General features: G+C 38.2%; 1 protein-coding gene and 1 pseudogene across 1 annotated transcript; one reads left to right on the plus strand and one right to left on the minus strand.

Annotated features, from left to right (window-relative positions):
- Positions 1–58,240: 58,240 nt before the first annotated feature.
- On the minus strand, positions 58,241–106,530 carry Gnat3 (G protein subunit alpha transducin 3). The gene is made up of 8 exons (XM_032906311.1): positions 106,235–106,530; positions 89,409–89,451; positions 84,156–84,297; positions 79,442–79,599; positions 75,348–75,476; positions 63,000–63,129; positions 62,653–62,806; positions 58,241–58,938 (listed from the first exon to the last, which is right to left on the minus strand). Exons 1-8 carry the CDS (start codon positions 106,350–106,352, stop codon positions 58,748–58,750), a joined length of 1,065 nt encoding a protein of 354 aa, XP_032762202.1. The 5' UTR covers positions 106,353–106,530; the 3' UTR covers positions 58,241–58,747.
- On the plus strand, positions 64,936–65,929 carry LOC116903655 (annotated as a pseudogene).
- Positions 106,531–144,179: the final 37,649 nt, after the last annotated feature.

The following is a 144,179-nucleotide window of genomic DNA, read 5'->3' on the forward strand; positions in this document are numbered from 1 at the left end:
TTTTTATCATATAGGTCTCTCACTAGCTTGGTTAGAGTTATCCCAAGATGTTTTATATTATTTGTGGCAATTGTGAAAAGTGTTGTTTCCCTGATTTCTTTCTCTTTGTCACTTGCATAAAGGAGGAGTTCTAATATTTGTTATTTATTTTTGTATCCAGGTATTTTGCTGGTAGTGTATGTATTACCTGGTAGAATTTTTAGGGTCATATGTACATACTACCATATCATCTGCAAATAACAAAACTTTGACTTCTTTCTTTCTAACTTGTACTCTTTTGATCTCCTTCTGTTGTTTTATTGCTCTAAGACTTCCAGTACTATTTTGAATAGATATGGAGAAAGTGGCAATCTTGCCCTTGACTTTAGTAGAATTGCTTTGAGTTTCCCTCATTTAACTTGATGTTGGTTACAGGTTTGCAGCAAGTTGCCTTTCTTATGGATAGCTATGTCCATTGTACATCTAATCTCTCCAGGACTTTTAATCGTGACAGGATTTGGGTTTTATCAGATATTTTCTGCATCTAATGAAATAATCCTGTGATTTTTTTCTTTCAGTTTATTAATTTGATAGTTTACACTAAATGATTTTCATATATCGAACCGTCTCTGTATCTCTAGAATGAAGCCTCGTTGTACATGGTGGATGGTCTTTTTGATATGTTCTCGGATTTGGTTTGCAAATATTTTACTGAACATATATACATCTATGTTCATAAGGGAATTTGGTCTGTAGTTGTCTTTTGTTGTCAAGCCTTTCTGTGATTTGTGTGTCAGGGTAACTATGGCCTCATAAAATCAATTGGGCAATGTTACTTCTGTTACTAATTTGAGAAGTATTGGCATTAACTTTTCTTTGAAAGTCTGCTAAAATTTTGCTCTAAAACCACCTGGCCCTAATACTTTTTTTGTTTAAAGTCTTTTAATGACTGCTTCTATTTCACTAGTGGATACAGGGCTATTTAAATTGTTTATTTCATCTTCATTTAACTTTGGTAATTGCTACCTATAGAGAAAATTATACCTTTCTTTTAGAGTTTCCAATTTGGTGGAGTACATGGCTTGAAAGTATTTCTTTATATTTTTTGAATTTTCTGGGTCTGTTGTTATGTCCCCTTTTCCATTTCAGATTTTATTAATTTGTTCATTGTCTGTCTACATTTTAGTTGGACAAAGGTTTGTTGTTTTTGTTGATTTTTCTCAAAGAACCAACTCTTGGTTTCATTGACTTTTTGTATTATTCTCTTCATTTCTGTTTTGTTGATTTTAGCCCTTAGTTTGATAAACCCTTGTTTTATACTGGGCATGGGGTCAGAGAAGAAAGGGCAATAGTAGCAGGTTTTCTCCTACAAAGCTGGCATGATACTGAGCTAATCTGGTCTCGGAAGTAGGAGAGGTTGCCTACTGGTTGCCCTGGGATGAGCAGCCTTTTTGTTAGCAGGAGGTGCCCACTGGGTTTGGGGTCTAGGACAAAGCAACAAGCAGAGGCAGAGTTAGGAAGGCTGGAAAGGGAAGAGCTGTGGTACCCATCGGTGAGAGAGTAGGAAACAAGGTCAGGGAAGGCTGCTGAGAGTCTACTGCTGCAGAGTTGAGGATGAGACTAGAATAGTCTGCAGGAACAGAGAGAGAGGGGGACTGGGGTGGGGGAGGGAGGGAGGAAGGGAGAGAGGGACGGGGGGGAGAGAGATTGAGAGAGAGAGAGAGAGAGAGAGAGAGAGAGAGAGAGAGAGAGAGAGAACAGTCTACCTGACTTTCTGGCAGTTATGGCCTGTATAGGCTTTGGGGGGCTCAGATAAAGTGGTTGAGTAGAGGGAGGGATGTTAAGAAAGAATGGAATGTAGGGTCCACAGGGAGTGTAGGTAGGAGGAAGGGAAGGCTGCACAAGGTGGTCTTTTGTGAAACTGAGTATGAGACTCTAGATTGGATTTGTTGGGGAGGAGGGAATGGTGAGTGTCTTCAGTCAGCTTTCTGTGTTCTGCTTAACTGCTGTGTTTCCCATGAAGGCCAACTGGTGCTGGAGGCTGGAGTAATGGATTGAGTTGAGGGAAGGAAATTTGGGGCAACGGACCTTTGAAATCCCTTCAGGATGAGGTCAAATCAGAAAGAGACTGTAGTATATTTTCTGCTACAGAGCTGAGAGGGAATTGGGTTTTAGAGCAGTAGGAGAGGTGTGGGTCCCCTAAATGTTTTTGAATGGTCATTTAATCCTTAGTGTACAACAAATATTAAGTTTTTGTTGGGAGCAGGTACATAATAAACTCAGAGCACGTAATTTTTAAAATTAGGTGCAGGCACCAGAAGAAGTGGATAAGGCTGATAATCCGACACTGTGGAAAATCTTAACATAAACCAGGTCTTGGCCAAATAGTAACATGAGAGTTTAGATGAATTCTGTCATCTAAATGAGGCTTAGCTTCCTAGTAGCTAAAATAAGGATATTTGTTGCATTTACAGACCATTACAAATTAAAAATCAAACCTCTTCACAGAGCGTGGAGTACTTTCTAATAATAAAATTACTTGACATTATCCTTAAAACTATTTAAACGATTATTCATTTTAAGTTCCTTCCCATTAATAAAATAATGCTATATTGAAAATATTTAAATTACATTTCATATATCAGTGAACACATAAGAAATCCTAGAAAACCATTTAATTTTTATCACTAGGAATCTTGCTCATGTTAGAAGTTAAGAAAAATTAAAATATCAAAATCCCCATACCATTACAATGAGAGTAATTCTGAATCACCAGTGAGTTCTTTGTACGCAGCACATACATACACATACTGTGTACATAGTTCCTTTTCATTTTTTCATTGTTATTTTTATGGTTTTAATTTTATTTTCATCCGATTTGTAAGAAGTCTAGTGTAAGCCACAGTATTTCCGCTGCAGATGGCGGAAACTGGCCACCCTCCCTCTTTTGCTTGAGAGATTTGATGCAAGTGACCAGTTTTCAGAAAACAGAAGGGTAAAAATGGTGAAGCAAATTCATAAGTTCTTGCTTGAAATCAGGTGGAGCTGATTTAGATGTTCAAAAGGAGATGCTTACTGGACGGGAAATTCTTTTCTGGTCTTGCCCACTGCTAGATTGATTTTAATGGTGAGTTTTTAAAGAGCCCCATAATCTAACTGCCAGAAAGATGATGCACTGACGGCAATTTAAGAGACGAGTGGATTATCTTTCCTATGGTTTCAATTGTAGCACACCCTGGTGGAGAGAACACGGTAGAGTTATAGGAACCTGGGGCTGTGGTTCCTAATAGTGCGGTCCCAGGAAGCACAAAACTCAGGTCAGACCCAGAAACAGTTCATTCAGGTCCCCTCCTCCACAACTCACACCTGCTAACAAGGCTGCATTCTTTTGTCCTCGACTTTCTAGAACAGCGCCACCACGTGTTCAAACATATGAGCTGTGAGGGATCTTTCCGGACTGGATGAAGGCAAACAACCCATTCAGTCGGGAAATTGTTAATCAAAACAGTTTTCTTCCCCATTTAATGCACATATTACTTTGCTGCAATGCATTTTCATGTCTGTTCAACTAAAAATAGACTGCAGGCTGGAATCTGCAGTTATTTTTTTCCCCTCAGTATAAGCTGCATCTGTAGTCTGAAGTGCGTCACTTTAGTTCTGCCATCTGGTGGTTGAAAATATTGATGCTCTTGCCGTCTGTGAATCTATGTTAATTCGACATATACATGTACTAATTTACATCGCCAACCAAGATATAATGTGCCATATACGAAATTGGCATACATTTCAGAACTGAGGATTACACATAGAAAATGAATTATGTATCCTCTTTCTGCATTTTTCATGCAAAAAAATCTATGCTGACTCATTTACTCTTTACACATGGAATATGCTTTGTTATGTTTAATCCTATAAATGGTATCTTTTGATTTAGACAGAGTTCTTTATTTCCATTTTGGCATACTCTAAAAATATTTTCTCTATATTCAATTCAGTTTATTTTGTTGGAATGTCATTTAATTGAGAAGTCAGTTTTCATATAAATTATTAATTTTGGCTAATTTAGTATCAAGAATAGACCATTAACAAAAAAAAATACCATATATAAAGTAAAGGACCAAATCTAGTGTCATGGGCTGGTGGTCCCAGTGACTTGGGTGGGTGAGGCAGAAGGATTTGCAGGTACAGAATCTGGCTTGGCTACCCTTAGTTGAAGACTAGTCTAGATAACACAGTGAGACTGCTTCAAAATTAAAAAAAAAATAAGAGGACTGGGATGTAGGTCAAAAATAGGAGGCTTTCCTGGCACATACTAGTACACACAGGGTGTCGATTCAATCCAAATACTGAGGGGAGAAGATGAATAACTATGATTTTAATTTTATGGCTAGAAATGTATTGTACGCACATGCGTGCGCACGCTCACACACACACACACACAGATAGAGACACAGACACAGGGAGACACAGAGAGACAGAGAGACACAGAGACAGAGATAGAAAGGAGAAAGTGGGGGGCAGAAGCACATTTATTTAACAATTTCATCTTTTATTCTTCCATTTTGCAATCCATAGTTTATTGTTTACCTTGCATATTAGGAAAAGTATACCAGTATAGCAGGTACGTGTGTAGCAGGAACATGAAACCAAAGCTTATAGGCAAACATAAATAGAACTTGTCCCTTCTCCTCAACTCAGCTTCTAGGACCTGGCCATGTTGTTATTGAAGCATTTTTGCTGCCACTGGTTCCCAGGAAACCCCAGTGGCTCCCAAGAGGGCTTTCACAACTGCAAGGGGTGCCTTCTCAGAGTGGGCTCATTCGCCTGACTTGTTGCACTGCAGAAACTCTTTGCTGCTTATGAAGGAGGAAAGGCTCAGCCTGAATAAAACTATTTTTCAATCCTGGCTGAAGCTTTTGTTTTTGTTATTGTTTCTTTTGGAGCATATTCGTTATTTTCTCTATTACAGTGATTTAACCAATTCAATAAAACTTCAGGGTGGTTTTACAGGATGAACTGACATCATTCAGTGATTAGTATATCTAAAAATTCATCTATACATGCTCTCTTTATCCGGGAACCTTTGGCTGTTCATTTACTCTCTTCTATCAGTAAAGGTTCTAAAGTTTAGTTGTTGAAGATATACATTTTATCCGTTTTCATCGGAGTTAATTTCATATTCTTTCATTGATTCTGGGGTTCCACGTATAGGGGAAACAACAGTGACTAGAGGAAGATAGCATCGTTTGAGAAAATAATCTTCCTCAAAGTCTCCACTTGTGAGGGAGCCGGAAGAATGGGGAGCAGAAAGGTACTTTAAGGACGGTCAACTTCAGGTCTTCTCCAAATAGCTTCTGACTTTGACAGCCGCCTCACTGAAGTTGAAATAGCCTCCTTCTAGACTGTGATGCTATCTCACCTTCAGAAGAGAGACCCAAGGTCCCTCTTACAGCTAAAGCACTAAGAGTCTGACATTAGTTATCAAAAACATCCTCGTAAAAATATAAAGAGGAACGGCATTCTGTGTCTCCCTTGGCCTTTCTAAAGCATTTTCTTAAACTCTGTTTGTACAATTTCCCTGAAAAAAAAATGACAAGGACTTATTAAAATACAACTAAATGTTCACTAGAGTTATAAATACACAGGTTTGTTTTCTTTTAATGTATTCTAGGCTTTCCCTGAGTTTGAATTTGTTCCATTTTTTTTTTTTTTTGTACTGCAAGCAGCCATCACTGTGGTAACCTTACAAATAAAAAAGTACTGCCAGCATATGCACCGAATGTAAAATGTTTCTGTGCATAGCCTTGATACATTGGTGGTGGCAAAGGAAAGCTTCCATTCTCAGCTAAGAAACCAGGGTGAGCATTTTTCCTCTCTAAAATTATTCCGCACCAAATATATTTTGTTCGCAACCATAAAGATGATGTTGAAGACGGTGACAGGTTGTGATCACAATTTCCTCGGTGCCAAGAAGGGATTTTTAAAAATATCATTCTTGCAAGATTGCCAATCTTCATTTTATGTTCTTTCCTGAGTATATTTTTGAGAAGTAGGTCCATGAAATTCATCAGAATAAAAGAAAACAATTATATCTCCGACATTTTCTTTGTAGCAAGCAAGGTCTTGCCCGAACATGAAATGAAAAGAGCACAGAAAATTATGACTATAATCCTTCATCGAATACTCAGAGAATATCTGTGGATTCTTTACCATGCTAAACCAGTGGTTGTTCAAAGTGTCGTATATACTAATGTGAGCTCAGTGAACATGACGGGGATATTAGATTACTGGAAATGTAGTGAGAAGCGGAAAATTTCCGCACGAACACTGCCTTTAAAGTGGTCATCTATTCAGAGACTACAAAACAGATAATTTATTGTAAAACAGAACAGCATGGCAGTTGTATAAGAAGTGAGGTGCATGACAAAGAATAGCGAATTCTTGAATTCTTTTTTGTTAATTAAGAATGAAGAAAGCTGCTCAGAATGAGGAAGAAAAAGGAGCTGAGACTTAGATGCTGAGAATAACAGACTTATTACTCACCCATAGATAGATGAGAGCTGCTGGTGATGTAAGACTATATCTGATATAAACCAATATTTAGATAATAGATTCCAACAGTGTGATTAATATGACATATGTCTAGTGACTCATTTATGTTCTTTAAAGTTTAAAATTAGGTTTTTAAAAAAATGGCTGATTTTGATTTTTCATAGGTTTATGTATTATTTATTTGAGTTTTTGTTTTGGTTTGGTTTTGCCTGAATGTTTGTCTGTGGTCCACTTGCGTGCCTTAGGGCAGAAGAGAATATTAAATTCCCTGGACCTGGATGTAAGGATGATAGTGAGACATGTGGGTGCTGGGAATAAAATCCAGGTCCTCTGGAAGATCAACCACGGCGCTTAATGGTTGAACCATCTCTCTAGTCTCTTGTTATATCCTTATAATCTGTCCATGGAGAAACAGCTATGACAAGAAAGAAGTTATTGGAGAATTCAGTCTCTAAATATTTTACTTACCTGAATTGAACCCAATATTTTAAAATATTATCAAATTATTGATAGATGGCATGGTATAAGAAGAATATGTCTGAATGCTAGGAATAAATATAAATATTTATAAATCTTATACACTTTCCTCAAGATACATTGCTGTTATAAAATTAACTGAGGTTTTCATTGTCTTCATCAGAACAAATGTCTTAGTGTCTGAAAAATGGTGTGGTATCTTGGGTTTAAATTTTATTTAGTTAAGTGTCATACAGTAACTGAAGACCTTATATATTAACCTAGTGACTATTAAAGAGTGACATAGATCTAACATCTACACAGGACAAAAGGCCTATTTAATGAGTAGAAAAATATTTATAAAGGTAAAGTACCAAAACCAATGTAAATACTCAATAATAGTAGAATTCAAAACTTAATTAGGGTCAATGCCTTAGTTCAAATTACTATGGCATCTAAAATGCTACTTGTAAACAATAATTTGTAACTTCAGAGTTAAATATGGACTATAATAAGTGAATGAGATGGTTTTGAAAGCTGCAATAATGTTTATTTTGCAAACAATAGCAAAGAGGGACCTCAGGGCAAGCTTTGCATTGAGTAGGGACATAGCAGGCAGCTCAGCTGGCCTGTTCAGCTACTCCCTAAGGTTACCTCCTTAGCAGATCCCTTATGCATCTTCAGCATTTGCACTTTTTATCTTCACATTCAATCTGTGAGTATGGCGATTATCAACCGGTGATGAGAATGAGAAAACCGGGGAAAAGTTTGGGGATGGTAGCTATAACCGATATGTAATGTAATCTAACAAGGGGATATGTACATGAAAATAGAAAGGCCAATAGGAAACAACTAGTCTAGTAAACCAACTGTAAAGTTGAGATCCTACTTATTGTCAACTACGAGGCCAGTATTCACACTACCCCATGACACTGCCCCCAATTATTCTGAGTTTTTTTATATTTGTTTGAAAATATGTTAGTAATTTATGTTTCAAAATTTCTAATGAAGATGTCATAAAATGAAATGCAGAATCATTCACTAGTTTAAAAAGCAACCGCTGTGAAGTCTGTATTGCTTTTGGTCATTTTAATACAGTACAATGTTGTGATAATCTCTGTTGTCCATTGCTATGCCAACTAAATCAATCCATAAAGAGCCTCTTTGAGAATAAGCATGTGTGCTTCAATGTACGCAAAGAAAAGATTATATGAAACTATCTATACACACATAAAACCCTCCAGCTGAAAATGAGTTTAAGAACATCAGCTAGTAATTGTCAAAGGAGAATGGGTTATTTGAGAAATAAAAAAATCACAGGAAACTTATCCTTTGTACAGAATAAGCATTTACCAAATAGTTCTTAAATTGTGTAACAGCTTTCTCATCTGTTCTCATTTTTAAAACCACCTACTTTTCACTCTCAACATGTTCAAGTTGACCTCTGATCACAGGTATTTAGTAACTGTATTTTATCTACTCTCGGTACAAAATGACCCATCAGATGGAGCAATAGCTCACAGAAAGTATGGAGAGTGTGGAGTGGTGACAGAAAGCACTTAAGGAATTTATCAGGGGACTTAATAGTTTGACTAATCTTAAGGAAAAATTTGAGAATCTTAAGGAATGCTGTATACCCTCTGGTAAAGCTTCCATAAATATTCTTTCACTAAACTGAAAAATATTAAATAACTAATTTATTTTGGTTCATTGGCTAGTTTCTATAAAATCAAAATATTTTCTCACTTCAAGATGGAAGAACCATGATTCAATCACAATCTGAACAAAGCAGAACCAAACTCAAAATGTATAAATAATTCAATATCCACTGTCTGGGATTCACTCACCATCTTCTGGGCTCCCCCAAGGGCCTTGAGTCACTTCTCCACTCTGGTCTACAGAACATAGTTTATCTTCTAGGCTAGGGTTGGCCCCACTGCTACTGGCGGTAGTGTTGGTCACCCAGTCATACTAGCTTTTCCAAAGTCCTGTGATCTTCTCCTGAACTGGGCTGCACTTTCACCAATAGCCTCTCACAAGCTCTCTCTTCATGGTGTCAAACCTCAATTTCTCTGAATTTATTCCCTTCAATCCTGGCCTTCAAATACCATTGAATCTGGATTTTTATCAATGGCTTCTCCTGGCTCTCACAGTGCCAAGACTCAGTTACTCTCCATGACCCGTTCATGTCCTTAAAAACAGTACCACCTGGGTGACTCTTACACTAACAAGTTCAGCTGCCAGTGTGAGGTCAACCTTGGCCTCCTCTGGCACACAGCTTCTGTGTTCTGACTCTGAGAAAACACTTCCAAGAAGATTCACTTAAACAATTCTGGTCTCTTCTTAATTATAGGTAATTTCTCAGCTCCGATCTATAGATTGCCATTTTGTCCTAGTGACAGTGTCCTTTGTCTTACAGGAGCTTTTTAATTTTATGAGGTCCCATTGGTAAACTGTTGAACTTATAACATGAGCCACTGTTGTTCTGTTCAGGAAATCTCCCCCCCCCCCGTGTCAATTTGTTCGAGGCTCTTTCCAACTTTGTCTTCTATTAGATTCAGTATATCTGGTTTTATGTGGTGGTCCCTGATCCACTTGGTCTTGAGCTTGTACAAGGAGATAAGCATGAGTAAACTTGCATTCTTTTACATAACAACTGCTAGTTGAATCAGCACCATTTGTTGAAAATGCTGTCGTTTTCACTGAATGGCTTTGGCTTCCTTGTCGAAGATCAAGTGACCATAGGTGTGTGGGTTCATTTCTTGGTCTTCAATTCTATTTCACTGATCTACCTGCCTATCTTTGTAACAACACAATGCAGTTTTTATCACTATTGCTCTGTAGTACAGTTTGAGGTCAGGGATGGTGATTCCTCTAGAAGTTCTTTTATTGTTAAGATTTGTTTATGATTTCCTGGGGTTTTTGTTATTCCAGATGAAGTTGAGAATTGCGCTTTCTATCTCTGTGAAGAATTGAGTTGGAATTTTGATGGGGATTGCATTGAATCTGTAAATTTCTTTTGGCAAGTTGGTCATTTTTACTATCAATCCTGCTAATCCATGAGCATGGGAGATCTTTCCATCTTTTGAGGTCTTTGATTTCGTTCTTCAGAGACTTAAAGTTCTTGTCATACATATCTTTCACTTGCTTAGTTAGAGTCACACCAGGATATTTTATATTATTTGTGACTATTATGAAGGGTGTCTTTTCCTTAATTTTTTTCATCAGCCCGTTTATCCTTTGAGTAGAGGAAGGCTACTGATTTGTTTGAGTTAATTTTATATCCAGCCACTTTTCTGAATTTGTTTATCAGGCTTAGGGGTTCTCTGGTGGAATTTTTGGGGTCACTTAATATACTATAATATTATCCACAAATAGTGATATCTTGATGTGGGATGATATCACAGGTGAGGCAGGTCTAAGATACGAGATAGAAAGGAGGCCTGTCATTGGACGAGAAGGAAGAATGGCCAGGAGAAAAGTTTGAAGGAGGAGGAGACTGGAATGGAAAGGAGGAAGAGACAGGAGGGAAAGAGAGAGGAGATGAGGGACAACAATCAAGGCTGACGTTAAGATTCTGCTCTGTGTATTTACAGGTTGTTATTAATGTTCTTAAGGGATGGATGTGTGTTGGACTTTATATGTTTAGGTGGGCAATTATATCTTATCAATTGGGGCAAAGGTTATTGTGTTGTATGTTCTTTCATGTAGTGATTTAAGTGTAAGAAAGTGTGAGGTGGCTGGTTTGGGCCACCACAGAGTTGGGATGTGTGTTTCTGGAATTGAAACCTGCCTGAGGAACTGGAGAGGTAGGGAGATTGCTGCCAGGCTCAGAGAGAGGCCTTTGGCAGTGTGATATGGGATGTAGCAAAGCGGGTGAGACACTTTGCTGACTGAGACTTAAGATATCTAGCAGACTTGGTGGGGATAAAAGACAACCCTACTTTTTTATTTTTTATGTTTTTACAACGACAGATGGCGAACTAACGTGATGGGCAAGAATTCACCAGTAATCCTAAGAGTTGAAAGAAAGCTTTTATTTTCTAAGTAAGAGAAGCCAGCACCTCCTTAAGTCATGTGATAGCTCAAGGGTAGGAATTTAAAAAAAAGAAACAGGAAAGTAGCCTGGGCTGGCAGGCTATAGGTCCCCTGCTGTGTGATCTTAATGGCAGATCAGTGAGTTAAAGATTAAAGGCTGCTTTTTAAAGAAAGTTGTTTAGAAAGTCTTTCAGGATACTCATATTCCTGTTAATGTGGGCTCCATGGGAATTTTGGGTTGAAATCCTAGTTAGACAAGCTACTTCTTAATGGTGATTAAGTTTGTTTTTAGAAAGAAGAGAGTAAAGAGATTACCTGAATCATGTGGGGATTTTCACCCACAGTTCAGAACTTAGATAGGGAAAAATTAGTCACTAACTTCAAGTTGAGAGTTGTGATAAATGTCTGTAACACCAGGCAGAGTGAATGCAGACATATATTATAGAAGTTATTAAGGTTAAATAAAAATCTGTGGCTCTGGGTAGAGAGCTTAGCAGATGGATATATTTTGGGCAAAAGTACTGATTTTAAATTGCTTATTGATACTGGAATTGATAGAAAGTATTTACAAGTTATTAAGGTTAAAGAAAAAAATTTGTGGCTCTGGGTAGAGAACTTAACAGATGGATATATTTTAGGCTAAAGTCCTGGTTCAATAAGTTGCTTATTGGTATTAGAATTGATAGAAGGTGTTTAAGTTTGTTTTAAGGAGAGTACAGAGATTACCCGAATCACATAGGGATTTTCATCCATGGTTCGGAACTTAGGGAAAAATTAGTCACTAACTCCAAGTAGAGAGTTGTGATAAATGTCTGTAACACCAGGCAGAGTGAATACAGACATATAGTGTAGAAGTTATTAAGGTTAAATAAAAATCTGTGACTCCGGGTAGAAAGCTTAACGGATGTATATATTTTGGGTGAAAGTCCTGGTTTGATACGTTGCTTATTGGTATTAGAATTGATAGAAGGTGTTTAGTTTGTTCAATGAATTATTCCACTAAAGGCCATATGTCCCATCGATGCTGGTTAGCGAGGGTTTGTGGTTACTTTTGATATTTACCACAACAGGAAGCTTGGATTCTCTTAACGTGGGCTCCATGGGAATTTTGGGTTCATTTCCTGGTATCATAAAGTACAAAAGTCTACCAGGCTCATTGTTTAGCTTACTTTCTTTTTTAAAAATTGTTTAATCTTCCCAATGGTTGTGATTTTGAGTTTAATGGTTATATTATTACTCTGGGAGAGGGTGCAAGATACAAGCTTTTCTGGTTACAGACTAAGGAACACAGTATTTTGGGAGAACGATTTTGTCTTTGTGTTTTTAAAAAGTGTGATTAGGCTCTGGAAACCTCACAGAGTCACACTGATCAGATTTCATAGAGAGAGACTGCCAGAAAGATTAGATTCAGGAGAATCAAACAAAAAGATATCTCGATTCTAAACTTTTGTCTTGAGAGTTGTATTTTGTAGAGTGTGCCTACTTGGATTCCTGGTCTCAAGGGCTTTCAGCTGGATCCAGTCAGAACACATCTCACTACAGCATTTGCTTCATTCTTCCTACCCCTACCCCCAAGGATAACTCAACGCCCATGTACAGCTTGAAGAAGTTATGGAGGAGTCGTTGCCCCAATTCCCTGGACTTTTGGGGGGCTGAAAGTGGTTATTCTGAAGTTGTTTTTATGAGGAATTTAAAATTAGTTGTAATTTAACAGGGAGGAATCAGCTAGATTGAGTTGTGCAGTCATAATCTCATTTGGTAACTAAGCTAAAATTGTATCTTTGGTTTAGTGTAGAATTTAATTGTTGAAAGGGTTTAAAAGTACAAGGTTTAGAGCCAGTCCTTCTAATGATGTCATTACAAACTTCTGGGTTGGTTACACATGTGAGTTAAGGGCCAAATAGCAAATTCATGGCTCTGACTTTGTGAGAGTATTTTCAGGAAAATATTAAGATATAAAGACAACAGTCGGGTTGGGGATTTAGCTCAGTGGTAGAGCACTTGCCTAGGAAGCGCAAGGCCCTGGGTTCGGGTTCCCAGCTCCGAAAAAAAAAAAAAGAACCAAAAAAAAAAAAAAAAGACAACAGTCTAGATTGTCTTATACAGCTAGATGGTTTTCAAAAATGTCAGAAATCCACAAAATTTGAGATTTTAAGTTGTTTATCTTTTGTTGAGACAGTTCCCCTTTTGTGGATTTAATGAAGAATTTGAACATTTCTACCTCCAGGTGAGGCAATACTTTGTGGTTAGGCAGCCACTGGACAAAACTGACTGTTTCATCAGCAACTATTATGAAGAATAGTTGACTGATAAGCTCTGCCAAGACAGGGTGATCAGCCCTTCAAAATCTGCATTTCAACAGTCTGTCAGTTGATTTTGGGCCAGAAGGCTGAAGACTTGCGCTCACATGTTGCTAAAAGAGGACTGTGCTAGTGGAGATTTGTCTCTATAACCTTTCAGTTCTGGAAGCCATGTTAGGCTTCCTATGTGTATAGATATTTGGTCATTCTCAGATTTCTGATGGGGTTGAAGACTGATTATAGTCTCATAGGCTATCAGACTGTTTAACTCTGAAAATACATATTTTATTGGATAGTTATCAGACAGTATACAAGCTAGCCAATATATAATATAGATTTTAAGCCTTTCTTAAGCTGGAATGGATAACTAAATGTTCTGTTTAACTGAAATAGTGATGGACTGGGTATTAGATATATGTTATTCTTTTAGTTACAAAATGATAATAGTTGTGCTCAGCTTATATTTGAGAGAAAAAAAATTTTTAATTAGATGAAAAGGGTGAAATATGGGATGATGTCACAGGTGAGGCAGGTACAAGATAGAAGGAGGCCTGTCATTAGACAAGAAGGAAAGATGGCCAGGAGAAAAGTTTGAAGGAAGAGGAGGAGACTGGAATGGAAAGGAGGAAGAGACAGGAGGGACAGAGAGAGGAGCCAAGGGACAGCAATCAAGGCTGACCTTAAGATTCTGCTCTGTGTATTTACAGGTTGCTATTAATGTTTTTAAGGGATGGATGTGTCTTGGGCTTTACCTGTTAAGGTGGGCAATTTTATCTTATCAATTGGGCCAAAGGTTATTGTGTTGTGTGTTCTTTCATGTAGTGATTTAAGTGTAAGAAAGTGTGTGGCTGCTAGCCTGGGCCGCTACAGAGTTGGGATGTGTGTTTCTGGCATTGAAACCTGCCTTGGGAACTAGATAGGTAGAGAGATTGCTGCCAGGCTCAGAGAGAGGCCTTTGGCAGTGTGATATGTGATGGAGCAGAGCAGGTGAGACACTTTGCTGACTGAGACTTAAGATATTTAGCAGATATCTTGGGGCACCATGGTGCCAGACCTAGTGGAGATAAAAGACAACCCTACTTTTAAAATTTTTTATATTTTACAACAAGATCTTGGCTTTTTCCTTCTCAATTTGTATCATTTTGACCTTTTTGGTCTAATTTCTCTTGGAATTTTGAGTACTACATTGAATAGCAGGAAGAGAGTGAGCAGCTTTATCATGTCCCTGATTTTAGTGGGATTGGTTCAAATTTATCTCCATTTAGATTGATGTTGGCTATTGGCTTGTAGTATATTGTTTTTACTTTGTTCATGCATATGTTTTAAATTCTCGATCTTTCCAAGACTCTTAACATGAAGTCGTTTTGTATTTTGTCAAAGGGTTTTCAGCATCTAATGAGATGATCATGTTTTTTTTTTTTTTTTTTTTTTCTTTGAGTTTGTCTATATAGTGGATAGATTTCCATGTTGAACCATTTCTGCACCTCTGGGATAAAGACTACTTGATGAGGGTGAATGATTACTTAAAGCGTTCTTAGATTTGTTTTGCAAGAATTTTATTGAGTACTTTAGATATCAGCATAATTGTGGATAACAACTTCTGTTTTCTTTTGTGGAATAGTTTGTGATGTACTGGTATTAGGTCTTCTTTGAAGGTCTGATAGAATTTTGCACTAAAGCCATCTGGTCTTGGGCTTTTTGTTTGTTTGTTTGTTTGGGAGACTTTTAATGACTTCTATTTTCTTCCAGGTTATGGGACTGTTTAGATCGTTTATCTGGTCCTGATTTAAATTTGGTACCTGGTATCTGTGCTGAAAATCATCCATTTCATCAAGGTTTTCCAGTTTTGTTGAATATAGCCTTTTGTAGTAGGATCTGATGGTTTTTTGAATTTCCTCAGTTTCTGTTTTTATGTCTCCCTTTTCACTTCTGGTTTTTTGTTTGTTTGTTTGTTTGTTTGTTTGTGTTAGTTTAGATACTGTCTCTTTGCCCTCTAGTTAAATTGGTTAAAGGTTTCATCCTTGTTGATTTTCTCAAAGAACCACCAGCTCCTGGTTTTGTTGATTCTTTGTATACTTCTCTACTTCTTTGTTGATTTCAGCCTTGAGTTTAATTATTTCTTGCCTGTCTGCTCTTCTTGGGTGCATTTGCTTCTTTTTGTTCTAGAGCATTCAGATGTGCTGTTAAAGTAATAGTGTATGTTCTCTCAAGTTTCTTTTTGGAGGCACTCAGAGCTATGAGTTTCCCTATTATCATTACTTTCATAGCAGTGGGTATATTGAAATAAGCTTGGATATGTTGAAATGAAGGTTTTGTTAAATTCTAAAAAGTCTTTTATTTTTTTTATTTCTCTTCTGACCAAGTCATCATTGAGTAGAAATTGTTCAGCTTCCATGTGTATACAGGCTTTCTGGTTTGTTTTTTTTTTTTTTTTTTTTTTGTTATTTATGTTTTTTTTTTGTTTTATAGTTATATATATTTTTGTATATATGTGTATATATATGTATGTATATATATGTATATGTATATATGTGTATATATGTATATATATGTATATGTATATATATATATATATGTATATATATATACGTGTATATATATATGTATATAGTGTTGAAATATTCTGTAGATATCTGTAAATTCCTTTATGTTCATAACTTCTGTTAGCTTCACTGTGTCTCTGTTTAGTTTCTGTTTTCATGATCTGTCCATTGGTGAGTATGGTGGTGAAGTCTCCCATTATTATTTATTGTGTAAGGTTCAATGTGTGCTGTGAGCTTTATTAATGTTTCTTTCATTAATGTGGGTGTCCTTGCATTTGGGGCACAGATGTTCAGAATTGAGAGTTCATCTTGGTGGATTTTTCATATGATATGTATATTTTTTATACCTTTTGGTTGAAATTCAATTTTATTAGATATTAGAATGGCTACTCTAGCTTGTTTATTGGGACCATTTGCTTGAAATTTTTTTTCTAGCATTTTTCTCTGAGGTAGTGTCTATTTTTATCACTGAGGTGTGTTTCCTGTATGCAGAAAAATTCTGGGTCCTGTTTACATATCCTGTCTGTTAGCCTATGTCTTTTTATTGAGGAACTGAGTCTATTAATGTTAAGAGACATTATGGACCACTGATTGTTGCTTCCTCTTATTGTTGTTAGAGGTGGAATTATGTTCTGATATGGATTATGTTCTGAGGTTCTCTTCTTTCGGGTTTGTTTTGAGAATATTAATTTCTTGCTTTTCTTGTGTGTAGTTCCCCTCCTTGTGTTGTAGTCTTCCTTCTATTCTCTTCTGTAAGGCTGGATTAGTGGAAAGATATTGTTTAAATTTTTGTGTTGTCATAGAATTTCTTGGTTTCTCCTTCTATGGTAATTGAGAGTTTTGCTGGGTATAGTAGCCTGGGCTGGCATTTTGTTCTCTTAAGATATGTATGACATCTGCCCAAGATCTTCTGGTTTTAGAGTCTCTGTTGAGAAGTCTATTGTAATTCTGATAGGTTTGCCTTTATATGTTACTTAACCCTTTTCTCTTGCCACTCTTAATATTCTTTCTTTGTTCTGTACATTTGGTGGTTTGATTATTATATGATGGGAGGAATTTCTTTTCTGGACTAATCTATTTGGTGTTCTATAGGCTTCTTATATGTTTATGAGCATCTTTTTCTTTATATTCGTGAAGTTTTCTTGTATAATTTTGTTGAAGATGTTTACTGGCCCTTTGAGTTGGGAATCTTTGCTATGTTCTATGCATATTATTCTTGGGTTTGGTCTTTCATTGTGTCTTGGATTTCTTGAATGTTTTGAGTTAGGAACTTTTTGCTTCCTATATTTTCTTTGACTGTTGTGACAATTTCTCCTATGCTATCTTCTACACCTGAGATTCTCTCTTCTGTCTCTTGTATTCTGTTGGTGATGCTTGCATCTGTGACTCCTGGTCTCTTTCCTAGGTCTTCCATCTCCAGGGTTGTCTCCCTCTGTGATTTCTTTAGTATTTCTATTTCGATTTTTAGATCCTGGATGGTTTTGTTCAATACCTTCATGTATTTGATTGTATTTTCCTGTATTTCTTTAAGCGATTTATGTGTTTTCTCTGTAAGGCCTCCTATTTGTTCACATTGCTCTCCTATATTTCTTTAAAGGACTTATTTATGTTCCTCTTTAAATCCTCTATCATCTTCATGAGATGGGATTGTAGTTCTAAATCTTGTTCTTCAGGTGCGTTAGGGTATCCAGGACTTGATGGGAGAACTAGGTTCTGATGTTGCCAAGTAGCATTGATTTCTGTTGCTTATATTCTTGTGCTTGCCTCTTGCTATGTGGTTATCTCTGGTGTTAATTGGCCTTGCTGTTTCTGACTGGAGCCTGTCTCTCCTGTGAGCATGTTTATGTTGGACCTCTTTGGGTCAAATTGTCTGGGTATGGGAAGGAGCCTGTTCTGTGAGCCTGGCTGTGTCAGGGCTCCCTGTTGTCAAGCTGTCTCTGGGTGTTTCTGGGGTGGAGAGAGGGCTGGAACACAAGATCTGGCCCTGGGCCCGAGTGTGAACCAGAAGCAACATATGTGTCTAGATGGGTAGGAGTTCCTGTGTCCCCTGGGCCCCTAGGAGTCTCAGTTGAACCAGGTATTGGGGGCAGGGGTTGAAGCCTTACCTGTGATACTGGCACTCTCAATACTCTCTCTCTTTTTTTTTAAGTTGAATATTCTGTTTATTTACATTTCAAATGTTATCCCCTTTCCTGGTTTCCTGCCCATAAGCCCCCTATCCTATCTCCCCACCTCACTTCTATGAGGATGCTCCCCCCACCTACCTACCCAACCCTTCCCACCTCCAGGCCCTGACATTCCCCTACAATGGGGCATCAAGCCTTCACAGAACCAATGGCCTCCCATTGATGCCCGACAAGGCCATCCTCTGCTACATATGTGGATGGAGCCATGGGTCACTCCATGTGTACTTTTTGGATGATAGTTTAGATGCTGGGAGCTCTGATTGGTTGTTATTTTTGTTCTTATGGGCTCACAAACCCCTTCAGCTCCTTCAATCCTTTCTCTAACTCCTCCATTGGGGACCCCATTCTCAGTTCAACATTCTTAACTTCCAAACTCCTCTAAAACAGCTCACCAAGCATTGAAAATTCCATGGATTTTATTGTACAAAGTTTCAAAATTCTTCTACAATCTACCCCAAAACTACATAGTTAATTCTAGCACAGCAATATCATACTATGTTGGTACTAACTTGTCTTACTTAGGGCATCTAATGCTGGGATGAAACACCATGGCCAAAAGCAAGTTTGAGACTAAACAGTTGATTTGCCTTACAGCTTACCATTGTCACTAAAGAAAGTCAAGGCAGCAGCTCAAACTGGTCAGAGACCTGGAAATAGGAGCTAATGCAGAGGCAATGCAGTTGCTGCTTACTCTGGCTTGTTCAGTTTGCTCTCTTAAAGAACTCAGAACCACTAGTCCATGGAAAGTGCCATTCATAATGGGTTAAGCCCTCAACCAATAGTCATGAATTAAGAAAATTCCTACAGCCCGATCTTATGAAAGCATACATTTTCTCACTTGAGGCTTTCTTCTTTTAGTTAACTCTAGCTTGTGTTAAGCTTACATAAAACTAGCCAGCATGCCATCTAAATACAAATACTTACAATTACTAAAATTTTAAAAGGATCTAAGATCACTCTTGATTAAGGATACAAAGTAACATTCTGTGAGTTTTCTTTTCCCACATTACACTCTCTTCTTGCTCAAAGAAAGTAGAAAGATGACAGAAACTTGGGCACACCTTAAACCAAACCGACAATTCTATTTCCTAACTTGAGCAACCCTGTTTATGCTCACTATAGTCATTGATGAGTTCCTCTAAGTAGACTTGTCAGTGGTGACAATGGTTACTGCTCTCTGCTCTTTATCATCCTCAGGAGTTTTCCTAGACTTTTAGGGGCCTCAGATAAAGTCAAAGTGGGATGTGTAGGTCTGATGCTGAAAAAAATTTTAGGACTATCAGATATAATAAAATAGAGTTGGAGATTTGATTAAAGATAAAAAGTAAGCATAAAGACCAGAGGGCCAAGGGGAGAGATACTTGAGAGAAGAGATACCAGTGTGAGAGACAGTGAGAAGAGTAGCAAAGTTAGACCCAGATGTGGGACTTGGTTGCTTTCAGAGGACTAAGCAATCAAGTGTCTTAGCACTAACACTCACAGAAACCATTTTCTTCCTTCTCACAAGTTGGTCAGAAATTTTTCATTTCTTATTTCATTGTTCTTATAAGTAAGGCTACATTCGGGATCATTTTATACACTAAAACCAGGATCTACTATTGTCTCAGAAAGGGTTTAGTGTCCACTCATCCACTGAAATTGAGCTAATAGTTAGAACTGAGTTTCGTAGCTGGGAAAGGAGAAAGATGTAAGGGACTGGATAATTTTCTGGAATTCTCACTTCTTTTTGGGCAAAGGGATTCAATTAGATATGGGGTAAGGAGCTCCGTGTTCTCCCAGTTTTCCCCATCTTTCTACCTTGCTTCTATATGAGATTGTGATAGGTGGCATCCACAGGGTATCTTGATGTTCAAACTTTTAGGATCTTAGATTTATTAATAGTTTCCCTTAGAAATGAAATCAGATACTTAATGACAATGTTGTTGGAAGTTGTAAGAAAAATACAAGGGGGAAGCAAGCTATAAACCTCCATAGCTGTCAGGAGAACAGAGCAGAAGAGAAAAGAAAGAGGGGAGGAGAGAAAAGAGAGATAGAGAGGAGAGAAAGGGTAGAGGGAAAGAAGGAGAGAAAAGAAAGGAGAGAGAGGGGAGAGAGAGAGAGGGAGGGAGAGAAGGAGGAAGGGAGAGAGAGGGTCTGAGAAGAAAGGTAAGAAGAGCAACGGAGGTCAGTAAGCAGCACAGAGTGCATGGCTGACAGGCAGCCTCATGGCAGAAATATGTGTACGTAGTAGTGTGTTCACAGAAATGAAGAAACATCTCACGTGCTAAGAAGGGCATGTTTCATGTGCCTTAGGACTCAGAGGAATAGACATTCTCCCTAGTGCCAACTCATGGAAGCACTATCAGTGGATGGAGGAGAAACTGCTGGGAATGGAAAGTACTTTATTATCGTTAAAGGCATGTATTCCTTTTGACTGCTAAGTATGCCTTTAATGCTCACGTGAGTCATCTTTCTCAGGGAGTGGCCTTCTGGTCAGATATTTGATGGACCCAGATGGTTTAACTCTAATTATAATACTATTACACTCCAGTTATAATTGTATATAATGCATATAAAGCTCTAATCTTTGGAGCCTATCATAATGCCATGTCTCCACACAGCAGTCAGGGGTTGATAGGGAGGCCTGAGACACAGCAAAGGTGACCTTTGCTTTTCGAGTGTTGCCAGAGAAATGGGCATGATGCGGGGATCCAAAGCCAAGTGAGAAGGAAAAGGAGGACCTGAGTCATTTCTAAAGCTACTGATCCCTTTTAGATACCCAACATCTTTTCTTGGAAAGTTCAGATCCTGAAATCATATACGTGATGCGCTGAAATTGGTTAATAGACATAATACATTTCAGAGGTGTTCACGGGAAAGAAATAGTGTCTGGACTAGAGTTTTTGTCACACTCTTGGGTATTGCATTTGACACACCTGGCCTTTAGCTATAGCAGAACCAAGGACAATATGAAGAGAGCATGAGATTCTGAAGTCCTTGCAAAATCATAAAATTAGATCAACAGGATATAATTATATCCCCTCTTTGGTGACATGCAAATGGGTCTGGCATAACTTGGAGAAGAAAATGCCCCTTACCAAAGCTGTGCCAGTGATTTCAGAAATAGCTCAGCGCCTTACAGAAGATGTATATCAGAACAATCTTCTCTTTGGCTATTGGCACTCTTCAGTCTTTGAGTGTGTCCTGCTTTGCTATGGTCTCTTTAGTCACTGCTTATTCTCACCTCTTGATGGTACCTCGCAATGCTTTGTAAGAAATCCACCTATCTCCTACACTAAGCACCAGGCATCTCATCTGAACTCTTCTTCCCATAGCAATCACAAGGACTAGTAAGCCATAAGCAGACCAGCATGAGACTCTAGTGACAGTAGGTATCACATATGGAGTGAAAAAACTATTAATTCAGTTCATGATCATCTCATGTTTCTTCTAAAATTTATGATAATGCTGTCAATCATAAATTACACAAAGAAAAAACATCTCTGTTTCTTGCTTTGAAGTTCTGTTTGTGGGAGTTTCGATTTTTGTCCTGTGGAGCTGCTGTCAGGGCTGAACTTCAATCTCAACTTGGTGAGGATAATCAGTGGATCTTTAAATACTTATTTCTATTAACTTTGCTCAACATGTGCATATCAGATGATGTTCGGTTACTATTTGTTTAAGAACAAATTGTGCTTATTTAGTTCCCTACATTCCAATTTGTTTTTAAAGTTCAGAAAAAGTAACATTTAAGCGAGGCTTGATGAGACATGCTGTTAACCCCTACACTCAGGATTGTCGGGTAGGCAGGTTCTATGCGTTCCAGGTCAGCTCATCTGTACAGCATGTTCTAGGACAGGCAGAGTATAGTGAGACCCAACTCAAAAACAAAACTAAATCATCAAATGAAAAAATGAAATTCCCAATTTGTGCGTGCGTGTGTGCATGTGTGTGTGTGTGTGTGTGTGTGTGTGTGTGTGTGTGTGTGTGTATGTGTGTGTCCTTGTGTGTGTACTTACGAATGTTAGCAATGGACATACATACCACTGCACTTGTATGGAAGTTGGAGGACAACTGGAAAGAGTTAAGAACTTGAGTCGGTGTTTTCCTTTGACTTTGTGGGTTTCAGGTTGGCAGGCTTGGCAGCATGTGTTTTCCCTTGATGAGCTATCTCACTGGCCCCGGTGTAATGGAGGCTGGCCTCAGACTCTTACTTCTACCTCTTCAGTATGTCCTAAAAACATGCTACAACAAAAATGAATTGTTTGTTAATTTTGGCAATGAGACTAGTCTTTGATTTAATGTCTAATCAATATAAGTTTCCATAGCATAGAAGAGAAACAGAGGCTGGTACCTTCTTGATAAAGGGAAACCCTATTTCCTGCTATCCTTTCAGAATAAAGGAGAAAAATCTGTTTCCTAGTCAAGGACAAGAAGGATGCTTTGTTCACCCTCTAATCTTTTGGAATGTAAATGTGCTTTGTGAGGGCTTGATGCTATCCAGTGCTTCAGAATTTTACAGCCAAAAGATGTCTCCAAGGTCTTAGGCCTTGCTATCCCCTGGAATATAAATTTATGCCTCTAAAATCAGGTCAACCCCCCAGGAGTTAACTTATCTCCTATGCAGTTGTGAATTACCTTGCCAAGTCTTGCTCTTTGTGAGAATCTAAATTTCAGTAAGATTTATTTATGAAGCTCCAAATCTACAGCTACACAATGGAATATTCTTTTTCTTTCCATAACAAATATTTGGAGGCTCTACAGGAAAGCAGTCATATAAAGCAAGATTGGAGAACCAGTCGATGTACACACACAGAAGCTGCAATGTGGGCTAAAGCGACTCACTAATATACTTGGGCAATAGCAGAGAAGAATCAAAGAAAAGATTCTAGGCCAGAGTCCTCACAAGAAGGATCTCAGTGTCAGGCATAGAAACCTTAATGTTGAACTTGGTTCAGGATGCAGAGTTGAAACATAGGTGCTTGGTTCCGAGGTGAGCCAAAGTCTAAACCCCACAGACTAAAACTCATATTATACGAGATGCTATGTGAAGAAATTCAGAAGCAAGGGAGCAAAACTGAGAATGAGGCCAAGGCTATAATACCTTTGCCTGAAACCAAATGCCATTTGCCAAGACAAACAAACAGAAACAGCCCAAAGAGATACTGGAAAAAACACTGAATTCCAATATAAAATCATTGCTTTTTCTTTGCTAACCAAGCAATGTGCAACTGCCTAAAATTTTAAACAAGCGGGCCAGTGAATGATTAAACAAAGCCATTTCCTGCCACTGTGTGCAATGGGCCTCTTACAGTCACATGTGTTAACTACAAAGTAGTTAATTGGTGATTCACAATTGGGTTTGTATGATTGTCTGCTTAGTGGCTTTCTTCTTTTGCCAAGAATCCCTTGGTCCTGTCCACATGCTTCGAGCCTCTGCTCTGACAGCTTCACTATATCATGATCTTCAGAGGCAAGATTAGCTCCGATTATGGAGGAACAGCTTCCCAGTGTTTAAGAGGACTCTGTGTATTCAGATCCTGCTTTTATCACAGCCCTGAGAACAATGCTGATCATCCCAAATTCAAATAATACTGAACGGATACACTTTGGTTTATGGGAGTCAGTAACTATTGCTTCTGTCCTTTGCCCAATAAGACAATGGGTGCTTGGTGCCAATAAGTTTGTGATTTGAAAAATAATGTATAATTAAACCTCATAGTCCCTGAAATGTGTTGATTGCCACAAACTGGAAATTAATCCTTAATTGAGCTTATTAAGTAAAATTAAGCGCTTTAAATAATGGATAATATTATGCACAGTGTATATATATTTTTTTGCTTATTAGAAACTCAAGCACCCATATAGTTTTAGAATCATAGTACCAAAGAGGTTATAATCAAAATGTCTACACATGTTTAACTAACAAATATGCATAAAGTCTTAAAATTCATATTACTGATAGACTTGTAATGAAAAATATTATTCCCTTGTGCCAATGAACAAAATAAACTAACAAAGGTACAGCATTGCACATTTCCTTTTATCATAAAACATATATGCAATTATTTTTATTGATATAATTTAAAGTGCACAGTTTGGAGTATTGGCCATTCACAGGGTTAAATCATTGCCTAGCAATTTTTAGGATAGTTTTATCATGGCCATCTTCAATTATTCTTCATCATTTCCCAAACTTTATACGTATTAACAGTCCATGCCTTCTCTCTTGTCCGCATACATTCCTTTCCTAGTCATGTTAACTTTAACTTATATTTCTATATTTATTTATGTGTGTGTGTGTGTGTGTGTGTGTGTGTGTGTGTGCACTGTGCTGAGTCAGATGACAACTTGAATGCTTCTCTGCTTTCCTCTTGTGGGTCCCAGTGATTGTACCTTGCTATCCAGCTTGAAGATAAGAGGTTCTAATCCATTTTGACACCCTGATCAGCCAATAATGAAATTAAATGAATGATTATTTTTAACTATGTATTTCAAAATTTACATAGTAGATCTATCTTGAAGTTGTAGGCTTCCTTCCACAGTTATGACCCCATTCAAAAATAATATAGAGGATCACACATGATAAGCACATGCATGAACCATTGCGGGAAATGAACTACACAAAAACAGCAGTTAACAAAGAAAGGAATAAGAAAGCATCAAAGACTACAACATCAACAAAGTGACAGGAATTAATACACACCCTTAAGTAGCAACTGTAAACATAAATGACCTCAAATACTGAGTAAAAGACAAATGAGTAAGTTGTAAAAACCAAGTCTTTCTGATGTCGTCAAAGACAACCTTATGAATAAAGGCTAAAAAAAGGCATTCTAAGCAAATGGGACTTCTTCTAAGGCAAGAAGTGTTGTCATTTTAGTGACTTGTAGGAAAATCTTTAGACTTTAAACCAGAACAAGTCAGAATAGATAAAGAAGTTAACTTCATACTAAGTGAAGAACCTGTAGTGGATTTATACCACTCCAAACAACTGTGCAGTAAATGCTGGTGCACTCAGTTTCATAAAGCAGACAGCACTGGAGAGACTGTCACAGGTTGACACCAACACAAGAATAGTGATGACTTGCCTATCTCATTTTCACCAGTTGATGGACTATCTCAAGAAAATTAACAAAGAAACGCCTGAGTTAAGTGACATCATAGATTTTACTGAAGCACACTAGACACTGGATAAACTATGTGTGCTTGAACAAAATGAACATGGCTGATATATCATTCCACCTGATCTCAAGATGTACGAGTGATACCTAGCACACATGCCAAGATGGAACAAGGCGCTAGCACGAAACAGACACTCTGATCGATGGAATAAAATAATGGGATCAGATATAAAGCCACAAGGCCACAGCCATTTGAGTTTTGATGAAGTTGCTATACATATATATTGGAGAAAGTCAAGTACCTTCAGCAAATAATAGAGAGAAAATTCAAAATCCACGTTTGGAATAAAGATTCTCGGTCCTTCTCACTTACCGTGTATAAAAAGTCAACTCCAAATGGATCAAGTAGAGTGGTGTAGGACCGGAAACACTGAAACTGTTAGAGGCAGAAGTGGGTTTACCACTGCAGAAGAGAGGCGTGGGAAAGGAATTTTTATATAAGGCGTGATGATTGCTCAAGGACATGAGGCTAGGAAAAGACAAAAGGGACTTCACAAACTTAAAATGCTTTGTACAGAAAAAGATGCAATTGATTAAGAACAAAACTGCCTACAGAACGGGACATCTTTGCTCACTGCGCTTCTGAGAGAGGCTTAGTCTCTAAAAAATATAACCAAGTCAAAGAATAATAAAAACTAGAAAATCCAATAAGTTCATTAAATAGCTCTGAAGAGACAAAAAACAAATACTAAATAAAACAAACACCTTGTCAATATGTGCATCAACATGGAGGCCCCTCAAAACACAAAATCACGAAGCTACCATAAGAGCCAGATACACCCATCCTTGGTATTTATTTGAAAGATTCAATATTATTGTCATGTATACATATATATGTATATATAGGAAATGAATTATATTTTAATAAAAATTATACAATTTATGATAATCATATTAAGTCAGTCTCAGAATAATAAATATATTTTCTCTCATTTCTACTATATAGAAATATATATTTTGTTGTATGTATGACTCTAGAGTAGAAGCAAAGTTTCTAAAGGAACAAAGAGGACAGGGTATGGGGGGAGAGGCAGGGAAGACAGATGTGGTGTATGCTCAGAGCACATTATGTATTTCTATGAAAATGTCTTTATAAACATACTGCTATGCACAATAGGTACATCCTAATTAAAACAGTTTTTATTATAAGAGATAGTTTTTATTGACTTACTCATAACTATAAACTATTTAGGTCTGCATTTATGCATTATCGTAACTTCCTCCCTTGAAGATACTAATTTTCTTAATTTGCATTATATTCTGGATTGTTTAGGTCTTCTTTTATGTAGTGTTTGTTTCTGTATTTAAAGCATAGTTGTTATTATTTAAGGGAACTCCTAACTATGTACATGACTTGTGTTTGCTGACTTCTAGGTCTCATGTTGGGAGATGCTTTTACTTGGGTACTATGTAATGCCATCATTTAAAAATCAAGAGTTTGGGGACCATACCATATTTTAGGGGAGAAACTATTATCTTTCACTAGTGAAATCTCTTGTAGGTTTTGTCTACCTGGCCACAATTTGGACAAGAATTGCTGTGGGGCCAAAGCCCTCAGAGTTGAATTGTCTTGCTAGCCTCTGGCCCCCTGTTCTCCTCCTGTGTCAACATGCAGCTCTCTGGTGTGCTTCCACTTTTCTGAGACAATAGCACTTTAAGCTGCTTTAGGTTAGACAGAGGGTAGTTATTTAAGATATAGGTTTGGAATCCATTACCTTGGGTCTATAATGACCTTGCTCATATCTACTCTATCTGATAGTCCTCCTTTTAAACATGGAAGTCCCAAATGAGAAGATTCTGCCTTTACCCAGGAGGCCCCTAGCTCTCTTTGCTTCAAAAAGAACTGAAAACTTGCTTTTCCACCACTGCAGTTTGAACTGTAGGGTCTCATGTACACAGGCAAGTGCTTTGGCGTCTCGAGCCTCCGCTCCGTTTTCCTCCCTTTTCCCTTTATGATTGGGGTTTACATGCTTCCAGCTCTGATCATTTTGGTGGAATGAGTGAAAGTATCTGTCAGGTGGAACTAACATTTCATAAATAAAAAACACTGTAGTCAATTAAATCAGACTTTAGGACATGATCGACAAATGGATGTGGATAATACAATTATGTTTGCATAAATAATAGTGTCCCAGTATTTAATATAACTCAACTTCTGTGGCATTTAGAATTTTAATGCTATGTTGCTTTTTTTCTTTATTTTTAGAGCCATAATTTTTGGAATAGAAGGAAACTATATACAGATATATGTAAAATTATAAACATACGACATTTTATCTTTTAGGTTTCATCTAAATTTCAGGACATGTAGCAGGATCTTTTACCCCCAGAGAGGTTGGTATAGGACTTGGTAAAGGCATCTAGATTCATTCTATCACTCATAATGCTTTCAGCCTGACTGGTAAATTAATTACAATACTTTCTGTCTACAATACACTTGGGGAATTTGCTCAGATCTATTCTCAAAGCTGACTTCCCAAGAGAATATAAGTCAATTATGGTTCAAGCTCTTCTTGTCTCATTAGCTACTTGAATAATGTATTTGAATGATGGCCCAGGAGACTTGAATTCGGAAGTGCTTGCTTGTTTCAATCCCTGATGAGTTTCTGAGTCACATACTCCTGTGTCCGTTATCAACTGTGCCACAGGGCTGAGTCAGGATTCTGCCTACTTACAGAAACAGATGGCAAATGGCTCTGTGTACTTTTAATATGTAAAAATCTAACTCCAATAGACATCTGTAGCTTGATAAATTAATTTTAAGTCTCTAGATGTACTTCTAACTCAAGTATATGGTCAGATTTTATTTCTACTTTCAACTGATATTGTGTTCTAGAAAGGTGGGCTTGATCTTTCTTGTAGAGTGGATGAACACCTTCCTCTATGTAAGTAGATGCTTTCTTGGGGCCATATACGGATGTAACTATTCATATTAAGGAAGAAACATGTGGCTGCACCATTCCTTATAGTCCACATATGGAGTTCTCTGAAAGCTTAAGACCTGTCTTTCAAAAGCCATGATAATTCTATTTAGACTTCACAGCTGCTACAGACTGAATGGCATCACATTGAAATAGATATATTGAAACTATAGTCTTGAGTGTATTTGTCTTCTAGACAGTCTTCTAGAAGTTGTGAAAGGAAAAGGAAGTCATAGGGGAAGGGGAAGAAGGCCCTGATACAGTGACAGTAGATTTACAAAAAGAGAGATGTACCAGGGTATTGGGGCCCATGCCTTTAATCCCTGAATTTAGGAGGCAGACAAAGGTGGATCTCTGAGTTTGAGGAGAGTCTGTTCTAAAAAAATTAGTTCCAGGTCAGCTGGGAATACGTAGCAATAGTTGAAGGGGGGAAGGAAAGAAGAAAGGGAGAGAGAAAGAGAGAGAGAGAGAGAGAGAGAGAGAGAGAGAGAGAGAGAGAGAGAAGAGAGAAGAGAGAAGAGAGAGAGAGTAGGAGACAGAGACAGAGACGGAGACAGGGAAACGGAGAGACAGAGACAGATAGACAAAGACAGGAACAGACAGCAAGAGACAGAGACACACAAAGAGAAAATATCTTTCCTCCTTCCTGCCTCTCTCTCTCTCTCTCTCTCTCTCTCCTTTTCTTTTCTTTTTTATTCCTTTCTAGGATGTATAGACTCATAAACTGCAAATAGTGAGAGTCTCATTGACAATTACAACCACAGGACCTTGATTTCTAGCTTCTAGAAATGAAATAGAATACGTTTGTATTGCTCAAGCCACCCCCGTGATATCTTGATGTGTCAGCCTGAACTAGTTACTGTTTCTGGCACAGGTCTTCAGGCACCTTGAAAAATATCACCTCATATATTCCAAAACAAACTAGCTAATGATTAATTGGAATTAATTGGAAAGTAGCCACAGAAAAATGTCAACCCCCAATTCTTAGAATTATAGAGTGAAAAATAATCTTTCACATATCACTGCTGTATTTCATAAAGTTATGCAATATTATGCTTATTATATTTGGGTTTATTCTTATAAATATTTAATTGCTTGTTATATTTCTGTTTTAAAAATTTACACAATCATTCTAAAATCTGGTAATAGTTATAACTATATGCTTCATATTTGCTGAGCAGTAACTTACATTCCAGAGTTATTTTTTCAGTCTGACATGGTGACTCAGACACTGTTAATTTTCCACTTCACCAATGATGAAACTTACCACAGCCACATATGGAATTAAAGAGAACATGGGGATGTGTCGAGATAATCTCGATGGTTTATTAATCCACATGCCCAAGGAAATACCACCAGGGAAATAGACCTATGAGGTTAAATAGTTGAACTGCGTGAGCGAGAATCTTTTGGGTAATGTCAGAAACTACATCACTTTCTCCTTGTGTGTCTCCTTTAGAAGATAGAGTTGGCTGGCGACATTTTTTTCTTAACTTAGCACATTTTGTACTTCATGTAGGGAAAAGTATTTTACTTAGAAAAGTTTTTTTTTTTCATTCATGGTGACTGCACCACTTAAATTTGAGCATTTCTTAGAAAACTCATGTTTTGGCTCTAACTGGAAGTAAATTCACTTTGTATGCACTGACTCCTATAGGAGAACACAGGCAGAAGTAATAAGAAAAGCAACCTACAAGCTTAACCTCTGGCTTAAGCTAAGTAGTACCGTGTGTTGAAGGCACCCAGGCTCCAGTGTTTTCATGAGTCCATCAGTATAAAGAAAGAACATCGCTCATGGACTGCCATAGACCTGAGCCTCACACCTATCTCAGATCTTTATTTGAATTTGTTTTACATACATATGTTTTCTGTTGTTCCTGTAGTTTAATTTCCTAGTGTGTAAAACTTTAGCTTAAGTATTCTCATTCCACTTTGTTTATGTGGTCTGGTGAAGGATAAAATAGGTTTGTAGAACTGAATATTCCTGATAACATTAATTTATTCATGCCGAAGGGTGTTATTTCCTCACAGAACTTCGTTCAATTGACAAGTATGAATAACAGTGCTATTTAAATTATTTCTAATTGTAGATAACATGATTGTTTACAGCTATTAAAATCTGGCAACTTACATGGGAACAACAATCCCTATAAGGAAATTTATTTTACCAAGGTTTCAGTAAATATATTTTTCTAATTCCCATGTGGTAAAAGTATATTCTGGTGTTCAACTAATGACTTTAATAGTACCAGAAAGAATGCTTTAATAGCACCAGGCAGTATTTTACTGAAAGAGTCCCAGAAATAGTTCACAGGAAGTTATGTATTATTGCTATGGAATGGACACCTGGAGTTCTCCAAATTCAGGTGTTAAAGCTCTCGGCCTCAAAGCAGAGGTGCCGGGAGCTCGAGACTTTGGGAAGGAGTTAGGTTCACAGGAGGATGTAGTGACGCATGAGGATGGGGAAGCTGGGAGGAGACATGTTAGATGAGGTGGACCTAGTCTAATGAACGGTGGAGAGGAGAAATGTTCAAAATACACTGGGATTTTTCAAGGAATAAATAAAAATTTTATAACAACAACCACAATAAATACTGAGATGCTTCACAGCTTCCATATCTAGTGGCTGTTATAACAGTGCAGAAGTTCACTGAAATGTACAGACTTTGGGTCTGGTCAATTAGGGTGTGTAATTTATTTATTTGCACCATTTATTCTTAAAACAAATTTCATAAAGAAGAAAATAAAGACTGGTTACAGAAATGGAGGTTTAAAATAATAGTAGGTATCATATCCACATCCTGCCTTTCTGCTGGGGGTGGTGTGCTGGATGCTGCATGAATGTTGGGGGGGATGAAGGGATACAGAGCAAGGTCAGAAACAAGGAGTTTACAGTGATTCCTAGTATCGTTTATGGGTACCAGGTACCAAAGATACTGCTGGGTGAGGGAGCCAGGAACCCGCGGTCTGAGGTCTGTGCTTCTCCTAAGGGCATCCATGCACCAGGCACGAAGGAGAAGGCAGAGCCCAAGACTAGGAGAATCTGGTTTGATTGGTAGGGAGGACTGAAGTGTTCCAGAGGAGATGGAGGAGAAAAAGGCTTCCTGGGAGTCTTAGGAAAGGCTCCTTAAGAAGAAAGCATTCTCTAAGTGGTCCTCAATGAAGCAGCTCTCTGAGATGATCCGTGCTTGTTCACACTGGTTTATTTGATGATGCTCATCCATCATCATCATGTACATGCACACACTTTCTCAGAACAAACCAGGGATTACATATCTTTTGATATCATATTCTTCTTCCACACACTGTTGAACCCATGGGATGGTGCCGCACACACTGAGGAAGCGTTTTCCATCCTAGCTACGCCTTTTTGGAAACACCCTGATAGGCACACGCTGAAGCGCTTTTCCATGGTGATTTTAATTATATTCACGATCAGATTAATTTGACTAATTGAATTGATTAGGACTAGTGGATTAAGATTGATCATTTTGTTCTCCAATTTTAAAGGGTGATAAAATGATAAACGTACTAACAACATTTCCAGTTTAGGGTTAAACAGCTGGCATTGTTGTTGAACACTCCAGTTAGAAAGCATATGCCTTAGGCCAGTCACTCAAGCTTTCTTTACTTCAATCTCTTTATTTGTAAATACACATTGTAATATTTGTCTTCCCTAAAGCCTGGGAATTTAGGAGGAGGAGTGAGATGAGGCACGCGACTGTCAAAGACCATAAAACTTCACTTACCATTCTCACTTCACATCGCAAACAAGTCATTAAATATGCCTAGAAAGTATTTTAAAATAAGAAAAAGAAAATATTCAGATATGCTAACTCTAAGATTTATGTGGTAATACATACATATTCAGTGACAAGGAAGGCTTTCCCATTCTTCTTTAGGGCCGAGCACTTCGAGTGATAGACTTCCTATCTCACCTTTCAAAGCATTATTTGCTATTCCTTCTCTGTTAGGCTTATCTTTACAATTTCCCTGCCTTGCAATCTCTGAATGTGTGTTCCAGAAAACGGAGAGAGATAACAGCTTCATTTCGGATCAGATTGTTGTAGGCAAGAGCTATGGGATTTTGTCCCTTTTACTAAGTTTTTCTCTGAAAAACAATCTATGCTATTTAAAAATAAACAAGTAGCCTGCAACCTCTTCGAAGACGAATTAGCTTTTGCAATGTCTGCAGTGAGGTACTACAAACAAGAGAAATTTGCTTAGCCTTTTCTCTGTGTGTTTGAAGGATCGTTCAATCCTTAAAATAGTTTACTTTTGTCACATACCTTCATTATGGGAGATGTAGAAAGTTAGGTGAAATGAAGGTCATTTATAAAGTTAAATAAATATAACTGATATTGCTTTCTTATTAGAGGCAATAACTAAACTGTCACCCACATTCGGAAATAAGTCTGCCATATTTTCCTCCAATATATATATATATATATGTATATATACAATATATATACATATATATACAATATATATATACATATATGATATATATACATGATATATATGATATATATACACATATATATCACTTCAATGTTAGAAGAAGTGTGTATACTTTGGTTGTGTATAGATAATTATAACCATCAAAATTATCATTTCCCATTTGTGAGTTAGGAAGGTAGACATTTTTCAATAAAGGAAATGCAAGGTTACAAGCTTTGTTATCAATGAAATTAAAAGAAAAATTGAAGTGTATCTGGTTGCCATGTTAATTACAAAACAATTCTAGTGTTCTGTGAAATTCCCCTAGTCCATGGTCTAGGAAATGATGCTATTGGTAGATTTCTTTTCCTAGTTATGGTACCTCAGAGTGTGAGGGATGAGAAATGAAACAGAAACAGAAAGATTAAAAAGTTAGAGTTAAAGGTTTAGGAATGAAAATAGACTTATTCATAGAATTTACATTTTTAAAATGAGAATGTTTTAAGAAAAAAATTGTCAAATTTTATATAGATATTTAATATTTAAATCCTACTTTCATAATTTTATTGTTCATACAAAGTATATAATTCAATACCTTTTAGTTTATTCTTGCTTACCTGACCATCGTCACAGGTCACAGTCTATTTCCATCGTATCTTCTTCTAAAAGAAATCCTATAGCTAATAGTAGTCCAGTAGCATCAATACCTCACTATAGCACACAGTAGTTGTTATTCTAGCCTCTACATTTTTCCATTCTGGATAGTTTACATATGTGGAATTATATAATATGTGCTCTTTATGACTGGTGCCTTTGCTTAATCTAAAGTTTTTAAGGTTTTTCTATGTTTTTCCATGCACTGATAACTTCCTAATTGTCCTAAGTAAGGTTTCCATTGCTTTGAAGAGACACCGTAACCAAAGCAATGCATATAAAGGGCAACATTTACTTGGGGCTGGGCTTACAATTTCAGATGCTGAGTCAATTGTCATCATGGCAGCATCCAGGCAGACATGGTACTGGAGTGACTGAGAGTTCCTCATCTTGATTCGAATGTAGACAGGAGAAGACTGGCATGACAGATAGGAGGAGAGTTTCAAAGCCCACCCCCAAGTGACACACTTCCTGCAACAAGGCCACACCTACTCCAAAACGGCCACACCTCCTAATAGTGCCACTCCCTACACCAAACATATTGAAACCACCACACTATTATTATCAAATTTACAATGTATCATTTGTCCACTCATTTGCCAATAGACAAGTTGTATTACTATATTACCTCTCCTTTTTGATTGCTTGAGTATTACTGCTGTGTGTAGTTTTACACAGGATTTTAGATTTAAAAAAACACTTTTTTTTCCCTAGAAGATACATCTCTGACTGGAATTATTAGGTCATGTGGTGACTCTACATTTACTGCTTAAGAAAGTGTCAAAAAGTTCTTCAAGAAAGATTTCACTAGACCGTGTATTTACACTGGACGCGGATGTGGTTCCATTGACTCCACTTCTCCATTGACACTTGTTGCTGTCTGTGATATTCATTAGAGCCATTCTAGTAATTTGTAATTTGACAATGATTTCACTTTTGCTAGAGTGATAAGATATAACATTCAACGGTTTATAATTAGCTTATTATTTATTAGTAAGATTATCCATTCAAATCTTTTCTTGTTAATGGATTTTAACTGTTACTTATAAATTCGGGATGTCTTTTACTAGATAAGTGACTTGTAAATCTTTTCTCATCCACCTTGTAAATTTCCTTTTACTTTCTTGTTAGGACATAAGAATAGGCAAAGTAAAAACAAAAACAAAGAAATTTGTATTATTCAGTTTATCTGTTTTGAGTTATTATATTTGCTTTGGGATCATATCTAAGAACCATTACCTTACCCGAGGCCATAAAAATTACACCTGTGTGTTCCTTGAGTGGTGATATTGCTCTTAAACTTGGACTTCTGAATTACTTTTCATGTATGGGCTGAAGTTGAGATTCATCTTAATTTCTTTGGATGTGGATATCTACTTATGACACCAGTATTCTAAACAAGCATGTGGAAGCTTTTCCAATATTCTACATACTTTTTCTTTTGTTGTTCCTAAGAGTCACCTAACCTGAATTTCTTCTCCTCTCAGTTATATTCTTAGTTTTGGGAGAATTTTCATCTGGCAATGTCACTGACAGCTTTTGCTTTACGCTGAGCTTCAATGTTTCTAAGGCATTTGACAAGTAAGCCTTCATTTATACCTTAAACAAAATTCCTAAGCTTGACAGTGAATTTGGCTTCTATACATAGGCCTGCATCAATTTCTATAGATAGAAGGATGTGGTCACTTTAATGGATAGTGTAAAGTCACAAGCTGATTTTGTGGACAAGTATAAAGTCCATTATAGAATATTCGACCGCCAAACAATGCCCATAGTCCTTAGTCTGTTCCTTGCTGGTTGATTTCAACTGTTAATATGGTAGGGCCATGATGCCAAGTTGTTTAGTCCAATATATATTTGGACATTTCGGTAAGATATTATTCTAAGTGTAATTATATTATACCAGTAGATTTGACAGTAAAGCAGATTGTTCTTTATGACATAGATGGGTCTCATCCAATCACTTGGAGTTCATAAGAGAAGAGATGGAGGTCATCAAATAGGGAGAAATTTTACCCCTAGAGTATAACATATACAATCTAAATTAGTTTTCAGTCTCTGGGCTGCTGACTGTATCAGTTCTCAGAATTTTCATCCTACCAGATTGCTCTGTGGATTTCAGAATTGCCAGCCCTCACAATCACAGGAACCATTTCCTTAAAATAAATCTCTGTATATAGCTACATATCTTGTTCTGTTTCTTTGGAAAATCCCTCCTTCTATTGTAAGTGTTACAGCTCAGGGGTGGAGGTGGGAGGTTTTCCCAATGGAAGTGTTGCAGCTCTGAAGGGAAAGATATCCTGGTAGTTGGGAGCCAAGGAATAGCACAAAGTCACTTTGGACAAGCCTCACACAGAGATTAATTGGCAAAAGCCCAAGAGAGTAGTTGCATCTACTTAGGTGAGAAGCAGAAAAGAACTGAGCAGGAGTCTAGTTTTATATATGTTTCGCACGTGTGCACGTCTGTGTGTGTGTGTGTGTGTGTGTGTGTGTATGTGTGTGTGAGTTAGTGTGTGTGTGTGTGTGTGAGTGTGTATGCATGCGTGTGTGTGTGTATGTGTGTGTGGCGGGATTGGTGGGATTTTGTAGCCTAATCTGGGGTCAAACTCAGGAACTGGTGGATTTTCAAAACCCTAAATTCAGCATGAATCTTTTATCCGATAGCCATAGCACATGATTTAAATTGAGAGAGGTACTTTAAGTAGAATGTTAGGGCTACAATTAAACACATGCCAATGATAAAAATCAGGATCTGTATTTCTGAAAATTTTCCACTATCTGGATGTAATACCATGTTTATTTTGAATATTTAACTTGAAACACCACTTTCTGTTAACACAAAAGCAAATACACTTAAACAACACAAGAATTGTTGAAGGCATAAGAAAACTCCTGAGAGGTGTTGTCCCCTCCTTACCTCCTATTAAGACATTAGCACCTATTACTTACTTACTTTCCTTGGTTTTTCAGAAGAAATATATGATATTATTTAGCATAGCACCACTGTATTTTATATATGTATATATATAAAACATATATATATATGTTTTATGCATTGAACATACAGCTGTACAAATAATATGCACAGGGATTGGAAGGTAAAGAGAAACATAAATCATGTGGAAAAAAATGTTTTCAAAGTGCATCCAAGCTCTATCTCTAATATTAAACTGACAAAGTTCCTCCTTATTTTTGTAAGTAAATTTTATGCTGGTAGAGATTCCCAGTGATTTTTCACGTTTTGAATTTGTTAGCTGCTAGGTTTACTTTGCAAAATATTGCTAGAAATTTGTTTGCTAAAACACTTTGGGCATAATCTAAAGATACTCTAGAATGGGGGGCTGTTCTAATGTCTAGAAAACACCAAGAAGTATGGAAGTACAAGAATATTAAGTTATATAATATAAACACATACAAACTGTAATAGGACTATCCATAAAATGTAATTTTTTTTATTTATTCAAGCCACATGGCAGCATCACCTCCCTCAGCATCCCATTAAGCAGATTCTCCTCCTAGTTTTCCACTCCTTCTCCTCTGAGAAATGGGAGGTCCCCCCTTCCTAACATACTCCAGTCCCTACCCTCACATTCCCTTCCCCCCTCCCCCAGCCCCAGCTCATCAAGACACTGCTTGACTAGTTGCACTCTATTCCACTCAAGGCCAGACATGGTAGTCCAGTTAGGGGAATGGGATCCACAGGCAATCAGGCAAGAGATTCTGGGTTAGCCCCCATTCCAGACTTTGGGGAACCAGCATGAAGACCAAGCTGCTCATCTGCTACTTGTGTGTAGGGAGCCTAGGTCCAATCTGTGCTCTCTTTTTGGTTGTTCATTTAGTCCCTGGGAGCTCCTAAAGGTCCAGATTAGTTTTCTCTGTTGGTCTTCCGTTGGAGTCCTTGTTCTCTTCGGGTCCCTTGATCTTTCCCCCAACTTACAACTGTCGATATATTTTAATAAATTTTGTGAAGGACAACACTGAATCGATGTATAAGATAGAAAAACTGTTGGCGGTATCATGGGAAAGTGAGAGCCTCTAAGAGGATGTGCTTTGGATGCAAGAACTAGATTCCTGGGAGCCTGAGACCTCAAAATGAACAGCCTGGCTCTGTTTTCTATGTGTCCTTTCTGCTTCCTAATCAGAGGAAAGTGACAAGCCAGAATCCCTCCTCCCCCTCTGCAGGCCTAGATAGAATTGCTCTCACCTCATGACTTCCTGCTCTAATAGACTAACCATATCCCCTAAACCAAGAACTAGGATAGATCTTCTTCCTTTAACTTGCTTCTCCAGGGTGTTTTTATTACAGTGATTAGGAGATAAACTAAAAACAAAAAATTGATGAAGTAGAGAAAGGAAAGCTTGAACGACATCCCATCTTCCTCAAAGAGATATGTTCAAAGGAGAGAGAAATCTGCTGAGGAAATTTTTAGTTTGGCTTCAGGAAAGATTAAGCAACTCCTTAAATAATTATTATTATGATTGTTATTTTCTTGACAGTTGTTCAGCATGTCTTTTATTTCAAGAACTATTGTATGTGCTTTCTGCATAGAACTTAATCATTTATCAATTTTAAGGTAAATGTGACATCCTACATTTTACAGAAGATAAAACAAGAGGCAAAGCATATAGACAAATAACACAAAATAACAATAAATTGGGAGTTTACAGCCACATTAGACAAGTCATTCTCCTGCATTTCTTAAGTTTTTGCTAATATGGGAAGAAGATATAATGTAAGTAACAGCTGGAATGGATATAGCTGATATTGACAGACTAGATTGGTGACATGTTTCTGTCTAGAAACACAGAATGGGGGGTTGGGGATTTAGCTCAGTGGTAGAGTGCTTGCCTAGCAAGCGCAAGGCCCTGGGTTCGCAAGGCCCCAGCTCTGGAAAAAAATGAAAAAAAAAAAAAAAGAAACACAGAATGGAACAAATGAAGGTTGAAAATAAAATATGAAATCGTAAATTTTGCATAGCTGTGTCCAGAATTTCTTTCTTCAATGGAACTGGAAAAACCATGACACAAATTGAATGCTTGCCAAAGTATCATGGGTACATGTCTGACTTCTCGTAGTCCTTAGCAATGCACGTTGCTACATGCAAACAGGAACTGTAGTTGCAAATGTTGGGGGAAAATGGAGAAAGAAATGCAAGAAGGAAGGAAAGAAAGAAGGAGCAAAGGAAGGAAGGAAAGAAGGTACAAAGAAAGAGAGAAAGAAATAGAAAATGGAAAAGTTTAAGAAGCTACGTTGTACAAAAATGACAAGAAGCATGAAGTATGGAACATTTGGCAAAACCCACATATTTTATTCACTATACGTTCTCTAGTTCAGTGAGCTGTGTCTGTTTGAGTGTTATAAGGAGCTCCTGAGAAACTGAACTGATAATGTTGATCTTAAGATAAAATATATTTTTATATCAAAGAAACACTCCTTAAAATTGAGAACCATCAGAGAAAATTTTCTTAATCGATTCTTCGAAACAGGTATTATAGGTTTTCTAGTATGTAAAAACTTGAAAATTGATTAAGGAAAAGTGATATTTCATATTTACTCTCTTATCATTTGGGTTCACATTGCTGATATGACATTAAATGCTCTATGTTTCATATTATTTTTCATAGTTTATTTAATTTTAGTGCTGGTGATAGGACCAGGAGCTCTAGTTATGGAGGCAGTTGCCTCCATTCTGTTATATTAATGGCTATTACATTACTGTTGAGAAAAAGAGACTTAAATTGTTTGTGCCACATAGCTGTTGAAACTAGCATTCAAATTTGGCCTTAAGAAACCCTGTCAGAACAAAAATACCACACCAGCTCACCCTCATGACTCACGTAAATATTTGAGTCCACCATGTAAATTGCTTTCTTCAGAGTTAAGATTCTCAAGAAGAATGGAGAGCAATATTTCCAAACAGACCATAAACACCTTTTTTTAGCCTTTTTATGCATACACTTCCTTCAGAAGATAATCTTTAAATCTCACATGGGAGATTGGGTAGGAGATGGGGCTCATGGGTAGATAGTGAATCTGTGCAAACTGACCAGAGAATGACATCCTGAAAAAACCCCCACTTCCTGTTATTCCTGTACCCCGTGCTGTCCTCCTCACTGTCCTCTTTCTCCCTCTCCTCCCTTCTCCTTCTCCCCCTCCTTTTCCTTCTCCCGTCCCTCCTCCCTTTCTTCCTTTTCCTCCTCTGTATCTTCCTCCTCTCTGCTCAGTTACTAGGCTGACTTCTCTGATTAGTAGTCCTATCCCAATCTTTCAGATGAGATACATATTTTCAAATATGAGATTCTGTCCAGATTGCTCTACCCACTTGGTGAAATACGTTTAATAATGTTTGTTCTAGTTCTAGTTATGCTAACTACTTAATTAAGATATGATTGAAGTGTAATATGAAAGTCATCCCTATTTAAAGTGCATTGTTTGATTTATTTTTGCCATTTTTATATCAACCCTTGAGACCATCACTTTAATTAGGATCCCAAACATTTCTACAACTCAGAAGTTTCCTTGTGGCCTTTGTATTCTGTTCCCTACCCCTACTCCCCAACCCTAGATAACTACCATCTTGCTCCCTGTTGTTTCTCTGTATGCAATTCCAAGAATGTAAAAATGTATGCATGAAGAATATAGAATCTGTGTGAATATCAACAGACAGAAGAAAAGAGAATAATTCAGTATTCACCGGTATTTGCACAGATAAAAGATAATGCACTGCAATAAACCAGTATTTCACAGTGATACAAAGTATAAACTTTTAACATATATGAGAATATGCATAGCTCTGGTTCTCAGCCTAACCAGTTTATGCAGTTACAGCTGCTCCTTTGTCCTTAAGTCAGGAGTTCTTAGAGTAGCAGAGGGGAGAGTAAAAGCAGAGGAAGGACTTAGCTCACCTACTCTAATTGTGTGTGTGTGTGTGTGTGTGTGTGTGTGTGTGTGTGTGTGTGTTAGTCATAGAGTGTACTATGAAGGAGTAGAAGGAAAGGAAGACTATTAAAGCCACAGTACCCCTGATTTCTCTCCTTCAAGTAACTTAAGTATCAGAGCACCTTGTGGTACATTGTGTTTTACAGCATCTTGTTATCCTAACTGCAGTCTTCAGCTCTTACTAGGAGTTAACTATATGTATTGACAGTATTGACAGCATGACAATATCCCTTATCTGCAAATGCTATACCTCTGATGAGTAACAGATAAGGATACCCTCTTAAGATACAGATTCACTTCCGTTTCTAGTGCTGTATACAGGCCTAGCCAACCTAACCACCAGGGGGCGCCTTCCTTTCACGAAAGGAGTTGGTTCTCACTAAATCCCTGAAAAGTAGGAGCTAGGAGGTATGTGAGTAACAATTAAAGAGACAAGGGCCCACAGATTTTTATGAGAAATGTGTGTCAATAGGAAGGGGTTTAGCGTTTAGAGGGAGGAGGAGGAAGTGGGAATAATGTAATTATAACTTTATAACTTCAAGAGTTAAAAATATAAAGAGGAGGGGGGGAGGAGGAGGAGGGAGAGGGGAAGGAGGAGGAGGGGGAGTGAGTAGAGGTGCACTGAGTAGAGGTGCGTGCATGCTGACAAACTCAGAGGACCTAAGTTTGATCCCTAGGTCCTCCCAGCTGTCAAGAGAGGACCAAATCCCAAGAGTCATTCTCGGACCTCACCATACACAGTGACCCCTCAAACACACACAGTTAAATAGATAAGGAATGGAGTAAATCATGCTGTTTACAGTTGTTATTTCCCTACAGTCCAATTTCTTTAATGATTTTACTTTTAGTAAGCTTTGCTAATCTCATACGTCTACCTCCTGTACACTCATCCACGAGGTCCCTTTGTGGTTCATTCTGGATGAAATGGCTTTTCTCCTTGTCATGAAGATCTTGACTGTCTACTGTCGGATGGTCTGTTTGTCTAGGTGTTTCCCACTAACTCACAAATCCCAACTGTCCACCCTTCTCATGCTTGGGAACAGTTTCCCTCGCCTCACTGCCTTCCCCTTCTCCCCATTCCATTCCATCCTGTTTTGTTTCAATTAAAAATTCTGCTCGGATAGCTGTTCTTGGTTGCAAACTTGACTACATCTGCAATTAACCATGACCCAAGTATGACTGGGCACGTCTTTGAGGGAATTTTTCCTAATTAGATCATTTGACTCGGGAAAACCCACTTACAATACAGACCTTTGAAGTGGGCTGGGGCAGATCTTGAATTCAGGTTTTTGGAGAGTGGCAGATCAACCTTTAATCTGGATCTTACCTTCTGCTTGCATCCTGTATCAAGGACGGGGAAGAAGGGAGCCCTCCCTCTTTTCCTGCTTGCTCTCACCCTGACAAGGAAGTCCATTCCTTCCTTGGCATTAGAGCCTACTTCTTCAGGATTCCAAATACTGAAGACCAGCCTCAGGGCCTGAACAACTACTGTGTTCATAAACTTTCCATTCATTGGCAGCTATGATTAGATCAACTGTAAGTTATTCTATAAATCCATACTTTATATGTATGGATTTTAAAATATGGATTTTAAAATATTTTAAAATATGGACTATATATAATACTATATGTGTGTGTGTGTGTGTGTGTGTGTGTGTGTGTGTAATTTAAATTTTTTCCCAGGTGTTTATGTCAATGACTTCTCTCTCTCCCTACATATACATATACACATGCACATACACATACACACATATATATATATATATGGAGAGAGAGGAGAAGGAGAGTAATTCTATCTGACAAGTCTGATTAACACAGTACACATTTTTTTAAATCAAGCTAAAAATAAGTCGCACTTTAGTGAATTGAGTATCCCAAGTGACCCAGGCTCCTGCCCTCAGTCAACCCTCCCCATTTGCATGCATTTCACATTTCTTGTCTTTGTATTTTTGTTTGCTCCAGATGTTTTATAATTAGCCACATTGTCTCTATTACATAAAAAAAAAGGACTTGCGATATTAATTAAAAGCAATCTTTTGCTTGAATCATCTGGACTAGTGTATGAAAAATGAAAACTTCAGACAAAAAAGAGGACCAGAGTCTTTCTGCAGATGTGGAGAGACAGATTCTTGAAAAAGAACTGATTGACAAATACCACCACAAACGGACAGACTGACAGGTAGACCTGTGAGGGTTTGATGACTGTGTTGGTTGATTTTTGTCAACTTGATACAACCCAGATATATCTGGGAAGAGAAATCTTCAATCGAGAAAATGTCTTCATCAGATTGACCTGTGGGCAACTCTGTGGAGACATTTTCTTGACTAATGCTGGATATGGGAGGGCCAGACACTTAGGACACTACCATCTCTTGATACGTGATTTCTCTAAGAAAGCAGGCTGATCAAGCCATGGGGATCAAGCCAATAAGCTGCATTTCTCCATGGCCTCTGCTCCAGTTTTTGCATCTAGGTCCTTGCCTTAATTTCCATCAATGATGAACTATGACAAGGACGTGTAAGGTGCAGTAAACCCTCCCATACACAATTGCTTCTGATTATGGTGTTTATCTCAGTAATGGAAGCTTAACTCTGAAAATGAGAAAGAGAAAATGAATACCCGGCTTCTCAGACTTTGCAACAAACAGGGAAATCATTCTATTTTAAACGTTTTAAGTATAAGAAATGCTTTAATGGGGCAAGTATTGATTTCTGGAAGACACACTATCATTTAAACACATTTTGTGACTTTGCAATCAAACGGAATGAAGCTCCCTGAAAAGTCATTGAATTCGATGTGTCATAAACTTACTGTGAATGATTTACCATTAGCAGCCATCATACCTCAGCCTCCCACAGTATTTTTCTAACTCCACCACTAGGAAGCTGAAGCTTAGAGATAATAAAATAAATTAGAAAACAGACAGGAATTCAGTTGAGGGACACAGTAACACTGAGATGATGGGGCACAATGAGTAGAGGGCACGGAAGTTTCCCAGGACTGGAGGGTTGGGCCTCCATCATGCCTTCTTTAAACTTCTTTAAAACATGTCTTCTATCAACAGTATAAAAAGAGTAAATTCTTTTTTCCCAGAGAAAGTTTTGATTTCTATCATTCCTTGTCCCGCGCTATCGTCTCGCCAGCAAGAACGCACGCCGACGCCAGGATCCTTCTGCAGCAAAGCGTTTATTGCATCTTGAAGAGGAGAGACCCGGGGCCCAGAAAGGCGCTGCTTATAAAACCCTAGCACGGCGCGTCCACGCCTGATTGGTCACTTACCCATGATCTCACTGGCATGCCCCAGAGTGGGCAAAGACCTGGCACGAACACACTCTTGCACATGCACACACAGCTAGCTTCCTGAAAGGAAGTCGGGCTGGCGCGGCGGAAGCCAGCGCCATCTTGTAATGGCGAATGCTATCCCGGCTTTCCACGTGGGGCGCAGTGGAAGCCAGCGCCATCTAGTGGTGGCGAATGCTATTGCGGCTTTCCACAATTCCTGGTGTTCTGTTTCCAAATACTTACAAGACAAGGATGGTTTGGGGACAGATTGAATCTAAACACTTGGATGCACGAGACCTGCAGGTGTGTGGAGAGTCATCTTCCAATCAAGTGACAGTGGCAACAAGTTCCTGTGTATAAAAGGGGCAGAATTTAGGAATCCAAGGAGTTTATCTGAGACCATGAAAATATATATTGGGCCCAGAGTCTGAGAATTTAGGAGGGAAGATTACAGACCTGTGAACATCAGGGGGATGACTGCCTAATTCAGGAGATCCTGAAGCTGTTGCTAATTTTTAGATAATTCAAGACAGAGCTAAGAATTTGTAAAGGGGATAAGGGGAAGAAAAAGGAAAGGAAAAGCAACAGCGTTTTCTAAAGAAAAGAAAGCAGAAAACGTTTAGGGGAGTTTTAGGGAGAATGCAGGCTGGAAGGAACAAGCATATGCCTTTTCCAAAAGACGGAAAACCATAAACAAAACCTAAAACAATCTTCCAAGTGCAGTATTTCTGCCAGGCACCCCCCACCTCTGGTCATCACCAGCAGCACATTCAACCTGTCAGAAGCAGTTTGCTTTTGAAAGGTAGAAAGCAAAGCACTGAAGCAAGATTAAAGATAAGAAGGCTGTCAAATTGCTTCCAAATGGAGAACACCCACCATGTCAAGAGGGGCCTGTTAGCATACAGTACCAGTTCACAGTTTATGGTTCTCAACCTAAGTGAGCATGTCGTTCAGTGTACAATTACAGGCAGCACATAGACAAGGAGACCTCAGAGCCTAGTCCTGGACTAGTCTCTTCAGTGGCTAAGGGTAACTCTAGGCATAAAATGTCAAGGGTTTAAATTTATTGCTGTTGTTGTTGTTGTTGTGTTGTTGTTGTTGATTTGTATGTATTCACACACATGTGGAGGTCCCAGGACAGATCTCAGGAGTTGATTGTTCCTTTCTGTCTTGTAGAGGCAGGACTTCTTGTTGGTGTTGTAGTTGTTCAGTCTGGCCATGTGGCCTGCCAACTCCTGCCTGAATCTCCTCTGCCTTCCATTCTGCTAGTGACGTGCCAGCATTACAAATGTTTGTCATTGTATCTGGCTTTTTAAGTAGGTTCTGAGTATCAAATTTTTGGTCTTAATCTTTGTGGACTGATTTCCAATTTTTTTAAACCCTCAGGAACTAGATGTGTGTGCGTGTGTGTGTCTGTGTGTGTGTGTGTGTGTGTGTGTGTGTGTGTGTCTGTGTGTCTGTGTGCGTGTATGAGTGTATGTGAGTGTGTGTCTGTGTGTGTGTGTGTGTGTGTATGTCTGTGTGTGTGTGTGTATACGTGAGTGTGTGTGTCTGTGTGTGTCTGTGTGTGTGTGTGTGAGTGTGTGCGCGCACACACTCACGCATGTAAATTTACTTAATTTAAGAAAAGAACTATCAAATGAGATATTCACAGGAGTGATTTCCAAGAAAATAAATACGGAAATAATATCCCATAGGGTTTAGAGACATTTAAATCGCTCTCTCAGTAGCTGTGCCTCACTCAGGAATCCATTAGCTTTCCTTTATTATAACAAAGAGAAACCATAACTGAGAAAACAGGAATGGTGCCTTGTGATTTCTAAGTTCAGTGATCAGAGTATTGGTTATTATATTTTCAGTGTCTCACTGGTCTGAAATCAAGGTGCATGCGTCATTGGTATTCAAGCCTTAGTGTCGTCCCCTTTCAAACATCCACTTTTTTTTTTCCTTTTTTATACAAGGACAAGCTTGCTAAGTAGGCTATCGGCTCTCCCTCAGACTTCCTGGTGCGGAATTGCAGGCATAAAACACCACGCTGGCACGGCGGTTTTGGAGAGAATGCGGACTCTAGTGGCCATGTGACTCCACGTGCCCTCTGACTCCAGCTGCTCACCACATCAATTATTCGGTCTGCTTTCGTTTTGTTTTCTTTGCCTTCTCTCAAGGCCTTCACTTTATCTTTAACTTCCTCAAGTTGAACAGCCTCAATGTGGACTTCTGCGACATATCCTGTATGCTCTTCCCGGAGCTTCGTGATTCTGTGTTCTCTTCCTTTCCACCTTCCTTCTCCATCTGGTTTTACTGCGTGTGTGACTCCCTTTGCAGCCGCCCCACAAAGCATGCACATTTTGCCTTTATTTTTAGCCTGCTTTCTATTTGTTATTTCACGTAGATAGTTTTTATCGGCATGTCCTCAAGCTCAGAGAGTCCTTCCTCAGTCGTATCTAATCTACTAGATCCAGTTTTCATCTGCAGCTTCTTTTTTTTTTATTACTTGTTTCTAGAATTTCCCTGTTTCTGCTTACTCTGACCATCTGTTTTTACATCCTGTCTACTTTTTACAGCTTGTGACTCATAGTTCTGTTTTTTTCTTCTCTCTTTTTTTTTTCCTGTTTTCTTTCTCTCCTAGCTTGATAATTGTGTAATCTCTGCAGTGCTTAAACCTGTTTCTCTGGCTCATCCGTCTCTCACTTTGACTGTGTCTCTGGGTCTTTTTGTTTGTTTTTTCCACTTTTCAATATTCTTTGTGATGTGTTTTTCGTAGCTGGACCTGATTGGTTAAAAGGAGAAGACTTTAGTAATGTGCTAGTAACAAGTGAGTAGAGGGGAGGGGAGAGAACGTTAGAAATGGCTGCTTCCTTTTCTCAAGTAGGATTTGAAAAAAAAAACTAACAAAATAAAACAAAACAAAACAAAACAACAACAACAACAAGAAAACTCCACTATTTAGGTTTTAGGAAGGTCTTGATAAGAAGAGGCTCAAGTGAATTTCCAAAAGGGTTATTTCCCCTCCTACATTACAGAAGGACAGAGGTGTTCCTCCTTAATATTCACTGTGAGAACACACAGAACTGTGGAAATGCCCTTGTGATTAGGACCCACAAAGTGTTTGAGTCTCAGATGTGTCCACCTGGAGCCACTAGACAGTTGTCAGCTGTAGCTCAGGGTTGCATGCCCAGGGCGGGATACTGAGTAAGCTTTCTCTCTAACTTTTTGCTGTGACAAATGACTCTCTGTATTTGTCCTTCTGTTTTGAAGTAGCAGTTTTTTTATAACTTAACTTCTCTGAAAGGGTAAAGAATGATTGAAATGTCATTTTTTTTCACATTAGATTTGAGTGACCTCCCAGCCTGGGCTGTGCAAAGCTAGCAGTGGGACCTTTTTCAAAGTTGCTTTGTGCAGATTTTGTTATTTTTTTAGATCGGAGTTTCATAGTGACACTCTTGAAAACACTGCACATTATCTTTTCCTTGAGAATTAGCTAAAATAGATGGAAGATTAAGAAGTCTGATGACATTTGTGTGTTTCCTAATTACCCATTAACAATTTTATAATGCCTCTTCTTTATTTTGTAATACATAGTATTACAATATATATTACATATGTGTATATTGTTATAACATATGTGTATAGTAATTATTTGAGAATGATAAACATACACATAATGAATTTTTTCTGTTTATCTTTAACTTCTCCCAAATCCACCCCTTTCTCCACACAGTGCCCAACAATAAACTTCCTATCTCCTCCTTCTTCCCCTCCTCCTCTTTCTCCTCTTCCTCTCTTTCTTCTTACCTGTTGAGACCGATTCATATGACATATATTCATGAGTGTGGTGAGATCTACTGGGGCATGGTCAACCTACTAGGGTTGACCTTAAAGAACACTAAATTGCTGTCCCCAAGGAGCCATCAGCTGTCAATGGTTTCTATGCGAGAGTGAGGGGCTTGCACATCCTTCATGCTGGATATTTTTTCAGCTTGCTATTGGCCAGGTCTTGTTCAGGCAACTATAAGTGTTATGAGTTCAAGCATGCAGGGATCCAGTCACATCCTGAAGGCACGCTTTCATGTCAGTTCTTCCTAACAGTCTTTCTTCCCCCTTTTCTGCAGTGTCCCTGAACCTTGAGGAGGACGATATAATGTGACTAAACATTTCAGAAACACTTTTATACATGAATTTATTATATGTTGATTAAACCTACTTCTTACTGACTCTCCTCCGACTCTTACGGTACAGCAGTACAGATTCATGTGGTCCATTTGAGCCCACCCAGTCCACCTAGTGCTGCCAGGATGAGATGGGTGCACTGGAACATCAACAGAACGAATGAATCAATAGAGGATAAGGAACTATGGAGTGCTTAGCCCTAGATGGTAATCTGCATCACCCTTCATCTCTTCACAGCCTAAGGATCATTGAAGAAGAAGGAGACAGAGAGGTTCTAAGGCCCGGGAATCGGGGGAAGTTGTTGTGAAATTTTCCCATGTGCCCATGCAAGACTGAAACAAGAACGACCTAACCCAAATTGCAGCACGGATGAGGATTGACTCCACCGCTAAATAAATATTCACAACTGATGGCTGCTATGGAAGCGAGATGGCTCCAAGTTCTCGTGTTTTATCTGACCTATTTTTAATCTTAGTTTATAGCCTTAGGCAATTCTTTTTGCCCTGACTTTTTCTTTCTAGTCTTTGCGAATGACTTCAATTGCCTATCTGGGGTTGAGATATCGCTGAGGCCCAGAATTTCACACTGTCTAGCTGGCTTTGCTGAGGTGTCCCCAAGGCCCCTCAAATGGAGCATGTTCAAAATGCCATCCTGTAATCTCTCCTCCCCAAGCTTCGGCCTCTTCTCTCACTCCTAGTCCCAGCACATCACAAGTTTCCCTGACATCTCTGCACTGCCCAGCCCTCTCAATGTCTTATAGTGATGAGCTAACTACCATGTGTGTGGAGCTGTCATCGGGTCTGCTCCACACTTTCTGTGCCTTTTATTCTTGATCTCTAGTGACCTGGCTCAAGTGATTTCAATAACTATGGACCATTTTCAGCGGCTCCCCACTCACCTGTACAAATATAGTCTCTCTCCTTTCGTTCATTTTTCTACACAACAAAGTGGGTGGTTAACATAGATCTTCTAAAAGTGCAAACCAACTCATCCCAGACTAGGACTAAACATTTGTTTATAAAATAAAATGAAAAATGTCTGCCTGCATCTTAAAATAGTGCGCTTCACCTCATCCTGTCCCTTCGATCTGAACTCACAGTTCCCATCCCCCATGACTTCTGGGGTTTCTGTGCCCCGCTGAGAGTCTCACCTCAGGGGACTTGAACATGGAACCATGTCTTACCCCCTTCACCTCATCTCATCATTACATCTCCATCCGCAGTCCAAGTGTATTTGCTAGAGGAAACCCTTCAGACTCCTCAAACTAGATCATTACCTACGGTCTACATTTTTATTGAATCTATTATTGTGTTCATAACCTATCTGCATTTTGTGTTCATCATAACATTTTTATAATAGTTTTCTCCCTCATGTTTTGGGAAATTTACAAGGCAGAATTTGCGAGTTATTTTTCTCTCAACATTTTACCCTCCTAATTGAACACGGGGCTTACCTGGGAGCAGATGTATACACATTGAACAAATAAATGCATAGATGAATGATATAATGTGCTGAGACTCAAAATATGATTCTTATTTTCTAATTCCTCGTGAAATATGTACCTTGTGCTGAATGTCTCATTCTGTACTAGACAATTAGTATTTTGAAATACATACATTTATTCGTTCATGATTTCTCAAGCACCTACATTTAAATAAACTAACTCCCTGATTTATGTATGAGTAAACTAGAAGGACATATAAGTAAACATAAATACAACAGCAAAAAATCGTTGTATTATTTTGGTCTTAAAACAGCACCCCTTTGTTATGGAATCTCAAAAATAAAATAAAAAAAAACATGATTTTTAGAGCAACAAAATTCAAATTGGAACCCACAAGCTTTCATTTTTAATCAGTTGTCTTTAGTATTAAAAAAAGTAACTTCACCCTCACCAGCTTAATGACTTAAGGCATTTATCTTTGTAACTGAGGGAAGATCACATGAACAGCATTGTTTACACATGATTTAAGAAACGATGCCTTCTGTCTTCTTCCCGTATTTCTTCCTCTCTATACGTGTCTATTTTAAGTCATACAGCCTGAAATAAAAATCGGTTTTATCTCCAATAGACTTAGAAACCTTGTCCTGTTTTTCTTGATTCTTAAATACACTGCTACAGGCAAAGAGACATTTTGCTACAGGCAGAGAGACATTTTTTCTCACACATGATAAGAAAATTGTCATTTAGGTCTTCAAGTAGAAAAATATATTAGTTAAGGTTGAATGCTGTTTGTATGTCTGTAGTTGGGTCTCATACATTTTATAGCATTCATTGCCTTTGGGAAATACCAGTCTAAATATCTATTTTTTTTTTCTTCAATGGAATGAGTTAATTGTCTGGAAAATAGCTAGGCCTAGAAACCATGTTAAGATTATTACAACACCATTTTAGTGAAAGATTAGAGTGTCAAGGAAGAGCTCTGCTCAGATGAGGAAGCTCACACTGTCTTTATACAAGAAGGCAAGTCTTTTCCTCGATTGGGAGAATTTTGCCTTTTGTTCAATATTTTTAAACGATAATAAATCAGACTAATAGAATTCTGATGGTTCCAATTTTGGAACAAGTAAGATTTCTGCCAGAAGAAAGCTTTTATTTAAACATTACAGTTTGGTGTTTTAAACACGGTCACTTTCTCTTTTACTACTCAAAGTATCATCTTTATTTCATGCTTAACTTATCACGTAGAGTCAGGATGAACACTTCGTCCCTAGGGAATGCCAATGTGTTCTTCTTCTAAGTTATTGATTTTATTTGTTTTAAGGAAAGTGCTTCTCAAAATCTTTTTCTATAGTAGCAATGCTCAATTGGGCGTTGGTTCCAGGTGCAAACCACCATACACAGAGAAGCTGTGAGGCCTTAATAGTGCTCCCTCTGCTGCGAACCGAACCTTGCCAATCATCAAAACTGCCTCCCACTGTGAGACATTAAGTTTACATGCATGTGGCCTCTTTAAAATAGTACAAGTAAAGCTTTTGTTTCCTTGATATTTGGCTTACGAAATCATCACTTTGTGCTGAACACAACTGGAAACTAATAAAGAGCAAAAATATTCGCAGCTCCTGCACCCCAAATAAAAACCGATTACAGAGTCCATTCAATGATGTCGCTGTGATAAATGTATCTTCCATTTTTCCTCAGGCATGTTTTATAAAATGCTAACAGAATAATCACACGTTCTGCTGAAACTGTATACTGTGTTTCCCTCTCAAAGACACCCTGCATCATAGGAATAGATTTAATTGTATTAAATCTTGTACACTAATAACTTATTTAATGAAATTAAATCCCCGTCTTAGATAATGCAGGATAATAGAATATTATATACTGGCTGGCTAATAAAAATAGAAGTTTATATCTTACTATTTATGAAGCTCTTTTCTTTGGACTGTTGCTTGGATTTTTCCAAGATCAAGGCACCTTTTGGTTCATGCTGCGCTCATAAGCGGCCATCTTTGCATTCCTCACATAGCAGAAGACAAGAAACTCCTCAGAACTAACCTCCTTCCTTGCTGCACCTCGCCTTTCGTTCCTCTACTTCTTCCCGCCCACCTCATCCCATTTCTTCCCTCCTTCCCTCCTTTCCTCTCCTCTTCCCTCTCTTCCCTTTTCCCACATTATCTCCGTCTTCCATCCTCCCTTCTTCTTTGTTCCCTCTCTGTACCTCTCTCCTCCCCCACACAACCTCTTCTCCTCTGACCTCGCCCCTCGCCCCCATTCCCTCCCACTACTCTTTTAAACTGCTAGGTGCGCACAAAGGTTTCACTCGCAAAGCCCCTTCCCCCTTTAAATATATTTTTAAAAATTTTGAGATGGTAATTATATAATTTCTCATTTCCCGTTTTTCCTTCCAAACCATCCCATGTATCAACGCACACATACACATCCTTTGCCTCTCTTTCAAATTAATAGACTCCTTTCTTTGTTTTTGCATTTCTGTGTATGCCCTCCCCTCTCCCCTCCCTCTCCCTCCCTCCCTCCCCTCCTCTCCTCTCCCTCTCCCTCCCCCCCTGTTTTCTCCCTCTCTCTCCCTCTCCCCCTCTCTCTCTCTCTCTCTGTGTGTGTGTGTGTGTGTGTGTGTGTGTATTCCAAATAAAACCTTTCAGTCCATGTAAAATTACCTGAAGGTGTGTTTTCAGGGCTGACCACTTGGTATTGGATAACCAGATGGTGTGCTCGTCTCTAGAGAAGACTGTTTCACCTACACTCTACCATCCTTGCTCACATATATGTCTCTGTGTAGGGTTGAGGCCTCATGAGCTTCTCTCTATCTACATTACCATGCTGATTTCTGCCATCCTTATTCAGGTTCAGGTTAGGAGACTTCAAACTCCTGACGTTTCTAGCCGACAAAAATCTCACAGCAAACTCCATGCTCCCTTGGCTCTGACAATCCTTTGCCATCTTTTCTGTGATGACACCCGAGCCTTAAGTGCAGGAGCTGTGTTAGCGATATAACAGTTAGGACTCGGTGTCCCAACTCTGATTTTAATTGGCCATGGCTTTTATAATGGTCTCCATCTGCTGCAAAGAAAAGTTCCTTGACGCATTGTGAGGACTGTGCTTACCTGTGAGGAGAAGGACAAATGCTGACTGGGCAGTTAAGGATTGTGCTGGGCTGGTAAAGAGGCAGGTATAGGCTCTCCTTCAAAATCCATAACCGTACTAGCTTCAGAGAGTTGTCCAGGTTTTCAAACCGGGAGTGATTTCCCTGTACTTCATTTGGCTCTTTCTTTGCCAAGGTCCTCTGACAGTAGAACAGTATAAACTTCTATCACACAGCAAGCAGCACAAGTGCATGCTACGTTTTATGCCACTTTGCTTGGTAGCTGTTTACCTAATATATTTAGACATTCCCAGTATTCCAACTGCACTATCACAGTTGTCCGTGTTTTAAAGGTATGTATACAGCAGAATTTAAGACTTCACTGCCAAAGCTCCATAGTCAGTTAACACAAGGTCAAGGCAATTAGTGTATTTAATTGTCTGTTATAGCTTCACACAGCAGCATTTGAAAGGAAGAAATTACTTTTCTAGTCAGGAAGTACTTCCTTTAAATTATAAATCTCACATAGAGCCAGGTGATAAAAAATAAATTATACTTATTGAGTCCAGTTGGTATGGCTTTTCATATTCTACTCATACAAACTGTGTATCAAAACAAGCACTCTATCATGGCATAGTTCTTGCTAAGCTGCGCCTCCCTTGTTTTTTGGGAACACTGTTGGAATAATAACAAGTAAGGACCTTACATGAGTTAAATGATGAACTAATTTAAAGCTACAGCATGTTTCCAACTCAGCTCTCCCATCCCAAGTTGTTGGACAATGCAAGATTAATGTCACCAATAGCATGTGGATATTAAATATTTCAGTCTCCTCTGCTTGGGATGCTTGTAAAATGTAGGGGGCTCAGAGGGCATGTTGTAGCCATTGATCACCAAGGAAACACAAACAGACATTTGCTGAGCCTCTGCATAGGTGGAGTTTGAAGGTAGACCTCTTCTGGAATAAAACTCTCGGCAGAAAAGAAGAGAAAAGAAGAGAAAAGGAAAGAAAAGAAAAGAAAAGAAACCTTCAAAGTAAAAATGCTGCTTTTGACAGGTTGATCTCCCAGCTACATCCTGTAGACAGTTATGTGATTATGAGGAAGTTGTGTGCTTCCATCGTTCTTGCTCTGTGTGCATTTAATAGATTGCAAGGTGGCTGTAATTCATCACCAACTGAGTGCCTGAATGGCAGAAATCGTTGAATCTGTCTCACAATAATCCTAATGCATAATTCATTAATGAAATCCTGGAAATAGTGCACAGCCAAGTACAGCTCACAATCACTTTAGCTGGAATGTGCGAGTTTAAGAAGGACTAATAAAACTGTAGGTTTCACTCATTTGAAGAATACACATGACTTCTTTAGCTATGCGGGCTTTGGGTGGCTTAGATTTTTTTCCTGAAGTGTGAGGTAATGCCCTGGCCTTGTTCAGTGACATAACTTGCTATTTATTCATAGGGAGAAATCAAAATCATTTCATTAGGCCTGGTGAGGTTATGCTTCAAGAAAGGATAGGAGAGAGAAATACTTTTGAGATGAGTTTTTGTTACATACTAACATACATACACATAAGGAAAACATATATACACATAATTTTATGATAATAATATTCAGACATCAAAGCATAAATTAAATGTATAAAATAATACCCGAATTCTTTATGCTCTTATTAGGACAGCATAGATATTCACTTAGCATTTTGATATTAAAAAATTCATTAAAATGCTTCAAGAGCTTTGTTTTTCACTTAAATTTTCATAAACATGAAATATTCTTATATATTAGAGTAAAAATTCTTTCATGACAGTATTTTAAAATGTAAGAGTTTTAAAAGAAAATCTAATATACTATTAATCAGACTATGAATCACTGTTGGTTTATTGTCCACTTAAATGTGCTAATATTAAAGTGTCATTCAGGCTGGGCTGCATCTCAGTGAAGCCGCTTGCTTTGCATGCACTAAGCCATGGTCAGACCCACCAAAGAGAAAGAAAAAAAGAAAGGGAAATTCACCTAAGCATGCATTATCCAGGCTAGTTTTGTGCTGCATGCACTTCTACATGTATCATGATAGAATGTGTTCTTAACACAGTCGCTTAATGTGGTAAGAGAAAGTAACCATTTACAGATGAGCCCCATATTTGCTCCAAAGTTACCAATAATTGGAGTGGGTGGTTTAAGTCTCTAAGGGGATTGCTGCCATTTCTTGACCCTGTAAGGAATTATTTCTTTGCTAGTGAATTATCTTATATTTTGTGTATAAAAATATACACTCACCCATTCATATATTTAAGTGGGATAAAATATTCTGGTATTTAACATTTATTTTGTTAGTTTCTTTGTATGTGGGGGACTTGTATGCCACTGTGCCTATGTGAGACAATAGAAGAACGGCCACTGAGAATTAGCTCAATGTACCCATACTGGTTTTTGGAGTCAAGCTCAGGTTCTCAGGCTTGGGGGAGAGTGGCCTTTATCTTGGAGCTATCTCATTAGCCTGATATGCCAATTATTAATTTTGTAAATAGAATCGCAGCAGGCATTACTGTTTCCTCTGGACGGGAGGATCTGCATAGAAAATCTATGCTGAGCCTAAGAACAGCCATCTAACTCTTTTTTCCAGTTTAAGATTCCTAATGCGATAACATTTAAGTATTCTCCATTGGTCATAGTAGAAAACTATGACATAGTAGAAAAAATATTTGACATTCTTTCTTCATCAGAAGAGAAAACTAAACAATATACCACGAAGCAGACTTTGATAATTTTCGTTCACATATGTGTGTTTTGTTTTGTGACAGTTTGAATTGACTTTAGAAAATATGTCTTTCAAATAAAGCAATATTTTTTGGCTGGAAGTCTCATATTATTCCATATCTGATAGAGGGTTCACAGTAATTAGAGGGAGATTACTGTCCCCATGATGTAAATCAGGGACTCTTATTCTTTTATGTGACTCTTTTATTAGTATCTGGTGTGACAAATGTGGCCGGAAGGAAAACCTGGGCCATTACTAATGAAAAATGTGTCAGCCCAGCGGTGTAAGGAAGAAAATGTGTCACAGGGAATGTCTCCTCTGATGTGCTGGAGTGATGACTAAGAGAGGGTACTGAAATAAACAGAGCAGCAGAATACCTTCCATTTTCAGCACGATGAAATTTTACTGTGATTTATGGTTTACGGAAGAACATGTATTAATAAGCAGCCAGTTGATTTCAACACACGGCACCATAGTTCTGAGCCATCAGACTATCTTTCTCACACTCAAGACCATGAACTAAACAGCATTTGAAACATAGCACAGGATAATGGGAGAAATAAAAATTAATCACCATTCAGATTCAAACAATTAAAAGGCACCAAATACATAATAAAACCATGCAAGGAATATGTATCTGCACAATTCTTCAGAGACAGAGATGCTCCAATAGTTTGTCACTTATGGACTTCTGCAAATTACGGTGATTATCAGGAGACAAGCACACACTATTGAGCTAGAAGGACAGGATGAAGTATGATTCTTTATACACTTGTGATAGCTGTTTCATCAACATCATTGCTTATCCAAAGCAGAGCTGCTGTACTTGGTTTGAGAACACACAATGTAAGTGTGCCCCCATGTGGCTGGAGAATCACTTGTAAGAATGTCTTCAGAAAGGCATCCGTGCAAAGGGCTGTTTAGTGAATAGTCATTCCATTCAAAATAGAATTGGTCTACATGATGGAATCATAAGCTCTCTCATAAATCTTACAAATGGTTTCTGTTCAGCACTCATACACTTTAGCCTGTGTCTGCCTCTGATTCAGAAGTGATAAAGCCACACAAATAAAAAGTTTTCTTGTGTTTATATTGCCGGGTGAAGTCAGGCTTAAGTAATTAATGAGTGTTTCAGGGGACATTTTGTGGCTAAGTGGGGTGATCGAACAGGTAAGAACGTTTGTAGTAGTGGGTGCCACTAGGTTCATGGTTTAAAGCTCTTGGTTGCCCTTTATGAGATGTGTGAAGACTGGCACTTACCTATACATTTTTCTCACCAGTTTGATTGCTTTCATTAAGAGTCAATGTGTTCCACTCTACAGATTTGGACACTCCCTTTCCAGAAAGCACTTGTCTCAGGGTCACCACCTCTCACAATATTGTGAGGTGAGGTAGCACTGCCCACTGAGCAATCTCCACATCTCTCTAGTCTTGGAACCAGCATGCAGTCTTGTCTGCTGACCAACCCGTGCTTCTGGAAAAGCTCTGTGGTGGCTCACGGTGATCCACGAGTTAAGGCCCTATCAGATTTCTCTGGTAGTGCAGTGTGTCTGCATTGAGCAAACCTTGGGGACAAGTGTCTAAAGCAGCACAGATGGGAAATGTGTCCCTGCAATAAGGGAAGCCTCAGGTAACAGGACGAACACATCATTATGGCCATGCTATGTGCAGCTGCGTGGCATTCGTTTCAGTTTGTTTGACTGTCCTTGTTGTGTTTGAATATGAGAAAGTAAAGCACAGGACACTTCTTTGAGATACTTTAAGGTAACTGAATGTCCCATTAGAAGATGGGGTGCCCTTTGGAAGCAGGTGTGTTAACTTTAGCCATTTTAGCATTACTATTCTTGGTGGGAATTAGTCAGTTTTCCCAGTTTCAGACAGTTTCTTTCTTTAACCACAGAAATAGTGTGCATCTATAAACGTAGATTTGATTTTGAATGTTACGACAATAAACAAGAGATTTTATTTTCTCCCTACTAAAAGTTCTGCCCCTTAATAAAAATTGATACTTTAGTACCATGTTTATATTGTGTAAGATCGTTTTTATGTTCGATCACAGATTTGTAGTAAAGAATCAGTATCAGTTTGCTCTCTCTCTCTCTCTCTCTCTCTCTCTCTCTCTCTCTCTCTCTCTCTTCTAGAGTCTAAGCTCTCTGGTCATGATTGTGAGTAGTATTGTTGTAATAACAGCAAAACCAGAAGTTGAGTCAGGGTAAGAGAAGTTCTAGGCAAGGGAGGACTATATGTTGAATTCAAGACAAGCCCGGGATACATGAGCTCAAAAAACTTTGGGAAGACACATTAGATAATGTGAAATTCTTCATCAGAGAATGAAAACTAAAGTTAAGTCAAAGTAAAAATAAACCAGCAATAATATTAATATCCCAAGTAATACTTTTTTTTTCACTTCTCAAAAATTCTCCATGAACCAACAGAGAAAGGCTATAGTAGAGTAGTGATTAAAAAAAAGCAGCAGACATAATTAAGTGTTTGCTTTCTGAACTTGAAATCTTATGGCATTGTCTCTATCCATCAAAATGCTGGCTCTTTGTCAGATAATTACTGATCGTCAGAAAACTTTGTCAGATATTGGAACTGAATAATTCTTCAGGATGCTTTTGCCCTCTGATGCTTTTGCTTATACTCTTCAGCAGTTTGTAACCTCCAAAGAATTTAAAATTAAACCATCATATTTTAAGTGGTTTTGTGGTTTTTAATCAGGGGAGGAATAAGATACCGATAATCTAGTAAGAATCTCTTCTTGGGTGTAGTGGTTCTGTGTTTTGTGACAGTGTAGTAGGTCTATTGATGTACAACCAAGTGCCCCCTGAGCTGCAGATTGATAAATGCTTAATTTCTTCTTCTTTGCATTACTCTTTCCTTGTTTAAAATACCTAATTTTATCTTTTATGAATCATTATTGATTTTATGCACTAGTCTTAAAGTCTGTATAAAACAAATATATGACATATATATTTTCTCAAATGCAGAGCAATGAATGATATCAGAAATGCTTTAAGTTAAAAGGGCAGACAGATTTAAAAGGAAATGAAACAACCATCTTTGTCTTCAGGTAAGAAAGACTTTTCAGTTTGTAAGGCACCAATTTAAAGAGTCAGAATTTAAAGACCAGTTCAATAGAGAAGTTCAATAGCCATCATATAAAATTATCCTATGTGCTTGCTATTACATAAATCCACAAAACAGAAGACATTCTACTAAGCAAACCTTTTAGTCTTAAAGTCTAGTTTTGTCATCCTAAAGTTTGGGGTATCACTTGTAATAAAATTCCGTGCCACTCAGAAATATTATATATATATTTATTTTACACATACAATTTCCTATCAATAAAAGCATGTACTGTGTGTGCTTATGGCAGCCTAATTGAAAGGCTGATGACCAAAATTATACCTTGTATCATTTTGTACAATTTCTGTAGTACAGACATGACTTTGAATGCTTTCAAAATCTAGCTGGGGCAATGTTATAGCACATTCTGAGGTTTACTCTATGATTAAAAATTGGTCACTTACAGCTCACTTCCAAAAAACTTTAGTAGCATGAATGTATATTGTGACAGTTACCAAGATACATCAGATTTCAGATTTAGAACATCAGCAACTCTACCCTCCATTCCCCGAGAAAACCATACCCAGATATACGTGATATCACAGTAACATTCTTGTGTGAATTTTTTGTTTTATAATGCTAGTCACATTTCTAAATCAGTTAATATCTATCCAAGCTAATACACAGCACCTTTTTATGTCTTAAAAAGACTACAGCCATCACAAGTGATAGCAAACAGGTTGCTCAGAAGAGCCCACAGTCTTTGAGGTTCTCTTTTATTATTATATCTGTCACGGCATCAAACACGAATTTGACGTTTTGTGTGTCAGTAGCGCAGGTCATGTGAGAATAGATTTCCTTATCTTCTTTTTTTAAGTTCAGGTCTAGGAACTGGTTCTTGATGTAGTTCCCTGCATCTTCGAATGTATTTGGTCCTTAGGGAACAAAGAAATGAAAGAAGTAAACATTAACCACATCTTATAATAGTCACACATTAACCACATCTATAAATAGCACCAGGAAGTTGTATGTTATTATTTGATGCATAGCATCTTTATGTACATCGTATCTTAATTTCAAAGTCAATGTATCCAAGGTCAGATTTTAGACATTTGTATAGCACCTACATGGTGTCATATGCTATGCCAGCTTTTTTTTTAGATTTTCTGAGAGTTTTACATTGATTCATTTAGATGCATATGTTTCCACATTAAAGAAGAAAAAGCTGTGAATTTGGGAGGCAGAAAGGTGGTGGTCAGATATGGGTAGAGGAAAATGAGGTAATTATAATTTAAGTTTTAAAAAAATTAAAAGCTGACATAAGAAGGTGAATGATAAAAATGACACACACACACACACTAATACTGCATGTTATGTTGGTGTAGTTATGCATAAACTTTAATACAAGCTAAGATAAATGAGACAATGGCAGATGGCTAGGATGCAGCCAGAGTGTTGAGCAAGGACTTACAAAGAGGGAGGAGGAAAGGTACAGATGAAAGCAAGAAAGTGCAACTGATTGTGGTCCGTGACTTTCCTCTCTCCCCTGGTCCTTCTGACTGGAGTTGGGAAATAGACCGGCATTTGGAAGATCTGGTCAGACAGAAATTCGTGAGATTTAGTAGAGACAGGATACAAATGAAATAGGACAAACGGTGAGGAAGCTCATTGGCTTGACTGGTGGGTGAACAGAGGAGCTCAAGTGAGATGTGGACAGCCATAGGGAGTGGTGGCCCCTGACTCCATGTGTGAGAAACTCTAGTAGAATGACACCCTGATCAGATGAAGGATAGACATAACATAGGAAAGCTGAGAGATACAGGCTGCCTAACTCTATCTAACTGACTGACTTCACACCAGAATATATGGGCTAGGAGCCCACAGATTTCCTCATGAGATAGAGATAAAATTTTTGCGTTCATACTTTATTACTTCTAGAAGAAAAATTCTAGGAGGAAAAAAATATTAGCATCGTACAACACAACAATGATTAGAAGGTGGCTCAGGGACAGAGGTGAGCCTAATATGCCTAGGAAAAGACCACGGCGGGATCAATGCCCAGTGCTAGGAAATAAACAAATAAATAAACAAATGAATTCAAATACAATAAAATAAGATAAGTAAAACACAGGTGAAAAACTTGGGAAAGTAAATACTAACAAGAATGTAAAATCATAGGAACTAGACTTGGTGCTAGTGGAAATGCCAACTGTCACTGGGGAAGGCTGGACTCTACATAATTCCAGCGGTTTGAGATTCTGTGTGAAACTGTAATTTTGAAACATTTGTAGTTTCTGGAGTTCAGGGGGAAAGTAAGGACATATATAAGTGAAATTTTGGTTATCTGAGAAGAACAGAACTATTTCATATGATACTTAGCATACTAATCCTTCAGTCTAGATTTGAATGTTTCCCAAAGTCCTATTTGTTACAGGTTTGTTCCTTGGCACCATTTGGAGTAATAGAAACTTCTAAAAGGTGGGAAGTCTTTCCGCTACCAAGGGCGTGCCTTCAAAGGAGACTGTAGGATTCTTAACTTTCTTTCTTGCTTCCTTCTTGATAGGGAACTAACAGGCTTCCTTTACTACACTCCCTTGCCACAGACTTAGAAGGAAAAGGGCCAATTGACCACAGATTGGAACTTCCCAAATTACTGAGATTAAGAAAATTGCCATTCTCTTTATCATCTGATTTACCTTGGGTATTCGTTATCTTAACAAAAGACTAATAACAGGTGGCTACATTTCATGCATTTAGCAAAACACAAAGAACTATGAGACACAGAGAGCAAGGCCTAATTAAACTGTGGACTTTAGTTAATTGTGTGTCAACATCATTCCATGACTTACAACAAGCACGCTGCATAAATACAAGATGTAACTAATTGGATCCTATGGGAGGGGAAACAGAGGAAGTACATAAAATCTCGGTACTCTCAAAGTACCTATGTCTCTGTGAATAAAACTTGCTCTGAGAGACTGTATTAATTAAATATATATCCCTTGACTATGTCTGTATTTAATCCACATCATTAAATATAGATTCATGATTGCATTTGTCACATGATAGATGGGTAGGCATTATAGATGATGTTTGCAATTACAGAATGACACACTCTAAGTAAAGATTAAGGAGCATAAATACATACTTTGACAGACTGTCATGATCTTATGATATCTAATACCCAAAGAATCAAATTAAGCATACATTTATGTTTAAATTTCAACCATTTCAATCTTAGATAATTTAATTAACAGCAGTACATCTAAGTACTTGCAAAACTTAGTCTCTAAAGGTAAACCAACTGCTTCATGTGACATGGCCCCAGTAGTTACTGACTGACTGGGCCAGGAACGAAATGCTGGGACCTTGGGAAATGAAAGAGAAGAGCCTCTGTCATCACATTCATTCCTGTTGCTCACTGGCCATACTGTAGATACTGAAGAGATCCTTAGCTCCAGTGTGACACTGTGAACCCCAGATAAGGTGACCACAGTGATACTATCATACAGAAGGTAATACAGCCCGTGACGTAATTTGATGTGCATGCAGAGTAACTACTCTCGCCCATCTCACATTTTCCCAGTTTGTTCCTTTGGGGCTTGCTTTAATTTCCACATCATGGCAAAGGCCCCTCTTTATTTGAAAGAGTGTTTTCAATGGGAATCACAGTCACATTCAAATCCAAACAGGAGGGCTGTGGAGATAGCTCAGTTGGTAAAGAGCTCGCCACACAAGCATGAGGAACTGAGGTGGGATCCCCCTAACATAAAAATAAACCACCTATGTGCTTCTGTAACCCCCAGGGAGGAGTGAGGAAGAGGATGGAGACAAGAAGATTCATGAAGCTCATTGGTCAGTCAGTTGACTTGTATAGATGAAATTCAAATTCTGTGAGGGACCATGTCTCAAAAAATAAAGGTTGGGGCAGAGGGCTGCCGCGATTTTTCTCAGATGTTAAAAAGCACTTACTACTCTTACAAAGGAGCTTGATTTGGTTCACAGAACCCACGAAGTGTCTTTGCAATTCCAGTTTTAGGATATCCAGAGCCCTCTTCCATCGTCTACATGCAGTGCTCATAAATTCTTGTAAGCTCACACATAGACAGGTTAAAAATCAGTGATTTTTAATGAGTGGAGAATGATTAAGGAAAGATTTCAAGTACCACTCTTAAAATGATACAGGTATGCACACAAGCTTGCATGTACACCCATAAACACGTTTACATATCCCCACAATATCAAGTACATCACACACACACAAACAAACACACACACACACAAACACACAAACACACAGAGAGACAGAGAAAAAGAGAGAGAGAGAGAGATAGAGAGATAGAGAGAGAGAATGAATACTGGGAAAGAACAGAGAGCCCAGAAGTGAACACAACAACACACACACACACACACACAACACACAGAGACAGAGAGACACAGAGAGAGAGAGAAAGAGAGAAAGAGACAGAGACAGAGAGAGACAGAGAGACAGAGAAACACACACACACACACATACACACACACACACACAGAGAGACAGAGAGAGAGAGAGAGAGAGAGAGAGAGAGAGAGAGAGAGAGAGAGAGAGAGAGAGAGAGAGAGCGCTTAAAGAGCTTACTAACTATAACTGTATAACTGAGCAATCTTACCAGTGTATTCTGGGAAACAGATGCTGAGGTGCACCTTGGTCACTTTCTCCTGGAAGAGATCTTTCTTGTTAAGAAACAGAACAATGGAGGTGGTTGCAAAATACTTGTGATTACAGATGCTGTTAAAGAGGTGAAGACTTTCATGCATTCTGTTCTGTGGTATAAAGAAAGAGACCATGTAGGGTTACTGTCTGCAAGGTTTGAGCATGGGTATCACAAGCAGGCCGTAGACGTAATCCACACATTTGAAGGTGGACATTGGGATGGGAAGTTCAGTACTATCACTGGACAGGACTGTCCGGTTTACCTTGCTCTCTGCCTCCACCTTCTGCATCTCAGTTACTTACCACCTCTTCATCTTCTACAAGTACCATGTCGTAGGCACTTAGGGCTGCACAAAATATAATGCACGTCACTCCTTCAAAGCAGTGGATCCATTTCTTTCTCTCTGATCTCTGGCCACCTACATCAAACATTCTTTAAAACATAAAATGAAAATTATTCCTCCAAATTCTGTCCAATGGTTTGCGCTGACTGCATATTTTAATATACTTAAGATGCCTTTTTAAAATTTCTGTTGGGTAGTCTGAGTTGACCAAGGACTACAGGGGGGAAAAGCAAAATTTCATTCTTCCCTCTTCACACAGGACTGAGTGAAATTATTCTCATGGTAACTTGAACAATTGGAAATTTTAAAGTAGTTTATGATTTGAAGTAGTTAAAACACTAGTCTTAGAAGACTTTGATAAAGTTTATACATATTTTCAAAAATAAATAGACTGGAAGATTGGGTGTGTCAGTCTGATGATATGTTTCTCTCTGATACTTTCCTACATTTCTTTTTATTGCATTTTTATTTGTATTTTAAATGTTATCCCCTTTTTCAGGTTTTCCCTCCAGGAACCTGCTATTCCAACCCTCCCCACCCTCTGCCCACTCTGTTCCCTCACCCATCCACCCACTCCTTCCTACCTCCCTGCCCTGACATTCTCCAACACTGGGGCATCAAGCCTTGACAGGGTGAAGGACCTCTCCTCCCATTGATGCCCAACAAGCTCATCCTTTGCTCCATATGCGGATGGAGCCATATGTCCATCCCCATGTTCTCTTGGGATGGTGGTATAATCCCTGGGAGCTCTTGTGGGTGGGGATCTGGTTGGTTGATATTGTGTTCTTCTTATGCAGTTGCAAACCCCTTCAGCTACTTCAGTCCTTTCTCTAACTCCTCCATTGGGGACCCTGTTCTCAGTTCAATGGTTGGCTGTTAGCATTCACCTCTGTATTTGTAAGGCTCTGGCAGAGCCTCTCAGGAGATAGCTCTATCAGGCTCCTGTCAGCCTGCACTTCTTGTTATCCACAATATTTTCTGAGTTTGGTGGCTGTATATGGAATGCATCTCAAGGTGGTGCATATTCTGGATGGTCCTTCAGTCTCTGCTCCACACTAAGTCTCTATATTTCCTCCCATGAGTATTTTTGTTCTCCCTTCTAAGAAGGTCTGAAGCACCCACACTTTGGTCTTCCTTCTTCTTGAGCTTTATGTGGTTTGTGAATTGAATCTTGGGTATTCTGAGCTTTGGGCTAATATCCACTTATCAGTGAGTGCATACCATGTGTGGTTCTTTGTGATTGGGTTAACTCACTCAGGATGATATTTTCTAGTTCCATCTATTTGCCTAAGAATTTCATGAAGTCATTGTTTTTAATAGTTGAGTGGTACTCCATTGTGTAAATGTACCACACTTTCTATATTCATTACCCTGGTGAAGGAGATCTGGGTTCTTTTCCAGCTTCTGGCTATTATAAATAAGGCTGCTATGAACATAGTGGAGCATGTGTCTTTGTTATATGTAGGAGCATCTTTTGGGTATATGCCCAGAAGTGGTAAAGCAGGTGCTCAGGTAGTGCTATGTCCAAATTCTGAAGAAACTCCTGGTTGATTTCCAGAGTGGTTGTACCAGCTTGCATTCCCACCAACAGTGGAGGAGTGTTCTTTCGTCACATCCTCTCCAGCATCTGTTGTCACTTGGGTTTTTGATCTTAGCCATTCTGACTTGCGTGAGGTGAAATCTCAGGTTTGTTTTGATTTGCCTTTCCCTGATGACTAACAATTTTGAACATTTATCTTTAGGTGCTTCTCAGTCATTCAGTATTCCTCAGCTGAGAACTCTTTGTTTAGCTCTGTAGTCCATTTTTAAAAAGGGTTATTTGGGCTCTCTCCTCCTCCCTGTTCCAGAGATAGCCGCATCTTCTCGTGCAGTGCCAACCTCATCTCATAGACAAGATGGTGAAAGTCAGTGTGAATGGATTTGGCCGTATTGGGCGCCTGGTTACCAGGGCTGCCTTCTGCTCTGCATCTGGCAAAGTGGACATTGTTGCCATCAACAACTCCTTCATTGACCTCAACTACATGGTCTACATGTTCCAGTATGACTCTACCCATGGCAAGTTCAACAGCACAGTCAAGGCTGAGAATGGGAAGCTTGTCATCAACGGGAAGCCCATCACCATCTTCCAGGAGCGAGATTCCACTAACATCAAACGGGGTGACGCTGGTGCTGAATATGTCGTGGAGTCTACTGGCGTCTTCACCACCATGGAGAAGGCTGGGGCTCACTTGAAGGGTGGGGCCAAAAGGGTCATCATCTCTGCCCCTTCAGCTGATGCCCCCATGTTTGTGATGGGTGTGAACCTCGAAAAATATGACAACTCCCTCAAGATTGTCAGCAATGCATCCTGCACCACCCCTGCTTAGATCCCTGGCCAAGGTCATCCATGACAACTTTGGCATCGTGGAAGGGCTCATGACCACAGTCCATGCCAACACTGCCACTCAGAAGACTGTGGATGGCACCTCTGGAAAGCTGTGGCGTGAGGGCCATGGGGCAGCCCAGAACATCATCCCTGCATCCACTGGTGCTGCCAAGGTCATCCCAGAGCTGAATGGGAAACTCACTGGCATGGCCTTCCGTGTTCCCACTCCCAATGTATCTGTTGTGGATCTGACATGCTGCCTGGAGAAACCTGCCAAGTATGATGACATCAAGAAGACGGGGAAGCAGGCATCTGAGGGCCCACTAAATGGCATCCTGGGCTACACGGAGGACCACGTTGTCTCCTGCGACTTTAACAGCAACTCCCACTCTTCCACCTTTGATGCTGGGGTTGGCATTGCTCTCAATGACAACTTTGTAAAGCTCATTTCCTGGTATGACAATGAATACAGCTACAGCAACAGGGTGGTGGACCTCATGGCCTACATGGCCTCCAAGGAGTAAGAAACCCTGGACCACCCCAGCTCGGCAAGGACACTGAGAGCAAGAGAGAGGCCCTCAGTTGCTGAGGATTCCCCATCCCAACTCAGCCCCCAACACTGAGCAGCTCCCTCATAATTCCATCCCAGACCCCATAATAACAGGAGGGGCCTAGGGAGCCCTACTTACTCTCTTGAATACCATCAATAAAGTTTGCTGCAAAAGGGTTATTTGATTCTCTGGAGTCTAACTTCTTGAGTTCTTTGTATATACAGGATACTAGCCTTCTGTCAGATGTAGAATTATAAAGATATTTCCCAATCTGTTGGTTGCCATTTTGTCCTAATGACAGTGTCCTTTGCCTTATAGAAGCTTTGCAGTTTTGTGAGGTTCCATTTGTTGATTGTTGGTCTCAGAGAATATAAGCCATTGGTGTTCTGTTCAGGAAAATTTTCCTAGTGCCCTTGTTTTCGAGGCTCTTGCCCACTCTTTCTTCTATTAGTTCCAGTGTATCTGGTTTTATGTGGCGGTCCTTGATCCACTTGGAGTTGAGCTTTGTACACAGTGATAAGAATGGATCAATGTGCATTCTTCTGCATGGTGACCTATAGTTGAACCAGCACCATTTGTTGGAAATGCTGTATTTTTTCCACTGGATGGCTTTAGCTCCTTTGTCAAAGATCAAGTGACTATAGGTTTGTAGGTTCAGTTTTTGGTCTTCAATTCTATTCCATTGATCTACCTGCCTGTCTGTGAACCAATACCATACAGTTTTTATTACTATTGGTTTATCCAAACAATTAGCTTGTGTTCTCTGCTAACACTGATTTAAATCAACTTATATAAAAATAAAAAGATATTGGTGCTTTCAAGATCTTTCTGTGTGACAGGAGATACAAGTGTAAGAAGTGATCATAGAATTATGTAATTAAATATTTAAATATTCAAAAAAACGCCAGTACACTGTAGCTAGTAGGGAAAGGTTATAACCCACAATGAACTGATGAGTAATTACAAAAATGTCAATGGTGCAAAAATCTAAGAATATGAGGAATTGAGTTGTTGCAGGTGTCTAGGGAAACATCTGGGTATAAGTGTGAGAAAACAGCAAAAACAAAGAATTGAAAGAGTCTCAATGAGCTGCTTGTGGCTGTAGAGAAACTGACTCACAAGAAGCTTAGATTTTTATATTGCAGTCATTGGGGGTGGGGTAGGAGATAATAAATAATTTGTATGGATGACTGACCCTGTTTATTTGTTTACTGTGTTACTAAGGTCACTTTAAACTGAGGACAGAGGGTTTCGATTAGGTTGAAAGTAAGTTATAAGATACAGGAATATTATCATATTTGAGATGGAGATGATAATTAGTGAATGCATCCGGGCTGTACAGACCTAGAAGATTATGATCTTTATCCTAACAGATGTCAATCCACTAATTTCACGAAGACAATCAGAAGTACAATGTTTTGGGTATTGTAATGAAAGTAAGCCTGTAATCCCAGTACTCCAGAGGCAGAATCAGGACACTCACAGCAAATTCAAGACTATACAGGTTGACTAAAGGAAAAAAATATTACTTTGTATTTAATATGTCCCATGTTAACCCAGGAAAAAACAGATAAATGAAGCTAAAATTTATCCATTAATAAGAGGGGAAAATTCAAAAGGTCTAAAGTTTAACTACAAGTTGGAAAATATAGGCAAAATGGTAAGAATAATATTAACAAAGCCATCAAAGAAAAGAATTCCACAAATGCCCCAACCCCAACTATGTTACACTTTTGAGCATTTGAAGAATCTTTGACTCAGAGCCCCAGGAAGAGGTACTTAGCAGAAATGTGTGGCTGTTTTTTTCTTATCTTCTAGATTTGTTCAAATAACTTGTTCAAGGTTGCTATTCATTTAACAGTTTCTGACGCCACTGTATTTTAGGCTCCATGTTAGGTAATATTGGTGTGATATTCTTTCATATGTAAACCTATATATTATATCAAAGCTTCCTAGTTCATTCTAGCATGTGGAGCTAGCTGGAGTGGTCTCTAGTTGTCTCTCTCTAAGTGACTCCCCATCTTTACATAGGAATAGTGTAGCCTTTTGGATTCCATGTGATACACATTCTCCAGTTCCTCACTTGTTAGACTCTTTGGATCCTAGGATCTTATCAAAGGAATGGAATTTTGTGCCTTAGAAGGTGCATTAACTAGGGCTCTGGAAAGTCCAAGGCTAAGACAGCATTCACAGTGGGCTTTTCCAGTCCAACTGTCAGTCTTGTTCACATTCAGCAGATCTGAACAGATAGGGACTTCAATACTTCTAGTGTGTTCTTGGGCTCTAGTCATCTCTCCAATGACTGCTTAGTGGAAAACTAAGTGATCTTGGGCCCAGGACAGTGTAATCATAGGAAAAGATGATATGAGTTTTGAGGAGAGAACAGTGTGTCTTTTTACAGGAAGAACATCATGATTTGAAGTCAAGGACATGATGGCTAAATTCTCTCCACTAGTGGGCTTTGGATTTGCTGGGGCATTTACTTTTATCTCTTTTACCAAGCTTTTATGCTCTACTCAATCACGATTTATTCTTAATTGCCCTTCTTTAACTCACATCACATTTTCAATCTAATTGCCTCCTAATCTTTAAATTCTTAGTAAAAATCTTCTCTTTCAATTGTGTTTTTTTTTAACTGCTCTAATCTATTGCAGGTGACCCAGTATTTTATGATAGGGAAAGTAATATGATTTCTCGCAAATTAGTTTTATCTGGTTTAATGTTTGGCACAGGTTCCATTACTAAGTGAAATGCTAATAAGAAGGACGAAGATATGAAAGTTCTAAAAAGAATTTTATGCAGGGCATAAGTGTACCAGAATGAGCACAAAGGCACTTCACACCCTCCTCGCTTACTGATTTTCCATACACACGTTCCTTCACATTCATTACCACGATGATCTCAAGGGGCTCAACTCCAACCTGAAGCCCACGGAAAGTCTTAAACCCTTATCAAGGAGAATGGAAGCCCAGCCACCTCACTGGCTAGGTCCTGATCTTCTCTGAGAACCTGGTACCTTGCAGTAACTCACGGCAGGCATGAGAGAGTCCTTCTCTGCGGTAAATATAAGCAGTGGAGAGATATAACAGTAGTGGCAATACCTTGCACTTGCATAAATACCATATTTGAGTTGTGAGCTCTCCCCGAAAAACCAATTAGTAGCTATAGATCACTTTGTCCAGGATAACAGTTCTTTGTGTCTGAAGGAAAATAGTATTCAGCTGAATGTGAACCAATAAGCATGTTTAATGATCTTAGCTTTCTTTCAAGAAAGGGAGGACAATGGTCACTCAGTCTTTGCTCCTAGTGACAAAGTGTTTTCTAAAGTCCATCTTTGCATGAATGTTTATGATGTTCCCATTTATGACTCACATGAGTCACAGAATGTTTTCTGTACAGAATGAAACAGAAGCTAGGGGCCAGAGATCACTGCACATTTCTCTAAACCATCTGCTGTTGTTGAACTGAAGTGTTCATTAGCAAAAGAGATCAAGGTCCAAAGAGTTGCTTTTATGTTGATTCCCCTGGTCGTCACATTAGCTTTATGAAAAGTTAGGTCTTGTTTCTCTGTTATTGTAATGACCTATTTTTTATATATATTTAATATAAGCTTCTTATAAAAGTTCAAGTTGAGGCCTATTTTATAGAGGTGTAAATTAATGTAAACTTTTCAAATAAGCTAAAGCTAATAAAAAGGAGTTTTACTTATATAATTGATTTTATATGTTATTAATTTTATACACACACACACACACACACACACACACACACACACACACACACACAGTGACCATTCTCTGAAAAATCAAAAAGCAAAAACATCTATAGTCACTGCCTGATGGTTTAGACTGAGAGGAATGGTCATGCATGCATAGCTTTAGCTCCCTGTATGAGACTTTCAGTATATTACATGGAGCTTGAAGTACTAATTTTAGATATTGGAGGAGGTTGTTTAGTTAATTTTTGGGAAGGGTTTATAAACATTTTCAAATACCAGTTGATAAAATTAAGATTCTGGAAGTTAAAATAATTATTAATTAGGATATAGATAAAAATTAACAAGCTGGACTTTTAAGTAATACCCAAATATTGATTATGTGTTGGATTGTCCATGATATTAACATAGAGCAAGTCACCAGAGTTCAATGACTGGGTTAAACAGCTGACTAAATAATTGTGCTTTATGGTTCTCTTTAATCAGTTGGAAGGCTGTTGAATTTTATGTATTTTTGTCAAATAGTTGGCTAAATATTTGATCACACAAAAGCACTTATGCTTCATATGACAATAAATTAGTACGAATACCTTGACCATTACAATTTCTGAAAAACCATTACATAATTGCTGAGAGCTAATCACTGGCGATGCTTCTGTAGCTAATTTGTGGTAGATGTCATCACTGCTCCTATAGGCATGGGTCTCTGAAAAGGCACCATTGCTAACCTTGTCTCCTCCATGGCCATATGAAGAACAAATGATAATCCTAGCAGGAATTCTGCTTGAACTATTTTGTTAAATGAGATTTTTGGAGGCTCTGGCTAAATCAATACTGGTTTAACATCTTAGGACGCTTACATGTGAGGACCTGAATTGCTGAACTTGTGCCCTCATTATACAACAACAGTAAAATGATCTGCATACTTCTTTCCCTAACCCTGCTTTGAAAACAGAGAAGAATACATATTAATTGACACCAAGGGGCATGCACAGAGGTATGTCTAAATCCCTTAATTAGTCTTGACATTAAAAAATAATCAGAAGGATTTAGAGCCAAAAATGAGACCAATCCAAAAATTGCCATAATTATGAATGCCATTTATCATGTGCACTATAATTTTAAATGATGAATAATTAGAATATATTGTATGAAAAGAACTATTTTAATAACAAAACATAAAACAGTAATTCGGCCTTATAATTTAAGATCATGAAGTCATTAAAATAAATTCTAGATTATGCATGTTGACACATCTATATGATCTGAACACTTAGGAGAGAGAGGCAGAAGGCTGACAAGTTTGAAGCTAACATAGACTACATTATGAGTTCAAGCCAGCCTAATGCCACTTATCTCAAAATTAAGGGTTAACAGAACAGTTCAGCAGTAGAGGAACCTGCCTAGTATATTGAAGAGCATAAGTTTTATGCCCAGCTCTGCCAAGCAAACAAATAATAAAACTCAAGTCACATAATATATTGGTAACATTAATCATGGCCACATATGTAACAAACATGTGGGATGCATTCATTTGTTATAGAAGTTTTAATAGAGAATGACAAATGTAAACTGGAATTTAGCTGCTGTGTAGACAAGAAGCCCTGCTGATAAGCCTGGTTTCTCATATACTTGGAAATGAGCACAGTGGATAGAATTCCACTTTATATTTTAGGAAAACTGTCATGTTTTTTCAAATCACAGATCTGCTCAATATTCGTGAAAGCAGTTATGCCAAATTTACAATTTTTAAGCTCTAGGTTGAGGTTTCCAGCTTTTCTAGCTCTTAGGCAGAGTCTTTTCTGCTCTCTACTTTAATTGTGGAACATTTAAGGAGAAAATGACTTATTTACAGTGGATAACTTGGTTTGGATTTGTTCCTAAGTCACTTAAGTACTCCACAACAGAAGGGCTTAGATTTGCTTTTTTATTTTCCAATGACTTAGCAACTTGAACATCTGTAAACAGATGGTCAGATTGTCAGTTAGAAAGCTCTGCTGATGCCAAGAAGTGCTTGTTGACAGTAACCAGATATGGTTGTCTCCTGAGAAGCTCTGTCAGAGCCTTACTGATACAGATGAGGACGCTTGTAGCTAACCATCAGACTGAGCACAGGGACCCTACTGGAGGAGTTAGAGAAAGGACTGAAGGAGCTGAAGCTTATAGCAACCCCATAAGAAGAACAACAATATCAACCACCCAGATCGTCCAGAGTGCCCTGGGACTAAACCATCAACCAAAGAGTACACATGGAGGGACTCATGGCTCCAGTCATATATGTAGCAGAGGACGGCATTGTCTGACATGAACAGAAGGAGAAGCCCCTGGTCCTGTGAAGGCTCCTTTCCCCAGTGTTGTGGAATGCCAGGGCGTTGAGGTGGGAGTGGGTGGGTGAGAGTGGGGATATCTTCATAGAAGCAGGGAGTGAGGATTGGACATGGGGGAGGGAGGGATAACATTTGAAATGTAAATACATAAAATATCCAATAAAAAATAAATAAATAGAAAAAACACTAATGCCTGTTAAAAAAAAGAAAGCTCTGCTTTGATAAGAACTCTTCAGGTATGTTGTCCTATCAGCTGGACAGTTGGCACTCTGGATTGAGAAGAACTCTAGGATAATTTCCATTCAGTTACGGGATGCAGGGAGATGATCCATTACTTTGGCAGAGAGCACATTTCATTTGATATTCATTCCTATTTAAAATTCTAGAGTTCTCTCTTCATATTTAAATTAACTAATGTAAATTAACTCTTTAGCTTTAAATAGTCTTAGGGCGGTTTGTGCTATGCAAATATAAACCAATGGTAACACTGCATTTTAACATGTGGGCTATTGCTGAAGTCAGAAGGTACCCGATTTTAATATTCAATTTTGAAATTCAGAAAGTTATATGTACTACGAAAACCTAAACACTTGGGTTATTCTACGCAGCACTTGAGAGAAAGATGGTTAAACTTTAAGAACGTATTAACCAATCTTTATATATCAATTAATGTGAGTAGACATTAAAATTCTTCAACAGGTTTTTCTCTCTCCTATCATTTTTCTCTGAAAAGAATTATGAGAGACTATCAACTGTATGCAATAGTTGCTCAGGAAGAAAAGAATGCTTTCCATACCAATGTATCTGACACCCATCAATGACATCATGCAAAGAGACCCTCCTTGTAAACAAGGGACTATGTACATCTTGATGGCAACTTCAGCATTTATTTGTGTGCTACGTTGAAACGCTTTGCCAACTTTTGCTTCTTGAGTCTTTATCATACATAAATATGACACCACCCAGCTTATCATGTCACGTGCAATGATTTTGTATACATGCTGCTTCATGTGATAGACTCGTGAATTCAGCTAAAGCTGATCATTGCTTCCTCTGGCTAACCACTCTGGGAGGCACTGGCAGTAGCTCAAAATCACATATGGGTCCTGACTTTTAAGGTCGAGTGTTCATAAACTAGAAATGGGAACAAAAAGAGGAAACGAAAAACTAGCAGGGAAACTATGAACTATGGTGACAAGGAGAAAAAGAGGAAGGAGGTTTGGTGTATCAATTAGGAAACAGAATGCTTCTGGGATAGTGGAGATAGCTATTTGTTTCCCCTTCCCCCCTCACTTTGCATGGGTAACCCAGCACTTGCAGTTTGAAACTGGCAGGTGGAGGAGGTATTTACAGTTAAGAAATCAATAACATGAATTAGCTTTCATCCCCCGTTATTCATTTGCCCTACTACCTTGGAGAGCCCTTGGTTAAACATGTGCCAGGACACTGTTGCCTGTAAGAGTGAGGGAACTACTGATAGCAGGAAACAGATGGAAGGTCAAGGCACGGAGGGACAAGTGTCATTTTTTTTTCTTAAGTCTTTATGATTAAAAGGAGCAAAACCACCTTCAGTAGAGTATAGCAAATGCAAACATTCTTGTGCCTGGAATGTTAGAGCCAGAGAACCTGTTAATTCAAGAGTCCTCTGTTAAGACAGAAAGTCAGTGTGGTGGGTTGTGCCAGCCCTGGGAGGTTTGTGATAACTAACGGGTGGCATTAATTAGCAAAACTGCTGGATGGTTCCAATAATCTGGGTCTGAGGAAATTCTAATTGTTTATGTAAGACAGGCAGCATCAGGACACCAACTCTGTGCTAGCTGTTATCTTGATCCAACTTTTTTTTCGTAGGTGTGCTAGCTGAGAGAGTCGAGCTGCTGCTGCTGCTGTGTCTTGGAGATCCAAGGAAGGGATATTTGGCATGACTAGCGTCAAGGCCATAGCCGCTCTAGCCTGTGCCATAGGAACTAGAGGAGAAGAAAGAGAGCAAGAAGGAAAGGGGAATATGTGAAAAGGTCCTTGGCAAGGCAGAGGCAGACAGGGGGAGCAGCTGTGGACTTGGCTCCAAAGGAAACCTCCAGAAACTGGGGCAAAGATCATCTGGAAACCCTCAGAGACTGGGGCAAAGATCGTCCGGCTGCAAAAAAGCTGAGCAAGAACTGAGGAGAATTTTTTGGAGTTTGCCCAGGGAGCGTTGACTTCATTCTCTGGGGCCCTTTGCCCTGCTTTGATATTTGACCAATTTTCCAGAAAATTAGCTATTTGCAGGTCTGAAATTTAGTACGAATTTAGGAGACATTACTTCCACATCACTTGAAAATATTCTGTATAATAGCTGTTTTAATTGGCTAGCTAATAATAACCAATTTTGACACTTGACCGCCTTTCAAAATTGTGATCTCAAACTGAGTTGAGGCTACTGGCTGATTAGCATTTACTTACATTTTTTCTTATAATGGTTATAAATAATTCATGTCTGCTGTTCTCTAGGGTTTTTATTATATTATTATTATTATTATTATTATTATTATTATTTGAATACATTTCCACTACTGTGTTCACAATTGACCTTGTTTCTTATGTAGTTTTAGCACGTTTTCATTACTAACATATTTAGTTAGAACCTGCTACTATTAATAATCCTCCTCTCCCCAAAATCTATAGAAAACAGTGTTAAGCTTTCTATACATAGGAACAAATGTATTGCCCTAGCACAGGGGAAAATATGAAAGTTGTTAAAAACCAAGAGATGCTATCTTACTGCACTCTGGTTTACATTTCTTAGTAAACCCAAAGAGGATTTGATAGCATTATTTCAAGGGTTTACTTGAATGGGAATTTAAGGCAAAAAAAAAAAAAAAAAAAAAAAAAGGACACGCATTTCCATACCAAAACCAGGCTGTTGAAATGCGGCTTCTGATTCTTCTAAATAACATCATATTTAAATAAGAGTATTTTAATTATTTGCATTTTAAGTTAAGGTAAATTTAAGGAATATTTCAAGCAACTAGAGAAGTAAGCAGGCAAATGAAGTTGTATCCCTGACACCTGTTGCTAAAAGGGTATTTAAATATATTTTCTTTAAAAAAAATAATCAAAGTAAAATGTCGTTTTTAAGAATTAGGAAACAGAATTTCTCACTTGTTTGAGAAATGCAGCCTAGAAGGAAGGACAGGGTCAGAGTGGGGTGGGGTGGACATCAAGGATGAAGTGTGGGGTAATGTAAGTTAAGGAGGTCTTGCCAGCTAATTCCAATCACTGCATTTGGCTGTGGATTACAGCGTTTCTCCATGACGGAATACCGAGCTGAAGGCACGCTCCACCCACACTTAGAAGGCAGGGTTGTACATACCTGAAGTTCAAGTCTTTAAAGGAGAATTGAGTTTCAATGATACCAGTGGTTTTCACCCGGGAATGTAGAACGTCTTGTTCATTTGGCACATACCCAGGGGCTGTGAGTCTATCTAAGTCATTAAGGTAGCTAAGAGAAACAAAACAAAATGGAGTGTATTTGTATTTTTGAGTTCACATTGGAATACACCATAATTCAGTACAAATAAACTTTAAGAGTCTAAAGCCCATTGGAAAACAAACTCTATTTGCTGTTTGATCTCTAACTGCCGATCTTCACGGCGGGCATTGGCAGCTCAGATGTCAGAGCTGCAGAGTGTGGAGTCCATATTCAGCTCCTGGAGAGCTCTTCTCTAAGAACTCAAAACCACCTTATCCCTAGACTTACGAAATGTGTAGGACGGAGTCACTATCATCTAGATAGAGATATGGAAGAGTCTTTCTCCATGTAGATGTATTTCTATGCATTATGCTACCTTGGAATGCTTGCAACATCAGTTATTAAAAGTTCCTCAAAGATTCTGTTATGGGAATGACTCGGTTTCCATTTTAAGGCAGTGGTTGGTGTGAATAACAATTTGAATTGTCTGAGTGCTGCTTTAATTGTTTTAGTATTTTTACACGGATTACTTAGTTTAGAACACTACAGCCATCTACGTACTGTAGCCACGCCTCTGTGTATCAGTGCGTGGCAGAGTCCTTAACCCTTTCACGATTCCCACTCTTATTAGAGTGAACTATTTGCTTGTTTATTCCTTTTGTTTATTTTCTTCCTGTGTTATTGATCGCAGTATCTAAAGCTTGGCCACAGTTAAGTGTAAACTTGATCGGATCTGTGCTCAGAGTCTGTTAGACTAAAGGATGAAAACCGTTCTCAGTCTCTTCATTCTTTCAAGAGCTTTCAAGCGCGATCTACAATTACAACTATTTCCTTTCATTACACTGTTGTGTTTGACACTACGGATTAATAGCTTAGCAATATAGCCATTTCTGTGAAAAATTTAAATACAAAATTGAGCCATGCCTGTATACACATTTCAAAGTTTGGAGTCACTCCATAGAACTTTGGGGATAGAGTCACACCAAATGTTAGCTATTGCCTGCAAAGTTTAATTTGTTCAGAGATTAAATAGAGAAGTTCTTGTACATTAGCATCTTACACAGCAGTTTTCACTCTGTGGGTAGCAACCCCATTGGTGGGTCAAAGGACACGTTCACGGGGGTCAAATGTTAGGTATCCTGCATATCAGATTTTTACATTATGGTTCATAACAATAGTGAAATTTCAGTTACGAAGTAGTCACAAAATAATTTTATAGTGGAGGTTACCACATGTGGAACTGTGCTAAAGGGTGACAGCATTAGGAAGGTTGAGAATCACTGATCTAACACAATGACTTTAAAACAAAGTTCTTTTACCCTTAAAAGTAGATCCAGTTCCTATTTAGCTAGTTTATTTTTGGAAGAGCAAGTTTTGCTCAAACTGTGTCCAGGAATAACATAAGGGTTTTATGCTAACAAAGACTGTTTGCCTTTCAATGGGTATTGGCTTGAGATATCAATGCATCCAAGAATGAATTGGCAGATTTCACATTTTTAATTTTTTTTACTATTACTTGAATCATTGTACATTTTCCATTGATGAAATCTGATACTTGGGGGGTGCATGCTATTTCAGTCCTTTCATACCCAAGTAAAAAAAATTAAAAACCTCATACTTACAAAACAGAAATAAAATCCACTTAATGAAAAGCGTCAGTAAACATGTATTTTAAATAATTTTTTTGCATTTGTAAATTCTTTTAGTCAAAGAAGAGGCTTTAGCAAACTGACTGATTTTCATCGAAAGTCCTGATTTTAATAAGCAAATTTGGTATTTGGCTGCCTGGGCCTGTAGTTTAGAAACCTGTATACCTTATGACTCAAGTCACTTACAAGTGCCTTGATCATTTACTTCCAATCCTGAAAAGTCAGTGCTTTCCTGCTAAGTCCACATTTGCTCTAAACAGCACACTAGATGGCCCCAACTAGTAAACCATGAAGCCTTAGTTAGCTAAGGCCTTTCCTTTCTTCTTCTCCTACAGCAGGTGGCATTGTCCAGCCAAACCCAGGAATCAGCCATCCTGCTCTTTACTCACTGACTTCACTCATCTGTCAACTTCCATCGGGAGAATCTCTAGATGTAAAAAAAGAAAAAGAACTTCCTTTCTCCAGAAAGTGGGAAGAAAAAAGTTTTTTAAAGTATAAACAAATTGGATAGGTAGTGCAGGATCACTCTGATAAAAAAATGGAAGTATGCAAACTAATTCAAAATTTGAAAAGCTTTATGTGTTCTTAATGTTTGGAAGAGGATAATATTGATTTAGCAACACTTTAGCTGGCTTTTACTTAATGTGCCTGTAGCAACACGTTGAAGCTGCCCAAGTTAATATTTTAAGTGTTCAGTTTATGTAGAAAATATTTCTAATACACAGAGAGAAAATAAATTTTCATATAATTTTACTGTTGTGCAAATTAACTGAGTATTTTAAAAACTATTTACATTATGGGCAGAACTCAGAAAAGTCAATGCAAATAGGTATTTGATATATTAAACTAACAGAATGGTAAATAGTCTAAACTCAATCTGTTAGTTAAAAAAAATTCTAAGCATTTAAACAAGTGCGAATCATCTAAACTATGAAATAAAGTGTCATTTTATTTCCTCAGGTTAATTATCTGAGTCATAAATAGAGAAATTCTTTACTATGCAAATGTCTATTTTGCTGCCAAAGGACAAACAATAAGGCAAGCGTACTAACAATGCACCTGCATGTATTTAGGCCATAAGCATTCCAAAGTACATATATTAATCTTGCCTGGAATACACTTACATCCTTCCCCAGAGGTAACTAAGCAACATTTCGGGGGGTATTGTGTAAGCTGGCATCTAATTCACTCAATGATTAGCACAGACCGGCAAGCATTGTTTTATAATAGCTAGGAAATTTCTTTGACCATCACAGTGAGGCCGAGACTGGGACCTTGGGAAAAATGTTACCAAGTTTATGTAGTCCCAGAATGACACCCGGCTCTTATCAAGTAGAATCCACACTGCTATCTAAAGGCGATGGAATTATCAATAAATGGATAATCATCACAGAAGCTTGCTTCCTACACTGTACTTTGCACGGTTTTGTGTGTGTGTGTGTGTGTGTGTGTGTGTGTGTGTGTGTGTGTGTGTGTGTGTGGGTGTGTGTGTGTGTGTGCTCTTCTTCGTCCATCACTGATGTTTCTTTCCTTAGAAAGAGTCTTATGGGTCAAAGGTACTCAGTGATTACAAATCTGCCATGTCATGCATGACTCACCCATTCTGCTTGAACAGATCTTTGTTTCCCCGCTACCCAATTTTTTTGTTGCTTGTTTAACTAAGTCTCAGTGCTAGCGTGGTTTGTCATGAGATTCATTGAAGGACAAATTCGTGTACTTTATGTGTTTGTAGGCATGGGAAGAAAGAGAAAATGAGGAATTTTACAAACTTTTGATAGGCACACATAATCATACATTCTTGCTGATACATAAAGCAGGTTAATTCAGGAAACACTCAAAACAAAGAAGTTGGAAGTCATGGTAACAATTGCATTGTAAGCCGTGCAATGACCTCCTAAGTTCTTCATTAACAGTGAATATTTACTTGCCAATATTTGCTATGCTGACTCCAACAAGATTTCACAATATGCTAAAGTCTCAAACCAATAGACTGCTTTTTCCCAAGAATTTGGCGTCTTGCTCAATAACCTAGTGATCTAGGCTATTCTACGTTATTTCAGTAACACTGAAATATATGATCCAGTTGACTACAGTTCCAAATGTCAATGTGCACCCCATCTGTCTGTGCTCTCTGTGCTAAGCATTGCGCATCAAGATTAATTCTTTTTAATTGAGAGAAGATACACGTAGTAAATATTCCTTTTCCGGTAGGTTGTTTCAGGTCCTTTCTGCTGTCTCTTGGTTTTCTATAATAAAATGCAAAACCATTTTCCCCCTTACATGCACAGTGTGCCAAGTTATAAACTATGTGTCATCTGCAATTCCTGTCCAAAAAAAATCACTTACTAAGCTGCAGAGTCATTGAGCTGGTATTCAGATGCCCTTTCAAAGCAGGCTTGAATTCCTGGATCGCCCCACAGACGTTTAATGATTTCAGCCAACTGAGGCGTCATGTCACCATCTTCTAGTGTGTTTGCCATGGAGAGAAGCAGTTGTTGGTCCTCCTGGAATAGTATTTTGGTGGGAAGAACAAAAGTATGCTATTTAGGTTCAGCTACTGTTTTAAATAGAGCACTCTCAAAGGTTTTTGTTCACTTCATTTTGCTAATAATTTCAGTGAGCAGATTTTAAAATATATTAAGAAGAATGAAACTAAAATTCATTCTAGAATTTGACTGATATTTGGAAATGCTGGTCATTAGAAAAATTGTAAAGTACTATATGGAGAATTTGAATGCCTTAGTATGTATGTGTATGATATATGTGTGTGTGTATATATAATTGGTTTCTGTGTGTATATATAATTGTGTGTATATATAATTGGTTTCTGAGTATGTTGCCACAAAGGGTAACAGTGCTTTTTCTAGTCTGTTGTGGGCTGGTTTAAAATGCTGTTGTGACAACCAAAGAATCCATATAGAGGGACCCATTGCTTCAGCTGCGTATGTACCAGAGGATGGCATTGTCTGTCATCAATGGTGGGAGAGGCCCTTGGTTCTGTGAAGGAGAATGCTAGGGAGGTGAGATGGGAGTGGTTGGGAGGGTGGGGGAGCACTGCCATAGAAGCAGTGGAGAGACAGATTGGGATGGGGGTTGTTGGAGGGGAACTGAGAAGGCGGATAACAGTTGAAGTATAAATAAATAAGATAACTAATATAAAATAAAATGCTGGTATGAAAGAAAAATTAAATTGTTGTAAAGTGTTACTTAGCATGAGGTATTTTTGATTATTTTGGCAAGTGATTACACACATGTGCAGCCACACAGAGGTGTCTGTTACTTGGTATGCCTTTGCAGTAAAGTACCATAAGGCAGACATAAGCATTGTGTCAGTACATTGTAAGATGTAGAAAGTAATGAGGAAGGGCAAAAGCTTACTAAACAAACTCAATTTAAACAATTTATAATTGGCCACAATTTATACCAGTAATCAAAACTTTTTTTTATAAATAATTGAGATTAAGAAATTGAGTCACAGAGTAGTTCAATACATTATGATAATCGGTTAGAAAAACAGAAATCTGGGCTCAGATCATCAGTGTCCACATCCAGAGCTCAGTGTCTGCCATCCCTAATAGTTTGCTGGTGCATATCATGATAACAGGTTACAATGTGGCACACAGAATATCTGTCTCACCATGGGTACAATAGCCAGCAAACACACAATGTGTACATGTACACGTGTTCAGTGTAGCACTCCCAAAGCTCCCTTTGTCAAGGCAATAAATCCAGCAGGTACCAGACGAGGAGGCAAAGACTAGCAGAGTCTGTGAAGTGTGCCGCTCCCGGGAGTGAAGAAGAGCCAGGAAGAACTCGGTGCTCTGATGGCTGTCACGCCTTTTCAACCAACTACAGTTTTATTCTGCTTTTTTTTTTTTTTAGCTAAAAGTATGTTCTTTGCCTAAAATATTAATAGACATTAATCTTTATTATTAAGGAATGTTAAAACTAAAAGAAAACTTTTCCGTCTTTCTTTCTGATTAGATTTTATTATTACAAGCAGGTAATAGATCAGATGACCGATAGATTGTTAAATAGTCCAAAATACAAGACTTTTTTTCTTATTTTCTTCCATTAGGTTTTTTTTTCATCATGAGGGACATATTCAAATCCTTCCTAATAGGCAGAGAACTACAAATCCAGTGAAATATGATCTGCTCATTTAATTTATCATAACATTGAGATAATATAAATGAATAATTTCTCCCTTCCCTAACCTCCCTCCAAACCCTACCATAAGCCTGGCCTGCTATCTTTCATACACATGGCCATTTCTTTCATTCATTGTTGTTACATTCACTGTGGGACTGTAATGGCCCAGGTTTATAGAGGGAGGGTAGAAGGAGCTTCAACCCAGACACCTCAAGCAGGAGACCAAATGAGCTGGCTACCTCTCGGTCTCAATCTCCTGCACTGCATTCACTGGCACCTGGCTAAACTTCTCTCCTTCCAGTCCAGCTAGCAATGGACCTGGCTATCCTGAGGAAGAAGTGGACACAGGCAGCAATGCATATATATAAAATATACAAATATATATTCCCGAATTATATATATATGTATATATACATATATATTCCTAAATATAATCTTCTCAGTCTATTCTGTATAACGCTACTCATATGTATGTTTTCAGGGTTGACCACTTAGTTGGAAAGTTCTTCTACTGCTAACATGACTTTGGGGCAATTGGGGCAATGAGGCAGCTTTTCCCATGGTCCATTCCTAAAGGAAAAACATCACCTGTTTTTTCAGCAATCTTTTATAAACTTTCCTTGCCTCCATATTATATTCCACATTAAGCTAAACTACAGTTTATTTATATGGCTAATATGAGTGGATTGCCACAGCAAGAACATGTCAAATACAGAGGCAAATGCTAACAGCAACCACTGAACTGAGAACAGGATCCCTGTTGGAGGAATTAGAGAAAGGACTGAAAGAGCTGAAGGGGCTTGCAATCCCATAAGAACAACTATACCAACCAACCAGAACTTCCAGGGACTAAACCACTACCCAAAGACTGTACATGGACTGAACCATAGCTCCAACTGCATACGTAGCAAAGGATAGCCTTACTGAGCACCAATGGAAGGAAAAGGCCTTGGTCCTACCAAGGTCGAACCCCAGTGTAGATTTTCAGGGTGGGTGGTAAGGGGTTGGATGGGGAGGGGAACACCCTTATTGAAGGAGAGGGGGAGGGGCTAGGTGGCTGATGGACAGGAAACCTGGAAAGGGAATAACATTTGAAATGTAAATACAAAATAACTAATTTAAAAAAAATGGAAAAAAATAAATAACAAAAGAGAAACAAAGTAAATAAAATACAATTAATTAAAAAAAAAAAGAAAAGAAAAGTCAGAGTCAGAGATAACAGAGCAGCCATAAGTAGCATTGGTTCAATAAATCATAGAACAATGAAGATGGGAGGTCTTGGAGTTTTGATTGCTTTTTACACTCTAATGTCCACTGATAGTGAGCACATGCTTGTCTCTCTAGGTCTGGATTACCTGAAAGGACTGGATCTGGAGGGCATTTCAAGGGTAAAGTAGAAACTAGTGTAGTCGTAACTTTGGCGTCTATGAGAAGGACCCTAGCAAAGACTCCTAGTAATGGGGGACCCGGAGCCTCAACCACCCATCTTCAGTATCCAGGGAAGGTTTCAGCTGGAGGAATTGGAATACCCCAGCCACAAGACTTGGAACTACAGTTTTGTCCTGCCTGCAGAGTATTCTGGGACCAGAGCCTAGTAAAATTCTCATCAAAAAGACTAGAGAGGGATGGGGAGGAAAGGAAGAGGAGGAGGGAGGAGGAGGGGAAGAAGAGGGGTAGGAGAAGGAGGGATCAGAGGAATGAGAGAGGTCAAAGATACACCAGGAGGACAATGTCCATAGAGTCAACTGACCAGGGAACGAAAACTCAAAGAAATCAGGGAGCCTGTAGGGGTCTGACCTAGGTCCTCTGCTATGTTATGACTGAGTAGCTTGGGGTCTTATGGGAATCCTAACAGTGGAAGCAAGGCTGCCTCTGATTCCTTTGCCAGCTTATGGGATCCTTTTTCTTCTACTGGTTGCCTTGCCTTGTCCAGATTTGATGTGATGGTATATGCCCAGTCTTAACTGTAGTTTGTTATGCCATATTTGGTTGTTGTCCCTGGGAGGCATATTCTTTTCTGAAGGGAGGCAGAGAGATAGACTTCTGGACAGGGGAATTGGAGGGGGTCGATCTGGAGGACGGGGGAGGTAGAGAGATATGGACATGGAGGGGTGTGTAGGAGAGGTGAAGGGAGGTGAGACTTGGGGGAGGGGAGGAAAGGAAAACTGTAGTTAGGATATGATATATGAGAGAATAATTTTAAAAAATTAAAAAATAGTATAGAAGTAGTTATTTTCCTTTTCATCCCAATAATTTCTTGTTCTCACTTATATGGTTAAACCTGGGAAGGGAAAGAGAGAAGGGAAGCAGTGGGGTCCTTTGCTAGTCCTACATGTGGTTCTTCCTCTGCTTGTTGCTGTACACTGATCTTATTGGAGACTGCTCAGTTGATGCCCTCTGGAGATCACCAGCTACTCTGGGAGGGGACACATGGAAATGGAGAAGGTCTTTTAATGATTTTCTTGTGAGTGAGGTCACCTGTTGTCTTTTAGACATATAATAAGTGCATAATTTTTATGTTATAATAGTTTTTACATATTATGTATTTTAAAAGTAAGTAATTTTTAATGCATTATGATGTATGGAACAAATATTGATTAAATAGAGAAAAATGTCTTTAGATTGATGCTACAGTATAAACCACAGTACAGCTACGCTTCTTTCTTTTACTGTCATATTTAATATTAGGTTTAATTCCTAGAAAACAGTTGCTTTTTAATAAAATTATAGGGCACAGCGAAAAGAGATGTTTCATTCAGGAAACATTATAACATTTAAATTGAAGATAGTTAATCTTTGTGAAATTATTATATTCAATTCCTGGACACAGAAGAGGATAACATAATCCTATGATGACTTTGACCCACATCCCACCCAAGCCATGTAATCGTCACATGGGCATACTCACTCTACTTCTCGGATTGACATAATCAATCCCTAGTGTAGTCATGGCTTTCACGATGGCCAGGATGGACTGCAACGTGTTACTGTAAACCACTGCTTTAAACTCCATGCATTCTTGTTTACTGTAACCATTCTTGTGGATGATCCTGAAATTCAATGCAAAAAGCTTTTGTGAGGTGAGCTTCTGTAGCACAAATGACCATCAGCAACAAATTGCTTGTGTAAAAGTATTGCATGTACAATTTAAAAAGAAAGGGTTTTACGGATGAGTGTATGCTGACTCTGGACACTTTAACACTTGAGAATGTTCCTCATTCATTGTTTTTATCATATAAAGTGTGGGAAGAACACGTGATAAATATAAGAAGACTTTAGGACTTGTTCTAAACTAAATACATAAATATATGTCACGTAAATTTTTTTTTACAACATAGACTCCTTTGCAAGAAGGAAATTCTCTCATTTCAAGGTCAGAGATGAGCATCCAGATCCGAATGCTGGTGTGGTGTTTACACCGTGTGAATTGTGCAGGATATGAAGTCACTTAGTGGAACAGCGCTGGCTTTTCCCATCACTTAAGACATACTTGGAACAATTGGAAGTAGGAGTGCCTGCTTTCTATTTACAGCATTAACAAAGGCATTCTTTTTTATTTTTTTCGTTCAGGTAATTGCTCTCTGTTGAATCCCTTCTCATTCCTCCACGGGTGTACGTGCTCCCGGGTCTAGAGAACTACCCAGACGGTAGGGTTGGCGGGGCTCCTCTCTTCCTTCCACTCATTCACTCAGAAGTCAAGGTTTGACTGAGGGTTCAAGAACAATACCTTAAAATAGAAACCTTTAAAGCTAAACATGTGTGCTGGCGCTCATAGTTCTCATTGAGCGTCTTTGCCTCTTCGCTGTGTGATAAATTCGTGTTTCTTTCTGTTCTTCTTTTGTTTATTTTATATTGTTTTCAAAGTGCTTTGGGTTTATTTGGTGTGTTTATTTGGTTTCTGGTCTCTTTGTTTTGAGTGTCACTTTTCTTGAGATTCATGTTGTGACTCTACACAGAGAAGCCCCAGCTTAAGGGGCAAACAAAGCACGAAAACCTTTTCGATGCCTTTGAAGAACTTAAGGCATATAATGGAAGGCCAGCACTGAGAGGAGTGAAGTGTGCCTCTACATGTCTTTTTATTTATTCCGTTACATTTGATTCCCAATATAAATGCTCGTGTTTACTTTTAACAGGGCCTTGCTTATCTGCATTAATCTATTAAATCACTTAAATAGACAAAAAACAAAAACAAAAAAAAAAACAAAACAAAAAACCTATATATAGTGACTAAGACCATAAGAAAGAAGAAGGGCATTATTTCTAAATTTAAGCATAATTGTTGAATAAATCCCAGTCCTCCATCCAAAATTAAAATAAGACTTGATTTTAATTGTTAAATTAAAATGTTAATTATGAATAAATCTGGGGCATCTGGGTTCCTTTGGTGAAACAAGTTCTGACTCTTTCCAGCCTGTGAGAAAACATAGAATTTCTAGTAGAAAGAGTTCTTGCTATCAGTTAGTTCCTGGCTCTGTTCAAACGCATACAACATTATTGGGCATTTGAATTCTTCATTATATACTGAAAGAATGAATGAATCACACCCGTCCCTCCTCCCACGAGAGCCTTAGTGGAATTTTTGTTGGTGCAGCAGCCACTGCACACTGTAGCCACCAAAAATATTTACATTTTGGATGGCTCCTAAAGGTACACATGGCTCAGAGAATATAACCATGAAACCTTCCCATCATGGTAAAATTATAGAAAGAATTATCATTTCAAAGATTTTTGTGCCATATAAAAGTTCATAGCCACATCTGTGAATGGAAAGAAACATTAGGAAAAATGTAGTACATTCTATTATGGGTAGGTATAAGATAATAAAAATAAGTACAAGACAAGGAGTAGCAGAAATAATAATCTGACGATTTCGGAATAAAAATCTCCACATTAATGGTCAAAAGGAAGAGGAACTTTATAGGTACACATGCATAGATGCGTGCAGTTACCAATTTTGGACACGTGTTTGGACTGGTGTTGGCCAAACATTGTTATATGCATATGCAGATGTTGCATTAGTAATTCAAACAGAAGATGAAGAGTTTCAGCATTTTGTAAACTAATTGCTCATAATTTGTTTGAATTTAGGAGTCTTTATCTTTCATTTTACCATTTTTTTATTGTTTATCATTGATTTTTATTGTGTTTTATTACTGTTCTTTTCAGCGTGGAAGTTTTCATATAAACTTGATTACCAGCTGTAGGAAGCAAAGCCATGATTTATACTTATTGATACATTTTCTTTTTTTTTTTTTTTTAATTAACTTGAGTATTTCTTATATACATTTCGAGTGTTATTCCTTTCCGGTTTCGGGCAAACATCCCCTCCCCTCCCCTTCCTTATGGGTGTTCCCCTCCCAACCCTCCCCCATTGTCGCCCTCCCCCACAGTCTAGTTCACTGGGGTTCAGTCTTAGCAGGACCAGGGCTTCCCCCTTCCACTGGTGCTCTTACTAGGATATTCATTGCTACCTATGAGGTCAGAGTCCAGGGTCAGTCCATGTATAGTCTTTAGGTAGTGGCTTAGTCCTGGAAGCTCTGTTTGCTTGGCATTGTTGTACATATGAGGTCTCGAGCCCCTTCAAGCTCTTCCAGTTCTTTCTCTGATTCCTTCAACGGGGGTCCTATTCTCAGTTCAGTGGTTTGCTGCTGGCATTAGACTCTTTATTTGCTGTATTCTGGCTGTGTCTCTCAGGAGCGATCTACATCCGGCTCCTGTCGGTCTGTACTTCTTTGCTTCATCCATCTTGTCTAATTGGGTGGCTGTATATGTATGGGCTACATGTGGGGCAGGCTCTGAATGGGTGTTCCTTCAGTCTCTGTTTTAATCTTTGCCTCTCTTTCCCTGCCAAGGGTATTCTTTTTCCTCATTTAAAGAAGGAGTGAAGCATTCACATTTTGATCATTTTAAATAACTACAGAAATCATATTTTACGAAGTTTCACACTTTGCATACTTAAATTACTTCTATGTTATACATATTTCAAAATCTCATTGAGGAGTCTCAGAACTATGCATAGACAAAGAATACTTAGGATTTGCCAGTTTTATATATGTATATTTATGCATATAGGCATACATGGTTTAGTTTTATTTTTTTCTGTGGCACCATTTGCCTGAATGCATGTAAGTAACCTATATGTCTGCCTGATTCTTTCAGAGCCCAGAAGATGGTACCACATACCCTGCAAGTAGACTTATGGATGTGGTGGTAAGCTTTACTGACCTGCTTGCCTGGTGTCTTTGTTGGGAGAACTAGCTGGGGTTGGAGCCTGGGGCAAGGGAAGGTATATGGAGGAGTGAGGTCTGGTCTGGTCTGTGGGATGCAGAGGTAACCTGAAGTGGGCAGGAGTTCTTGGAAACTAACTTTCACCCTGTGCAAAGGCAATAAGTTCAATTAACGACCTAACTGTCTCTCCACCCATAAATTTATTTTAGAAATACAAAAAAAATTTCCACTAATTTTTCAAAGATGTATTTCTATGATTAGCAGTAAAAGTATTCCTTTTATAGTCTTTGTTCTTATCAGATAATAATTATAGATTAATGGTTACTTTTGCTTTTTGAGAAGGTCTTACACTGTGCTCCAGCTGATATAATATACTTACTGTGTAGCATAGATTAGCCTCAAACTTGTGGTAATCCTGTTTCAGCCTTCTGAGGCTTACAGGAATAAGCCACTACATCGGGCTAAAATTATGGTTTTTTTCAATAATTTATTATAAAAAGAATGCTTAATTATTGACTTGAGCTTTTATTTTATAGATAGTAGAGTTTGAATAAATTTTATGATTTATCTTTTTGTAACAGGGGTTGAATTGCATCTATTCATTGGTTCCTTATTTCCATATACTGGGCATGCAACTGTTTTACATAATAACCTATATTGCTTTATATATTAGTCAGTTACATATCTATAATATTTATTATTGCCTATTATTTTTACCTTAATTCTGAAAAGTGGCTCACAAAGCATTTCTTTTAGGAGTTTTTCAGTGTGTATAATGAATGTTACTGGTATGTGTTCATTTAGGGCTAACCATTTGGTATTGGGCAATTAGTTGGTGTCTCTTCTCCATGGAAGACTTTCTTTTTCTTTTTTTTTATTGGATATTTTCTTTATTTACATTTCAAATGTTATACCGTCTCCGGGTTTCACCTTCTGAAACCCCCTGTCCCATCCTCTCTCCCCCTGCTTCTATGAGGGTGCTCCCCCATCCACCCACCCACTCCCTCTTGCCTCTGCACCCTGGCGTTCCCCTACACTGAAGCATCAATCCTTCACAGGACCCATTGATTCCCGATAAGGCCATCTTCTACTACATATGCAGCTGGAGCCATGGGTTGCTCCAAGGGTACTCTTTGGTCAGTAGTTTAGTCCCTGGGAGTTCTGAGGTGTCTGGTTGGTTGACACTGTTGTTCTTCCTATGGGATTGCAAACCATTTCAGTCCTTTCTCTAACTCCTCCATTAGGGACCTCGTTCTCAGTCCAATGGTTGACTAAGAGCATCTACCTCTATATTTGTCAGACTCTGGGAGAGCCTCTCAGAAGACACCTATATCAGGCTCCTGTCAGCATGCCCTTCTTGGTATCCGCAATATTTTCTGGGTTTGGTGACTGAATATGGAATGGATCCCGAGGTGGGGCAGTCTCTGGATGGCCTTTCTTTCAGTCTCAGCTCCACACTTTGTTTCCATATTTCCTCCTGTGAGTAGTAGGTTGTTGGGAATTGAACTCAGAACCTCTGGAAGAGCAGTTGTTGCTCTTAAGCACCGAGCCTGCAGAGGACTGTGCAACTATCAGCCTTCCTTATGTCCCTGTAATTCTCTGTGTAGGGCTGAAGCCTTTTGGGCTTCCACTGTCCGTCTCAGGATGCCTATTAAGTCCTATTACAGCTCATGATTAATCAGTCATGTTAGTGAGACTTCATTAGCAGATCATACTTAGTCATAAATATGTAACAAACTTTACTAAAAAAAGTGGCAATCTATATGGAAAAGACCAAGAAGGAGGATATGGGAAGATTTGTAGGGAGAAAAGTAAAAGAAAAAATGATACAATTATATTATAATAAAAACTAAAATAAATAAAACTAAAAGAGAATCGTTTAACTCATAGATAAACATCATATGTTAAATATTCAAAATAGTTTTGTACCTACTTCATTTGTTTAACAATAGTACTTTTTCCAGATTCACCTGCTCCTGAAACAAAATGAAGCAAATGTTATAAACTGATATACAGACTTTGTTAGTACAATAAAACCTATTTTATCATGTGTAGATTTTTGACACCTTTTTTGTGTAATTTCTAAAGGAAAGAATATTTACTAATAAAGAAAATTACATTTTAAATTTAAACATGATTTGAGATGCTTATATCTCCTAGGTTTGCAACCTAAGAACATACAAGATCAGACTCTAAATTGTTCTTGGCCTCCTGAGATGAATCTTTGCATCTCTGTTTGAATAAATGACAAAAGAGAACCATTAATAATTTTATTTTGAGAACTGTTCAAAGAGAAATCTATCCTAATTAGAACATGTTCTTGTCCTTAAAAGCCTATGATATCCTTCTACATAGCTATAATTTACTTTATTCAGATGAATGAAGCATCTTAACAACTTTATGTAACTGTAAGAAGCCCCAGTACACAGGAGGTGACACGGAATGTCTTATGATATAAGATCAGGGTGCGTGAAGGTAGGAATGAGGACCCAGCAGTGGTACCACAGGTGTTATACTCACCCTTTCTGCACATGTTATCTGCAACATGTCTTGTAGTTTATGATGCACACTATGCATGAATTTGGCATTAACTTATCAACATACAGAACACTAGCATCATATAGAAAAACCCAAAGTGCACATGATCCTTAAGAGACAGTAATAGCTCTTGGTGAATACCTAGTGGCTGCTTTAGTTTGTCAGTCAGGACCTTCTCAAGATATTTCTTGAATCTCTCTTGATGTTAAAGACAAGGTTTTTGAGGAACAAACACCAAGATGCCATGACCTCAGTTTGTTTTGCATCTGTGTGTGGCCGAGAATTATCTTGACTTAACAACGTTTCATGATTTTGATATAAACAAAAGGTAATCTGAATAATAACTAAATTTAAAGCATATTAAAATTTTGCCTATGAATATGGATTAGAGCCCCAGAGAGCACTAAGTAGTTTTAATCCCCCTTCCACCTACTAGACCTCCACTTTTTCTCTAGTACGTCTATCCTACATGCTTATGGTCTCATCATCATCCATCAGTATGAGAGATATTTCACATGAAAGAAATGAGTCTTTGAACTTATACTTCAAAACTAACCTGCCCATTTGAAAAGAAAAGGAAAATAAGCTTTCTTCAAAGGCATGTCCCTGAGTATATCAACCTGGAACCACTGCAGTTCTTATATCCAGGAGCAACTGACTAACATAAAATGGACTCCATTTATTTATTTAATTGTTGGTTTGTCTGTTTATTTTTGTTTTATTGTTTTTGATTGATTGATTGATTGGTTTTTGAGAAGGGGAGGGAAGGATGGAGGGAGACAGAGAGAGAGAGAGAGAGAGAGAGAGAGAGAGAGAGAGAGAGAGAGAGAATCTTGAAACTAGATGGATAGATGGATAGGGGCTTGGGAAGGAGTTGGGGAAGAAAAATAATATTATCAAAATACATGGCATAATATTATTTTATTTTGTCCCTTGTATGCGAACATTTTTTCCATTGAAGTATCTCTGTATGGTCTTAAATATTTTCCTTAGCCTAGGTGAACAGATAGAGAGACAGCTAAATTTAACTCTTATGACAGAACATTTTTATGGTCCCTGGCAAGTCTTAATATATCCGATGTCTACAGTTGTCTAAAGGATGCCTATTGTGTATGATACAGAAAAATAGGGAGTGGTAAGGCTGTGTAATTAACACTTCATTGACAGGTGGTTATGAACAGATTCTTCCTAGTAGATTAACTGCCCATGATTCTTCTCCATTACTACCCCAGTGTGCTTTCTGCCACAGGTCATGAAAGTTAAAAACAAAGCCAATGAATGCAAAAATCAGCCATGGTAACTTACCAATGTTCCTTCCTAGACTCTTTTTAACCTGTTTTTGCAATGCTGATGTGAAAACTAGGTCATGAGGGTTCTAGGCATTCATTGTCCCAGCACACAGTAATCCGGCTCTGGGTAGTTAACCGTGAGCCAGGGAAGTGATTATTGGGAACCAAGTGTCAGAAGACCCAATCGCACGCAATCTCACCCCACCAAATCAAACACAAGTATTTAATTTTACTGACCTGAAGTTTTTAGCAGTGGGAATGAGATGGCTTTTGAAGGAGCTTCAGTTCTACCTATGCAGGTTTACTTTGTGTAGTATTTTGCTCAATGAAAGGGACACTGATGGGGGAAAAAAAACGAACAAACTCGAGAACTTTTGAAAAAGGGAAATGTTTCTTCTGGACTATCAATTAAAACTTTTAAACAATTATTGATTGTCTATGGTTCGAGAGGTATGTGACTACTCATGCAATGATTAAAACTGTAATGTAAGTGTGATGTAAGCGACTGTTATTCTTCATTGTTGATAGAATAATTGGAGTAAAATCCTCAATGTATTCAATACAGGTCAAAGTTGCAGGCATTTTTTATCTGTAGTTGCCTGGAACCACCAGCATGTGATCCATGAATACTAAGGTCAAAAGTCAACATCAGATGGCAACAACACTAATACTGGAATTTCCCAAACTATTTCTGAGACTCGAACGGTTGTGAATATTTAACAATTCTTTGTAACTTATTAAGTAACTAATAATGTGCCTAAGTGGTTTAGAATAATTAGTTACTATTGAGTAGAAGATAACTTTATGAAACTTCATAGTAGTAATTCATATTTTCATTTGTAAATCTTTTTAAAGTACCATTTAGAAATTTGCAAAAATTTTAAAAGATTTTCTTGGCTCTGTGTGGTAAGTTTAGTGTTCTAGGTGAAGGTCCCTAACAGTTAACTGCTGCCTTGGTATAATTTCTAAATTAAAACAAAACAAAACAAAACAAAACAAAATTGTATAAAAAATCTCCTTCATTATTTCAAACTCCATCTCAATGTTCCTCAGAAATGAACTGTTCATTTCCATTCTCACACTGATGATGGGTCTTAGGTCACGATCATCACTCATTCTTGTAGGATTAGATCATGTTACAGGGCTAAATATACACATGACAGAATGTTTGCCTATGCTCAGTACATCCTAAAATAGTTCCTTCCTTCTAAAGCAAGGGCATAACTGACTTATTTTCTGGGCTAAAGAGTAGTACCAAAGGAATTTCCACAAGATACATATCTGTTTCTTTGAAGAAGATAATGTTTCAAGTAAAAAATTAAAACCTATACATCTGTTGCATTTTAATATGCAAAAACTATAAATAGTAAAATACAAGTAAGCAAAAGTATGGTTATGTAGATATATAAAAAAACTTAAATCTGTAAAATATTAATAACTGTTAACTGTACTCCACTGATCTTTTGGTGATAAAGGGCAAGATAAAATGAAATAATTTGACGTATATTGATATGTATGATAATTTTCTAGGTTGCTGAAATCATATAATTGTATAATAGAGAAAAAGGTAGAGTGTGCCAGCCTTGTGGCTGAATAGAGAAATAAGAATGGTAGAGCGATTAATGTACTCACACACATTCTATATCTGTGTTCACTTAAATTGAGCTCCCCTGCTAATGCTGTGTTGTATTACTTTGGTTCCAGGTAATGCATTAATAGTGTGAATATTAAATGGTTTCAAGCCATATTCTCATAGTCAAAAGTTTCCAGTCTCTCTTTGGACTGTATTCATGATCGAAAGTTTTATTGTGATACCAGAAGAGCTTCAATTCCAAACCTAAGTCCTAGTCTTATAAAGACTACTAATGTAAACTTTTAAGGATAATTAAGAAATACAAGTTGGTAGTCACTTTATGAATGATCAAATTCTTTAATGCATTCAGCATTTGACTTGTAGTCATGCTAAGAACTGATGTAATTAGTGACAGGAATACCTCTTATTTAGCCTTTTGTATGTTTTCTAGGTTAAGCCTAGGACAGATAACTAGAAACAAAACATGTTTGTCTATTTAGATACACTTTAGATAGATAGGTGGTTCTCAGATGCTTCAGAGACATGCAGAATGTGGCATTTAAAATGTTTAATAAAAAAGTTTTTTTTTGATAGAGAGACTTGCCAGCTCCTGGCAGCATTTCCTCCAATAAGATGATAGGTCCCCGAAAGCCCTAGAATTTAAACTATTTTAAGTTAAAATGAAAGCTATGCTTTTATAGGCATTATTTGTATTAAAGTATTGTGGGAAATTACTAATTAAGGTCGAAGCACACCAGGACCAGTGCACCTTGACCGATAGCCTCTGGGCTTGGAGCAATATGGGAGACTCCCTTCATTAGCAGGGTTTCTCCTTCTCTGACCTTGTCTGGGTAACTCAATACACACCTCTACGTGAGGAACGTCATGTAGCCTCAATTAGATTATAGGACCGATTTCTTTTCTCCTGACAAAATCTGATCAGTCAGTACCTTAGATTCTTGAAATGCTTTTTCATGTTAATGAGAAATTGCAGGTACCCTAAGACCCCAGCCAATAATCTTTGTCCATACCTGATGTCCCCTACACTCAGTCCTCCAAAACTTTATAAGTCTTCCATCACCTCATGTATTGACACCTGATCCCATTGTGGTCTTTCACCACACAAACACAAACTCACAAGGCTCTACAATCATCAATCCCCCCAGCTCCTCCCCCCCAGCTCCTCCCCCCCAGCTCCTCCCCCACCTGCGCCTCCCCCACCCGCCCCAGCTCGCTGTTTCTGCTCCCACTGCCCTCATGGATTGTATTGGCCGACAATCTAGGAGCAAGGAGACCCCCAAATTGTAGTCTTCTCATCATGCTTAGTCTTTTTCAGGAATAACATGCCCCACTCAATAATTCTCCTCATGAGTAAAATTAAAAATCTCAATGTCTTCTACATGACAGCCATTCAAACACACTGAACTCAGAGATGAAAGAAAAAGAAAAACAAAAAACAAAAACGCCGTTCATGTACCTTTGGAGATAAAGACATAAATTTTATTTATTTATGTAATTTAAGTTAACTTCCATACATTTCTGACCTTCACTAGGCAAAGCGACTAACTTACACCTCTGTGAGGATCAGTCTCTTAGTTTATCGAATCTTACTATCAGTGTACAACTTAGGGCCTTTGGAAATTAAGTCACAGATACAAATGACTTGGAGAATACCGGAGTAAATATTAGAAGTCTCCTCAGATTTGACAAACATGCTTCCATCCCATTCAGTATAAAATGTTCAAGTAAAGTAGCTTCCACTCTTCTGTTTATGACTTTGTATTTTATTATTTTTAATACTTTACATATATCTGTCTGTGGGTATATACACACAAGGGCAAGCTCGCAGAGAGTCTAGGAGAGAACATTAAATCCCCTGCAGTTGGAATTTCAGGTAACTGTGAGTCACCTGATTGGGTTCCGGGAACCGAACTCAGGACGGGTGCAAGAGCTGTAAGCTCTCCTGATCATCTTAGTCTCTCTGCAGACCTTCCGTTCTTTAATACTTTCTTATGAATGATGCTTGCTAAACGTCCTACACTGTGCCCACACCACGCCAATACCAAAGTTCTGAGATTTCTGCTCTAATATTCAGATACAGCAACATGAGAAAGCCACTTCAGTTTTATTTTATTTTATTTTTTAAAAATAGAACACTTTTCAAAATACAGACCATGATTACTATGCAGGTTTTTTTTTCTTTTTTTCCGAGCTGGGGACCGAACCCAGGGCCTTGCGCTTGCTAGGCAAGTGCTCTACCACTGAGCCAAATCCCCAAACCCAGACCATGATTACTATGTCTTCATTTTTGTTTTGAACCTGCTGCTTTGTTATGCTTCCTCCATATATTTAGCCCATACTTGTTAAGAGCTTTCTATGTTTTTCCACATGAAGTCATCCACGAATTATAAATTTGATTTTCTTTAGCTGCATGAAGAATATCTATGACATTGCACTTTGCTTATTTGAAACATATTTCTGAAGTAGAATTTTCTCAAACCTCTGTTGAATTTAAGCCATTAAAAAGGGAGAAAAAACTTTAGGTTTTTTTTTTTTTATTGTCTAAAATTTCCCATCATTCACGTTCTTCATGTGTTCCATCTTTGTGTGTTATCAACAAAGTTTACTTGATAGAATTTCATGCCTATGCACCCTCACCCGAATTCCTGGTACCTGCCTGGAGTTTGTCAAGGGGAAAGTCAAAGGCAGGAAAATGTCAATGTTTATTCTTTTAACAGGAAGCAAACTAATCATCATTAATTCTTTTTTGCTGTCTATAGACAACAATATTAATGGTTGCCCATCATTAAGAGTAATATTTAGATTTCTGAAGACTATCTATATAACGGACATCCCTTCTCTTCTTAGTTTGTTTTCAATAGGTGCAAATGAATATTTTGATTTACATTTTTGCCTGTCTTGACATAATTATGGTGACATGACTATTATTAACATGATTATTATTGACATAACTACTGCTGACAGTACTAAATGTCAAACAATATCCTGATAGGGTTTAAGCACTATTCTTGGTATTAATCATACAATTCCTCTTGCCCCATTTTGAGTTTGGATTTCATATATTTCTTTCACCACTCTGTCAATACATTTCCCCAATGTTTTACAAAATGACAGAATTTTCTTTGTGCCAATCAAATCTTTTCAACCAACTGACAAAACTTTCCTGTACATGTTTATGCAGTCTTAAAATTATCTGTCCCTGAAAGATCTGTAAAGCAATATAAAAAATTAAGTACTCCTTTATTTTACAAATTAAAAATAAGTAGAACATTGTTTATTTTCCACAAACATTTTGTTTCTAAGTTAAAAAAAATGGAGATTTGAGAGGACAGTTCTTCAGAGCCCTGCATTTACGTCACTAGCCTTGATCTGCTATCCCGATCAATAACAGACATTTGTGTTCCCATCCACATACGTGTGAGTATTTTCACTTTGTTTTGCTTTGCTGAAACATTTGAAAGCAGCTAGACACTTTGCCAATTCATATTTCCAAATGCCTTTGCTAAGAAGGCCATTTTCTGCTAACTGTAATACTATTTTACATGTAAGAAAATTTACCTTAATCCAAAGTGTTCTCTAATGAACACTGGATACTCAAATTTATCTTATTGCTACACAAAGTCTTTTTATTACCTTCATTTTTCCTAGATTCAACATCCTCTCAGAGTTTATATATTTTTGTTGTTACCTTAATTTTTTTAAATTTTAGAATAATTCCCCTGTATCCTTGTTGATATTTTTATTTGTTTTTATGGAGTTAACGCTTTTCCAAAGTTTGAAATCATTTTCTTATGCAAAACTGAATAATCTGTTTTGTTTCTTTATTGTTTTGAGTGTAAATACATTCATATAAATTTTATATGAAATTGGAAAGTATATGGTGTCAGATAAAATTCCATGCTTGTTGCCTGCCTCAGAGCTTCTCAGATTAACATATCAAAGATAAACATCCCAATCCCACAAAATTTCTCATCAGACAAACTGCTTCAAAGTGTCTCACCGAGGAGAAATTATCTAGTCTCCTATCTTTGCTTTCAGAGATCTTTTATTTGAATGATCCAACTTCTCATTTTATACACATTGTGGAAATATCTGAGGATGTTCAAGTTACCTAAGGACACAAAACCACAGTATGTAATCAAACATTTGCTCTGCTTATAGGTTCATGTGCTACTCCTGTTTGTTCTGCCTACAGTTTGCAAAGCTAATAAATAAAGGGGATAACAAAAGATCGATATGTAAATGACTTAGATTGCAGCCATATTCATAGGCCACATATTTATCGTTGAATTCATTATGGTCTATATTTTAAATACATACAATCTGTAGGTCAACCATATTTCAACATCATTTCCAAAATTATATTTTCACCTTATTAGATTTTGAAAACCATTTTCAAAGATGCCTTTTTAATCTCAACATTATCTGCTTAGATCAGAAAATGAAGAAACAAAAATAGAGAATTATGGGATGTTTTTTCCTTCTGTGTGAGCCTGTTTTAGATAGCCATCTATTTGTCTAAATGTCCTTTAATTTGGACAATAATAATGTATAAAACCTTTTAGGATAAATCGATGTTCTCACGGAAATATTTTGTTAACAACAAGGCTGCCTTGTATACATTTGCTACTTAGTAATAGGAAAATGTAAATAAGGTAACTAAAGGATTGAGTATATCAGACATATTGCCCTCATCAAAATTATTCCTTCTCAGAACACCCTTTCGTTGCTGGTGAGAGTAAAAACTTGTGCTACCACTCTGGAAACCAATTTGGTCATTTCTCAGAAAATTGGGAAGAGATTTACCTCAAGACATAACTATAGCACTCCTGGGCATACACCCAAAAGGTGCTCCACCATTCCACAAGGACACTTGCTCAACTATGCTCATAACAACTTTATTGGTAATAGCCAGAAACTGGAAACAACCTAGATGTTCCTCAACTGAGAAATGGATAAAGAAATTGTGGTTCATTTACACAATGGAATACTATTCAGCTGTTAAAAATGAGGATGAGAATTTTGAAGAGAAATGGATGTAAAGAGAAAATACCATACTGAGTGAGGTAACCTGGACCCAAAAGGACAGGCATGGTATGTACTCACTGATAAGTGGATATTAGCCATAAAGTACAGAAAAACCATGTGAAAATCCACAGACTCAAACAAGCCAAGTAACCAGGAGGGCCCCATGGTATCTGTGGGGACAATTCTAGTTGAAACTGCTGGCAGTGAGGGCTATGGATCCTGAACTGGCCACTTCCTATAGTCAGGCAGAACTCCAAGTAAAGGGATAAGGATAGAAACCCACCCACAAAACTTTTGACACAAAACGTGTCCTGCCTACAAGATGTGCAGGGCCAAAGATAGAGCAGAGATGGGGGGAATGGCTGACCGATTATTAACTCAAATTGAGACCCATTCCAAGGACAAACACCAAATTCTGACACTATTAATGATACTCTGACATGCTTGCAGACAGGAGCTGTGTATAACTGTCCTCTGAGATGGTCCACCCAGCAGTCAATGGAAAGAGATGCAGAAACCCATAGCCAAACACTAGTTGGAGCTTGGGGAGTCCTGTGGAAGATTTAGGAGGGAGGATTGAGGGTCCCAAGGAAAGAAACTCCATAGGAAGACCATCAGAGTTGACTAAACTGGATCCTTGGGGGCTCCCAGAGATTGAATCACCAACCAAAAATTGAGCATGGACTGACTCTAGGTCCAAGCACATATGTCGCTGATGTGCAACTTGGTGTTCATGTGGGTTCTGCAACAATTAGAACAGGGACTGTCCCTAAATCTGTTGCCTGCCTGTCTATGGAGCCAGTTCCATTAACTGGTCAGCCTTGCCTGGCCTCAGTGGGAGAGGATACACCTAGTCCAGCTGTGATTTCATGTGTGGTGTATGTTTAGTGTGTAGTGTGTAGTGTATCATGTGTGTGTGTGTGTGTGTGTGTGTGTGTGTGTGTGTGTAGTGTGTAGTGTGTATATGGAGTGATATACAGAGGGGGTTCTCCCTTCTTTAAGAAGGGGAAGGAGGAATGGGAGATAGATATCTGCATGAGAGGCTGTTTAAAGGAGAGAAAGGACTGATATTGGGATGTACGGTGAATAAACAAATTAAACATTATCCCCTCTAATTCTCACATCTACAATTTGATGTAATAGAGAGCTACACTTGTTTGTGAAACAGAAATCTAGTTCAACCATATCTAATGGGAACAGTCAAAGTCATAAAGCCACCACAGCTGCATGACAGAGATTCAGCAAGCTTGAGCTAAGTGAAAGCTTTCGTGCAAATTTCCACTCTTCGTTTCAATCCCCATGCGTTGCATGCTTGGGGACCATTTAATATTTGCACGACTCGGGGGTATTGGATTGCTGGAAGTTTTCTTGTGAATCGTTTCTGACTTCTTCCAGGAACACTGCTTCAATGCTGCCCTTAGTCTTGAACAGACTCAGCCCTCCCACTTTTATGGAGATATCTGCACCAAAACCTTTAAAAACAGCCATATCAACTGAATCCAGGGGGTTATAAGGCAAATGAAAGAGTTTTAGCCCAAAGGAGAGAACTGTTTTGAGTCCTCAGGAGGAAAGACCCAGAGGCAAAATTTACCACAATTTATGGAACAAAATTACTGACAGATAGAATGGGTCAAATTTAGTGTACCATGGTGGAAATTCCTCTTTAGTAAACTGTCATGATGTGATGAAGACAGGAATAAAAACAATGAATTTATACTTCCTTGAAAGTAGGTGTAGTAGAATAGGTGAATGTTTGGTTTGGTTTTACTCGGAGGTGCCCATTGGCCATTGTCTAACTACAAGCTAACAGTCATCTGGCTGAGATAGAAGGAGATTCACCTTAATTATGTTGCTGGGAATGTCACTTCTGGAGTACCATAGCAGAAGGTTGATTTTTTTGGCTCCACTCAAGTAAAAAATGTATTTTTCAGCCAAGAAACTGGAAATGTATTTTTTTTTAATTCCACAGTACCAGGTAACAAAGTTAATTAGGAGTTTACAGAAGAATCAAAGAATCAATACGAGCTAAAATGGTTTTACTTTTGTTAAAAATAGCTGGGAAAATTATTGTAGAAGAAGGAGAAAGGAGAATTTTGAGGGGTTATGTTGATTAAAGAATTGATTATCAATTAGGATAGAAGATAAAGATAACCAAATATTCTTAAATTTTAGGAAAACCACAGATGAAGTGATGAGCTCTGGTTGAAAAGAATATATTTATATTTTAAATCAAGAATTAACCCAGAATATGTGGGAAAGTATGAGGGACTGCAAGATATAAACTATTTTTAGACGGGCTGTAGAAGGAATAATCCTTACTAGGAAAATTAATCTCTTGGAATATAAATTCCTACAGTAGCAGGTCATCACGTGTCCTGTGTTATTTGCTTTGGGAGCTACTAATCAGGGTCAATATTTTTTTCATATGTTGATCAAATCAAGTACTTGAGTTCACTTCTTTAGGTCCACGTCTACAATACTGCATTTCTACATTAGGATTTGGAGAATTAAATAGGGAGATGGGCTCTGAACTTCAGTTCAGTGTGTCAAATAAAAGTTTGGTTTTTTTTTAATGATACATATGGCCCATGGTTGTTCAGATTGTTAAGTATGCCAACACCCTTCTCCACAGAATAAGTAAAGGTAAGTAATTATGTTAGTTTCTCATGTTACTTATATAAATAACTTCAAAAGCACAGTGCTTTAGAGTAAAAAAATCAAATCTGGTGCAGAAATAGCAAAAAAAAAATAAACAAAAAGAAAAACCTGTTATAGGGGTAATCTCCTACCCTACGCTCTGTTTTTAGAACCTATTCACAGTATGGAATTTGGGCCTGGTTACTGTAAACCCAAATAACAGAACATGGTTGTATAACCATGTATCTTGGGGGAACTTACTATTGTTAATTAAATTGATGTGGAGTCAAACTGCCTTCTATGTATTTATGTTTATGACCATGATCAAGGGCCCTCTCAACACTCTGCAGTGTTGCAGCCTTGCTCCTGGCAGTGCTCAGTGGGAAGGATACGAAGACAGGAAGAGGGACTGCAAAATGATGCTGGATTCTCAACTTGACATAGCCATTGCAATTGTGAATTCACAGAAGCTGACATTGCTCACACTAAGCCTGCACAAAACTGGACCTATTAACAGTTAGATAGATTTAGTGTGTAGCCTTATGTGTAGGCAAAATGTGTATCTATCACTGTGAACTCACAGGCTTGTGAAATGTTGTGAAACTGTGATGGTGTTAAAATTAATATGTGTCTTAAAAATATACCCTTGTAAGTGTGCCATATTTTCCTTATGCATTCTTGGGCTGAAGCACATCGAGGTTACTTCCAGTTTCTGGCTACTATAAATAAAACTGTGGAATAAACATGGCCTAGCAAGTGTCTTTCTGGTAGGATGGAGTGTCTTTTGGGCATACCAAGAGTTCTATAGCTGTGTCTTGAGAGAGCTGGATTCTCATCTTCCTAAGGAACCATCATGTTTGCTTTTCATGTTGGCTATTTGCACCCCCAGCAGCAATGGAATGGTGTTCTCCTTTTCCACATCCTTGCTAGAATGAGCTGTCACTCCTTTCATTGAACCTAACCATTCTGATGAGTATAGGTTGAAATTTTAGAGTAGTCTTGATTTCCATTTTTCAGATGGCTAGGATTTTGAATATTTGTTTCTTAGCCATTTGAGGTTCCAAAAGTGACCACAAGAAATTAGAGAACAAACAAACCAAAAGAAACAAAACAGCAGCAGCCGCAGCCGCAGCAACAGCAACAACAACAATAACAACACATCCCAAGGGAGGTATCTGAGACCCAGAAAGATGAATGTGGTATGTATTCACTTACAAGTGGATTTGGCAATTAAGCAAATAATAACCAAGCTACAATCTTTAAACCTAGAGAGATTAGATAAAGTGGAAGGGTCATGTGAGGGCTGTATAGATCTCCCTGGAAGGGAACAATATAACAGATTTTATGGGTATATGGGGGTGGGAGGAGGAAGCGGGTAAAGGGGTATAAGGACCAGGTAGGGGATTAGTTGAAGGAAAAGAATAAAGAAAGAGATGCCTGGAATTTGAGGGGGATGGCATTTGGGGGATTATATGGAAACTTGGAAAGTAAAAACTTCATGGAATACATGAAGGTGATCTAATAATGACTTCTAGTAATGAGGGATATAGAATCTCATCTGTCTATGTCCCACAGCCAGGAGATGCTGTCAGTGGTGGGAATGGATCACATTTGATTGAGTTGTTAGCATAGGGGTCCCTTGGAAATTTCCAAACAATCCCGGTTTTGTTTTGTTTTTGAAAACAGAGGGCTGCTCTCTGCAAACTGACTGCAGCCCTGTTGCCCAGGACAGCATTCATACTACCTACTGAACATGAAAAGTAGAGCCATTGCCTACTTGGAGCCTTTACCTGTGTAGGCTAATGAAAGAGAAACACGAACACCAACTAAGCTACAGAAGCATTGACCTACAAGTTCTCCTGCCTGCAAAATATCCCAGGTCAGTAGTAGCACAGAACTTGTGGGAGTAACCAACCAATGTTTCATTTGACTTAAGGCCCACTCCTTGAGAAGGAACCATACTCTACACTGCTAGGGTAACCAAGAACCAGAAACTAGATAGACCAGAGAACTAGGGTAAAATCAAACATAACTGGTAAAAAAATTAAAAATAAAAGGAATCCTAATAATATTCTGTTATGCACACAGTTCACTGTCTTATCCAGTCATCATCAGATAGACTTCCTCTGGTAGTTGATGGAAATAGACACAGATATCCACAGCTGGATATTGCTCATAAAGAGATTTATCTATCCCCCTTAGAGTTCTTCAAAAGAAGAGGTGGGAAGTTTGCACGAGTTGGGGGTATACTGGGAGAGCAAGGCCCTCTTCTGAATCAACTAAGCAAGGTGTATATGGACTCACAGAGACGGCAGCAGCAGTCACAGGCCTCACATGGGTCTGCACCAGGCCTTCTGTATACATATTATAGTCATTAGCTTACAGTTTTAATAGCAATCATGACTGTGAGAATGAGTATGTCTCTGACTCTTGGCCTTACTCTTGGGAATATTTTCCTCCTATTGGGTTGCCATGTCTAACTTTGAAATGATAATTTTTGCTGTATTCCATTATACTTTATTTTGCTGTGTTTGGTTGTTAACTTTTAGAAGCCCATTCTTTTCTCATGTGAGACAAAAAGGGAATGGAAGAGGGGAAGGGAGGTGGAGAGGAATTGGGAGAAGGAGAAGGAGGGTAATAATAATCAGGATATTTTATATGAGAAAATAACATGTATTAAATTTTACATAGTGATTGTCAACTAAGAGAGGAAAAACAGAAGACAAGAACTTAGGCAAAGGACTTGTAGAGGGGAGCAGCCCTTTAGATTCACTGAGATCTGTTTCTACTAACACAATGTTGGCCTCTGCTGCCCAGAGCATGAGAAATAGGAAACTTTGCGTTCTATGCTTTGGCACCCAGAAATTAACTAGACAGTATAGACCAAGGCAAGATGGATTGTACCATATTTTGTTTAGTTTTGCTTTTTATATTTCTCTTTTTTGTATTTTTCTCTTTTTTTGTATTGTATTCAGAATTGGCTGCTACCATGGTGAAGCTTGAATGCCATTCTAATTTATCAACTCTTGATTTATAAGTCCATTATCTTTACTAAAACATATTAATATTGTTTCAATGAGAACAAAACCTAAGTCATATCTAGGGTGAGAGATTAGGAAGGCTAAGGTTATTTCTGTAAGATGTTGTATGATATCTTAATGAAGCCAAGTTTAAGATGAAACATACAGTGTAGATAATGTGAGTTCAGTTAAAAAATGAATCTGAAACAGATTTTACTGTTTTGAATTTGACATCTAAATTAAATTTAGAGTTCAGAGTTCAAAAGAAAAAAATAGTCAAATGTTTCAAATATAAATTAAAAATAGGGAAAACTGAAGAATGATTTATTTTATTAAATTAAATTGAGCAGCTCAGCATACATATAGTTGGTGTCAATAGCAGATTAGCATGCAGATGGATATATAAATGAAAGATATAATATTACTACAGAGGACTCTTTCTCATCCCTGTTAATAAAAGTTACTCTTTCGACTTAATGAAGCCCATTAAGTGGCTAATTGTTCAAGAACAATTAGAATGCTTTTATTTCTATTTGAGAGCTTCATATATAACAAGTTGTGACCTGATGTCTATCTTTCTAGAGTGATTAGCTTTTCTGTTTATAGAGCCAATGTGTATAATAATCTGTCAACTCTCGATTCATAATTTGGGAAAATTCAATTTTCTCCATTACACCTTCCTCTTTGGGGTCCTTGATGTTCATTGACACGTTTTCAGCCATCTCTCCATTTTAGTTTACCTTGTTCTTCCCCAGCACAATCTGTGGTGCAGTTGGTCAGTTAATCCAGCACGCCAACCTCAAGCATCAGACCTGTGCAGATGTTTAACAGTACTGTCCTTGTAACTGGTAATAGATCCATCTCAGAGAGTTGACTTATAATTTGTGTTTTTATAAAATAAGAGAAAATGTTTTTAAATGATGTGTTGAAAACATTTATCAGTTTTTGAAACTTATCTCTGCATGTAGACTTATCTTTTACTTGTTTGTTTGTTTGTTTGTTTGTTTTTTAAAAGAGAAATGGTTTATTCTGGCTTAACCCAGGGTACAGCCTGCCAGGGCAGGAGCTTGAAGAAGTTGATCAGTTGTACCCACAGGCAATAAACAGACAGCAGTGGTTGCAGGTCCGTGAAGGCTCATTCTGTCCCTACATACTGCCAGTGCAAGAGAGGATGAAAGGCATTAAAAGGAATGCCTATATGTGATTTACTTTCCCTAGGTCTATATTATTTAGACTACAAGGTAGAGACTGACAATTCTCTGAAATTATGGAAAATATGGTCAATGGTTTCAAATCACTTACCCATCATCTTCCTAAATGTCAGTTTCTAAGTGAACAGTTGTAGTACAATGGGTATGGCTTGCCAAGAACTACAGTGAGGAAGGAGAGACCATGTCCCATTCATCGAGAAACAGGAGACACAGCCTACAAGTATCTGTTGAAATGAACTCAGTACTGGGAGCACAGTAAAAGAACACTTAGAAAATGATAAATCCACAATCCTGAAATAGTGAATTACTTTGCATATAACTTACATCAGGATAAATACCCAGCCATCAATAAGTTAGAGCTCTTGTTTAGATTTGTTTCTGTATTGATTGAGAGTTTTAATAAGTTTGGGAATCATTTATACAATATTTAATATGAGGTTAATGTTTCAAAAACCAAAACGAATTGACTGGTTAATTGGCCTAAAAAGTGGAGAAACTGAACACACAAAAAAAGAAAATGAAGATTGAATCCAGCCAATGCCTTTTACTGGGTCATCTCCTGCAGTACACAATATCTTTATCTAATACATGTTGCCATATCTTTGTGTTAAAAATATCACGGGTTTTAATACCCTAAATTATACATTCTCTGGTTTCTCCAGAAGTCCTCAGTGAAATTTCTTTTAAATCTCACATGTTGCTGAGTTAGTACAATTAGTGTGCCCAACTCTGTCAACTTCTTCCTCCCATGCGTAGTAACAAATTCTATTGTTTTTTTGTCAGTGACCACTGTGTGTTAAGCAGTTTCTGAAAATTATGTTGCACACAGATTATTTTAATTCATTTAGTTAAGTGAGCAATTATTGAAATTATCCTTATCATAAAACGTTATCCTTTGCTTGGAAGGGGTTAAAAGTAGACACATAATGTGTGGCATGCATGAATATAAAAGGAACTGAATGCCATATTTTTAAGTGTATAAGTAATATTCCTGATATAATTTAAGTACCTTGTCACTATTGTAATAAAACAAGAATAATTAATTTTAGTACATCAATTCTGATGCCAATGCTCAGTTTATTTCTATCTAAACAAAGAATAGACATTTGCGACATGTTATTGAGTATTTTAGTTGTTATTTAGTAAACAATTAGGATGCAACAAAATAACAAATGTGCATGAGTTGTCTTTGAGGATTGATATTGTGAAAGACATAAACTGAGGCACCTAATATTTATTTCTTAAACAATGTAAAAATGTGAAGCATAAAATAAATTAGGAAATACATATAGGGTATACATCTGAAATCAGTACCCTTTGGATTCCAAACGTATTTTTATATTAAATCCTCCATGAAGTAATAAATTTAAAATTTGAGAAATGTAACTGTGTCATAAATGAAAAAAAAATTGGATGCTGAAAGCAAGAGAGAAACATTTTACCTAGTAGCAGCAACTTCACAGTTCTTGCATCCCGTTCAGCATCTTCCTGAAGCTTCTTCTCCAGTTCTTTGGACCTTTTGGCTGACTCCTTGCTCTCTGAACTAATTCCACTTCCCATCTTTTGATGTTAGAGGACGGGCAGTTGATTTGCTCAAAGTTTTCAAACACAGAGCACAGCAGTGGTTTAGAGATAGATCGTAAGAGCAGTGCTCCCAACAGCAGGCACCAGTCTATCCCCTGCGCTCTCAATTCTGCTTTGACTAAGGGGACCTTTTCCATCTGTCACCTGACCAAGAGCCATGCCACTCTGATCGAAGCCTAAGAGGAAACTCATTATACTTTCAAATTAAATGGTCACGTCTGGCCCATCCTCAAAATTATGCTTACCTGCCTGAAAGTCTAACACAAAACACAGGGAAAGCAGTCAAAATTTTGAAATTCAAGACAGTCTGTGATGGGAAATTCAAGTGAAATGTCTCTTACCAACAGGAAATATTTATTATTACCATAGTATTTACTATTAATAAAAAACAACTGCATTTCATCTTCAGATACTTTGTTTTTTGGATTCTTCATAATTACTCCTCAGCCTCAAAAAGAATATGTATGATGCTATTCAAATTCCATTTTACCTATTCTTAGATTTGCACAAATATTGAGAGTCTCCTAATATGTCGATAAATTAGAAAACATTTAAATAATAAAAACAAAGGGCATGCTTTCCATATCTATACATATTTTATAGCTATAAATATAGAATTATAGGTTCAGTATCTTAACATATGAATTTTTATTTTCATAGGATTCATCACTATGAATTTAGCTTTTATTGCTTTTGAAAAAGTCAGTCCATTAATGCTAATTGAAGGCCCACTTTGGATGAACACTGACCTGTGTTCAATGTGGGCAGCACTGAACTCTTTAGGGCCATTAAGCAACAGCTGCTGTGATGGGGGTACACAGACTGAATTGATACTCAGGGAATAAAGACCAATGTTTTTTAAAAGCATAAAAATGTTTCAATTCTGATAATTAAAATACTAAATATACCTAACTCGTTCCATATTTTTTAGCTACTCTACTAAAACCCTAACATTTTTGAAAATTCACTGGCTCGAGGGAATGAGATGGTTTTTACATATTTTTGTTTGTTTATCTGAAGCAAAAGGTATTTAGTAGACTGTCAAACAATCTTTCTTTTCAATGCAGCTATCCCCCTGTACCAGCAAGTGTGTCTTTCACTGAACATTGTAGGGTGTCAGGGTGCATTTAATTATAAAATACCGGAATAAAACCAGCTGAGTAAGCTGACGCTGCTGTTCTGCTGAGAGATCATGTGTAAAGATTGAACAGGTGGGTTTTTGAATATTCATACAACAAGGAAATGGGCCACCAGACTAAGTACTCATTCCTGCTTTGTTTACTTTTGCACATTAAATATGTTGAGCTAAACATAGTCAAAACATCCTGAGTAAAGACTCAGAGAGGTACATATGCAAAGAGTGGTGCAAATCATCCACCACTGCTTTTACTATGCAAAGAGCTCATCCCAAAGGAAGGAGATCTGTCCTGCTACATTATTTATGATCAGCTCAGGAGACAGGCTTCCACCTCAGAATGGAAGGCTTAGTACATTAAATCACCGTTGGCCTGTCTCATAGGTTGAATATACATCGTACACAGACATTCAGGAATCTTACATGTTCCACTTGAGCAAAGGATTGACAGGATATAGTATGTCATTTGTAATCTATAAATGCACCCCTAGCTTTTGTACGGGAATATATGTGGTTTTAATAGTTTCTGTGTTTTTGCCTTCCAAGACTTCCTCAGCAGATTACTAACTAAAGACGACTAGGTCTTTGAGATGTTAAAACCACAAATTTTGTTTTGTTTGTTCATGAAAGCAAGAAACATGAAACTATCCCCAAACCCATCATGTTAGAACTATATATACTGGCCATTAAGAGTGTGTGTGTGTGTGTGTGTGTGTGTGTGTGTGTGTGTGTGTGTGTGTGTGTGTGTGGGGTGAAAGTTAGTGGTATGGTTATTTAAAAACTCATTAAAAACAATTTAAAAAGAGAGGGAGGGAGAGAGAATGAAAGGGTTTGCTGAAAGGTGTGATTATTCAGAATAATTATTGAACATGACCTTTCAGGCACTACATTCTTCAAAATGCATGATGGTATCTTTCCTTTGTCATCCTTTTTTCAAGAAAGAAAATGAACTCGAGGTTGAATGAGTTAAGGTTTACTAATTTAACTCACAGAGTTACCACATACCTGAACCATACAAGTAATTATACTCAGGCTACTTATAGCTAAATTCTCTGGATAATCTCCTAGTGGAGACATTAGGTGATTTAAAATTTTATTTTCCATTATTTTACTTGAAGAATATATAGTCCATGATGATCTTATACTACCGAATTTCAAAGTGTGTAAGTGTGTGTGTGTGTGTGTGTGTGTGTGTGTGTGTGTATAAAATTTTTTTCCTCATCACTATTAACTGCCTAGGTTTTTACACTTATTGGATTGATTCTCCTTGGAGCTGTTACAGGAGCCTTATTACAGTAGCCCACCTTCTGCTGTAAATTATCTAGGTAGATAATTTACATCCATTTACAACCATCATGTGTTTGGTTTTTTATTTTATTTTCATATCTCATAAGAGGTGTTGATTTTCAGCAAGGGGCCCCTGGACATTTGGAGTCCCTGCTGCCTTAGCAATGACCTTTCTGCTGTATATCCCCATGGAACTCCAGACAAAGCATTCTTCATTCGCTAATGGTACTCAGATGTGTACTTCAGGGAATGCTAAGCAGGGTGTTCCTCTGGAGAGCTCAAGCCTTTTGCCTTTTGGTGCTTCCAGAAAGTAATCTTTTGATCTAGAGCTAACATAAAAACTTGCTGCTCTGAGTCAGTGCGTCAGATGGTACAATGAGATGACACTGTGTATATTAAGTAATAAGTAAAACAAATAAATGCTTGATGCAATTTGTATCCATCTTTATTTAGCCTATTTAGGTAATTTAGGTAATGGATGAGGATATGATTATGTATAGTGATGACTGGATATATATAACAAATGTTTATGAGAGTGTTTCTTTTTACTTCAAATTCTATTGTAGGTTTCTTTCTAAGCTTATTACATCATTTATATCACTAGTTCCCTGGTTTTCTTGGGAGATTTTAGTTTTTACTCTTATGATTGCTTCTTATTAAGTTTCTTGATATTAGGGTCTGCTCTATTCCTGCTCAGTCTGTCTGATTATGCCAGGCTCTACTTGAGGTATGATACCATACCTAAGATTAATAATGAATCCATTCTACCAAGAATGAACAATCATACATGATTCCCTGTGTATTACAGATTTCATCGACAATTGTGTCACTACTACCTAGCTATCAAAAATAATTCTCAGTGGTTCCCAAAATATAATTTTCTATTTTAGTTGGCTTTTTGAATCACTTGCCTTGCTCAGCATCCATTTTTAGTTTTCTTTCATGTTTCTTTTTTCTAAATAAGAATGTCTCTGTGCTCTAGAGATGGCTCTTTCCCACAGTGTCCATATTTTAATGAGGAAAGTAGATCAGTGTATGTGCTCTCTTGTATGCTTCTATGTTCTCCCTGCCTTGTCCTCCTAGGTAGCTGGATAACACCGAGGTGTTACAGCCTTCTTTCCTTCTATCCTGTGGATTGAGTCCATGTCATACCAGACAAATGTTATGTTACTGAGCTATACTTGTACTTTCAATTCACTTAATGTAAAAAAATACTCGCAAGAACTGAATCAGTGAGAGATGTCGCTAGAAGAACAAAGCGTGTTGCAATGCAGTTGCAATGAAGAGTCAGGCAGTCCTAGGAGACCCGCAGTTGAGATGATCCTTTGGGCTTATGTTGAAATAAGTAATGAAAACGCGACCATTGATCCTTTTCAAGAACCAGACATTGAAATATGGACTACAATAAGGAGAAGGTATTATTATGTATGAGAAGATTCTTGTGGGTGAGTATAATTTCTGAACAAGGCGTAAGCAACAACAAGGATCTGTCAGCCAGGGGACTAATTTCTTCCCCATGGTACTTGTTTACTTAGGGTTTTATTTCTATGACAAGACACCATGACCCAAAAGCTAGGGAAGAAAGGGATTATTTGGCTTGTATATCCATCATTAGAGGATGTCAGGAGAGGAACTTAAGCAGGGTTTGAATCTGGAGACATGAGCTGATGCAGAGGCCATGGAGGGTGCTGCTTACTTGCTTGCTCCCTATTGTCTGCTCAGCCTGCTTTCTTATAGAACCCAGCACCACTAGCCAAAGGAGTGGCCACACCTCCAATGGGCCAAAGCTTCCCCTATTGATCCCTAGTTGAGAAAATGTCATACAGCTAGATTTCATGGAGGTATTTCTCAACTGTGTCTTCATCTTCTCTGATGACTACCTTGGTTCAGGTTGACACACAAAACCGGCCTGTACAGCCAAGCACCTGCACTTGTATTACAGATTCCCTGTCTCCTATACCAACAACCAGCTTTAGTATTTAGAACACATCTGCGCTTGTCCCATGACTCTGATTACGCTCATTTCTTGAGAAACCTATTGTCTATGCTACCATGCTGTCCTTGAACCTACAACCATTATTCATCCTATCGTAATTCTGCTATTTATTCTGGATTGTCCCTTTCTGGAACAGCACTGGGTCATGACTTCTTTCAGATCTTCCAGTGGTGAAGACATTTGGTAGACTTTTGAAATGGAAATGGTGCTGAGCTAACTATCCAAACTCACATAGGACCATAATGCTTAATGAGATTAAGGATTTTTAATACAAAATGCATGGGTAATCCATGAAAAATGAGTTTAATGTACTACTAAAATATATGCTCTAGCTCATCTTATCTGCTGAGATGATGAAGACTTTTATCATGGAGAGTTACTAGTCCCTGTGCCCACACCCTTTTTGTACTGTGGCTGCCGCCTTTGCCATTTACCAGTAAAATCGAGCAGGAAGCATCAATAAATATGCCAGGGCGCCAAGGTATTACTGCCTCATTTTATTGAGGTATAACTATGGTCATACCTGCTGATAGTGATTCATTCCTTCCCTTCTGAGGATCTCTTTTCTTGTCTGACGGTCTTATGACAAAGGGAAGCTGAGTACAGAAAATCATGAATTCATACTGCATGTTTCACAGCCATGGCTGTCCATTCCAAGAAGTAATTCAATGCAAGCACTCTGCTAAGAGATTGTTGATTGAACTCCCGAAGGGATTACACTGTAGAATGGGTCACTTTATTTTTCTTATGGAGAGGCAGAAAATCTAGGAGAAGTAGTAACTGCATTACGCATAGTGCATGTAACAGGTGACGCCGACCAGTACATATACAGTTTCTATCTCTACCACAGTGGCTATTCTTTTCTTAATGCACTGGTACAGCTCTGGGGAAATCTATTGGCACAGGCTGAATTTATATCAACTGGACAAATGATTCTGCCTAATCCTTTCTGAGACCCACTTCCATGGTGGATGCTCATTATTAGGTATTGCTGTGAAATTAAAATCATCAACGGTTTTATTTGTCCTTGCCTCTAAAACACTTTGTCCGTGACCTTAAAGTCATTTCGTTTATAGGACACAGAGTATGGAGACAATTCCTTTGTAAATACCCATGTCTATTAGACTAGCTTACCTACGGTCATTCGACTTTTCACACAAAATGGAGAGTCATGTACAGTTACCATGTTCTTATACTTTGCCAAGAAAGCTTTGCTGACAGCTGACATTTAGTTTCACCATTCAAAAGGAAAGTAAGACTTTTTGGTTTAGCTCTGCACATCAAGCTGACCTAGATGCGAACTTACTTGGCCCTATTCCTCATTCATTTCCTGGGTATAAACAACAGCTATGGCAGAAGTATTGGTTACTAAGCTGTCAATAATGCAGCTCTCTGTTGCCCTTTGGTCATGCATTGATCAAATTTCAGACAGAATATTCCCACTAAAGAACAGACTCTCATTAGGCCAATTTGTTACTGAATGGTTCCTATGCAATCAGTTTCATAATAGGTAGCTCTACACACATAGTAATGTCATGACCAAATACTACTTTTTTTTAGGAAAAAAAAAAAACAACCCTGAGACTTAGTTACATCAGGAGACATTATAAGATAGTGTATTTCTGTCACACTTAGTGTGCCTTTTCTATTTCTGTGTGATGAGTCATAGGTTTTCATCATGGGCTTTTTATAACTCGCCAAGACATCAGTGCCTACCAACAAGTGGCATTTTCCAAAGCAGATTTTGGTATTAAAGCCAGCATGCATGTGTGCTGGTTCAGTCGTGACAGATCATGGAGTTGAAAGGGGAAGGAGAAGAAAGTTTTAAGCCTTTGGCTTGACCTGAGATGTTAATCATTTTCTGTGCTCAGGGAACTTGGGTTTTGGGCTTTGAGACTCATACTGAACCGTACATAAACTCTGATTTCAGAGTGTTAAGAAGCACTGGTTTTCCCGGATATCCAGTTTGCTGACAGTCTCCCTTTGGTGCATGTCAATACCTCATGACATATGTACGTGAGAACTTACTGTAATTTATTTCCATCGCTGAAATCTAACTTGTCTGTCATCCATATTAATCAATAAACTATAGACTTTGGAATGATAAAATCTGAATGACAGTCTTATTTGCATTATTACTTATGTGACTCAGTGAGCTATAACATTACATTATTGTTTTGTCTGTGCTTCCAGTCCACCCCTGTGTGATAGTGCTAAGTGATTACGTTATGAGAGTTTCACCCTTATCAAGAAGATTATGATTTTTACTAAACAAACAACATTGTATATGCTAGTTTGGTCTCCCATTTATTAATCTTTGAGCATCAGAGAGTATATGAGAAAACACGGTATTCTTTCTTTTCCAAGGATGCAGCCCTCATCTGACTGTTAAATACACCAGTACTTTGATCTTGAAGTCTAACTCTAAAATAGTGAAAAATTAATTTTTTCATTAACTACCCAGTCTCTGAGACTTTCTTACAGCAGGATAAGTGTATCAACATATATTGTAAAAGATTTATGTTTTATATTTTCACTTATATTCATAGGTTAATATGGTGTAAACAATATTGTTAGGATATGTAATTTCATTTTACTAGCTGTAATGTGGATACTTACAGTTCAGGAAAAATACAGTTGCCAAGAAAGAAAATGAGTACAGTTTAAATGTCTGATCTAAATCTAAATTTAGAAAATACCTTTGGTATGTTTTTAATCTGCCAGTTTTAATTAACAGTAACAGAACCCACAGTAACAAAGCAAAGGTTTATCCTTGAAATAAGTTTATTGGACTGCTATAGCAAGTACCACAAGTTAGACAGCTTAAACAACACCCAGGTTTATTTCAATGAACTACATTTGATTACTTACATGGTAATATAGCCAAACTGGAATTCTTATAAGAAAGGGAACACAGTTTAACTACATACTTAAAACATTGTATCAAATTAAGAAATATTTTTAAATTAAAAATTAGTCTGAGGAATACGTACACTATCACAAGTAAACTTAAATTTCATAGGCACGATGAAAAATAACTAATGTCAAAAGTTTCTACAGACGGCCCTAAGTTCAGTGGTGCTCTAGGAGGACTCAACAGACTCACGTGAAATTGTAATAGCACCTTTAAAAAACACAACTAGTTCTATGGGATAGAACCCCAAGAGCAAGGTGTGTGTAGGTTTTGTGCCTTGTGTAGTGTCTGCCTATGGCTTGTAGGTAGCTGCCTTCTCACCACATCTTCACATCACCTGTTAGTCAAATTGGAGTAAGCACACCTTAATGGCTTCATTCTAGCTTAGTGACATTCTAAAGGTTTCAAACATAGGATACTGCTTATGTAAAATTCAAATCAAATAGACAAACTAGAAGATTTTTTAATGTTTCTTTCATTTATTTTTTTTAGATTATATTATGCTTATAGCAATTTCCCTTCCCTTTTTCCCCTCTGAAACCTCGCATACTATGAACACTCAAAAAGAAAATCCCATAGAGTCCTTACACTTTAGTCTATCCTTCCTTCCCATTCTCTGCACTCTGCCCCAAACAAACCAAAGCTTACCATTCAAAAAGGGACTGCTAGTCTGTTACCAACCTATGCTGTAACGCATTCATACTCATTGAAACTAGGTTCTTCCTGCCAATGGGTCAAAGGCATTATAGAATCCATAAAAGTAGCAGAAAGAGAGAACCACATTCCCATGGCTCAAGTTTTCCCCAGTAGTGTTCTGGTGAACAAAACCATCATGTCACAGCTGAATTATCCTTTCTCCAGTAAATAGTCTACTGACCATTTTAAGTATTCAGTCTGACTCATAGATCTACCAATGTGAACCAACACAATATTATAGAGAGATACTCTTGAAAATTACCCTGGAAGACACTATAATAAATCTGTGTGACTAGCGAAGAGTGTTATAAATTTTGACAAATATCAAGTGAATCTCATCCCCTCTCGGTCTCACACAAACACACACACACACACACACACACACACACACACACACACACAGAGAGAGAGAGAGAGAGAGAGAGAGAGAGAGAGAGAGAGATTGAGAGAGGAGAACAGAGGAAAAAATTTTACATGGAGATGAGGTAGTAAAGTTTTGCCTCTAGCTAGGCATTCAAGTATAGATAAAATTTCAAGTTCTCCAGACATTTATAATGTAGCAAAAGATAACTAGAAGTTTATAGAATTTTTAGGCCACTCATCAAACAAAAACCATTCTCATCATTGTGATATAATCTTATGAAAATTTTATATTAGTTGACTATCTTCTCTTATAAACTGATAGGTATAAATATTTCTTTATATATTAATTATCCCATTAGTTTACAACTCAAGTGATATCCCACTTCCAGGCTACTCCTCCACCAATCCCCCATCCCACATCTGCCCTCCCCTCTCCCCTTTGCCTATATGAGGGTGCTCACTGACCCATTCTCTCTCCCCCACCACTCCAGGGTCATGCTATGCTGACCAAGAGCCTCCTCTCACATGGCTGTCAGGCAAGGCCATCCTCTGCTACATATGTTTCTAGAGCCATGGATCCTTCTAGTTACACTCCTTGGTTGGTGGTCTAGTCTCAGGGAGAACTGGGTGATCAGGCCAGCCTATGATGTTCTTCCAATGGGGTTGCAATCCCCCTCCCCAACTCCAGTCCTTCTGCCAGCTCCCCCACCAGGTATGGCCCACTAGTGGTATAGCTGTGTCTTCAGGTAGAACTACTTCTACTTTTCTCAGAACCACCAGACTGACTTCCAAAGTGGTTTTACCATCTGGCAGTCCCACCAGCAATAGAGGAGTGTTCCTCTCTCTTCAAATCCTTGCCAGTATTTGTTGTCACTTACATTTATTTATTTTTTTATCTTTTTTTTTCTCCATCTTTATTAACTTGGGTATTTCTTATTTACATTTCGATTGTTATTCCCTTTCCCAGTTTCCAGGCCAACATCCCCCTAACCCCTCCCCCCATTCTATATGGGTGTTCCCCTCCCCACCCTCCCCCCTTTACCACCCTCCGCCAACAATCGCGTTCACTTGGGGTTCAGTCTTTGCAGGACCAAGGGTTTCCATTGGTGCTCTTACTAGGCTATTCATTGCTACCAATGAGGTTGGAGCCCAGGGTCAGTCCATGTATAGTCTTTGGGTAGTGGCTTAGTCCCTGGAAGCTCTGGTTGGTTGGCATTGTTGTTCATATGGGGTCTCAAGCCCCTTCAAGCTCTTTTAGTCCTTTCTCTGATTCCTTCAACGGGGATCCCGTTCTCAGTTCAGCGGTTTGCTGCTGGCATTCGCCTATGTATCTGCTGTATTCTGGCTGCATCTCTCAGGAGAGATCTACATCCCGTTCCTGTCAACCTGGACTTTGCTTCATCCATCTTATCTAGTTTGGTGGCTATATATGTATGGGTCACAGGTGGGGCAGGCTCTGAATGGGTGTTCCTTCTGCCTCTATTCTACACTTTGCCTCCCTATTCCCTGCCAAGGGTATTCTTGTTCCCCTTTTAAAGAAGGAATGAAGCATTTGCATTTTGGTCATCCTTGAGTTTCATGTGTTCTGTGCATCTAGGGTAATTCAAGCATTTGGGCTAATATCCACTAATCAATGAGTGCATACCATGTGTGTTTTTCTGTGATTGGATTACCTCACTCAGGATGATATTTTCCAGTTCCCTCCACTTGCCTATGAATTTCGTAAAGTCATTGTTTTGATAGCTGAGTAATATTCATTGTGTGTAGATGTACCACATTTTCTGTATCCATTCCTCTGTTGAAGGGCATCTGGGTTCTTTCCAGCTTCTGGCTATTATAAATAAAAGGCTGCTATGAACATAGTGGAGCATGTGTCTTTTTATATGTTGGGGCATCTTTTGGTATATGCCCAAGAGAGGTATAGCTGGGTCCTCAGGTAGTTCAATGTCCAGTTTTCTGAGGAACCTCCAGACTGATTTCCAGAATGTTTGTACCAGTCTGCAATTCCACCAACAATGGAGGAGTGTTCCTCTTTCTCCACATCCTCGCCAGCATCTGCTGTCACCTGAGTTTTTGTTCTTAGCCATTCTGACTGGTGTGAGGTGGAATCTCAGGGTTGTTTTGATTTGCATTTCCCTGATGACTTAGGATGTTGAACATTGCTTTAAATGCTTCTAAGCCATTTGATATTCTTCACATCAGAATTCTCTATTTAGCTCTGTACTCCACTTTTTAATAGGGTTTCCTGATTCTGTGGAGTCTACTTTTTTGAGCTCTTTGCATATTTGGGATATTAGCCTTCGATCAGATGTGGGTTTGGCAAATATCTTTTTCCAATCTGTGTGTTGTCATTTTCCTTACAGAAGCTTTTCAATTTTCAGAGGTCCCATTTGTCAATTGTTGATCTTAAAGCATAAGCCATCGAGTTCTGTTCAGAAGTTTTCCTCTGTGTCCAAGAATTCGAGTCTCTTCACCACTTTCTCTTATATTAGATTCAGCTTATCGGGTTTTATGTGGAGGTCCTTGATCCATTTGGACTTGAGCTTTGTACAGGGCAATAATAATGGATCAATTTGCATTCTTGTACATGTTGAATGCCAGTTGAACCAGCAACATGTGTTGAAAAATGCTATCTTTTTTCCACTGGATGGTTTTAGCTTCTTTGTCAAAGATCAAGTGACTATAGGTGGGTGCATTCATTTCTTGCTCTTCAATTCTATTCCAATAATCTACTTGCCTGTCTCTGTACCAATACCACAAAATTATTATCACTGTTGCTCTATAGTATCGCTTGAGGTCAGGGATGGTGATTCCTCAGAAGTTTTTTATTGTTGAAAATAGTTTTCTCTATCCTGGGTTTTTGTTTTTCCAAATGAATCTGAGAATTTCTCTTTCTAGCTTAAGAACTGAGTTGGAATTTTGATGGGGATTGCATTGAATCTGCAGATTGCTTAATGTAAGATGGCTATTTTTATTATAATAAGCATGCCAATCCATGAGCATGGGATATCTTTCCATCTTATGAGGACTTCAATTTCTTTCTTTGTTAAGTCATTGAATTCTAAAAAGTCTTTAATTTATTTATTCATTCCATGACCAAGTTATCATGGAGTAGATAGTTGTTCAGCTTCCATGTGTATGTGGGCTTTCTCTTGTTTTTGTTGCTATCAAAGACAAGCCATAGTCTGTGGTGGTCTGATAGAATACATGGGATTAATTTAATGTTCTTTTTCTATTGAGGTTTATTTTGTGTCTGAGTTTATGGTCTACTTTTTACAATGTACAATGAGGTGCTAAGAAGAAGATATATTCTTTTGTTTTAGGGTGAAATGTTCTGTAAATATCTGTTAAACCCACTTGGTTCATGACTTCTTTTAGTTTCACTGTGTTTCTTTATAGTTTCTGTTTCCTTGATCTGTCAATTGGTAAGAGTGGGGTGTAAAGTCTCCCGTTATTATTGTATGATGTTCAATGTGTGCTTTGAGCTTTAGGAATGTTTCTTTTACAAATTAGCGTGCCCTTCATTTGGGGCATAGATAGTCAAAATTGAGAGTATATGTTGATGTATTTTTCCTTTTATGAGTATGTAGCATCCTTCGATAGAGAAAAGCTATTATTTAATTTGAAAATGGAGGTTATTTTAGCCAAAGAAGTAGGAAATAAGGGGATAGTGGCACATCATAGAGAGATTTGGAAGTATATAGCAGTCTATCCCAGAGGTCAGACTACAGTGAACTCTACATGACACTGACCAGTTGCCTTTGCTTGGTATCTGATCTTCATTCAATTTCTACAATAGGTTTAAACACATGAGGAAGCAAGTGGGCACAAGTACAGAAAAAAGACAGTTACATGAGATTGGGGGGGGCACATTGAATTCCATGCAAAGTAAAAAGGTCATTGCACAGATTGGAACAACTAAATAATAAAATAAGCCCCAGAAGCTAATATGGATATTGAAGGTTTGATGTTATCCCCCTGGCTCCAATATAGATTTCCGGTCTTATGTTTCCATCCATTTTTTGTTGTTGTTGTTGTTGTTGTTGTTTCAATTAAAATTTCCTGGAAACAAAATCCTGATATAGCATTCATCAGAAAAACCTCAGCACCTGCAAAAGCAAGTTGGCTTTATATATCCTAAGTTTCTCAAATATCAGCATATATACTGGACAGGATTTGCTATGTAAATTAAAATTTTTTAAGGAAGCAAGAACCTAGAAGTCAAGGATTTAGATTCCTATCATGTTATATTCTGACTCGAATTATTTGCCTCAGATGCAAAGTAGGTGTCAGATTTACTTCTCTCTATCACAGCTCCAACAAATATTGCAAATGCAATGTTCTCCCCATTATTGTCTGTTCACTATACAAATACATTATTTGTATTATTTCAAATACATTATGAGCAACAATGAATCTTTGGCAGCTATGGTAGTCTTTGTGACCTCAAAGAGTGTTTACTACAAATGTGCAATTGAAATTATCACAGAATCATTGGCTTAATTTTATTTGTCCTGAAACTTAGTCCTTATCCTAAAATCATTATCCTAATGGATAAGAAGTGAAGCAATTATCTGGCCCATCTTCTTTTACTCTTGAGAATTTGTCTCTGCTTTCTTTGTCCATTACTCCTTTAAAGCTCAGTGGCTTTCAAGAACATCCCATATATTTAGAGATAATGCTGGACCCATGTCATATCTTTCCACCGGAAGGCACAACACTAGAAATCAGATCTGTCCTTCCTGAAGATCAAAGCTATCACTATTTTTTAAGCAACATGTGATACCAGAAAGTAAAATAGAAGTTGCTGTACTGAAAACTCTTCATCTAAAAAATTAAGATATTAAAGACTTAGTGTCAGATGAGATTTACACATCGGAGTATTTGACCAGAGAGGTCCAAGATCTCCCCACAAACCACCACCAAAACAGTAGTAAGGCAGCAGCAGCAGCAGTAGTAGCAGCAACAACAACATTAGCAACAGCAACAGCGACAGGAAAACCAATTTAGGCTCTTGACATTCTTCATGGTTGTCAGCAGGAACTAGATGATAGACTCCATTTCTGTGACACCATATACCTGAGGAGCCAGGTGAGAAGAAACCCATCTGTAACTGAGATCGATTCTTCTTCCTCACTAGCTAACTCTACTAATGATCACATATATGCAGCACACCGGGAGTGAAAAACACACTAATGCTCTTATCCAGCTATAAACTCTATAAAATAGCGTACGAATTTGCCATATAAGAGATGTCCAACTGTGTGATAGTAAGACAACTCCATGAGGAAACCAATCACTTTCTGACTGCATCTCTGAGTAGAGAGAATAAATTTCTGTTTATTATAAATTCCAATAAAACTTGAGGACTCGAGAATTAATAAACTATATGAAGGAAGGTGTCAATGTTTTAATTAGATTGACATAGCATCAAACTACTTTTTACCTATTTACATTTATACCAACAGATAAATTTAATCAAAAGAGTTTTTTTTTTTTGGAAAGAAAGAATGGAGAAGAAATAATATGAATAATATGAGGTAAAAGATGGGGAAGGGGGCTGTAAAATGGCACCTTTTAAGCATGACACAACTATTTCAGCCACTAAGTCTCTGCAACCATGTTTGCCTATACTAAGCATACTGAAGACTGGACTTTCAAATAATCAACCATTGAGAGGAGAGAGGAACTGATACCCTGCAACTGAACCAACTGTCACTGACAGTTTCCAAGAAGTTGGTAGTCAGTACCATCAGTTGTGTGACACAGATAGCCCACCAGACTCTAATGGATGTTTCCAATCCCATAGTCACCCAGTTGGCCCTGGTGAAATTCAATGGGTCTCAGAACAGATCACTTGAGTCTTAAAAGTAGGATTGGAAGGAGAAAAGAAGGTGGGTAAGGGTCAAGAAGTGTGGGGTTGAGAATTATCAGAATGAAATCTATACATGCATGAAAATACCAAAGAGAAAATTTAACTAAAAAAGAGAAAATATTAAAATCTATCACAAATAAATGAATCTCAGTAGCATCTAGCATAAGAATTTTATTTAAACAGTCACCATTCCTCTGTGCCCAAGAGAGTTCTGACCAAACTCACATAAACAACCACTGAGTAGCATAATACATATTTTCACTAGACTTTGCTCTTCTCTTCTTTTTGTGTTTTATTTATTATTCTCTTATATGATGCATCCCAACCATAGCCTCCCCGCTCTATCCCATAAGAAAGTTGCCATGGCTGCTGGGCAAGGCCATTAAACTCTGATGAGTTACTATGCTTGTTAGAATGCAAGCCAAGTGATGTTGATTTTCTCAGAAATCCCTCTCTAATGTTAATGTGTACCTTATTAAATGCTACAACCTTCCCTGCAGAATATTCTGTATGCCACCATAGGCCTCCCAATTAGCCTTCCATTACAAATGAAATGTATCCTTATGCATTATTTAGATTTCTATGCATTACTTGGTTCTACTAAATCTCATCTAAACATACTTAAGCTTTGGAATCATTTTAAGGAAAGAAGTATTACACTGTTGGAAAACCACTACTTCTTTTATAAAAATTTTTCAGAATTATAAACTTTTTACTCTATTTAAATTTCCTACCATGTCGCATTGTAAGAAAACAAGCTATTTGAGGTTCTATTGCACTTTGTGCTTTGTAGTTAATGAGCTGAAAATAATCTGTTAAAGTAAGACTTTCACAGAAATTAAAGCAGAAAGCAAGGGCTGGAGAGCATGGTTGGTTTGCACACTACTTGCAGACAAGTATGGGTATCTGAATTCAATATGCAGAATGTAAAAAATTGGGAATAATGGTACATTTTGTAAGGTTAGAAATGTGTGGGTAGGGAGATTGGTGGCCATATAGACTTGGTCCTGAGAATCAATATTCAAGGTTGACTTCTGTCCTCTGCATACATGTGCACACATGCCCATAAACACACATATGAATGCATGTATGGGAAAATAAGCTTATACATAAACTTGTATACACATACAGATGGAGAAAATAAAATATAATTTTGTGAAAATGCAGAAGCATGGGCAGGATGGCATCAAAAAGAGCCACACAGACAAAATTACAAAACAAAAGGAGGTCCCACTGATGACTGTACACTTCATTTTGCCACATTGGCCTTGCCAATGCTCATCTTTCATTTAACACTAATGAGTGTCTAAGGATAATTTCCCTATACTTTGCATGTGGTAGCAGTTATCCCAAATAATTCCTATGGATGAATAGTAAGTGAATCCTGCACGTTCAGACATAGCTTAAATCGCAGGGATGTTTGCACTCCCTGTCACTCAGACTATGAGAGATCAAACGGTTCATTTGGCTGGCGATCCATCAACAGTGCTTTGCTTGCTACTGAAGTACATGAGGCATTGTGTAGCCCTTCATTTCTCATCACTGCAACACACTTTCAGTCCAGTCTTCAGTCTCTTATCCCACAGTTATGACATTTTTATATGTAAAATTCATAGTTTTGACAAACTACTTCCTATGTCACAATCCACTTTTACTGTTTTACATGTCCTCTTATACACACACACACACACATACATATATATACGTATATGTGTGTATATGTACATATGCATATGTGTACATGTGCATATATGCATGTATATATATGTATATGCGCATATGTATATGTGTATACATATGTATGTATATATGTGTGTATATATGTATGTGTGTATATATGTACATATGTATATGTAATCACATTGTATTGATCAATACCAAAATTTCACTTACTTGAAATAACATATTTTTCTTGCTCTATCACCACTGTAGTTTCTCTCCTCTCTGATCATGTTGCAAGTAATCACCAAAGCTTGGCAGTAAGATGTGAGGATGTATGAATAAATAAGGTTATTCAGACAGCTCTCTGAATGGTCTTATTTTCTTTATTAAGGGAACCGCAGAAACACATCCTCTTTCTAGAATATGAGGATACTACAAGAAGGCCACACCATAAGCAAATGGACTTGCCACACAGAGATGCATTAGAGCCTGATTTTTGGACCTTTCAGATCTGTGAAAAATGTGCATTTGCATTTAGAAAATGTAACTGCCACTTTTATTTGTCAGATATAATTTTCGTCTAGGCTTACTGCTGAATAAGCCCACCCTTTTTAATTCTTTTTGAGTGCTTGGCAGACTGGTTCAATTCAACTGCTTTGGCTCAAAATTTTTCCTAATCTGACTGATTCAAAATGACTTCTCTTGGCTTCTCTTGGCTTCTCATTCAGTTGCTCTGTTTTTAAAAACTACTTCTGAATTCCACAAACTGAACTGCACTGAAATAAACTAAATGGCATTGAATAGAACATAACTATGTGAACTCAACTGCATTCAATGGAACTGCATGAACTGGACTGAGGTGAACTCAACCAAAAATCCATTCTATTGCCTGGACTAAACTGAATTTTACTCACTGAACTATTCTCCCTGTGCTGCTGTAAAGTGGTTTCTCTTTCCTCTCTGTTCTCATGAGTGTTGGTCATATCCTATATCTGACTCATTCTATCAAATCTTTCTATGATTTGTCACTTTGTCTGCCTCTCAATTAGACATCACTTACAAACATGGTTGCTTCCTTCTACAAACTAAATTTACCTTCAGTGTTTGGGATTAAAGGTATGTGCTAATATACATCTACATTCTAGCCAGATCACACAGACCCTGAAGGTCTTTGAATGTGACCCCTTACCAGAGTAACTATGTTGCTGTATTAAAATTCCTCTGAAATGAGATCTCCTGCTTGTGGTGTTTTGTTTCAGTAGTCCTAAGTGAATTTAGATGCTCACATTTAAGAATGTCTTGGTACTTTTGAGATGAAGAGAGCAGAATTCTGAAGGTAGAATTCTAGATGACATTTAACAAAGGAGAAAATTTATGTGCTGTTGCACATGATATAACAATCATCAATCTCTGTGTTTCCAATGTGTTCATGTAAAAATAAAAATAAATAAATAAAATTATAACATTTCCTCTCCCTTTTCTCTCCAATTTTTTTACGTCCTTCTCTCTTTCAAATTCATATTCTTATTCTATATTATTCTTCCATATATTATATGAATAAATGGACAAATTCAACCTGCTAAATCTTTTCAGTGTTGCTTGTATGTGTATTTTTTTAGGACTGACCATTTGAGATTGGATAATCATCTATGTCCTCATCTCTATAGAAGACTAATTCTCCCTCTCTCCACATTTCTTCATTGCCTGTTGCTCTTATTTAGTGATGGGGCATGTGTAGTCTTCCCATCTGCTCTGCCATGTAAAGATGACAATCTTTAAAAAAAAAAGAGAATCTTTTAGAATCTTTGTTTCTTACAAAATTTCTGTCCCCTCTTTCATCATGGTTCTTTCAGTCTAAGCTGTAGAAGTTGTGTTGTGTATGTACTCAGTGGGTTGGGGGATCACTGATCAGTTATGGATTTTTGACTAGGTCCTGTTGGCTGTCAGCAAAAACTCCTAAGAAGAAAGATGAAAATTATTCTTATTTGTGTGTATAAGGATACGCATTTAGAATGTATTTAGGAATTAAACTATTTTTATGAAAGTGGCAATAACAGTTCTCTTCTGAGAGCTATGATCTCAAAAGCCATTGGCTAGTTTTTCAATATTGTTATTTACCTTCTACAGTAACCGGGTTTATGTCTAATTAGACTGCCATCAGTAACAGCTAAGATATTAGCATCACTGTAACACCTGTTGAGAGTGCTTACCATACTGAATACTGTGGTTCACAGGGCAGATGGGACTACTGAATGTTTTCTGTGCTCGCAGATTGCATAACATCTTCAGGTCCTATCAAAGTTATCATGCCAGGGATGAGGTTTTGGATAAGATCCAGGCTAACCCCTGAGTTTTGTGTTCAAAGTGTATGGAATCTTGAGCAACTGTAATTTACTTTCAGTTTCTGGGAGATAACTAAGGGCAACAGCAAAAGCCTATATTGTTTGGAGATTCTCTTGGACTGCTCTGACCAATAACACAAAAAGTGTTTTATTCATGCCTGGTAGAAGACTTTTGTTAGTCTATAGATCTCGGAGGAGCATTATTATTCCAAGTGGCATATTTCAAACTATATGTATTATTATACACACATATCATTTTAAGTAAATATAAACTAATATAATTCTTCATGGGTTTTCCAAGCATGTTTTCTGTTATTTATCCTTTCCCCTTCATTCTCCTTTGGATTGACCTCTCTAACCACGTTATAAGTGGTGTATAAGACCCTCACCCTATTTTGCCATTTCCCACTTGTCCTTCTGTTTCTGTCTCCTGCATTCCTCCTCACTATGACCCCATTTCATATCCCTTGTTTTGGTTTTTACCTCTGATTATGATTATATACCCAAATCTAGAAACTCATAGAAGAGACCTACAGATTAGAGGGAATATGGGGTTTTGTCTTCTCGATCTTCATTTAACAATATTTTCTATTTCTATCCATGGTCCTCAAATTTTATGATTATATTTGTCATTACATTGGAAGAGTATTCCACTATGAATATTTAACATGTGTTCTTTATTCATTCATCTGGGGAAGAATGTTTATGATTTCTGTTTCTTACTTCCTGTGACTAAAGCAGGAGTAAACATGGCTGAGCCACTGTCTGTGGAGTAGGAGCTCAGGTTCTTAGGCATATGCCAAGAAGGAGCGTAACAATGTCATATCATAAACAAAACAAGGATTGTAAGGATGACTCAGTGAATAACGTGCTTGCCTTGTGAGCTAGAAGACCTAAGTTCCCAAATAAAATGGAATTCAGCAGCACATATCAATAATCTCATCATTCTTTTTCCAAGATAGGAAGAACAGGAGACTCTCCAGATGCTCATACCTTATATAATGATGACCTTCAAGAAACCTCTCAAAGCAAGATATAAGAGGAAGATACACACACACACACACACACACCCACCCACACACACTTTAAAAATGGAAAAAAAAAAAACCTAGGAAGGAAACTTACCTGGAAAATTCTCCTAAGCACGTAACATCATTTGCTTACATATACAAATTTTATCTTAACTTTTCAAAGGGTGCCCCAAGTACAAAGGTCCCTAGGATATATGACTTGACTTTTCGACTGCCTTATGAAACATAGAGCCACACCAATGAAAAAATAGAAGAATGAATCTCCACAGCTATTGCTGCTACAGGAAGTATTCTGTCTTCTATCTACATTTATTGTGAAAATGTCTAAGTTCAGTGAGTTATAATTTGCTATTTGCTTTGCCTTCATTGTATTTTGAGTTTTTAAGTATTTTAAATAAATAAAATTTGTTTGCCTTATAATTCAAGAATATTACGTTAACTCCTGAAATTTGAGACTGAATTGTATAAAGCCATTGTGATGTTCTAAATAGTAGAAACAAAATTTTGTCCTTATTTCTACTTTACTTTACATTGAAAATATTAAGTCTGAACATAGCCCAATTTCTTCAGGACAAGGCCATATATTCATAGGGAATAGAGTTCACATTCTTGTGATTATTTCTTTGCATTAACATACGAAGCTTCCAAATGCAATGTCAAGAAAGTATTATCTTAGAGAAAATTAAGCAATTGAAATTTGAGTTATAGACAACACTGAGAGGAAGCCCAACTCCCAGGTGCTCTGGTACACCCAGGATCACAGGTGAGGTCACAACACTCCACATAACTGGGAACCCTGGAATCCAGGGACAGAGGAACCTCAACGACAGCCAGAGGCACAGGTTCCTTCTGGTTTTAACTTGTGCTCTGAGCAGACCCAGAGAACTGTCTCCACACACATTTCTACAACACCCAAAGGAAACTCCTTTCCCCAGTGTTCTGACACATCCAGGATCACAGAGGAAGCTTGAATCCCATGAGATCTGACACATCCAAGATCACTGGAGTTCCAACACATCCAAAATCACAGTTGAGGTCACAACATCTGCCCCAACACCCTTTGTAACTGTGATCCCCACAGGAAACAGGGAAGCAGGAACCCCTACCCAGCCACAGGCACATATTCCTTATGGATTGCATCTGTCCCCTGACGTGGACCCAAAGTTCTGACTCCCCACCCACTCCTGCCACACCTAGAGAAAGCTTGACTCTAAAGAGTGTGGACACAACCAGGTTCACAGGAGCCTGGTTAGAGATAGCAAGGGCAGTTATCACTAGAGATAACTAAATGGCAAGAGGCAAGTACAAGACATAAGCAACAGATCTGACTTGACAACATCAGAACTCAGTTCTCCAACTACACCAAGCCCTGATATCCCAATACAACTGAAAGGCAAGATTCAGATCTAAAATCCCATCTACTGAATATAATAGAGCACTTTAAGGAGAACATAAATAACTTCCTTAAAGAAATGCTTGCGAATACAGGTAAACAAATAGAAGCCCTTAAAGAGGAAACACATAAACCACTTAAAGAATTACAGGAAAACACAATCAAACAGGTGAAGGAATTGAACAAACCATCCGGGATCTAAAAATGGAAATAGAAACAATAAAGAAAACACAAAGGGAGACAACCCTGGAGATGGAAAACCTAGGAAAGAGAACAGGAGTCACAGATGCAAGCATCAGCAACAGAACACAAGAGATAGAATAGAGAATCTCAGGCATAAAGGATACCATAGAAGACGTTGACCCAACCGCCAAAGAAAATACAAAAAGCAAACAGCTCCTATCTCAAAACATTCAAGAAATGCAGGGCACAATGAAAAGACCAAACCTATAGAAGAGAGTGAAGATTACCAACTCAAAGGGCTAGTAAACATCTTCAACAAAACTGTAGAAGAGAACTTCACTAACATAGAACAAAAGATGCCCATAAACATACATGAAATCTACAAAACACTAAAAAGCTGAGACCAGAAATGAAATTCCTCCCTTCACATAATAATTAAACCACCAAAGGCACTGAACAAAACAGAATATCTAAAGCAGTAAGGGAAAAAGTTCGAGGAAAATATAAAAAGAGATACATCAGAATTATACCAGACTTCTCAACTAGGTCTCTAAAAGCCAGAAGATCTTGGTCAGATGTCATACAGACCCTAAGTGAACACAAATGCCAGCCCAGGCTACTATACTCAGCAAAACTCTTAATTACCATAGAGGGAAAAATCAAGATATTCCATGTTAAAAACCAAGTTTAAACATCATCTTTCAACCAATCCAGACCTACAGAGGATAATAGAAGTCCAACACAAGGAGGGAAACTACACCCAAACTACTATTCTCACAACAAATCTAAAAGAGGAGAACTACACAAGCATAATTTCACCTCTAACAACAAAAAGTAAAAGGAAGTAACAATCACTGGTCTTTAATATCTCTCAATGTCAATGGACTCAATTCCTCAATAGAAAGACAGAATAACAGGCTGGATATATAAATAGGACCCAGCATTTGGCTGCATACAGGAAACAGAGCTCAGTGAAAAAGACAGAGTACTTCAAAGTAAAAGACTGGAAAAAACTTTTCCAGGCAAGTGGTCCCAAGAAACAAGGTGGAGAAGCAATTCTAGTATCGAAAACAATAGACTTTCAACCAAAATTACTTGAAGCTCAAAGCACACATTGAACCTGCACTCAATAACAGTAGGAGACTTTAACAATCTACTTGGACCAATAGACTGATCATAGAAACAGAAACTAAACAGACATGGTGAATCTATCAGAGTTATGAACCAAATGGACTTAACAGATATCTATAGAACATTTCACCTTAAAACTAAAGAATATACCTTCTCAGCACCTCGTGGTATCCCCTCCAAAACTGACCATATCATCAGTCACAAATCAAGCCTCAAGCAATACAAGAAGTCTAACATAATCCCATGCATCCTAGAAGTTCACCATTGACTAAAGCTGGTCTTCAACAGCAACAGCAACAACAAAACCAACAGAAAGTCCACCTGCAATCGAAGTTGAACAACTACTTACTCAATAATAACTTGGTCAGGGAATAAAGAAAGAAATTAAAGACTTTTTAGAATTTAATGAAAATGAAGGCATAACATACCGAAACTTATGGGACACAATGAAAGCAGTGCTAAGAGGAAAACTCATAGCTCTGAGTGCTTCCATATAGACATTGGAGAAAGCATACAGTGGCAACTTAGCAGCACATCTGAAAGCTCTAGAACAACCAAGAAATAAGAACACTAGCATCTAATGTTATGTGACAGTAGAAAATAAACTCAGGATTGAAACAAACCAAGTAGAAGCACAGAGAACTATAAATAGAACCAACAAAACCAGGAGCTGGTTCTTTGAGAAAATCAAGAGAATAGATATGAACACTTATCCAGGTAACCAGAGGGCACAGAGAGCATATCCAGATTAAGAAAATCCGACATGCAAATGGAGACATAACAACAGAAACTGAAGTAATTAAAAAAATTATCGGATTCCACTACAAAAGCCTATTCTCAACAAAACTGGAAAATCTAGAAGAAATGGTTGATTATCTATACAGATACGAGGTACCAAAGTTAAACCAGGATCAGATAAACTATCTAAACAGTCCCCAAACCCTAAAGGAAATAGAAGCAGTCATTAAAGAGAAAGAACTGGAAGAGCTTGAAGGAGCTCGAGACCCCTTATGAACAACAATGCCAAGCAACCAGAGCTTCCAGGGACTAAGCCAGGGAGGGGGGCAATGGGGGGAGGATGGGGAGGGGAACACCCATAAAGAAGGGGAGGGGGAGGGATTAGGGGGATGTTTGCCCAGAAACCGGGAAAGGGAATAACAATCGAAATGTAAATAAGAAATATTCAAGTTAATAAAAAAAAAAAAAGTCTCACAACCAAAACATCCCCAGGGCCACATGGTTTTAGTTCAGTATTCTATCAGACTTTCAAAGACCTAATATCAATACTTCCCAAACTGTCTTATAAAATAAAAACAGAAGGAAAACTACGCAATACATTTCTGAAATCACAGTTAGGCTGATGTCTAAAGCATACAAAAACTCAACAAAGAAAGAGAACTTCAGACCAATTTCACTCATGAATATTGATACAAAAACACTCAATAAAGCTTTTGCAAACTGAATCCAAGGACACATCAATTCAACCATCATTCAATATGATCAAGTAAATTTCATCCCAGAGATCCAGGGATGGTTCAATATATGGAAATCCATCAATGTAATCACTATATAAACAAACCCAAAGGACAAAAAAACACATGGTTGTCTCATCAGAGGCTGAAAAAGCCTTTGAAAAAATACAAACCCCTTCATACTAAAAGTGTTGGTGAGAACAGGAATTCAAGGTCCATACCTAAATATATTTATTATAATAAAAGCAATATACAGCAAACCTCAAACTAAATAGACACTTGAAGCAACCCCACTAAAATCAGGACAAGACAAGGCTGCACACTCTCCTTCTATTTATTTAATAAAGTACTTGAAGTTCTAGCCAGAGCAATTAGGCAACAAAAGAATTTCAAAGGGATATAAATCTGTATGATAAGAACTTCAAGTCTCTGAAGAAAGAGATTGAAGATCTCTGAAGTTGGAAAGATCTCCCATGCTCATGGATTGGCAGGATCAACAGTAAAAATGGCCACATTACCAAAAGCAACCTATAGATTCAGTGCAATACCTATCAAAATTCTATCACAGTTCTTCACAGACACAGATTGAGCAATTCTGAAATTTTATCTGGAATAACAAAAAGACCCAGAATAGAAAAAAAAATCTCAACAATAAAAGAACTTCTGGGGGAATCAACATGCCGGCCTTTAAGCTATACTAAAGAGCAATAGTAATAAAAACTGCAATGTATTGATACAAGGACAGTTACATACGTCAATGGGATAGAATTGAAGACCCAGAAATAAACCCATACACCTTCGCCTACTCGATTTTGACAAAGGAGCCAACACCATCCAGTGGGGAAAAAAAGCACCATTTTCAATAAATGGTGTGGGTTCAACTGGCAGTCAGTGTGTAGAAGAATGCAATTTGATCCATTCTTATCTCTTTGTACAAAGCTCAAATTCAAGTGGATCAAGGACCTCCACATAAAGCCAGGTACACTGAGTCTAATACAAGAGAAAGTGGGAAAGAACCTCAAACACATAAGCAAAGGAGAAATTTTCCTGAACAGAACACCAATGGCTTATGCTCTAAGACCAATAATTGATAAATGGTACCTCATAAAATTGAAAAGGTTCCATAAGGTGAAAGATACTGTCAATAGGACAAAACAGCAACCCACAGATTTGCACAAGTCTTTACCAACTCCACATTTGACACAGGGCTAACATCCAAAATATACAAAATCTCAAGAAGTTAGACTCCTGAGAACCAAATAACTCTATTAAAAATGGAATACAGAGCTAAACAGAGAATTTTCAATGAAGAATCTTGTATGGCTGAAAAGCACTTAAAGAAATGTTCAACATCATTAGTCATCAGGTAAATCAAATCAAAATGACTCTGAGAATTCACCTTAAACCAGTCAGAATGGCTAAGTTCAAAACTCAGGTGACAGCAGAATCTGGCAAGGATGTGGAGAAAGAGAAACAATCCTCCATTGTTGGTGGGATTAGAAGCTTATACAACCACTCTGGAAATTAATCTGACAGTTCCTCAAAAAATTGGATATAGTTCTACCAGCTTTACCACTCCTGGGCATATACCCAAAAGATACTCCAGCATATAACAAGGACACATGCTCCACCATGTTCATAGCAGCCTTACTTGTAATAGCCAGAAGCTGGAAAAAAAACGGGATGTCCCTCAGCAGAGAGATGGTTACAGAAAATTGTGGTACATTTGCACAATGGAGTACTACTCAGTGATTAAAAACAATGACTTCATGAAATTTATAGACAAATGGATGGGACTAGAAAATATCATCCTGGATGAGGTAATGCAGACACAAAAGAACACACATGGTACATACTTACAGAAAAGTGGATATTAGCCAAAACGAGCTGAGAATACCCATGATACAACTCACAGACCACACAAAACCCAAGAGGAAAGAAAGCTACACCAAAGTGTGGATGCTACAATCCAACTCAGAAGGAAGTAGAGGAAGAGAGGGATCTGGGAGGAAGAAAAGAAGGGGAGGGAAAAGGGGAAGGCAGTTCAGGTGGGGGAGAAGTACAGAGGGTTAGGATTTTGAAAGGAGGTATGTAGCAGTAAAGTAGGAGAAACAGGGAGTAGTCACTGGAAAGTCCCAGATGCCAGGAACCCAAGAATTTCCCAGGACCCAACAGGGAAGACATTAGCCAAAATACCTAACAAAGTGGAGAGGTAACCTGCAGAGACCATATCTAGTGGACGGTGGCCTCCAGTTGAGGAATGAGGCCACCCACCCAACTCAAAAATATTAACCCAGAATTCCTCCCGTTGAAAGGAAATGTAGGGACAAAGAGTGGAGCAAAGATTGAAGGAAAGGCAATCCAGAGACTGCCCCACCTAGGGACCCATGCAATCTGCAAACATCAAAGCCAGACACCATCGCTGATGCTAAGAAGAGCTTGCTGACAGGAGCCTGGTGTAGCTGTCCCCTGAGAGGCTCTGCCAGAGCCTGACTAAAACAGATGCAGATACATACAGCCAAACATAGGACTGAGTGTGGGAACACCAATGGAGGAATTAGGGAAAGGACTGAAGGAGTTGAAGGGGTTTTCAACCCCAGAGGAAGAAGAACAATATCAACTAAGTAGACCCCCGAAAGCCCACAGGGACTAAACCACCAACCAAAGGGTACACATGAGTGGAGGACCCATGGCTCCAGATGGATATGTAGCAGAGGGTTGCCTTATTGGACATCACTGGGAGAGGTGTCCCTCTGTCCTGTGGAGGCTTGATAACCCAGGGTAACATAGCGCTAGGGCTATGAGGTAGGAGTGGGTGTTTGGTTGGGTTTGGGAGCACCCTCATAGAGGCAGGGTGAAGGGAGGAGATAGGGTTTGTGGAGGGGAAACTGGGAAGGAAGATAACATTTAAAATGTAAAAAAATTAAAATAACCAATAAAAAATAAAAAAGAAATAATAAAAAGCCTATAAAGCAAAAGAAAGAAAAAATTGAGATGTAAAATTGTTATGAAACAGAAGGAAAAGTTATGTTTTGCACCTATAGATAATTAAAAAACATGAAAAAACTACTTTCCATTTGTCACTGGTACAAATAAAAATAGAGGAAGAACATAAAAATCAAATTAAATGTTTACCATTAAAGGAATAAATGAAATACAATAAGAACATTCAAGGTGCATTATATTAATGTACTAATGACAATTATTTGACAGAAGCATGGACAGTTAAGAAAGAGGAGGCACAGAAGTTTGAACTCTTATATTTAGGTGATATATAAGACTGCAAAAATGGAGACTGTAAAGTGTTCATGTTATAGCTCAAAGTACTCAAAGAAATAAGCTAATTTAGGGTTGAGGTAATTTAGATTCCAGAATCTTTCTGAGTCCAGTAAATAATGGCTTCCAGCCACAGGTTTGAGTTGGTTTACTATATCTTGGTCACAGGGTCCTTTTCCACATTACAATGCAGCAAAACACTCGTACTGAACCATGGGTGAATACCAGTCTCTGAAACATACCTGGTCTTAAATGGTGAGAAATAAGCTTCCAAATCTGGTGATTACTTAGTCTACAGCAGTCACTGGTAGAAATGCAAAATAGATGTTATTAGCTAGATTACACAAAAGCAGGCAATGCTTTGAAAGAAGGAACTTGTTCGCTGATTGAGGATTATATTCTTGTGAATAAATAAGCCGTTTTGTGTGTGTACATGTGTGTGAAGCAAATTCATGAAAATCCCAAGTAGAAAGTATTTGATAAAGGGACCAAAGAGACTCTAGAAGTGAAAGGAGCTGAAGAGCCAGATGTAGCTTCCTAAATGACACTGGTTTGTGTATATATGGGGAGGAGTCATATGTTATAAGTTAGGAAAAAGACATATTTATTGGGGGAAATGATTTTCTGACAAAATCAATGCAAGAACCTGTAGCAAATTAATAATTGTTGCAAGTAAATGTGACTCTCCAAAAAAAGTTGGTTTAACAAAGGAAAGAAGAAAAACTTAAGTCAGCAAATATTTTTCCTGATTAAAATGACCAAGAATCCAAAAATATCTATATCAGAAAGGATTAATGCGATTCTCGTTTGTCATATAACTAAAGGGACAACTCCAAAATCCTTTATGACAAAACGTGAAGAAAGAGTCATTGCTGAAAGCCCAGGATAGTAAAGTTGAGGCGTGTTTTGAAATAAATACAATAAAAAGAGACACACATTTTGCTCTTCAATGTCTTCCACAAAACATGGAGAAGTAACAGTTAGTAGTCAGCAGTTGGTTAGCAGTGATACTTGTGGTCTTCCCTGAAATGAGCTAAGAGCACTTCTGGTCTCATTTCTCAATAGATGAAACTTCTCTTCACACCACCCAATGAGCTTTTTAAATCTGCAGCTGGGGGCATCTGTGTCTATGTCCATGGCCCATGTTACCACCAAAAGCATGCTGTGGGCCACTGCCTGGTGCCATGTTTTCTCCATCTGTTATTGGATGCAGCACTCAGGAGAGCTGGCCCTGAACCTCATGAGGGTAGGGGCTAGTGATGGAGAGCTGCCATCAGACAACTGGCAAGCTGATGAACTCAGCTATCAGTCAGGTCCAGGTCTAGGGCTTTGAATTAGCAGACCACAACATTTACCCAATATAAGAACTGTCAGAGCATGTGAAGGGAACAGTTTTGCAGAACCAAAGTTGTAGGAACTCTATGACACAGGGCAACAACAGGATATCTCAGAGGAGTCTGACTATCTAGTATTCATAGCATAGCAGAAGCCAGAGGCCTTGGAGAAGACCAATGACTCATTACAATGAATATTTGCAGGTAAAGCTGTTTGGACAAAAGGGTATATATAATGTGATACACTGTGGCTTCAATGGCAATATTATTTTATCCTTATTTTTATAATTTTACTTTTTGTTTTCTTTTGGCAAGGGTATTGCAAGGGGTGGAAGGCAGATATGGAGGGATAGGGAGATGAATGGGGTTGAAGTTCATCACAGAGATGTGAAATTCACAGAGAATCAGTAAAAAGTTTTAGGAAAACAAAGACAAAACTTGTTGGGTTTCCATAAATACTATTCTGGTTAAATAATCCTTCTCATAATACAACCTGCCTAGTTTTACTCCTATCTACCCTATATGGACAGATGGCTAAATTGTTTGCTGTAGATTTTAATATAGATTTTGACATAGGATTTTTACAAATGGCAAATATTTCTAAATACAATGGTGCATCAGTAAAAACTATGTCAAGAGAAATAATGCTGCCTCAAAAAGAGAAAACGAAAATGCCATATTTTAGGTTTGATTTAGAGGTGAGAAATGTGCAGATATGCTGACCTGTATTTAAAAGACCTGTAAATGTAGCACTAAGTGTTCTTCAGTTCTTTCCACTTCCTGCTACCATCTACTAGAAAAGGAAGGCATAAAGCTCAGCTTAATTCTTAGATATGGAGAATATTTTCAAAAGCCTAATATTTTAGATGTTGGCTGAATTGAATGACTTGTATTCAGTGTGTGGCTTCCCTTTCCCACAATGAACCAAACTCAATGAGTTTTGAGTTGATTGAAGAATACTATAACACATGAGGAAGATTGCAAACTCTATTAAGACATAGGAATTGGGCTCTACTCATTCAAAGGGATAAAATACTGGCAAAACTTACTAATCCTAGGTAGAAGGTAACAGCTAGTTATCAAAAGACTGTAGGAGGGTTTTACAGTTCATGTGGATGTTGGAACCCAGGTATTAACTGTCTCCCACAAATAGTCATAAATTGAAACATTGGTCCCAGCTGTAGGTTTGGGCACTTTATTTGGTGTGGCCTATAAAAATGTAGGCACTAGGGAAATGTGTAGAGAGAATCTCTTATAAGCATCATCTTTCAATAGAAAAGCCAATAGCCAATGGGGCAGAGGCAGAAAATAGGAGGTGGAACTCTGGCAGGAAGAGAGAGGATTGTGGGAAAAAGGAAGAGTATAAAAGAAAGATGCAGGAGAAACTCAAGAGTCAGATTGAGGAGGAGATGAACTGAGGAGATGGACATATGCCAGCGGGGAGATTCTGAGGAGACTCAAAGAAAGAAGTGGGCCAGGACTGAAAGAGAGATAACTAACCAGATGGTAGACATAAAAATAGTTTAAATGGATAAATAAGTTAAGAGCTATTCAGATTAGGCATTTAATAATAACTAATTAGTCTCAGAGTCATCACTCCAGGAGCAAGATTGGGAAGGAAAAAAGTGTTTTGCCAGAAATGTTTTGGGAGATTCTGTCTTACCTTTGGCCTGCCTCCCCTACATTTCTCCCCTTCCTGCCCATTATGATGTAATTTGTTCTGTTTGGCTATGTCCTCCCTGCCACTATAAACTGTTTCCTCTGTAATCATGAGATAAGCAATCTCTTCCTGTAAGTTATTTATGTCAGATGCTTTGTCCAAGTGATAAGTCAGACAAAACAGGAGGCTTGGACACCTAATAGCTAGTAGGGGAAGCTACTAGAGTTTTGGATCAGAAGAAAGAGTTTATGTTGTCCTTTTCCCAGTGATTGGCTCTGGAAGACAGAGAGAGCTATGAAACCAAAGGCCGTAAGGAGACAGAGGTAGGCACATATACTCTATGCTCTGCTTGTCCCTCGTGGCGTCCACTGACCCACATATGACTTCGGCATCTACTGTGCCAAATTACACCCATGGTGACTCTTGCTCTAGTTTCCATTCTTGAGAAAACTTTTATTGTATTCAACATCACTAAAACAGCCACCTTTGGCAATGCTGTCTTCACCACACCTACTTGTTCTGATAGAAATCACCTTTCCCAAAGTAGCCTCGTGAGAAAGAGGACTGTCTGAGCCACTGCTGCATGTATTGTGTGCAGAGAAATTGAGTTTAGCCAAAACAGATAAAGGAAGAGTACAGAGTACACTGTGGTACACAACCAAAATAAAGGCAGCATAGCCTACAAGCTGGCACCCTCAGACACATGCATGACAAAACCAGTCACTAGGAAAGTCACTTTATAAAACTAATAGAGACAATATGGTCTGGCTGACCAAATCATAGGCAACATGGTCTACCAAATCATAAACATCAGTATTGTAATGGAGGGTCATAAAAAATATGAAAACCAAGGTCCTATGGTCTATTGTTATATAGGTAACTATAGCAAAGAACTTCAAAGATAGAAATTCCGACTTATACTTGTTAATACAAAAGGGTGAACATTAGGACACAGAAGCCTTCTGAAAGTACAGAAAGGTAATTCAATAAAATTAGGGTATTGATTTTTTTAAAAAGTAGTAAAGGGGGATGCTGGAATAAGACAATCAGAAATCTAAAGAGTAAATTTAAGTAGAAAAATATGGACAAGGACGTGTGTGGTGGTACATCATGTTTGTAATCTCAGCATGGGGTGGGGAGATAAATGGCATGAGAATTTTGAAGCTACACTGAACACCTGGCTGAATAAAGAATCAGCAACTCCTACCGTGTGTGTGTGTGTGTGTGTGTGTGTGTGTGTGTGTGTGTGTGTGTGTGTGATCTAGATCACTTACAAAAAAAATAAACTTTGAAACATCCCAGTAAACCACATAAAATTTTATAATTAAAAGTGAAATCACAAATTCCTGTTGAGACTCATAAAATTCTATTAAATAAACAAATATTCTAAATTTGTGACATCCTGAAGGCCAAAGGAATGAGAAGGCATGTGACCCTGCTTGACAAAAGACTTGCTGAATGTCTGACAGAATTGGGAGATAAATGGGCTTCTATCTTCATAGGCTTATAAGACCCTCAGAAAACTCAACCTGAAAACTTCCTTTTAGTGGCATATTGCAGATGAACTGTCAGAATTACTGGGCAGAGTTACTAAAAACTGAGAGAGAACGATTAATTACATTTGAAGAAATGTGCATTAAATGAACAGCAGAAGCAGGGAGGAATGCTATCCTATATTTTCTACTTTGAAAAGAAAATAAAACTTACAGCTGGGAATATATAGTCGGGAAATTATCCTCCTTAAATGAAGGAGAAATGGAAGGGACTGTTTCGTCTACACGCAGAAGAGACAGTACCTGCCAGGTAGGAAAAGAATGTGGCCAGCATGTGAGCCTGATGCCATCATCTGTTGAGAAATAGATACTTGACGTGCCAGATATGGACCAATAGAAGATATAAATATCAAATGCTGTAGAAAAACCTGAGCAGACAATATTGCATGCCTTTTATCAGCTAGCCATCAATATTTTAGACCAAGGAATACATTACACAATTCCGTGTGTTCCTCGGTAGGCATTAAAATAACTCCATCAGCTGTACATCTTATATTTTTGGTTGTGAGCCTAGCCTTTAATGGCTGAGCCATCTCTCCAGCCCAGCTGTACATCTTAATTGAAAAAAGGAATGGGCATTCAAAAACTTTGGAATCAAGATAGAAAGATAAAGACATCAAGGACTTGTCTCTACATCCTCCCCAGTGTGTTCTCATCCTCAGAGTCCTTTGCTGAATTTGAAAATAAACTACCAGGACTGCAGCTATAAGATCTGGGGTTAGACAGAACCCCAGAGAAAGGAGTTTTAATTATGTTTGAAACATCTAAAGGGTTTGAGGGGTGTTGGTTGTCCTTTATGCTTTCTAGAACAATTGGGAAGAAACATGAATATGCAACCTTACCCCATCAAAACGGCAGTGCACGTAGGAAGATGTACTTTGTAAACTACCATTATAACACATTTTAATTCTAGTCCAGGACAGTGGCCAATTCTAGTCTCCTTTTTAATCTGAAAAGATTTAGGGGAGGAAGGGTGGAAAAGCAGCTGAGGGTAAAGAATTCACTTATTCATTAATATGTGAATTATAAATTAAAGGACCACAATATTCCCTTGAAATAGGCCCATTAATAATGACATTATTGTTAGCACAAATTACTTCTTAGAAATAATTTATCTCTTAGAAATAAGCTTCAAGGAAAAAAATGGAAGACTGTGTATCGGGGGCTACACCCAGGAACACAAGTTCACTCAGTATGATGATAGATTGGTGTTGCATGTAATATTTTTTTCCATCTTTATTAAATTGGGTATTTCTTATTTACATTTGAAATGTTATTCCATTTCCCAGTTTCCAGGCCAATATCCCCTTAACCCCTCCCCCTTCCCTTCTATATGGGTGTTCCCCTCCCAATCCTCCCCTCATTACGGCCCTCCCCTCAGGAATCCCGTTCACTGGGGGTTCAGTCTTGGCAGGACCCAGGGCTTCCCCTTCCACTGGTGCTCTTACTAGGCTATTCATTACGGGGTCATTCCAGGTATAGTCTTTGGGTAGTGGCTTAGTCCCTGGAAGCTCTGGTTGGTTGGCATTGTTGTTATATGGGGTCTCAAGCCCCTGCAGCTCTTTCAGTCCTTTCACTGATGCCTTCAACGGGGATCCCGTTCTCAGTTCAGTGGTTTGCTGCTGGCATTCCCCTATGTATTTGCCGTATTTCTGGCTGTGTCTCTCAGGAGAGATCTACATCCGGTTCCTGTCAGCCTACACTTCTTTCTTCATCCATCTTATCTAGTTTGGTGACTGTCTATGTATGGGCCACAGGTGGGGCAGGCTCTGAATGGGTGTTCCTTCAGCCTTTGTTCTAAACTTTGCCTCCCTATCCCCTCCTAAGGGTACTCTTGTTCCCCTTTTAAAGAAGGAGTGAAGCATTTGCATTTTGGTCATCCTTCTTGAGTTTCATGTGTTCTGTGCATCTAGGGTAATTCGAGCATTTGGGCTAATATCCACTTATCAATGAGTGCATACCATGTGTGTTTTTCTGTGATTGGGTGACCTCACTCAGGATGATATTTTCCAGTTCCATCCATTTGCCTATGAATTTCATAAAGTCAATTTTTTTTAAACATACTTGCTCAGGCTAGGCTCTGGGATCAGTGGTCACCCTCCTGTCTTCTACTCAGCCTACCCCCACAGCTAACTAAAGCTTTCCCTATTTCCACCTCCATGTTGCTGGCTGGCATTTTCCTCAGAGAGCTGCCTGTTCCTCCTGCTGGCTTGCTAAACTGTCCAACAACCTCCCTCCTAAGAACGCCTGGAACTGCTGCTTGCATTCCACCAACTAACCACCCTAGGGGTCAGCTTTCTCCTTCTGTTCCCTTTAGCCCCAAGAAATGAAAACACTTGAGACTTTTATTATTTTAAAATTTACCAGATAACTCAATGGTTGGGCGAAGAATACCCTACACCATCCTTTTTGGTCTCTGCCCAAGGCAGAGGTCACAAACTATCAGTCCATGAGACCTACATGTCTTTGCTTCCTCTCTGCTCCACAGCCTGGTCCAAATCCAATCCCCAATCCTCTTTGCATCCCCTTCTCTTCCTTTCCAGCCCTAGAAATTCCACCTTACTTTTGCTCAGCGGTTGACTTCTGCCTCCTTATTGACCCTACCAAGAAACAATTAGGGAATCAGATTTTAATTATCAACTCCTCCTCCTCCATCTAGCCTTTTCTGTCCAATAAAAATTCTTTAAAAAACTGCTTCTCCCAGATAAAGAGTGAAAAAAGTATGACAAGTAAATTACACAGAATGAAGTGTAAATGACATCCAGTCCAACAATTTGTCAATTTAGATAAAGCACTCTACCATCGATTCTAACTTAAAAGGCTTACAATTCTACACCGTAGTCATGTCCTGGTTTTAGCCTGTATGCCATGTGAAAACCATCCTCTCAAATCGATATCATCTCTCCCAATTCTAAACAGCTTGGGTTGACTATGAGACTACAACCAGTTTTCAACTCTGCCAGAAATCTTAGAATGGCTTGAATATTACCTTAAAAATACAAGAAGCACTAAACATAGTTTCCAAAACTAAAACAAATTACAGAGCAGAGACAGCTGCCTACCTTCACAGTTCTGTATACCTCAAAAGAGTGGAGCCTTCTGGCCCAGAACATCTGACAGACCTTAAGTGAAGCAGGAAATTATTGTGAAGGGTTAGTTTATTCTGTCTTGGTAGAGCTAAGCTGTGGATTATTTTGCACCTTGTGTCCTTTCCTAGATAGTATTTGTTGTTGTTGTTGTTGTTTGTAGAAGAATTAGGGCAATGTCTGCCCAATGGCTGCCCTTCCATGAAAGTAACCTCCTGGAGGTAATGACGGGCAACATCTTCTCCGAACTGTGAATGGGGTACTGTCGGGGGCAGACATGTCTCTAGACAAATGAGTTTTAATAATGACAATCTAACTGTCGTATTCTGTGGAGTTCCGATGCTTTCGAAGACTATGTATCTATGCAATGTACATCTAAAATGTTGCCCTTTAACTTCTCTCAGCTATTGCTAATTGAAATATCTCAAAATGCCCTTTCTTTATCAATTCAGAACTATAAGTTTGCTCTCTGGCCCTAATTCATATTCTTAAAAGAGTTGCATAGGCACAATGCCTGTCTAAGGATAACAATACTAACTCAATTTTTATAACAATATACAGATTTATATCAATGAAAACCTCAATTTTGTATTAAACTAACTTCTGTAATAAGATAAGAAGATGTAACTTCAACTTTGCATCAACTATAAAGTTTTCTATCAATTAAAATCATGGCTACACAATGCTTTAATAAATTTAGTGATCCATTGTCCTGCGCTATCGTCTCGCCAGCAAGAACACGCGCGGACACCAGGATCCTTCTGCAGCAAAGCGTTTATTGCATCTTGAAGAGGAGGACCCCAAGCTCCAGAATGGCGCTGCTTATATATACCCTAGCACGGCGCGTCCACACCTGATTGGTTGCTTACCCATGATCTCATTGGCATGCCCCGGGGTGGGCAAAGACTTGGTGTGAACACACTCTTGCACATGCACACACAGCTAGCTTCCTGAAAGGAAGTCGGGCTGGCGCAGCGGAAGCCAGCGCCATCTTGTGATGGCGAATGTTATTGCGGCTTTCCACATCTCCCCCTTTTTGTTTTACTAGAATGAGGCTGGTCTAGGCCTCTGCAGTTACGTCCATCTGCTGTGGCTCCTGTCTTAGGTCGTTCCTCTAATGTCACAGCCTTATTCGTCATAGGGTCCACCGGGCCCCGTGTCTTAGATTGGTCTGTGCATGAGGAAAGTTGCCCGTCTCTGGATACTGCAGTGCTGTGTGACAGTAACTGCTAAATGACCTAGGGCGAACTCTACAAAAGAGGCCAGCCAGAAAATGAGTTAGTGGGGAAATCATGATCACCCTATCGCGTGCAATGAGGAAACCTCAGCAATGTAGAAGGGCTGATCAAAGAATCATTGAGTCTCTCTCATCCCAGTGCAATGGATCCACAAATCCATGGGGTGCAAGAGCAGAGAACTCAGATGCCGACTAATTCCTGAGCATAGATAACCAAATTCCAGGGGAGGCCCCTTGTTCAATGGCCACAAGTGCTTGAGTGATAACGACCTTGTCACGTTTCTGTTGAGATCTGAGTTTGTAAACCAACCATAGCATGAACACTAATCCACAGCATAGGGCTGCACCAAACAGAGCCACCCCCACCCATTCTTTGAAGTACTAGGAATCCAAATCTGAAGAGGCAGTGCGAGGGCTAGAGGTAGTTTCCGAGGGATCCATCCGGGAGTCATTTCTAGGCGTCAGAATTCTTCGTGTCAGTTGTTCCAGTAGCCAGAATGGGTTGTCTTCTTCCTGCAGGAAAACACAAACAGCTCCCCTGGATCTTATTAAAATAGGATCTGGGCCTTTCCATAGACCAGTCAAAACATCTTTCCATTTTACCATCTCTTTTGGTCTATCAGGCTCTGAACAGTGACGTTCGGCCACAGTATGGCCTTGGGCATCAAGATTTTAAAAATTAAGGGTGAAGAGTGCCATGGAAACAGCTACTCTTGGTACTGAGGGTAGAGCCTCCTCGACTCCCCCTTTTTGTTTAATTAAATAAGATTTGAGAGTGCGATGGGCACGTTCTACAATGCCCTGTCCCTGACGATTATACGGGAGACCTGTCAAATGAGTCACATCCATCTGGTGGCAGAATTGTTGAAATTTTTGAGAAGTATAAGCTGGTCCATTGTCTGTCTTAAGGAGTTTGGGTTCACCCCAAGCACTCCACGCCTCGAGGCAATGTTGAATTACATTCGAGGCCTTTTCCCCTGTTAGAGGTGTAGCAAACATGATGCCAGAGCATGTATCAATAGAAACATGCAGATACTGAAGTCTTCCAAAAGAAGGGATATGAGTAACATCCATTTGCCAGACCTGCAGCGGTCGGATTCCTCGTGGATTAACTCCCACATGGGGTACAGGCAGGAATTGACAACAATTTTGACATTGGGTAACTATCTCCCTAGCTTCTTTTCTAGTCAAAGCAAATTGGCGGCGTAAAGTTTCAGCCGTCACATGAAATTGTCTATGAAATTCTTTTGCTACATCTAATTGGGGGGACAAGGCAACGGCAATCACTCTTGTAGCTTGGTCTGCTAGGTCATTTCCGAGGGACATTGGACCAGGAAGGCCCGAGTGAGCTCTAATATGTGTTATAAATACAGGGGATCTCCTGCCGAGAAGGGTAGATTGAATTTGTTGAAAAATTTGAGCAAGTTTGCTGGAAGGCCTGATTAATCTAGCCACCTCAAGAACCTTAACTGCATTAACCACATAGGAGGAATCTGACACAATGTTAAGCGGGCCTGGGAAGGCCTCGAGGACCTCCAGCACCACTAAACATTCCACAACTTGAGGTGAGGTCTCATTATACTGCTAAGATACTACCTTATTATTGACCACATAAGCACCTACACCAGTTTTTGACCCGTCTGTATACACTACAACCCCATCGACAAGTGGTTCCTGAGACATTATGTGTGGGAACACAATGGCTTGGCTTAAAGCAAATTGTAGGATCGGGTGTTTTGGATAATGATTATCAATCTGTCCAGCAAAGGAAGTAACTAACACTGCCCAAGCATTTGAGGTAGCAGCTAATGTTTGAACCTGAATGGCTGTGTATGGTACTATCAAAATTTTGGGTTCTTTCCCAAAATGAGTAATAGCTGCCTTCTACCCACGGAGTGCAAGCTGAGCAACCGCATTGGGATACCAGTCAATAATCTTAGCAGGAGATGCATTGGGATGGATCCATAATAAAGGCCCATCCTGCCACAAGACAGCTGTTGGTAATTGCATAGTTTTGAAAACACATAAATCAAAAGGCTTGGTTTCATCAATGCGCTGTAATTGAGCATCCTGTAAGGCACTTTCTACAACTTGTAAGGCCTGGTTTGCTGCTGGCGTCAATGCTCTCGGAGAGGAGATATGAGAGTCCCCTTCCAAAATATCAAATAAAGGTTTCA

This window comes from Rattus rattus, chromosome 6, assembly GCF_011064425.1.
Source record: "Rattus rattus isolate New Zealand chromosome 6, Rrattus_CSIRO_v1, whole genome shotgun sequence".
Taxonomy (NCBI): domain Eukaryota; kingdom Metazoa; phylum Chordata; class Mammalia; order Rodentia; family Muridae; genus Rattus; species Rattus rattus.

Excerpts from the sequence above, each read along its gene's own strand:
- Gnat3 (XM_032906311.1), bottom strand. The coding sequence starts at position 106,352 with ATGGGAAGTGGAATTAGTTCAGAGAGCAAGGAGTCAGCCAAAAGGTCC. Across the intron at positions 84,298-89,408 it reads ACTATTGTTAAACAAATGAA|GATCATCCACAAGAATGGTT; the intron begins GTAGGTACAAAA and ends ATTGAATTTCAG. Across the intron at positions 79,600-84,155 it reads ATGTCAATCCGAGAAGTAGA|GAGGACCAACAACTGCTTCT; the intron begins GTGAGTATGCCC and ends ATACTATTCCAG.